The sequence below is a fragment of the Cryptomeria japonica genome, chromosome 8 (assembly GCF_030272615.1).
Source record: "Cryptomeria japonica chromosome 8, Sugi_1.0, whole genome shotgun sequence".
Lineage (NCBI taxonomy): Eukaryota > Viridiplantae > Streptophyta > Pinopsida > Cupressales > Cupressaceae > Cryptomeria > Cryptomeria japonica.
Window position 1 is genome coordinate 294,809,442 of NC_081412.1, and position 134,928 is coordinate 294,944,369.

The window sequence follows — 134,928 nt, forward strand, 5'->3', positions numbered from 1 at the left end:
TCCACTTATATTTTTTTAAACCCAAACCATCACTCATCTTAGGCTTGTAGACATCCTCCCACTCCATAAACTATACATTTTTCTCTATTGTACACCACTCTAAATGAAGGATTTTTTAGTAGAATTTATCAATTTGGATACTTTCCTTGGAACTTGAAAGATAAATAGGGTGCATATAAGAATTGCAACCAAGGAAAGTTTTCTAAGAATGATGTTTCTAGCAAGGGAGAGCCATTTCACCTTTCAAAACTTTTTTTTTTAATCTTTTCAATTATTATTTCTCATTCTAACTTACATTCCCTCCTATCAATTAATGACATGCCCAAAAATTTAGTAGGTAATTTATTCATCTCAAATCCAAATATTATTTGAGTCTCCAAAACTTCTATATAATTTTCCTTCAAAAAATATCCTTGATTTGAGGGGATTCATCATTTTTGCCATAACATTTTCATACTACTCTAAGATCCTCCTAATTATGTAGCTTCCACAAAGAGTAGTGTATCACCCACAAATCATAGTTGGATGAGATTACTTACCAAAGTGGAAACTTATATAGACCATAGATTCCCCGCCATTGCCTTGATCCTCAAATCCCATTCCATGATATCCACCACAATTATAAATAAAAATATAGAGAGAGAGAGAGAGGCCTCCTTGTTTGATGTATCCTTTAGTAATAAGTAATTAATAGGAAGAGTCATTGATCAATATAGAGAAGATATTGAAGATATATAATTTTACATCCAATTACACAACCACTAGTGAACCTAAATTTTTTTTAACACTCAAATCAAGAGGTCTCAAGGAACCCTATAATAGGCCTTATTCATGTATAGATTCAATATAATTCCTTTCTTTATCTTGTGTTTGATGGAATTAACAGTTTCATGTACTTCAACTATCACATCTAAGATCTACTACTCATGAGAACCTTATTTTTCTCCTTTGAGATAATACCATTCAAACATTTTTCAACATCAAGGACATGGGCTTTGTAAATTCATCAAAGTATTTATGATTCTTTTATTTATGAATAAATATAAAAAATGTATATTCCCTTTCAACATCAAATTTCTTCCTCTGCATTCTTCTACTATAGCTAAAACATCCCTTCTAACCAAGTCCCAAAATTTCCACATTTTTTTTGGGAATTCATCCAAATATGAGCTTCTCGGTCCCAATGAAAATTTAACAACATGAATTTCATCCTCAAAAATGTTCCATCAAACCTACATTCTTGTCTTTCATTCTTAGAGTAGGTATATTCCTAAGAAGTTTCTCCTGAGAATCTAAATTAATTTTAGGATATATTGTCATTAGCTCCTTAAAGAAATCATTTCCTATTGAAACAAAGATAAAGTTGTGATACCATGTCAAATTTTTCAACATAAGCCTACAAGATCAAATGGAAAATAAAACACCATCCACAAACGAGAGTTGCACAAATGAATGTTGTATTACTCAAAAGAAAAGAATACAGAATGAATTAAAATTGTACAATGAGGTTCTTATAAAGAAAGCACAAAGATGCCCTAAGCTAAAAATAGAACTAAAATGAAAGCATGAGGAGATAAATAAAGCTCTACTTTAGCTAAACTATTTGCACAAAATCTAAACTAGAAGTAAGAACTCCTAAGTGAACTTAAGCAAAAAAAGAAAAAAAACATAAGTGGTTGTAAAAAATCAATTAATAGCTAAAATGCTCTAACACCACCCTTAAGTGAAACTTAGGGCGAGTAAAAGATTTTAAATGCATGAATGCAAAATGAGGTCCAAAAACTAAAGGCTTGATTAGGTACCCATGTAAAAACTAATGAAGTCTCTCTAAGTGGAGAAAAGGAGAAAAAAGACGTGGGGAAAAAACTCCTCTCCAAAAGTAAGAGATGCAATACATTAAAAAACATGAACTGCTAAAAATGTCAGGAAGGCCTCAGATAGACCCCCAAAAGATAACTTCATTCACAAAAGTACAATCAAGATTCCCCCATAGGAGAGGAAAGAAGAGATGATGTATCCCCCCATAAGAGAGAAGCTTCAATGCCAAATTTGAAGGCTCGAGGACAAATGCTAAAGATGATCCAAGAGTGGAAAACCACATGTCTCTCATTAGGAAGAAACAAATCTATTAGCCAAGGCTGAAGTAACTCTATGAAAGGAGATGAAAGGAATAATATGAAGATAAGTGCCATGGAAGACTGCTCAATTGTCCACATGTCTGAATTATGATGTGCTAGATCAATTGAAGCAAATTCAAACAACTGCAAAGATACTTGATGAACAAACTCTAAAAGAATTGAAGAATAAATGATAGGAATGCTTAAACTACCATCAAAGAGGAAGTAAATATCCTCAAATATGTCCCAAAGTCTACAATATGTGACTCAACAAATAGCCCTATAATATTTGGCAAGAAGTCATCCCACAAAGATGAAATTGGAAGAGAACAATCAACCCATTGAGCTTAATCAATAGTGGCTATGCATGATCCAATACCAATATGATCATGAACAACAAATTATGATGAAGAATAAGATGGTGTCTCAATATAAGGAGTGACATATGAGATACAAGACTTGGATCCATCAAAACATAAAAGACTTCTGATATACTCAAGCATCTCAAAAGTACCATAATCATGGGGTATACAATCTACATGTGCAAGGGAAATGACACAATATTATACAAGATCCTCTATAAATGGAGAGATATGAGGGTCTTCATAGATCTCCCAAAGGCGAGTCTAAAGAGCACAGGGACATTTAAAGTCCAATAAATCACATATAGTGTCAAGATCAACACTAGAAAAAATCACTCATACACCATGGTCATTAATGATCCTCCAAGTATACTAAACCCCTCTCTAAATTTGGTTGAAGGACATGTCCATATAGATAGGGCAAAAAATCAAGCCACCTAAGATATTTCAAGATGCCCTTTTGCCAAGACTCATATTTGTCCTTTGCTAGGGTGATAATTGAAGGATGGACAAAAGGGCCCATGATACCTCCTCAAATGAAAATATCAGACTCCAATAATCTTATCACATGTAAATAACATAAAGTAGAGCAACCTCAAATACATAGATCCATCTCAAGTGCGAAAACATTCAAATTATTGACTAGATAGTGAAAAGATGAAAATTTGAATAAAATGTAATTGGAGCACAATCTTGAGAAAAACAACAATAGATCTAGATAGAGGACATTGAGAGATTTGCAAAAATATCTATTTTTTGAAAAAAAAAGTTTGACTATGCAAGATATGGCCTTAAAAGTGCAAAACTAAAGGCTAAATTTTGAGGCCTAGTATAAAAAAATGATGCAGAATTTGATCAAACTAAAGTGGAGAAAACAGGTTAAACGGTTAATGGATCAATAAAAACATAAAATACAACAAGACATTCAAAACAGCACAATCAACCTTTTTATACCTTCCTTTTCCTCTTTCGATTGAGCTTGAATCAAAAGTTGTGCACCCAAATACTTCCACTTGATTTGATCCTTGTGATTGGAAGGATCTGGATTACTCTCCACTACACAATAATGGGTTGGGATTTAGATGATCGAATAGATGGATTGGCTTATGTGAGGCAATATTTGGGTATAATAATGATGCAATGGATGGATTTGTTGCTCAAAATGACAACATAACAATGTGCAAAAGGTGGATATGACTGTGAAGGGTGGAGACTCCAATTTATAGAATGCAGGGGCCCAAAAATGGATGGCCAAGATTGAAAGAGAATGGAGGGCTAGGATTGAAAGAAAATGGAAGAGGACTTGAGAAGCCTACTGGGAGATCCAACAGATTTGCCATAAAGGCCTTTCTTGTCTCCATACTTTTGAAGTACATGGGGAAGAGTTCCCCAAGTACCTTGGGAAGAGAGGAAAGGAATATAAAATTCCTTTGAGAGAGGACAAGAGGACTTAAAAATTCCCAAATAAGAGGATGTGTGGGAAGAATAAAGGAGTAAGGAATTAAAAATTCCTTGGGAAGAGGGAGCATGGGGAGATTCAAGGGATTTGACATTCCTTGAATGAACCAAAGTTGGGTGGCATTTAAGGTTGGAGGGTGAGATGGGAAGGCCATTTATGGAAAAGAGTTGACCCATCGGATGTGCGATTAAATAGGTGAGTTAATGAGGGATTATGAGAGAAGGTTGGTGAGTTAGGAGGATGGGACATGAGGAGAGAGAATGAGTTGGAGAATATAAAATTGGAGGAAATAATAATCATGATCAGGCTAGAATTAATTATGCTAGATGATGGGATTAAGAGAGTGATTTGTAAGAATCATGAGATTAGTTAATTAATTGTGATTAAGTAACTAATTAGGGTTTAGAAGAAATATTGGGGATTGAAATGATTTTAGAAGAATAAGGAATATAATTAATTTTTGACAAATTAATTATAAAGGCTAAGGTGATTAAATTAAATAAATTAATATAGAACATAATATAAGAAAATAAGAGGGAAGGATGGATGGAGCTCTGCATCCACCACTGCAAAACAGTGACGGTCATTAATTTGAAAGAGTCATGGGCGGGAAGAACAGGCCTCGACCCCCAAGGCCTACACAATAGTCTATAGTGCGACAGGGCAATGGATCTAACCATTGTTCTAATAGTGGACCTCCTTATTCACAGTTCCAAAGAAGGTTAGATAGAACACCACAACCTATTTTTGACATTTGTGAACCCCTTTCACAAAGCCCATTATCTTCTCCCAATAACATTTCGCTCAAGGTATCTTTTCCAAACAACATTCTTGTTAATTCAATCCGACTCTCCTCCCAGCAGGTTAGCCATTGCAAAAAGATTGTCCAGATTCCTTCTACTTTCCCAAATAACATTCCTATTTCTAAATCCTCTTTTGTTTCATTGGGTTCTCTTCACCCCACTACGATACACAGGAAGACCTTGAAGTGCTAGAAACAAAGGATCTTTGTAGAAGTATCTCTGCCAAATTAAATGATTCAACAACAAATCCAAGACCTTGTTGGCAATTTGGAGGAATTCATTATGTGTTGCATTGATGTTTTGTCATTGATGGCAAAACTGATTGTTTTGGTTGTTTACTAGTTTCTGGTTGGTTCCAGTAGAGTGGTTGGATTATGATGTTGATCCGGTATGCTCTTATATGCTTTGGTTTGTGGATTTGGTTTAGATCTATCATTCATGCTATTCAGATGTGTATCATAATCAATTGGTTCAGGATTTGATGACTCAGATGCTATCATTTGTTCTAGTAAGCCTTTTGGTTACCGGTAAGGGTTTTGTCGGCAGAGCTTTATTGAAGATATTTTGATGCACGTGATAAGTGGTGTTGGCACAACTTCTAGATGGCTTTCAGGATGTTGTTGGTTATCTTGTTTGTGTTCTTGTTGATCGATGGTGTTGGATTTTGGTTTATGGTGACCTATTTTGGGTCTGGTGTTATCTAGGTTTCGAACCAGTTTATGTAACGTGTAGGTGGATGATATCGATGCGTTACCGACAGGATTTAATGATTGGTTTACATTGTTTTTGGCCTAATCCAACTTGGTTGATCATTGGATTGTGGGTTTATGTTATTAACTTATTGTATTATCTTTTAGGTGGCTGACCTAATTGTTTAGGTCCTGGTTTGGTATAAATATGATGTAAGATCTCTTTGTAGATCATGGGCATATATGTATGGTATGGGTTATGGGAAATATGATTATCTGTGTGCGAATAATGTTGTAAAGGTTTTGGTCGATCATAGGTGATCGAATTGGGATGGTAAGAGAGGTTTAAGGCCTCCGGTATTGAGCTTAACTAGAACTGTACTCAGGCATAGGAGATGTTATACTTGCAGTTCAATCTTCATTCCAGATTGTAATCTGATGTTTTTTGTAGTCAGTGAGGCTCCTTTTGTGATGAGAAGTGCACTCTAGGTTGTTGGCCTTCCTGCATGTGCAGGCCCCTTCATTTTGTAATCACATACTTATTGCAGAAGTATTATCTAACTGTGGGTAGTCTTCCCACCATGGTTTTTCCCTTTACCCGGTTTTCCATGCACATATCTTGATGTCATGTGTTCTAGATGTATGGTAACTTTTCTATGATTTACGTTTATGTTTAATTTCTATATCAGTCATTCTGGTATTTGGTTTATGCATTCCGATGTTAAGTTTATGTGTTCCGGTAATAAGGATTTGAATGCTTAAGTATCTGTAATTTGGTGACAACTGATTCACCCCCCTCTCAGTTGTCCTTTGGCTATTTGAGTTGTCTAACAATTGGTATCAGAGTTTGGTCCTCTTTGCATAATCTTAACCGCTTGAGGAAGATCCTAAGGCAGCTAATAGTTCAAGTTCATCTACAGCTATTTTTTGGAGAGAAATTCCTAGGCTTGATGGAACAAATTACAGGGTATGGAAGATTCAGATGGAGACTCATCTGAAATATCTTGGAAAAGAAATTTGGAAGATCACTGAGAAAGGTGTAACATCTTTTAATCCAACATCTGGCAATCCTCCTCCGGTAAGTCTGGATAAAGAGCTTGAGAATGATTGTAGAGCTAGAGAAGCCCTTCTGTGTGCACTTTCTGATCAACAAATAATGGGACTAACTAACAAATCAATTGCAAAGGTTATATGGGACAAATTGGAGACTCTGAATGAAGGTGACCCTATGGTTAAAATTGCTAAACTTGATGATTATCAGGTGAAGTATGAGAACCTGAAGATGGAAGAAGATGAAAGGATTACTCCTTTTATGGAGAGAGTTAATGAGATTGTTCTAGGAATTCAATTTTGTGGTGGATCTCTGAGCGAAGATGAAATAGTTTCTAAAGTACTGAGAGCTTTTCCATTGGCTTATAAGATGAAGGCTATTGCAATTAATGAGTTGAGAACTATGACAAACACCTTTGTTAATAGGGATACCTTGGTTGGGAAGTTATCTGCTTTTGAGATTGAGGATTTTGAACCTACTCGAGCTATACAATTTGAACCCGCTTTTCATGCATCTACATCATCTACCAGCAAAAGTGATTGGAAAGCTTTATATGCAAAGGAACTAGAGGATATGAAGAAGGAAGATGAAGAGTTTGAGCAACTTGAAGCCTTATTTTCTAGAAGAGTACCTAAAGGACCGATAGGAAGTAAGTATGAAGGAAAATCACCTTTTAAATGTTTTGCATGTAATAAGATAGTTCATTTTGCATCTAGATATCTTGAAAGGAATTCAAATTTTGAAGAAAGAGCTAGAAGATCTTTTAGGCCTAACCATGATTATCATAACAAGCATAAGTACAGGAGAAACAAAGACAAATCATGCTACTATGTTGATGAGGAAGGTGTGACTGATTCTGATGATGAACCGACACAAGATTCAGGTAGTGGATCCGGCAATGGAAAGGAATGGGTATTTTTGGCTATCAAGGAAAATGATCTAGTACCTGAAGAGAAGACCCTTGATGCTAAAATTAAAGATAAGGATGAATGGGTAATTGACAGTGGATGTTCACATCATATGATTGGAGATAAAAGGAAGTTCTTATCTTTGCAAGAATTTGATGGTGGCTTGGTTAGATTTGGAGATGAAAAAGCATGCATGATCAAGGGAAGAGGAACAATATTATTGGATGGTAAGCACAACAGTGATAATGTTTTTTATGTTGGAGGTTTAAGACATAATCTTTTGAGTGTGGGATAGTTGGTGGATAAGGGATTTCAATTACAGTTCAATGATGGAAAATGCAAGATTATCAACAGATCTAGATTGGAGATAGCAACCGGTACATAGACTAAAGGAAATATCTTTCATTTGAATTCCGGCGAGAAGACATGTTTGATTGCACAAATTGATGAGAGTTGGCTATGGCATAAGAGGTTGTGTCATGTGAATTTTGATTGCATTGTGGAGAGCACAAATGTCAAGGTGGATGAGCAGAACATAAGTCAAATCAGAACTTATGAGAACGAACTAGTAGTGGAAATGATCATAATTGAACCGGTAGCACCTACACCAGAATAGCATGTTGAACCAGTTACTCTGACAGTATCAAAAAATTCAATAGTAACTGAAGATCAAGATAGAGGAACATAAAATCAGAAGACTCCTAGGAATGTAAAGTTGAATCATTCAGAAGATCAGATCATTGGAGACAAAAAACAAAGGAGTGATGACAAGAAGAAGGTTGGCAGTTGATGAGGTATGTTTAATTTCTCAAGTTGAATCGATATCAGATATTGAAGCTTGTAAAGATGAATGTTGGATGAAAGTTATGGAAGAAGAATTAGATCAGATAGAAAGGAATAACACATGGATTTTAGTTCCCCGACCTAAAAATAAGAATGTTATTGGAACTAAATGGGTTTTTAGGAATAAATTGAATGAAGATGGACAAGTTGTGAGGAATAAAGCTAGATTGGTTTGTAAAGGATATTCTCAGAAGGAAGGAATTGGTTATGATGAAACCTTTGCATTAGTAGCTAGGATTGAAGTTGTGAGATTATTTTTTGCTTATGTTGCACATAAGAACTACAAGGTTTATCAAAGGGATGTTAAGTATGCATTTCTAAATGGAGATCTTGAAGAGGAAGTTTATATTGAGAAAGCTGATGGATTTTCACTTTCAGATGACAAAAACATGGTTTGCGGGTTAAAGAAAGCTTTATATGGATTGAAACAAGTCCCTAGAGCTTGGTATGCAAGACCAGATAAACATCTTTTGAAGCTTGGTTTCACTAAAGGTAATACTGACAGTAATTTATATTATAAGATCACTGATGTTGACATATTGATTATTGAAGTCTTTGTTGATGATATCCTTTTTGGAGGTGAAGATAAGTTGTGTATGGAATTCTCTAACAATATGAAGAATGAATTTGAGATGTCTATGATTGGGGAGATGAGATTTTTTTTAGGTTTGGAGATTACTCAAATTGATAAAGGTATTTTCATCTATCAAACTAAGTATGCTAGAGAGTTGTTGAAGAAATTTGGGTTGGAAAATTCTAAACCAGTTGGTACACCTATGGTTACAAGTGAGAAATCGACAAAGATAGATGCATCTGTACCAGTAAATCCTACAAGGTACAAGTCTATGATTGGAGGTTTGTTATATCTGACTCAGACTAGACCAGATATAATGAATGCAGTTTGTATTGTATCAAGATATCAAAGTGATCCTAGAGAGAATCATGTGAGTGCGGTGAAAAGGATTTTTAGGTATTTGCAAGGAACAATTGAATATGGTTTGTGGTATCCTAAAAATGATGACTTTACATTATGTGCATATACACATGTAAATTGGGTTGGAGATGTTGATGACCAGAAGAGCACATTTGGTGGAGCTTTCTTTCTTGAAAAGAATCCTGGATCAGCAAAAGGCAGTCATGTACATCTTTATCTACTATTGAAGCTAAGTATGTTGTTGCTGCTATTAACTGTGCACAAGTTATATGGATGAAGCAAATCTTGAAGGAGATAAAGGTGGATTGTAATGAACCGGTAGTTATTCAATGTGATAGCGCTATTGCTATTGATATATCAAAGAGTCCAGTATTTCATTCTAAGACAAGGCACATATCTATCAAGTATAACTTTTTGAAGGAGAAGGTGGAAGCAAATGAAGTTAGACTAGTTTATGTGAACACTAAAGAGAAGATTGCAAACATCTTCACTAAACCTTTGCCTAAAGAATCATTTGAGTACTTTAGAGACAGATTGGGGTTTCTACTCCTCTGTTAGAGACCTGAGTGATGTTGATTGGCATCAATCCGTCATGCACTTATAGAGCTACTATTCATTCTAGATTGATGTGGTGGTGCTACTACTTAGGGGGAGTAGTCAGTTGTGTGGTTTAGAGGATTTATGATCTTTCTTTGATATTTATGCCAGATCTTTGGCATTGATGTCAAAGGGGGAGATATATATGTGAAAAATAGAGCTTAATAGAATATCAGTCCAAGGGGGAGAGATCAGAGCTTCATGTCTATATCATTTTGTGGGAGATTGTTGGTTGTCTTCCATAGGGGGAGACTTGTTTGGCATTTCTTGGCACTTGGATGTTTTTCACATCTAGTGTTGCCATCAATGCCAAAGGGGAAGATTGTTGGCAATTTGGAGGAATTGATTATGTGTTGCATTGATGTTTTGTCATTGATGGCAACATCAACTGTTTTGGTTGTTTATTGGTTTCCGGTTGGTTTTGGTAGAGTGGTTGGATTATGATGTTGATCTGGTATGCTTTGGTTTGTGGATTTGGTTTAGATCTATCATTCATGCTATTCAGATGTGTATCACGATCAGTTGGTTTGGAATTTGATGACTCAAATGCTATCATTTGTTCTAGTAAGCCTTTTGGTTACCGGTAAGGGTTTTACCGACAGAGCTTTGTTGAAGATCTTTTGATGCACGTGATAAGTGGTGTTGGCATGACTTCTAGATGGCTTTTGGGATGTTGTTGGTTATCTTGTTCATGTTCTTGTTGATCAATGGTGTTGGATTTGGTTTATGGTGACCGATTTTGGGTCTGGTGTTATCTAGGTTTCAGACCGGTTTATGTAACGTGTTGGTGGATGATCCCGATGTGTTACTGGAAGGATTTAGTGATTGGTTTACATTGTTTTCGGCCTAAGCCGACTTGGTTGATCATTGGATTGCAGGTTTATGTTATGAACTTATTTTATTATCTTTTAGGTGGCTGACCTAATTATTTAGGTCTCGGGTTGGTATAAATATGATGTAAGATCTCTTTGTAGATCATGGGCATATATGTATGGCATGGGTTATGGGATATAGGATTATCTATGTGCGAATAATGTTGTAATCATATGCAGAGGTTTTGGTCAATCATAGGTGATCGAATTGGGATGGTAAGAGAGGTTTAAGGCCTCCAGTATTGAGCTTAACTAGAATTGTACTCAAGCATAGGAGATGCCATACTTGCAATTCAATCTTCATTTTAGATTGTAGTCCGATATTTTCTGTAGTCAGTGAGGCTCCTTTTGTGATGAGCAGTGCGCTCTAGGTTGTTGGCCTTCTTACATGTGTAGGACCCTTCATTTTGTAATCACATACTTACTGCAGAAGTATTATTTGACTGTGGGTAGGCTTCCCACCGTGGTTTTTCCCTTTATCGGGTTTTCCATGTACAAATATTGGTGTCATGTGTTCTGGATGGATGGTAACTATTTTTTTATTTATGTTTATGTTTAATTGCTACATCAGTCATTTTGGTATTTGGTTTATGCATTCCAGTGTTAAGTTTATGTATTCTGATAATAAGAATTTGAATGCTTAAAGTTTTGTAATCCGGTGACAAATGATTCACCCCCCCCCACCTCTCAGTTGTCCTCTGGTTATCTAAGTTGTCTAACAATCTAAGAGATACAACTCTTATTTGCAAGTTTTGGAGATTCTCACCGCACATCTCACAATTGAAAGCTTGGGTTTTTGAAAATTGGCATGGGGCAAACTAGGTTTTTTACATTGATAGAGGTTCTAGCTTTTTCATAGTATTTTTATCATCATCCCAAGCAAAAATAGATGTATTTCAAGACAAAACTTGGTTTTTTAATGGGTCTCGATTATATATGTAGTCTTGGGTTCCTAATTTTAATCCTCGCACTTCTCATTTTTTTTTTCCTTTTTGGATTCAAATGCATTCGCTCCCCTTGGAATATAGGGAACCGTATATTGTTGAGATTTTAGCGAATCAAATTGGTAATTTCCCATGCCATGATATGCATTTGTTTTGGAATCCTCATCTCCCAGTTAGAGTCTGTGTTTTGATGAAGGTTGACAAATCCTTCCCAAAAACATTGTTATAAAGACATCTAATGGTGCATGGCTACAAAAGGTGATCTTTGAAACACCCGAAAATGTTTGTCAATCATGTCATGTTTTTGGGCATAACATTAAATCATGTGAGCAGTCAGGGTTTAGTAGCCCTAATCAAGAATATCAAGTAGAAGGTATTAGTAGGATTCAAGACAAAGGTAAAGAAATACTTTTATTTCTAGAACCTAGAGTCACTTCCATATGGGAGGTTGGTACTTCATCCACTTCATCTCAGGGGATTTTAGTCAGATATTCTACTTTTTCTAGGCAATCACTAGTTCTTAATCCCCTATTTAATAAGGTGAAATATGACCTTAAAAAATAGGAATGTATCAAAACTAAAAAGTATATCCTTATGGAGAACATTCTAAATGGATTGTCTCTGCATTTGTATGCTCCTCATTTCAAGCCAACAATAGGTTAGGTGAAATCACTGGCATCCGCCTTGATTTGGGGATCAATGGAGGATATTTCTCTATTGTCTGTACAAGGATTTCCAAATCACAAAGAGAATGTGCTGATTCGACTGGGTCATGTTGCTCTACCTTTATCTCTAAAGGAGGTTGAATTCACTTAATTCAATTTAGACTATCAAGTGTCAAGCAACAATAGTCAATAATGGGTCGTTTCCAGACCCCTTCCATTAGAAAGTTTAAAAAATTCTTGTAACTCACAAGACTATCTCTTGGATGTTGAGGTGATAGAATAAACTCCACCTTTTATGTTTGATAAGGACCTTTCTCCAATATCTTTAAATACACCAGTGATTGGTACAAATGATGTAAGTTCACAGTCCTTGGTAGAAGATGAAAGAGATTTCAAGTTCAATAGTCCTCTATCTATCCAACAGTCAACTTCAATAAGTCTCCATAAATCTCCAAACAAAAGGGGCAGGGAAAGCCTTTCATTCATCACCCAACAGGAAATTGCTAAGGGTAGGCAATTAACACTAAATGAGAGCTTTAAAAAGTGACTGAGGGAAGCCATTAGCTCTCCGCAACAAAAATGAGAATTATGTCATGGAATGTCAGGGGAATAAATGCCCTTGACAAAAGAGCTTGTATCAAGCATCAATTGGATGCTTGTGTGACAGATGTGGTTTTTCTATAGGAAACTAAGATGTCAACAGATCAGTTCTCTTCAACTTTTTCAAAATGGACAAGCTGGCAGACATTTCATACTTCCTCCACTAGTGCTTTTGGGGGATTTCTTGCTTTATGGAAATCAACCTTCGTAATAATGCAATGAATTGTTGACTCCCCAAATTGGCAAGCATTTAAATATGTTCAATTTGATTTGCAATTTTTATTGCTTAATATCCATGCTCCAAATTCCACCCAAGGGAAGATGAAATTATGGGAAGACATTGAGACTTTTGTTGGAGCAGTCTGAAACCATTAAAGTAATCCTTGTAGGGGATTTTAATGTTATATTATTAGCTTTAGAGAAAATAGGGGGCATTGCTCCACCTCTTAATGTCATCAGTGATTTCAAGGCCTTTGTTTAGGATAATGCTTTAATTGACATTACACCAGCTAAGGGATCTTACACTTGAACAAATAAAAGAAAAGACTTTTGTCAGATTGTTGTTAGACTGGACACATTTTTGACTTCTGCACTATGGATAGCATAACAGTTTGTTCTATAGTCTGAGATTTTGCTTTGGTCAGAATCAAACCATTTCCCCATTTATTTATCTATTCAAAACCTTGTTGTTTCTTCAAGGTCAAAGATCCCATTTAAGTTTCATTAAATGTGGTTTAGACATCATGAATTTTTACATCTTCTTCGATTATGGTGGCAGCAAGCTCCAAAAGTTGATGGAGCCTTTCAGTTCTGACTATACCAAAAAATGAGATTCATTAATACAAAAATTAAGGAATGGAACCTCAATATTTTCAAAAACATTTTTGTCCAAAAAGAAGAAGTGGCAAAGCAGTTGCATTAGATCAATGAAGAAATTATACTAAAGGGTATGAACCACAACACTTCTACTCAACAAAAATTGTTACAGTCTGAGTGGTAAGAACTATCAACAAGAGAGGAGATCTATTCAAGGCAGAAATCAAGAGAGTTATGGCTCAAAGAAGGAGCTCAAAATACCAATTTTTTTCATAGATAGACAATGATTAAAAAATCTAAGAGTACTATTATCTCTATCACAAATAACACAACTGGAAATAAACTCACAGGGGAGGAAGACATTAAAAAAGAGTTTGTTCATTTTTTCTTAGGTCTTTTGGCACCTCATCAATAGTCAGATATTTCAGCTCATGAGTCACAAGCTAGGCAAAAACTTTTACAAACTATTCCTTAGATTATTTGTTCCCAACAAAATTGCTCCTTCTTGAGACCATTTACAATGGAAGAGATTAAAAAAGTTGTTTTTACTATGTCCCCTAACAAAGCTCTTAGGCCTGATGGCTTTACAACCCTTTTCTTTCAAAAAGCTCGGGATTCCATTTGCTCTGACCTTCTCAAAGCTTTGGAAGAATGTCGGAGATCTAGGAAAATTCTTTCTTAATTCAATGTTACCCATATTGTACTTATTCCAAAAGTGCAATCACCGGTAACCTTTTCAGACTTCAAGCCTATGTCTTTGTGCAACACAATCTACGAGATTTTTATCAAGGCAATTTATATGAGGCTATAGCATCTCATCCCTTCATTTATTTCACCGGAGCAAGGAGGATTTGTACCAGGAAGGGAAACAACTAAAGGAGCAATGGTTGCACATGAAGTGTTACATTCGATATCTACACACAAGATTCCATCTTTAATCATTAAATTGGATATGATGAAGGCATATGATAGGGTTAATTGGAAATTTCTCATAGAATAATTTATAATTTGGGTTTTGACAAAAAATTGGGAAGATGGATCTACGCTTGTATCTTAGGAGCAAAATTTCCAGTCCTCATTAATGGTTCACCGACTAGATTCTTCTATTCAACTCAAGGGGTTAGACAAGGAAACCCTTTGTCTTCTCTTTTATTTATTATATTAGTTGAAGCTTTAAGTAGATCTATCAAACAAAGACATTTCGAGGGGGTTTGGAAAGGAATAAGCATCCCACAAACTCCCCTTGTGGCGACTCATTCCCTGTTTGTAGATGACACTATTATTTGGTCTAGCCAATGAGTTAGAAGCAATAAGAATAAAGGATACCTTGGAGAATTATTTGCTAGCTTCCAATCAAAAAATTAATCCAGGTAAGTCAAAAATATTTGTACTCAACTCAAACTTGGTATCCACTAATGAAATTGTAGATATCTTGGGGTTTACACTTGCTGAGTTACCTTCACAGTATTTAGGCATACCCTTTTTTTCTAGTGCACCTCATCAATCTTATTGGGAAAGGGTAGTTCAGAACATCCAAAAAAGGATTGCTTCATGGAATGGGAGATGACTTTCTCTATCATCCAAAATTCTCATGATCAAATTTGCACTATCAACAATTCCCAATTACTTTAGGGTAATTCTTAGAGCCCCTAAATCAGTCATCACTGTCATACAAAAATTGATCAGAAGTTTTTTGTGGAAAGAAAATATGGATGGGAAAAGTAAAATTCCTCTGATCTCATTAAAAGATATATGCTCTAATAAATTTTCTGGTGGAGCAGGTGTTCATGACTTAACAACAAGAAACGTTTCTTTGGGGGCCAAGCTTGTTTGGTTTATGTACACAAAACCTTAATCAACATGGTGCAAAATTTTAAGGGCTAAATATCTGGATGATGATAATCCATTTAGGATTTTCACAATTGAAAACCCCCCTTGTGGTTCACTAATGTGGAATTTCTGAATTAATTGCAGAAGTTTAATCCTACCTCACCTTACTTAGCAAATTCATAATGGTCAGCAAGCTTTGTTTTGGTCTGACTCTTGGAATGGGTATCCCCCATTGCATTTAGTAGATCAATTTCAACAAGCCCAACATTATTTTATGGAAACTATTGGGACAAAAGTGCGAGATTATTTCCAAACAATAGAGGCAGTTATAGGTAAAGTCATTTGGATTAAGTTAGAATCTCCTTTCATGTCTCCCCAACTTCAACAAGATCTTAGTGAAGCAGTTCAAAGAATGCAAGTCTACTTTCATCATGATAATGATAACTTAATTTGGGCTCCCTCCAAAACATGCCAATATACAGTAAAATTGGGGTATCAAGCTACTATTTCTCAACAGGGTCAACCATCTTCTCAAAGAGCATTGTCCTTTTGCTAGTCTCCAAGAATTCTCCCTAAAGAAGGGTGTTTTACTTGGTTGACATTGAAGCACTAAGTTCTTACAAGTGACCAATTAGTCAAACTAGGAATCTCTCAAAGCCCATTCAGGTGTGTTCTTTGTAGCACTGAAATGGAGGACATAGATCATCTTTTTCTTCGCTGCCCTTTCACTTATGCTTGTTGGGAATTCATTTATCATAAACTTCATTGGAAAGCTCCAATGCCTAATAAGCTATGGGATATGTTCTCTTCCTGGCCAATGATATTCAAAAACTCAATGTTTGCATGTATTCGGAGATTGATTCCTTCCACAGTCATATGGACTATGTGGTGGGAAAGAAATAAAATGATATTCAGAAAACAAACCTCTTCAACACAATCAATATTGGCCAAAATCGAGACATCAGTGTGTGAAATTACCAAATCATATGTATCTAAAAGTAAGCATGTGGGTTCAATCTTTACTGATTGGGATGCTGAACAATTAAAAGCCTGGCCTAATCTATCCATTCCATTCAACAGAAGTCAATCTAATGTATCCAAGGCAGTGATCAATAGAAACACAATTAAATGGTCTCCTCCACCTGAATCTCATATTAAGCTTAATTTTGATGGATCATCTAGGGGTAATCCAGGCCCTTCAGGGGCGAGTGTGTTATTAAGAGATTTTAAAAGAATGTTAATTCAGGCTAATTCCATCAAACTACCACATGGAACAAACAATCAGGAAGAAATACAAGCTTTATATCATGGAATACATTTGGCCATGGAGTTGAACGTTAAAAACCTTATCATTGGAGGAGACTCACTTTTGGTTATCAATGCATGCAACGACAAGACAAGATGCAACTGGAAGATCACATATGTTTTGAAACAAATATGGAGAATTCTTTCCTTCTTTAACTCTTTCCAAGTTAGTCATATTTACAGAGAAGCCAATAGAGCAGTCGATGTATTGGCAAATTTGGCCTATGAAAGTCCACACCAATAATCCTCATTCTTTGTAGAAGATTTTGCCATGCCTCAAAATCTTCATCAAATTCTCTCAAAAGAAATGACTATATAATTCATTTGCACCTTTATCTTTTGCTCTAATCATTTCCTGCAGATATATGGTTGTGATAAGTCAAATTTTTCAAATGTTCATCGAAGGCATCATAGTATTTGGCTCATCCCCTTCACATTCCAGGAACTGTAATGCTATGTGAGTTCTTTCTTTGTGTTTTGGTGAAGTGACATGGTGCTGACGACATTGGTTTTCATTGGTTGCTCATCAAAAATATTGACTTTTCTACATGATGACTATACTGGTTCGAAGGATGCCACTGTGGAATGATATGACTCTATCTACTTTGCATTCTGTCACAACCAAAACCCCTTCCTTCGGGATGTTCATGTTGAAGTGGCATTAAATCTTTTAAAAATCAAATTTCAATGCCATTGTAAACTACTTGTTATAGTCATGATTATGGACATTGTACCTCACCAACTTGATAAATGGATTGCATTTAAGATATACACGTCTCATGTCCTTCAAGTCATATTGGCAGTTGCATGCATCATACCCTCCACTTGTTACACAAAGCACTAGCCATTGATAATGTAGTAGTACAACCAACAAAGCCGCTCACGCTTATACCTTCTGTAAAAGCATTTATTAAATGACATTTTGAATTCCCAATGCAATGGGAAAGATTCAACATATCTCTGATTAAATTGTTGTTTTTGGTTTCATACAATGCCTTCTTTTATATATCTATCCCCTTCGTCATTCTCAATTACAATTAAGGTATTTTTCATGAGATGGCTTGGTCTTCATAATAGGTCAGAGTGGATTGTTGCTAGTCACCGGAGGAAAGGATTAGCATTGCAATTATTTGTTGTGATAGGATCGACAACTCTCAGAGTATAGGTTTCTAGTTTCTTCCTTTGATTTTTCATTTTCTTAAATTTTGGTTTCTCTCGGGTTTGTGCTTACTTGGCTATGGAACATTATAGGAAGAATCTCAAAGTGTTTGTTAAGTCGAGGAGGGGACAATTTCCTCTTGGTGAGTCATTTGATGATGGTGAACTGAGAAATGATTTCAAATTATCTTGCCTCGGGAGACTTGATGCCATCAAGTAAATAATTGGGGAAGGGATTTTATCACCCCCAATACCTAGACTGCTTTTACCTTCCCAGTTACTATCCATCTTTCTTTTCAATTGTCTGGATGGCTTGCAGTCTTTCCAGTTATTCAAGGCCATAATTGATGATGTTGTTCAACCAGGGTTTATGAGACAAGGAGAATTGCTTAAATGCGTCCAAAAATATAATTTGGGTGGAGGAAATGACTACATTCTGGGTATTTTTCCTAGATGGGACTTAAGGCACACCAATTCAGGTGACATCTTTGACACTTTTGTTCAAGGCCTGCGATATGATGACCCATATAAACTCTACAATGCTTTGCATACTCTTTGACATGACATAGATGCGACCATAGTGAAAGTACTCAAAGATAAGTTTTTTTACAATTTCCTTTTTGCTCTCTCATCCGTATGCACATTAGCTTCAACTTGTTTCTGCTGGAGCACAACCTCTAACACCTGCAAGGAAAATAAAGAGAGAGGATCTTCTAGGTGATGCTTCCTTAGTTGCAAAACATGTTCGCCATTGAGTTCAAACAATTGTGAAACTTGATACATGTTATGGGTTGTTTTGTTAAACTTCTACCCAATTTTGTAATGTATTTTTTGTTTAAATTATCAAACTTTCATAGTTACTGCACATAACATATGGGTTAAATGTTAGTTACTACAACTATATTTACACTCATAGCTTTGTAATAGGTTTAAGGACAAGATGTTGTCATCTTCTTAGTAGCCTTCGTTATAAATGTAAATTACAAGTTATTGCAATTTTGATATCTACTAGTACTATAATTTTGGCCTTTTGTAAATCTCTTATATTATACATAATACAATTGCGGCCTAGGCCTTTTACTTAAAAATAATAATTTAATTAATTTTAAGAGGGAGGGGGACTAACACAATGTAATTAATTATGTGAAAAGATTAAATTAATTAAATATTAATTTAATTAATTTTAGGCATCTACATTTTGCCCCTCTTTTACGCAACGATAAAATTGGCAGTGGATAAAAGACAAAGAAAGATGCCTTAGCGTGAAGATGCGGGTGAGGTATGCCCCCTCGAGAATTTAATCAAGAAATTTAAAATTTTGTGGGAAAATCCTTGAAAAAAGAGAAATTGCAGAAAGGGATGAAGAAGCTTAGAAAAAGAAAAAGTGAGGTGAGAAGCAGAGAAAGGTCGATAGAAGGGAAAAGGAAGGGCTTATATAGGCCCCATAGGGCCCATAGAAGGGTCATTTTGACACTCATTAGTCAACAAGAAGCAGAGAGCCTAGAGTGAAGGAACAAGATGGTGAGGATTCCACATCATGAGAAATGCGGTGGGAGAATATGACTCTTCCAATGATCACCGAAGTATGGCCCACTAGTACGTACATCTATCCTATCTTTGTCAATTTGGTAGGTAGCATTAAATATGGGTAATTAATGAGGAAAAATGGGAAGCAGGGTGCAAACATTGATCATTAGATCGACATCTATGCCCGAGGATCGTTGTTTGTGCAAACAATCCTCATCTACGTAGGTGATGTATCACCTACGCAGGCATCTATCCAACAATCGATGTCTGCAGCGACATGAAAGGGAAAGATAAAGGGTGGTCTGAGGATCACTCTCCACAAGGAGAAACATGATCTCCACCCTAAAGGGTAGAGACGGAAAAAGGAATGATGAGAAGAATTGAGGGGCTTAGGGTAATTCCCCAAGGCTCGGGATGGGAGGGAACATAGAAGAGAAGGCTGATATGAGTGGGTGTTGTGTGTGTGAAAAAGTGAAAAGAGGTCTGATAGCTGCAGGCACAACACTTCAAATAAGTCATTACATGTATGGTTAGTAAATCAATAATCAATAAATAATAAACCATAACAAAGCGACTAATTGCCTTCTAAAAGATGCGAGTATAAGATTGCTCTCAGATTTTTATAAGGAATACCAATGACTAGACTACATCGAGATGAAGGATTTAATCTATATGATAATGATAAACAAGCAAAATGGATGCAAGATGGATGAATAATTCAGGCAACAGTGAATTCAAGCAATATGGATTCAAACAATTAAAAAAAAGCACAATATCCTCAATGACTCCAGAGAAAAATCAGCATAATAATAATCTCCAAGGTGTTTCTCAAATATCTCTGGGGTGATTTGAATGAGAGCTAAAGGCTGAATTTATAGAGAATTACAAGAGAGATGAAGAAAAAAACTCAATTTAGGATTAATTGAAATAATTGAGAAATCAGGTTCAGTTAACCTTGAGATAGATTCCAATTATAGTTTAATTGAAATGCATTTAGATAGGAAGTTCAAGTTGCATTAGAAATAAGAATTAATTAATTCCATGCATCTGTGATAAAAATAGATAATTCTTTGATTTATTCAAGAAAAGAGTCTTTTAATGCAATTGAACTTCTTTTTCTCAAAAGCTTTGAGTTCTAATTTTAGAGAATGATTAATTTAATTGCTTTTCTGATTTCAAGTTCTAAATTTAGAAAAAGAAATAATATCTCAAGTTTGATTTCTCTCTCAATTCTTTTATTCTATTTTCAATTTAACTCTTGCTTTGTGATTAATTCCTCTTTTGTAATAAATTAATTCCTTTTTTTGCATGATTAAATGGCAAATTTATTAATTAATTAAATATGGTAGGATATTTAATAAATTAAACAGGATAACTGATCAAAAATGATATTCTTGGAATGATTCAATTAATTAAATAAATATTTAATTAATATTGAGTAATTGGCTTGCCATGCAATATTTGATGATTAAAGAATTAATTAATGTGCTCAAGATTGATTTAATTGCCTTTGGTTAGGACTTTGGTGATGTTGTCGAGATTAGGGGCCCATGGTTTAGATGACCAATTTTAGGGTATTACATTTGCCCCTCTTTGAATTAATGTGCGAGCAACGCGCTGGTTCAAAGAATAGTTGATGTCTAGGAGATGTCAGTATTGAACTTGATTGATCACGAACCAGATGAAGAGCAAGGTGTTTAGCTTGATTTGAAGCAAAGAAGCTGAACATAGTTGATTAAAGCGATACCGATCCTAAACTTGATTGAACTAGGAACGATAGAGAGCAAAGATACCGAACTTGAACTTGATTGATCAAGAAGCGGATCTTACTAATCTAGAACTTGATTGAACTAGACACAGCGAGCGAAGATAAAATCGATCTTGAACTTGATGGATCAAGATACGATGAGCGAAGATAAACTGTCCAACTTGATTTGATGCGATGAAACTGAACACCTTCTTAGATTGAGTGTGTGATCGAAGATACTCTTTAAACCCTTGATTGAGTTTAAACGAATAATCAGCTTGATGAAAAGTGATGAAATTGATTAACGTTAAGAGACTGATTTAGATGAAGACAAATATCAGCTTGATTTGAAGTGATGAAATTGATATGCCCCTAGCGATTGATTCGTTTTGGATGATCAAGAGATCATACAAGTTTTTGCCCTTCTATGTTTTATTGTTTGGAAAACAGTGAGCATTTTTTAAGGTGCAAACTTGAAATTTTGATTTTGCAATTGGCGTAGTTGGATTTGCGTGATGTTTTACTTCTCTTATAGGTTTATTTGAAATGTTTCCTGATGCTTCGTTGTTTGATTTTGTAGGTTCGATTGCCTCATGTTCTTTTTAGATGCATCTATCCACTGATGATGACATTAGTGCATCAGTTGTCAGAGGTTGACCGGGAACATATTGATTTGTGCGAATTGACCCACCTTCTTGATTTACCGGATATCCTTGTGAATCACGGTATGCTCACGATGTTAGTTGAGAGATTTCACTCTGAGCATAACACATTCCATTTGCCAGTTGGGAAGATGACCATCACTCCCGAGGATGTTTACAGGATTCTTCGTATCCCTTTTGTTGGGGGTAAGGTAGATTATGATGCAGCGCAGCTTCCTGGATTACTGGCTGTCAGATATGTTTTTAGGGATCCAGATATTTTGACACATTCTATTAGTTGGGACGTGATGATGAGCAGGTACAGTGAGGATTTTCCACTTGCTTGCATCTTGGTAGGGTTTATCGGTTGTTTTCTTATGCCGGATAGGGGACAACAAGGATTTTTGTGTGGATGGGGCAGGATGCTGGAGAGGCTTGTTGAGAGCCCTTAGAGATTAGGCTGAGGTTCTTGTATATTAGCCCACATGTATCGTGAGATGCATGAGATTGTTTATAGGGAGGGGAAGAGCATGGCTGCCGAAGTTTTGATCTTACAGGTATGGGCTTGGGAGCACCTCCTAGTATGCAGGCCGATTGTAGATGACGATAGAGATCCTGGTCAGCCTATTGTATATAGATATTCAGGTTATATTACTTAGCCCCATCTGGGCAAGACAGATTTTTAGAGACGACAGCTAGATGACTTGATAGCCGTTATATGGAGACCTTACAGGGGTTTAGAGCCATGGGATGATTGGAGGATTGTTCAGAGAGATCTGTTTGTTACTCACCCACTCATTGGCAGATCACAGACTGTGGTTGAGCGATTCGTGGTTTCTCAAGTGATGAGGCAGTATGGTAGACCTCAGGGGATCTCACAGGAGTTCATTGCATACGCACAATATGTTGATGAGGAGAGGCGGGGATGGGCACCGAGGTTATCTTATGCCTTGGGTATGCAAGAGTTGACTGGATTACAGTGACTATGGTGGGATTACATGGATGACATTGCATATGCGGGGGTATTGCCCCAGTACAGGGATTGGTTCCAGTAGCATCCATTCCCTAGATTTACAGATCCAGCTGAGCAGATACCTCACATAGAGGAGATAGAGAACGATGCCCTCACGTAGGGTCAGGGACAGAGACAGAAACAGGGACAAAGAGTCGAGGCTCCAAGGCGGGTAGGTGGTGATCCTGGTGCTAGCAGCAGCAGGTTTCCAGCCAGAGGTAGGCAGTAGAGGGGAGAGGGTGGATCCCTTGGGGTAGTGGGTGTGAGACTAAGCGGAGCGAGGGTGCCTAAGGGTGGAGGTGAGGAGGAGCGAGTAGCTTCGAGACAGGTGAGATAGAGACAGAAGGAGCAGGGTGGAGATGGGGGAGGAGATGGAGGTGGAGAGCCTACAAGAGAGTAGGGGGCCGACGTAGCGTGGTCGATGAGAGCACGCCTAGCAGGTTTGCAATCATAGCTGATAGTGGCAAAAACTTAGCTGGCAGAGCAAGACCGACAACTAGCAGAGTTTAGGGCTGAGCGAGATCGTCAGCTTGTGGAGCTCAAAGAAGAGCGCAATCATCAGGTCATGGCAACGAGGACAGAGTGAGATGCTCTTCAGCAGGTGGTTTTGCACCAGACCAGTCGGACGACTTATTACGTTGCAGCTTACAGCGTAGTTGTTCCTGTAGCACAGCAGGTTGTACCCTACTCGCAGTACATGGCATGGTCAGAGGGAGCTCAAGCACCTTGTTAGGATCTCGGTCATCAGGCTCCACCTCCTCCACCAGGCAATGAGGGAGAGGCCAAGAGTTAGATATTATTTTGTAGCTCTGAGATTTTTTTGTAGACACCCATTTTTTGTAGCCTATACGATTCTTGCTTTGATGGTAGTTTGTAGATATTAGTTGACATCATTTTGTACTCTGAGACTTGATATATATATATATATATATATATATATATATATATATACATATACAAGATCTGATTGGACTTCATAGTACTTGTGTTGATCAATTATGAGATGTCTTCTATATGCTTTATTCTATATGTATGCATATCTATTTAACATGGATGTATGTAATGCGGATGAATATGAATGTTTGTTTTTGTTTCTTTTCATATGCAAATAAATGATGAAAATGAGTAATACAAATTTTCTTTTTATCTATGCAATAAGATGAATGCGAATGAGTGATAATGAAATGTATGAATCTATATAAGATGCTTATGCATGTAGCTAACATCTTAATACACAAGTACTCAATCGGACAAATGATGAAAAAGAGACCACTTAGCTAAGAAATGATGATGCATACAACTCTCATTTAGAATATAAAGAGATTATTACCATACCAAAATCACTCTAAATTCACAAAATACAGAATGAAATGCAAAATGAGATGCAAAATTAAATGCAACTTAAACCTAGTCACTGGATTTAAAATGCTTAAGTTTCATCACTGAGCATAACAAACATAACCGACAGATTAGAGTTCCTTTCTTTTCACATGCAATATTAATTATCTTGTCCACAATGACCCTTTTTTCGTTCATATCCTTGGATAGATTTCGCAGGGACCCGGATTGCGTGATAAATAAATTCCCTCAAAACAGACAAATAAATGATGGGAACCTCCCTGTAGCATACAAGTAAGCGGAGTCGAGGTATGTGTGGTGATTTCACCTTGATGTGAAGGCTCTTATCACAGACACCCAACTTATTAGATGTTTCCAGATCATCAGAATCATTCCTACGAGCAGAAAACAAAAACAAAAATTATGCCCCCAATCCTTGCTCCTCTTAGTCAAGATAGACTTCCTCGAGTTACTCAGAGGGATAATAATCAAAAATCAATATAAAAGACAGCATACAAAGTAAATTTGCATTCATATCTCAAACTATTTAGTGATTGTTTTCAATTTTGTTGTTTTGCTTGTGTACTCAGTGATAAAACTCTTCGGTAGTTAGGAGACAGGTAACTGACTCAAAGTGGACGACCAAGTTTCATTGACGGAAAGATGACTTGGTTGATACTGCTTAGGACATGTAAATTGCTTTGTTGATTAACCTAAGACTAAGACATTAATCGGTTTCAAACCATGAGGGTTCCAACAAACCAGAATGTCACAAAAGTGACTGAAATATGTATAAGCGATAAAAAAGATACATGAAAGCGGGAAATGCCAACGTTACGTTGAGTACAAGAGGCGCCTGTTTGCCAGGTTTTCACCTACTTGGCAGATATTCTTCTTCTTTTTTTTACCAAGGTGACTGTTTACTAGGTTTTCACCAGGGCATTTTTCTTTTTCTTTTTTTTTTTTTAAGGACATTTTATGATTTTTATATTTTTTTAAGGACATTTTTCAGCTGTACAGGTTACTGGAGCAGAGAATGCTAAGTGAAGAATTTCTTCAAATGGATGGTGTTAATCGGTTCATGAAGTTGTTCTCCTTCTGATGTTGAGAGCTAATAGGCACCAAAGCCAAATACTACAGTGACGATGTAGGGACCCAGCCAGTTGGGTTCAAACTTCCCTTTGTTGTCTCGAAACTGTTGATTTTTAGGATTTTCTCTCAAAACTAGGTCACCAATCTAAAATTATCTTTGTCAAACCTTCTTGTTATATCCTCTGGACATTCTCTTTTGATACACTCTGAGATGATCAAACGTCACTTGTCGACGTTCATCCAGCAATTCGAGTTCTTGCAATCTAGATATCCTATAGTCTTCATCAGTAACAAGACCTTGCAAAGAAACTCTTAGAGATCGTATTTCTACTTCAATAGGTAATACTGCTTCGGACCCATTCACCAAAGAGAAAGGTGTAGGCCCAATAGATGTTCTGATACTTGTTCTATAAGCCCATAATGTAGGATCGAGCTACAGATGCCAATCCTTCCCAGATTTGTTCATTGTTCAGTGCAAGATAGTCAGTAGGTTTTTGTTGGATGCCTCAGCTTGTCCATTACCTTGGGGGTAATATACAAATGACCAATGTTGTCTAATTTTGAATTTCTCACATAGCTCGTCTATATCTTTATTCTTGAATTGTCCTCCATTGTCAGTCACGATGGACGAAGGTATCCCATACCTGCAAATGATATGGTTTAGGATGAACATAGCTACTTGTCTGCCAGTTTCTTTGATAAGCGGAACCGCTTCTACCCACTTAGTGAAATACTTAGTGGCAGTTATGATAAATTTATGTCTATTAGATGATGCAGGATAGATCTGACCAATGAGATCAAAGGCCCATTGTTGGAAAGGCCAATGTGTGATGAAGGGTATGAGATCCCTTGTTGGAGCATGTATGAGATTTCCATGTAGCCGACATTTCTCACAAGTCTTAGAAAAATTTATAGCGTCCTTCTCCATGTCTGGTTAGTAGTAGCCAACCCTTAGTAGTTTCTGAGCTAAAGTAAGACCATTCGAATGAGATCCACAAATACCTTCATGGACTTCCGATAATGCATGTTTAGACTCTTCATTTTCTAGACACCTAAGCAATGTACTGTCCAAACCTCGCCTAAACAAATCGTTAGCAATGATGACGTACTGTGAAGCATTTTGAGTTAGGTTCCTTTTCTCATTACAGGTAAGTTTTTCTAGGATAATTTGGTCTCGTAGATAAGAGTAAATGTGGCTGTATCGAGGTGAGTCATGTCCAATAATAGAACAAACTATTTGAGTCTCAGGAGAATCATAGGTAGAGTAATGTAACTCTTCCACCAGGAATTCAAAGCAAAAATTGGATTCTTGTAACTCAGGTATAGATGCCAAGGTGGCCATAGCATCTGCTGCTCTGTTTGCAGATCTGGGGATTTGTTGGAATGATACAAAAGAAAAATATTTCTTGAGGTCATCCACTATCCTCTTATAAGGCATTAGTTTCTCATCTTAAGTTTGATATGTATCATTGATTTGATTGATGATCAGCTGAGAATCTCCATAGATGTGTAATTATGCAACCTTCCATTCTATAGCTAGCTTTATCCCATTTACCAAAGCTTCATATTCTGCAATGTTGTTTGTGCAAGGGAACAAAATCTTATAAGACTTTGGGATTGAATACTTATGAGTAGTAATAAATAGTATTCCAGCACCGGAACCATTTTGAGTGAAAGACCCATCAAAGAACATTTTTCAGGGTTGTTGAGTAAGGTGCATTATTGATTCATCTGAAAACTCTATATGCAACGGTTGAGTGTCTTCAAGTGGAGCTTCAGCGAGTTGATCTGCAATTACATGTCCTTTGATGGCTATGCATTCCAAATATTCAATATCAAACTCTGTAAGTACCATGACCTATTTTGCCAATCTTCTAGTGAGTGTTGCTTTGTTGAGAAGATACTTGAGCAGATCAATCTTAGACACCAATTTGACTGAATGTGCTAACATGTAGTGTCTCAATTTTTGTGATGCAAAGACTAATGCCAAGCATGCTTTTTCTATTATGGTGTAGTTCATTTCATAAGACACCAATGTTTTGTTGATGTAATATAGAGCTCTCTCTTTTTTATTTTCATCCCGTTGTGCCATAAGTGCCCCCAGTGATGAATCAATGGCTGATATGTATAAGATTAATGGTTTGCCCTGAATTGGCGGCATCAGTATTGGTGGATTAGATAGGTACTCTTTGATTTGCTGAAGATGTTGTTCACATTCTCGATCCCAGTTGTATATTACTCCTTTCCTCAATACTTTTGTGAAAGGTTGAGCTTTGTCTGCCAGCTGAGAAATGAAGCGTCTGATTGATTGAAGACGTCCTTGTAAACTTCTCATTTGACTGATGTTCTTTAGAGGCGATATTTCCATTATAGCTTGGACCTTCTCAGAATCAACCTCGATTTCCTTCTTTGAAATAATGTAGCCAAGTATTTTACCAGATGTCACTCTGAATGCACACTTTTTTGGATTTAGCTTGAGTTTGAATTTTTCCATTCTATCTAGTATAGGGCCTAGCTCTTGAATATGCATGGATCTCTTCATAGTCTTTACTAAAGTGTCACCAACATAGTCTTCCATATTCTTATGCATCATGTCATGAAAGATGGTAGTTACTGCTCTTTGATAAGTTGCTCCTGCGTTCTTCAGCCCAAATGACATGACATTCCAACAAAAGGTTCCCCGTGCACAGGTGAAAGTTGTCTTTTCTTGATCTCCAAGAGCTATTTTGATATGATTATAACCAAAGAATCCATCCATTAGTGAGTACAACTCATACCCAGAAATCATATCGACTGTCATATCAATGTTTGGTAATGGAAAGTCATCCTTCAAACAAGCTTTGTTGAGATCTCTGAAGTCTGTGCAAACCCTAATAGATTTGTCTACCTTTGACACAGGTACTATGTTTGAAATCCATTCTACATAGTCTATAGCTTTGATAAATCCAGCCTTTACCAGTTTTTCTAGCTCAACTTTGACTAGTAGTGCCACGCGAGGGTGCATCTTACGAAGTTTTTGCTTGACTGGTTTAACTCCTGGTGTGATAGAAAGATGATGCATGATAAGATCAGGATCCATGCCTGGCATATTAGAGTATGTCCATGCAAAATTGATCTTCTTTTTTGAAAAGAGATGAGTGAAATCTTTCAATTCTTCCACTGATAATGATTGAGCTACATGAATGATGTGTGGTGTCTCTTGACTCCCAATGTTCACTGGCTGAGTTGGCTCAATCAATATAGAAGATCTCTCCTTGAAGTGACTTGGCAGTATATCAAGTATCTCACCTTCAAGCACCTCAGAGAGGTTTTCACCCTTAGGTACATCCTTTATTTTCTCTTTTTTAGATTCTGACACAACCACAATGTGGTTTTCGCCATTAGATCTTTTATTTTTTATTTTTCTTATTTTTGCGACTAAGCTACTTGATATCTATTTCAGTCATGTTAACACTTTATTCACTAGTGGAAGAGTCCATAGGTTCAACTGCATTGAGATAATAGTCTAACGTATAGTCATGGAAAAAGTAGGTATATTCATGGGCTGGTCTTGTAAAGTACAGTCATTTAGTTCTGGATGTACTAAGGATAAATTTTGGACAGGTTCGAGGGAGTTCACAGTATTGTCATCACAACTGCAGATCGAAAAGTCAAGTTCCAGAAAGATACCTTGCGTAAATGTCTCGAGACTAGGAAGAGTCAGAATATGATTATTTAAAGTGCACGTTAATATTTAGTTGACCTAATCCAATAGACATACTTGTAGCATCGTTCTCTACGCCATACTGGACTTCGTACCGTGGTTCGACAACAATAAGATCAATAGACAGATTTTCATCATTTACATCAGATGATTCAGAGTTGGGTGCTGAGTAGATATTGTCAAGAATAGGACTATTGCTAGAGTCATCAGAGTCATTGTATGAAGTTTTTGAGTCTTCTTCATGTGATTTAATGAGTGTATGTATAGTATCAACACCAACATCTTTAATGTTGCAAGTTCCTTCAAGATTTGGCTCATTTAGCATTTGTATCTGACACACCTGTTGACATGATCTTGATGGTTCTGTGACTCCCTATCATCTACTCCATTCAACTTCCTCTGGACTAATGACTGGCTCTGCTTCTGTAGCTTCCAATTCTTCTTGTGTAGTGTTATACCTGATTTGATCTGTCTTATTAGAGGGGTATATAATAGATGAAAAAATTTCTGGTATTCTTCATTCCTTCAACCCTTTTTCATAGTTTGCTGGTCTTTTTAGTCTGATTTCCTGTATTTCCTTTTCTAGTTTTATACGCATCAACTCTTGAGTATCATCTGTGATACTAGTAGACTCTTCTGGAGTTTCTGTAGTGGATGTATCTGAGAGGTGGTCTGGACCCCATTCATACTCATTTGAATCAGTCTCTGAATCTTCTACTTGTTGCCTACCAGTGTATGTGACTGGAACCTTCAGTGGTGCAAACAATTCTCTGATTCTTTCTACTTCATCTCTTATATCCTTTGGGACTTCAACTCCTTATATTGTTGTAGCTGACACCATCGGAGCTTGAGTGCTGACTGTTTCTTCTTTCTTGACTGTTGATTCCTCTTTCTCTTTTAAACACTTTGCTTGAGTTTGTTGAGTGTTTGTTTCCTGTAATGTTGAAGGCGATATCCTTTTCTGCCACTTAGATTTAGAAGCATGTTTTTGGTATGATGTCTTTTTTGGATTGTACCCCAATCCAGCCTTATCATTTGATTTTGTTTGCAGTTGAATCAGTTCAATAATACCCTCTTGATGTTTGCCCAGGGGACCAATACCTGAATATCTCATGCGTTGAATCATCTTGTAGCCAGGACCATATTGGGATGAGGAAATCTCACAATGTCGTACTTCCTTGTTTTGACTATCTTCCTTGAAAAGCCATTTAAGAACTGCATCCTCTTCTATTTCATCTTCCAGGGAAGTAGAAGACTGTACAAAAAGACCATCATATATGATATTTAGAGCTGAAGTTTGTGTTCTCATAGCCTCTGATGGTTTGCCCAACTGTTTTGGTGATGGAGGGAGAGAGACTAATGAAAGTACTGGTTCTATCTTGTAGCCATCCATGCCGGTATTTGTAATCTTCAATTTCTTTTCTAAGTCTTTCATCAGAGCTTCCAGATTTTCATTTGTAGAAGCTGCCCTATTATGAGGTACAAAAGTATCTGCACCTTTTGTCAATGCATTACAGGGGACATTTGTATCAGCAGGAATACTGACTTCAACTCCATTGTAGGGAAATTTTAAGCATTGATGGTATGTAGATGGAACTACCTTCATTTCATGAATCCACAGCCTTTCCAGTAAGATATTGTATGACAAAGGAAGATCAAGTACCTGGAAAATGACATCTCTTTCTATAGGTCCCACCCTGATTGGTAATGATACCAAACCTTTAGAGGTCCTTTCCTCTTCATCATAGGCTTTAATTGTTATTTTCTTGCCCAGATCAATGACATTTTCAGAAAATCCTAGTTGTGTAAGCATACTGTAAGTACAGATATTCAACTCCGTGCCTCCATCTATCAAAACACGTTTGACTCTATGTTTATGGATCATGGCTTCAATCTGCAATGGCTGGTTATGTGGATGATTTAGCGAGTTGTCATCTTCTTCAGAGAAGGTCAGATAGTGAGGTGAAGTCAGATGACCCACCATGGATTGAAACCGATCAATGTCTAAATCTTTTGGAACATTAGTGGTGAGCAAGGCGTTGTCCAAGATCTCTTTGTGAGTAGAAGAGATTTTTAGTAATTCAAAGATTGAGATTTGAGCATTTGTCCTTTTGAATTGTTCAACAACGCTATATCCAGAGGATGATGTTAAAGTTAGCCTTTTAAATTTATCAAATGTTGATTTTGTTGAACAATATATTTGAAAATAAAAAAATCTTCCCAAAGGCGTGAGGGCTAAAGGATCATTGGCCAAAATATCATGTCGAGCATCTCAGAAAGAGTTTCACCGAAAGGATAGTTTCATTGAAATGAAGCATAAAGGTAAAACAATAAATCAAAATGACTTCGGCAGAATATCTCTTTCGGTAAATGAAAGAAGCCGCTCATCGATATCCCAGTTTCATCGAAAAGTGAAAGGCTAACAAAAGGTGAAGTCGAGGAAATACAACTGCCGAAGAGACTTAAAAAACATCCATTGAAAAGCAAATCTCATCGATAACATTATATCGATAAAAATAGAAGAGTTTCATCGATAAAAGAAGGACACCGAAGAACAAAATTCATCGAAATATGATTTCGATGAAACTCACGAATGACTAATCGAAAGAAAGTTTATCGAACAAAAGATGATTTCGAGGAGACTAGAAAATGGTTTGTCGACATGGGCCATTCACCGATAAGGTGATATCGAGGAAAGTGAACTTTCGATGAAAGATCAAAGTATTCAGCCGAATACAAGGGTTTCATCAAAAACTCAATTCACGATCATTTCAGTTGAACAGTACTTCCCGCGAAGGAATTAAAAGCTCAAGTGGAGGATGTCACATCTGCAATTAAGTTTAAACATTTGAATAGTCGTTATGAATGCAGAGACATTAACTGTTGCACAAGCTGCCCATACAATTACAGCTGAATTGATCGAATTTTCATAAGAACCAGATTGATGCCAAAAGACGGAAAATTGCATGGAGTTTGCTGAAGTTCGTAAACGACAGTCAGAAGAGCTCGACAATTCTCCAAGTAAGTGTGATTTCTCGTATTGATTGAAATTATGGAACCTTCTTCTTCTTCTAAAAAGAGTAGAAAAGGGAAGGAATTAAACCTTGAAGAGAAGCCCAAACAATAGAAAAAGGAGGGTAGAGCTTTAACTCAGGATTTGCTAGACCAATGCTCGACATCCAGTGTGAGGTCCAAAAAAATCAAGAGTGAAGAGGAAGGGTTGGAAGATAGATTTGAACATCTAGGAGACATATGGACTGAAATCAAAGGACATGAGTTGTTCTTATTTGGTTACAAGAGAAGGGATGCTCTTGAGCCCGTAAGTAACCTGTGGAAGAAGAATTTAGGGAAATTGGTAGTTCTGAATGTATTTGTGGATGTTGAATTAATGAAGGCTCTAGTAGATTGTTATGATCCAAAAACCAAAACCATATGTGACTACCGAGGGAATCCTATGGTGGTGATTAACAAATAGACTATTGATATGGTGTTTGATCTAGACTGGGAATTAGAAGAGAAAATTGATATGCAGAAACTGTCGCGAGAATTCTTTAACTTGGAGGACATTTATAGGACATGGAGACTACCCATCCACCGGCCAAAAGTAGGAAAGTCCTTTGTTCCATTCAATAAAGATGACAAGGTGCCATTTGATGTCAACCAATTCCATCCGTATTCTAAGTATACATACTATGTTGTGGCCCAAGTATTAGGCTTAGAAGCTCATCCTCTCATGGATATTGAGGTTATGGTTCTATGTGCTGATTTGCAATCAAAAGACCCTAGGTCGTTTGACTATGCCACTTATGTTGCAGAAGCCCTAAATCATGGGTTGGAGAAGTTGAAAGGAGACCTTGTAAATGTCCATTTCTCGTTGTATTCCTTATTAATGCACGTCATTCTTTATTGTGGACAAGAAATCAATTTCTAGCCAGACGATTTCAGCATCAGAGCTTATGATAAGAATGGTTTGAAGAAACCAGTTCAATTGTGGGTTTCTGCATGGGATCAAAGATTTATAAATAACCAATATTGGCACTTTCAAGAATATTTTGTGAAACCTCTTAGTGCAGCCTTTGGACAACATAGAGATTATACTTTGTCTCCTGAAATTAAGAGATTCCTCAGGCCAAAAGACTTTTCTCCAGAGTCTCAGATTGATCATAACTGGGGTGACTGGTATTGCCACCTTAATCATACAGAAATTAGGGTATTTGGGTATGAAGGAAAGCCATACATGCTTCCAATTACAGTGCCAAACAGGGTAGCTAGCCTAGAGATTGTAAGACAATTATCTGCTGTCAGTGCCAAACATCTTACAGATTTTGGTAAACAATCCATTGTGCCAGGGTTATTGGTGTTTTCTGATTTTATAGTGAAAAGTTCCAAAAGTTATCATTTACTTCAAAATAAATTAGATTATTATGGCATGACTCTGGGTGATCCTAGAGAGAACTTTGATCCTGAGGGATATATAAGAGCTACGAGGGCATCACAGAAACTAAAAGCCGGAATACATGTGGCTCAAATGCCAGACGATCTAATCAAGAACCTTGAAAGGGAAGAGGCCAAGGTTTTGAGAGAAAGAAGCGAGATGACTTGGGAAGCCTTCAAGTGGAAAAGAGCAAGGGGGATGGTGGATGGAGACCTACTTGGAAACCTCCAAGATCCTTTGGAGGTAGCCAAAAAACTACTTCAACATGAGGTAGAAATTATGCATAGAGTACCTCCACAGTTCCTCCATTTTATCAACACTGAAAAGGATAGTCAACCATTGGCTCACATGTCACCGAAATCGGCTGCTAGTAGCATCCCTGCTGACTCCCCTAGAGAAGATTATCCCCCGGGTTTTGAAGCAGAGGTAGATGTGGGCACTAGTGAATTTAATATTAGAGATGTAGTTGATATAAGGATGACAGAACATGAAGACTTTGTTGCTGATGACGGATTCGCTTCTTCAAGAGAATTCCTTTCATTCTTGTACCAGTACAAAGGGGCTCATGTGAAACGAAGTATAGCTAGGAGACCAGAAGAAGAACAGATGAAAAGGCTACAAGATGAGATAGATACCCTCATGAAAGATATGACCCCTGAGAAAGGGAGGAAAATATTAAAGGAGGCTGGTGTTATCATCTTTTCTGGTTGGGATATAAATTCAGCACTTCTGTTTGATGGATTCTTGAAGAAGCAAGACCTAAATCAACAGGTATTGCCTCAAGAGATAGATAAATTGTTCCTAGGCTCAGGATATGATCCTGATCAAAAAGCTCCCCTACAATGGGCACTGTATCCGAAAGGAAAAAGACCAATCATTGTGGATATTGAAGAAACCTTTGGACACCTTATGATTCATCAGGTGGGAAAGACTGACCCTAGGGTTACTGCTAAATTGAACCTGGATGTAGCCAAATTAAATTTGGATCAGACCGGTCAGGGGAAAGTATTATCTATAAGGGCTTATATGAAAGATCTAAAGAGGAGAATCAAAAGCTACAAGCAAAGATATTACAACTTGAGACAGGAACTCCTTTAAGTGAATATGCTTCATATCTCATAGGACAGAGCTTGGATGATGTCTCTGATGTTCTGTATTGGAAATATCAAGCAGAGAAGGCTGCCAAATAGGTGAGTAATATTCAATAGAAGATGGATAAAATGGTTAATGATATCATTGAACACAGTTTTAATACCATGCTCATCCATGTTGAACATTACTGGAGGGTGTACACCGAGACCATAAAGGCATTAAGAGAGCATGAAAGGTTAAAAGCGCGATTGCATGAAGTGATAAACAATGTTGATGTGATGACGCTAGAGGAGAAAACAGAAGGAACTTCGTATATGGAAAATCATGTTAAATTCGAAGACGTGCTAAAAGGAGATCTTGAAGAATTGGATGATGGGAGCCCTATTGGAATGGCCTCGATTTATAAAGAAGGAGAAGTAATATCTATGGAAGATTTGCAGAATGAACTTATAAGCATCAAGGATCGGGCTCTGTCAAAATTGGATCGAAGCAAAGACATGGCCCCTACCGTCAACCAGATGATATTCGAATACCTTTCACAGGGAGAAGAATTAAAGAAACAGAGCATCAAGATCAAGACTTTTAAAGAGGATGATTATATTCATCATTTAGGGGTTCTTAATCTCTTTTTACTTAAGTTTGTTAGAAATGTTCAAATTGACAATTAGTATTTCGAAAAGACACGTCTTTTCATAAATAACTTTTGCTCTCATATATATATGAGAGAGGTTTCTTGTAATATTTTTTCAAGAGATATCGTGGGAACAAGACAGTAATGTAGGACAGCCTGTAAGCTCTCTGTTATACAAATTTTTTACAGATACATAATACAATCAGTCATATTTTCTTTGCATATGTGCTATGGATTATTTTATTTTGTTGTTGGCAATTGCTTGTGATATTATCTAAAGGAGATAAGGTTATTCATGTTCTTTGAGTGGAATTTATGTTGTATGTTATAAGGTTGAAATAAAAGTTCTACTTGCGAATTGTAATTGTTCTTTGCAGTGCTTACTTGAGTGGTCCCTTAAAGATAGGGTTAAATTCATTCAAGCAACTTATGATATAGACATTCAATCGATCTCATAAGAAATAGTAACTGACAGATCCATAAAGGGGTGGGTTTAAAAACTGTCTCACAAGTTCACAAGTAAGTCCTAAGAAAATATAAAGACTCTGTAGCCCAGACAGCAAAGAAGGCACTGGCCGTTTACAAATTGTACTTATCACCATAATCATCGCATGTTATTTTAAAGCAATAGGAGTAATTGAGTAGGAAACATAGAGTAAGTTGGCAGTAATGTTTTCAAAGATCGAATAGCTTCTACAACAACAATCTTGAACTCATCTGCTATATCTCCATCCTAGGGATTCATGCCATTCTGAGATAGGAGGAAGCCAGATCAAGATACTAAATCTGCTATAAAAAGCATTGGTTGAAGGAACAACTAGTGAGTAGGTATACCCACCTAGGTACTGCAGAGCCTAAAGTGAGAGAGTTAGTAACCAAATAGGTTCACTCTATAAGTTGGCCAAGTCAATTGGAAGGTTTGATCATAAGAGTTGGCATTTCCTTAGAACCTATCCAATCTGTTGATTTGAGACCCAACAAATTCTTTTTGTTTGTTTGACGAGGCTAGTAGGTTTGATGTTGCTTGAGTCGGAGTTGAAGAACTAGCTCCTTGGAGAGTTACTTTCTTTTGAGAACGGGTCATAGCTCTTGCATATCGTGATTCATTTTGTTTATCTTAGATTATAATCACATTGCAATATTCAGATTGGGAAGGCTCAATCATGTTGATGACATTATCATTGCTGGTATAAGTATAATTTACTTTGGCACCTCCTTTGGTCTTTGAGGATTCACCTTGTTCGTAAACAGGTAAAGGGTCCTTAAATGTTTTGTGATCAACATTGGTCGGGTGATTCCTAACAATAATTTTACCAGCGTCTATGAGATCTTGAATCTCATGCTTGAGCTTCATGCAGTTGTTTGTGTTATGACCTTTATTTCGATGGAAGTCGCAGTATTCATTTTCTCTCCACCATTTTGGTTTGACTTCGGGATCATATGGCCTAGAATTATCAGGTAATGTTATCAGGTTGTTTGTTGATAGAGTTTTGAAAGCGGATTCGTATGATTCTTCTAGAGGAGTGAATTCGTGTCTAGGTTTCGAAAGCCAAGGTTTCTCATTGAACCACTCTTTTGCTTTCTTCGGAGGATTTTCTGCTGCGGTTTTAGCTGCTTTGAGTGCTTGTGTGCCACTAGCCAAGTTGAATATTTTGGGCTTTGAGTTGGTTTTAACAGTGTCTACTACTCTGTCATTAACAACGTTCTTATTGTTGTCTTTGTCATACTTCCAATACTTGTTCTTCTCTTTAGAGCTATATCCTGGTTATGTTTCTTTCCAAGGCGTGATATCTCCTTTCTTTGTAAGCACATCTTCCATTCGAATAGCATTATCTACCATTTTGTTTAATGATGGGTGTACTTTCATTTGGATACTATATTTCAATTCAGGGACCAGATTATTGACAAATATATCCATTTTCTCAGAATCTGGGATAGGTCATGAATACCTAGAGAACATCTTTCTCCAACATTGGAGGAAAGTGAGAAAAGGCTCCCCTATTTTCTGTTTGGTATTGCAAAGTTCGATCATAGTAATAGGATGTCGAATGTTGTATGAGTATTGTTGTAAAAATAGTTGGATTAGTTCTTCAAACATTTTTATTCCTTTAGGTAGACCTGAGAACCATTCCATAGCTTGTCCTCCCAAACTCCTTGGAAAAAGGTGCATGAGATAGGTTTGATCGTGCATGAACTCCATACAGGTAGCACAAAATTCCCTGACATGATCTTGAGGATCTGAGGTACCGTCATATTTGTCAAATTTTGGGATCTTAACTCATGAAGGGAATGGAGGCATGTATAGGTTTTTGTCAAATGGAAATGGGTATATTGTCTCCAGAGAATATTATTTTGGGGATTTATCCTTGTTTTTAAGTTCTATGATCTCAGTCCGTAAGGCTAGTAATTGTCTATGGACCATCATTATAGGTGATTCTTCCTTTTTAGTGACGAGAGTCTGAACGTCATATCCAATGGGAAGTTTGGCACCTTGTTTTGCTAGCTCTAGAAAAAAGTCTTCTTTTTCTCTAGCCATGATAGCCTTCATCATTTTTCGGAAATCCTTATCCTTTTGACATTTATGAATATATTTTTCGGGAGGCTCAGAATCTTCAGCTTCACTTGATGAGAAATCATTATCAGTTCCGTGAATACTAAGGTTGTCTTTGTCATTGTGTTTTGTCTCATGTATAGTGGGAGATTCAGGTTCATCAAAAATTGGTACCCTTGATGATGAAGGTTTATTAGTGAGCGGGTCCTTCATGTAATATGGGTTATCTTGATATGTGAAGGTTTGTCCTTTGCTTTTGGCCTCTTTCTTACGAGAACTCCTGGTTTGAGTAGGCATTTTTATGGATTAGTGTGACCTAAAGTTGTTTGTGATGCAGAGGTCAAGGTCAAATTCAGAGCTAGTTGTTTGATATTTGTTTGAGAGAAGCAACTAAGATTTAGTCTGGTTTCAGGAAAGATCTATCCTGTATAAGACGTTTATCTAAGTTGATTTGAGAATAATGACTAAGATTCAGTCTGGTTTCAAGAACGATCTATCCTTTATAAGATGTTATCTAAATGACTTAAGTTTGATAAGTAGTTGTTTGAACTAGCTGAAAGATGATCGACCAAATCATGCAACACCAATGGCAGAGGTACAGTGTCTTGATTTGTTTATGCTTAGGATGATGATAACTAGTATTATGCTCGCTGTAGATTTGTTTTAGGCGAGTTTACTATTTTTTTCTGACAAAATTAGAGATTCGTACGACAAGTTTTAACGAGCCGGACGATAATTCAATAGCTTCCAGATGACAACAACAGTGTTTCGTATGAGTTGCTGCCTAGTACCGTACGACAGATGGGTATGTCTAGGACGACAGAATATTCAGTGTAATTTTTTATCGTACGACACAAGATTCAGCATCAGAAGACATACTATTGGGATTCATACGACACATTATTAGGGCTCGGACGATAAATAATCAGACTCGTATGACACATGATATGAAGTAGGATGATAAATGATCAGATTCACATGACTGTTAACGGGACATAGACTAAATTATGAGTTTTCAATAGCTGAGTATGACCAATTTTGAGATGGATTAATTTTTGATTAGGATAGACTAGTTTTGGACAGAATTTCGACTTAGGATAGACTAGTTTTGACATGGACAAAGTTTTTGATCACTGAGTTGTTTCTTGTTTTCTCCAGTTTTGGTATTTCAATTTTAGTTTGAGGGATGAAAACACAGAAAAAACGTAATATGAATAGTAACTCCAATCACAACATGCAAACCCTACATAATTTGGTGAGAGAAGAAAACCTTTGCTTGTAGACTCAGGTACACACCCAATAGCTAATCAGAATACGGCTGTTGAGTCTCACGCAATGGATTCTCAACATCGTATTATTTGACTCCAAACACTAATGGGGGCACAAAATGACAAGTATCTTGGGAGAGTTACTATCTCTCTTGCACAAAGATTATCCCCCTTTCGGAGGTGAACCAGGTAGCTTCTAATTTTTAATTGGATCTAGTAAGGGGTTTGTTCGGCACGTCGAGGTATAAACTCAATTAAGAGGTTTCCCAGCCTTGAAAACTAGGGTTTAATATACCCGAAGGTACTGAGGAGAGCTATTCCCGAGCACTATCGTTGACTTGATTTTCATCAAATTATGTTTATTTTATAGTGGGTTGGAGTACTTGGCGTTTAGTCGTTCCCACTTAGGTCGTTCCCCTCACACCGACCGTAATGACTTTAAGAGATTTTAATCTCCTCGGGAGGGCAGGCCTGCTAAATATGTACAAATCTCAACCAAAGAAAACGCCTCAAGGGTCTAGATTTCTGATTGTCTAAAAAAAGACAAGAGCATACTCTCCCACCTCTCAGAATTTACTTAAAACATGAAATACATATTTGTTCTTTAACCAGATAGCAATTAGGTGCCTAAAAATGAATTTCAATAAATACACGATGTTTGGTCGATTCTCCCCAGGCAACCTGCAAAGACAACGAATCAGTAGTCATATTGTCTTTGAGCGACAAGAATATTCTTTGACAAACATTCTGCAAAAACTGATTATGCTGTGAAAAATTCTAAGATAGACAAATAAACAACCAGGGTCAGTCGTCAGTATAATCAATTTGAACAAAAAACCAGAATCATAAAATTTGCTTTTTTTTTTCTCTTTAACTAGGAAAAATACAGAATAATACGACAGTATTTACCAGATCATACGATACGAGATTCCAATTCGTACGACACCTACAGTTTGTCGTTTTGGCTTGTGAGAAATATCGTATGACAAATCGCGGAAACTGTACAGACGAAAATCCGAAAAGTCAAAAAAATCCAAAAAAAATAAAAATAAGCAGTCATTTTGGAGGCCAAAAAATGTAGTTTTCTGCCCCACGGTGGGTGCCAGAAATGTGTGTGTGAAAAAGTGAAAACAGGTCTGATAGCTGCAGGCACATTACTTCAATTAAGTCATTACATGTATGGTTAGTAAATCAATAATCAATAAATAATAAACCATAACAAAGTGACTAATTGCCTTCTAAAAGATGTGAGTATAAGATTGCTCTCAGATTTTTATAAGCAATACCAATGACTAGACTACACCAAGATGAATGATTTAATCTATATGATAATGATAAACAAACAAAACAGATGCAAGATGGATGAATAATTTAGGCAATATTGAATTCAAGCAATATGGATTCAAGAAATATGGATTCAAACAATAAAAAAAAAAAGCACAAGATCTTCAATGACTCCAGAGCAAAATCAACATAATAATAATCTCCAAGGTGTTTCTCAAATATCTCTGGAGTGAATTGAATGAGAGCCGAAGGCTGAATTTATAGAAAATTACAAGAGAGATGAAGAAAAAAGCTCAATTTAGGATTAATTGAAATAATTGAGAAATCAGGTTAAGTTAACCTTGAGATAGATTCCAATTATAGTTTAATTGAAATGCATTTAGATAGGAAGTTCAAGTTGCATTAGAAATAAGAATTAATTAATTCCATGCATCTGTGATAAAAATAGATAATTCTTTGATTTATTCAAGAAAAGAGTCTTTTAATGCAACTGAACTTCTTTTTCTCAAAAGCTTTGAGTTCTAATTTTAGAGAATGATTAATTTAATTGCTTTTCTGATTTCAAGTTCTAAATTTAGAAAAAGAAATAATATCTCAAGTTTGATTTCTCTCTCAATTCTTTTATTCTAATTTCAATTTAACTCTTGCTTTGTGATTAATTCCTCTTTTGTAATAAATTAATTCCTTTTTTTGCATGATTAAATGACAAATTTATTTATTAATTAAATATGCTATGATATTTAATAAATTAAACAAGATAATTGATCAAAAATGATATTCTTGGAATGATTCAATTAATTAATTAAATAAATATTTAATTAAAATTGAGTAATTGGCTTGCCATGCAATATTTGATGATTAAAGAATTAATTAATGTGCTCAAGATTGATTTAATTGCCTTTGGTTAGGACTTTGGTGATGTTGTCGAGATTAGGGGCCCATGGTTTAGATGACCAATTTTAGGGTATTACAGGTGCATGCGTGTAGGAGGAGCTAGGTCTACTGCAGTCAAGGGAGTGTTGGCCTCCCACAATGAGGATTCATAGTGAGCTATCTATAGCTAAGAGGGCTGTGTTGTTGTACTCCAGGCTAATTTGGGTGTCCAGGTGGCCAAGGATTCGCACCCAAACAACGATGATGATGACACTTATTGAGCGATGGCAAAGCGATATATGCTATTTTCATCTACCTATTAGAGAGGCTTCTATCACTTTTCTAGATGTGTGGCAGTTCTCGAGAGTGTTGATTTGTAGCATTATACCAGAGTATTGACTAGAGGGCAGGAAGTATTACTTGCATCACATGTGCCAGACCAATGACCTCCCCATGGATCGGACGCGGATGGTATTGGAGTGGGCTATGGATCCTCATCGATGTATTCCCCACTTGGTTCTATATATCTTTGGCCTAATCAGGAGGTGGATGATGCCCGCTCTTAGTGGGCATAGATTTTCTATTGGTTGGTCAAGATGTATGTACTACATCATGGAGAATGGGGTTCAATATGTTAGGGGGTGTGCCACACTCCACCCATACTTAGACAATTGTACCACGATAGTCACATGTATGTCTATCAAGGGTACGCAAACCTAGGGACCAATGTGACTCTTCTACACGTGTGGGCATTTGAGCACATAGTCATATGTTGGTCTCTTGGTGTCGGGAGTGGCTGTGTCGACATCCTTATGTAGACCGATATGGAGGATTGCTACATTATACCAAAGTAGGATGTATGTGGTTCTGGTGGAAATGCTTGGATGAGATGATTGATTTTACGTGGTGCCCTTACAAGTTATGTGAGCAATGGAGGTGTGATGTGTAGCATCTTTCTTTTTTCTAGACACAGTGTTTGTTGATCAACCACATTGTACATGTCATATATCAATACTTGCCACACCCGTGACGCGGTAGTTTTGTTTACAACAAGACATCATTGGCGAGGAGTGCACCCATCGTCACATTACACAAGAGATAACCACCTAGGGAGATGCCATAAGGCCCTTTGAGGCACGATTGAGATGGATCAAGATGGTGTTGTTGCCTTGGGATCCGAGGCCAGACGTGATAGATGCGAGTTGCACAAGATCCTATGCAACATGTGTTGGAGATTGTTGGACATTGGTTGATGTGTTGTCATTGATGTAAACATATTCTTCTATGTATTCTAGTGTTGCAGTCATATTGAATGAGTTGGTTTAGCCTGTGTGTTGCAGATGAGCTGATATGGATTAAAAGGTTTATGGTATGTTGTCTATAGATGGTTCATTCCCATTTGCAGAGGTCTGCATGACGTTTTGATTAAATTACGAGGTTCAGTATTGTGGGTGACATTCAGTTGTTCGTGTTATTCGGTATTCCGGTTTGTGCTCTGTATTGCTCTGGAATTATAATATCTTCAGTTGCAAATGTGTGTGTTGTATTGTGGATGTTGATGTGTGTCCTCAGTTTGATTGGTTCATGATTTAGAAATCCACAAGCGAATCTTTCAGGTTGACAATCAGTTATGTTGGTGTTCTTGAGCTTCGGTAGATAGATGATGATGATTCTAGTTGTTGTGGTTGTGGTGCAATTCACGTTGCTTGTGAATGTTTCTAGATCGTGTTCTATGTATATTGGTGGTTTGCATTGATTAATGTGTATATTATTGAAGATTTTCCTTTTCTGGTGATGTTCTTCGTGTTATGTGCCATTTATGTTGTTGTAGCGTATTGCGGATGATCGAGGTGTAATTGTTGGAGGTGTTTCGTTTGTGGTGGTTGTTTAGGTCCAAATATGTCTTAGTCGATATTGTTTTGGTCCACATGCACCGTTATAGCGTGAGTGATTGTATTTTTGTAATATGTAGTGTGTGTTGAGATGACCTATATTTCATGGGTTGATGAATTGTATAAATGAATGTAATAATCATTGTGAGGTAGCATGCTATGTGCAAATATTGTATCAATCATTCAGTAGTAGGGAAGTTGTGCGAACTTATGTGAAGAAGTGTGTTGCAAAGAAGATTTAACAGTGAGATTAACTGAAATTGTACCCAGGCATATGAAGATGCTTTTTTCATAGTTCATGTAGTCTGGATTATTGTCTGAATACTCTTGTAAGTCAGTGAGACTTCCTATAAGGCAATGAGCCTTCCTTAAGGGTTGTAGCCCTTTTGGGTTTCTTGTTTGAGTAGTAAGATCTAGGCAGTGTGTCTGAATGCATGTGCATTCCCATTGTAATATTTACACTTACTCCTAACATGGTATTATCTCATCGTGGGTAGGTTCCCACTGTGGTTTTCCCCTTAACTAGGTTTTCCACATCAAAATTCTTGGTGTTATGTCTGTTATTGATGTGGTGTTATTTCATGATTTAAATTGTTAATTATTAGATTTGATTGTGGTTTAAGTTGCAGTAAGTTTTTGAGCAAACTGATTCACCCCCCCTCTCAGTTTGCTGCATTGTTGCCAACAACATGGTGGGAGTTTCACCGGCCAACCCGTCTTACTATACTAAGAGTATTAGTAGTAGATGAGATTGCACCCTTAGTGGACTGAGCCTTTAGAGGGGATGGAGGAGGATATGGAGGTGGATGAGGGGAAAGGGTAGAGAGGAGGGAGATTTCCATAGAGGGGACAAAGGAGGGGGAAGTAGGGTGTAGAAGCACAGGTTCCAGGAGCACCTATATAGGCACAAGATTAGGCAGGGGGATAGGTATAGGTTCCTGCAGTGGCACCACTAATAGTGCCCCTACAGATATAGGTCTTGCAGCCTCAATCGTAGATACAAGTATTGTAGTCGCTACCACAGGTACTATGGTCGCATAGGCCACCCTAGATTAGGTGATGTTGGAGTAGGATACTGAGAGGGCTAGAGCAGCGAGCCTAGTTGATGAGGTGGCCTAAGAGAAGACCCGAGCAGATGGGGAGAGGGCTCGCACAAAGAGTCTGGTGGCAGAGGTTGAGAGAGAGAGGGCCAAGGCAGATAGCCTCTAGGTAGAGAGGGACACACTGCGGGTGGCCCTTGGGGTGATTACAACAGAGAGGGATACCTATAACACAGAGACTGATACTATAGTTGATATGTTGCAGGAAGCATAATGAAGGTAACGATTAATAGACCTATTCTTTATTATGAAGTCTTTTGAGGATATTTGTGAGAGTGGAACAATTTCTTCTCCAAAACTAACTAAGACATGTGTCGATCCTCCTAATGCTAAGGATGACTTATTCCAAAGGAAAACTAAAATGACAACTATCTCTACCATGAGTCCCAATCTAAATTAGACTCTTTATTCAAATGACAACAACAAATCAAGAACGTGCAAGGATTCAATTATGCAAATTTATGAAGCATAACTCCATCATTCTATAGAATCCTACAATCCTTCCTTGCATTTATTTGGCAAGACAAAGTCAACATAATCTTGATTAAAGCCACATTTTAGCTTATAACCCCTTTGACATCGTCCGCTTGAGCAATAGGGTAAGATCTCCTTTTGCTGGGGGTTGATTGCGACCCCTCGAGCTTCATAGTAGTTTCTCAAAATAAGCATTCATCTACATTAATAATCATTTATAATATATCGATAGTATATCAACCATAGAAATCCTCATAGTATATTCATATATTCACATTTCATATATATTATTAGTTGGATAAAAATATGTTTCAAGATGTAGTTAAAGAATATAAAGAGTTTAATAAAAGTAGTAGTAAGCAAGTGAAATAGTGACAATTCTACGACTCATCAGGATCCATGACACATCAAACATTGGTATAGAGATCCTTGATAAAATGAGAATATAAAAGATAGCCCAAATTGAAATAAAGTTTGCTCGAGTGATAATGAATGGAAGTATATAGCAAGACATTTTCACATCCCAATTTTTATTGTCACCATGTTCGAAATTAATGTAAAGTAGGGGAAAAGTCATTGCCATCAAGGTTGGTAGCTATCACCATCCTAAAATACCAGTGACTACGTTGATCAATACCAATATTTGATAAAAAATCTGCAACAACGTTACACTCGCTTAAGTAATGTTGCATAGTGAAATTCAAAATGTTATTCAATATGACCCAAGCCTCCTTCAAGGTATTCTTGATTTTCCAATAAACAATGCCATTTTCTTACACAACGTGGCAACCATTGAGTCATTTTTTATTATGTTATTGTTCAAATCACAAGCTTTGACCATCCAAAAGCTAAGATGTAGAGCTTTGATCTCCACCTTGTTGCTGGTCCAAAGACAGTGTAAGATTTGTCTATGTAGATAGCCATCAAAGATCTAGAGGCTTAGTAGAAAAAACAAGATACTCATAAGATCAACATGACAAGAATAAATTGTATTCCCATCAAAGAATGCAAATAGAATGGATGTGAAATGTATGAGAGACCTTTGGTTATATAGACCAAGGTGAAATAGAGGACAACATAAGATAATGACAAGTGTCTTAATCTTATGAACTAAAACATAAAGTGTTTAAATATCATATATATACACCCTTAATAAACTTAAGTGATAATATGTAAAAATGATCTAGTAATAAAACTAAATAAGTAATGCCCCTATTTGCACCAACATGAAGTTTCTTTGTCAATGCTTTTATCAACTTACTAGAAGAATCATGAATTACACAACACATTAAAGATCCAAATTACCTAGAAAAGGCCCATCAAAATTCACTTTTCACTAACCAAACTTAGTTAGAGACCATTCGACTTGAAAGCGATCAGTATGAGACTGAGCAGAAGTGGAAAGCCCACGAATGGGACCATATCGTTACTAATTTTTAATTACAATAACTTAAATTAATATTATTCTAAAATTGTCGTTTAACAAATTTCTATTTTAAAAGCAAATACAAAAAGCCGCTTTACCAATTCGTGCTTTTGCTTCTCCCTTTCGATGAAGTTCAAATATTCTTTGGATTATGCAGATTCTCCCTATCCCTCCTCGACTGTGACAACACTAATTTTTAGAAGAGATCGCGGCGAATCATAGTCTGAGGTGCTCATCCGGTTGAATCACAGGGATCGACAAAATGAGTGAGGTATTCGAAGGATATGAGCGGCAGTACTGCGAACTTTCTGCAAATCTCTCGCGGAAATGCACGGCCGTGCCTCTCCTTAACGGAGGTAACCACTTTAATCGCTATTCATCCATCCATGTAAACAAATACACCTTACTTTTTGACCCAGAGTTTCATGTTTATAGATACCCTTCAGGTTTATGCTCATTTGATTTTTTAAATAATTGATTGATCCAAATTCGGGATATTGCGTGAGGTCTTAGAAGATGACTTCTGGAGAATTGACACAGAAACTTTGAACTCTCATTTTCGATCACATGGGGTGATTTGAAACGCCGATCGAAAAGCTGTAAAGAAGATGATAGCGAGGCTTAATACCTCTGATTTGGAGAATCGCTCCCCTTTTACTAAAGCCCCCACCGTTCTTCCTTTATCAATTTCTTTTTCAAATTCAAGTTTAGAGCACACATTCATTACCCACGAGCATTTCATTAGAACGGAGAATATGATTGGAGATTATACTTTCACATCTCGATTCAGTCTGCTTGCCAAAAAAGAGGAATAGAACTTTCATTCTTGATACATGGGCCTATGAAATTAGATGGTGATCCATGTATGTTCCTTCACATCTAGCTTTACATTGAAATACAAATGCAGGGTATAACAGTATTTTCTGTTACAACCTTTCACATTCCCTTCTCTTTTACTTGGGGAGTTACAAGGCAAATATGGCTTGTGAGTTACTTGCTGAGGTTTTGGAGAGCACTCGTTAAAAAGTTCATTGAAGAACTGTCAAAATTTTGTAAGTCTGACAGGAAAGATTGCCAGGCGGGAAGAAAAACTATTTGTTTTTGTTTTTCCGTTTTCTTGTTTATCTAACTATTCCTTTGACATCATTACATTGATTTATCGATGATGGTTTAATACTTAAAAGTGCTAAAATAATGAAAAATAGAATGCACTATAAAGGTCTTTGTGGTCTTGAAGGCCTTAATGTAGGCTTGGTGGCGGGGGTGGAGGTGCTGCCCCTCAATCCTGATGGCGGTTTTGCTATCAAATCCCTGTGAGGATTACTGATTCTCAACCTTTCTGGAGGTTGCCACCACCTATCCCCATTCTGGTTTAAAAAAGCAATAAATTTTGTTTTAGGCCCATGTTTTCCACATATGAAACTTGTAAAAATACCAATGTGGACTTGTAATTTATAATCATATGAAAACATGATGGTCATTGAACACGTTTTTTGATCAATAAATGAAAGAAAAAACTACTTATGATATCTGTGAATTCAGTTTTTTTGCATGTTTTTAAATATTATTTTATGAATTTGTGTTGTTTAATTATCAGAATTTTTTTCCGAGTCCAGAGTTTGAGTCAAATCTTAGGCTTTCCTAGATTTGAATGAAACTTCAGTGTTATCATGCAAACACACTGCATGTGGACTTAAAGTATAACTGGAAACCAAAGCCCCCATGGCTCAATATATTATGAAGTTGTAGTCATCCATAATGAAAATGAATTCCATTAGCTTTGTTGGCCATCTGAGAGTAGGGTAGGTAGATTTTCATGTAATTTACCTCAGCTCTCCTCATTCATCTTTTCACATCCTCTTGATCTTTATAGAAGTACAATGCAGTATGCAGAAAAATGAAACTACTCCTTCCTTCCACATGAAAATAAAAATGGGAAGAGAGAACAGACATGCATTCAAAAGTCTAAATGTAAATTCCAACTTCTCTCTCAACCATATATTAATATTGATATCATAACTTCTTCCATGCAATAAAATTTGGGGGCGCACTCAGTCACATGAATCTTAGCTTTGGGGGAGCTTGCTGATACAATTTTCTCTAATGCAAATGTAAACTCCACAAAGCTTTCCAATACTGACATACAGATGCAGACCATTGCTTCTATGTTCCCAACTATCCCTCACAACCGTCTCCCTTACACAATCTCATACATACAAGGAAGAATGATTATGCATAGCCTACTACAAATTTTCATAGATTCTGCCAAGAATAGCTCATTCATTATCCTACTTAAGCAGAAGAAAAGAAGCATCTATTTGCCCACAGGAAATTTATTATAGTGTCGCATAGAATATAATCACATTTCTCTCACTCTTTTTTGGATTCAACTGCTCATGAAATGTCGAAATTTACCTTACCTTTCATAAACTTGAAATATTAGTGGCAATATCATTATCAACACTCACCATCTATTATGAAAGTTGTTAAGAGAAAGCAGGGGAAACTGAGACCATACGTAGGCTGATTAAATCTGTTTTTTTCTTCATCCCTCTCACATTCATATATGGAGCAAAAGCAGATCAAAGAGAAAAAGGAACCATGCAGATTCCTGTTTCTATTTTATTAAGTATTGCTATCTTATAACCTATCCTCCCATTCCTCTTGCTCACTGCTCATCTATCTAGAGCAGATGCAGGGAATGGTTTTGTTGTGCAGAGACAGAAAGTATCATTTTGACCCCAGTATATGCTTACTGACCCCTCTCCCCAAAAAATGAATATGAAGATCAAAATCTGGGCAGACATTGAAAACATAATGGGGTTTTTGCATGATTACAACACATAATCAAACTGATTCTACCAAATAGTCCTGTTGTTTCCTAGGAGTCTACTGGGGGTCTGCAAAGGACATAGGCAGTGTCTTCCACTTCAAAAAGACATATACATATCATCATTGATTTTCAATAATCTCAACTTTCTTACTGAAGAGTGAGACAACATTTGGGAATAAGTTTTCTAGCTTATTGGGACAATGGCAGGTTCATACCAAATCTTCCAGCAATTTCTTTGTTACCTTGAATTATGATGTTCAGGCCATCAAGTATCAATTGCTTGTGGCAACTACACTCATGTCACTTTCATTGCTTTGCCCTCTCAATATCATGCAATTTTCATATAGGAATGAGCTGGCTGCATTGGACATCATATTAGTATATGTGAGACTTGCCATTTCAATACATTTCTCCTCCCAATTCTTGTGTAGGGTCCAACGTCATTTATTTCATTAGCCACCTTGTATAATTTATTTCCACATCATCCATTTATTTGCCCACTCTCCTTTCTTTTCTGAATCCACAGTCTGATGTAGTGATTTTATATTTTTTGGTGTGCATAATCAGAGGAGTAGTTGAGCACCATAGCAATATAAACTCTCCTCTTGACACAGTTTTCTGCCTTTAGGGCGTTAGATATAGAGAAGGTTCCTCCCATTTCTCCATTTTATTTACTCTTTCTCCTGCAGAAGAAGCCATTGCCTATATTTCCCTTAAGCAAGAGTCACGAGATCTCCATGTTGGCAGTTCTGGGATTCTTTTGCATATGTATTCCAACATTAACATGCACAATGATTCTACACTTGGTTTTAATGGAGGCAACACTTCTCACCTTTCAGTTCTGCGAGCACCATGCAAAACTATGCATCTTTGTCAAAGCATAAAGATGGATATTGCTTGCCATTTGCTTTGTCGACACCACCCACATCACCTTTTGTCAAATGTGTGCCTCATGCAAATATTTATGCCTTAGAATTTCAAATTACGTATCAGTCTAATCGTACTACCATGAAAAGAATTCACCTCACTAGATTATTATGATTCAATGATGGTGGTTGTGGCTTGTGTGTGAAAATGATTTTGTACGCAAATCCAATCAATGGTATAATTATCTTCAGGATGGCCTTTTTGTCCATTATAAGAATATTTGTAATTTCAGTTGATTGGAGGGATGGGCAGGATAGTTAGTGGAGAAGGGGTGCAGTTGGCATTCTGGTCTGGATTAGAGAGGGGAACAAGGGATGCATTATGCAGTCCAACAACACCTGAGACTAAGAAGCATTGATGTTCTTGGGGAAGGAGCAGTCCACATAATTCTAGGTGCTGTTGGTTTTGCCCATAGACCAAACTCTAAGGTTGACTGCAAGATCGGCAACCTTATTTCCATTTCTCTTACCAAGTTGTGACAATGCTCTCATTAATGGCTTCACGTTAGATTTATGAATCCATTTCCACAATAAATTTTGTCCATCTTAATGACAACAAAAACATCCGATTACGAAGATGCCTTGTGAGTGGCCTTGGAGAAGTCAATTTTGAAATCTTGAGGCAACCATTCCTCATTATCACATGCATATTCTCCAACCACAATGCTAAAATTGATGATAAATTGCCAAGTTTGCTTGTTTTTCAGTAGAGTCTGTGACATGGACTGTAGCTGAACAACCTCTTACTGTAGGCCTACAGAAGTAGTAAAAAAGAAAAACACCATTTTCATGCTCTATCAAGTTTTCACCTAATAGAATAATAGTATTCAGAATGATTCTACTAAGAATCCACTCAAGGGAAGATGAATCTAGAAGCTTTATCTGCTTGCAAACAAAATCCTTTGTTATTGTGGCCTTGGTACAAACAACACCTGAGTTGTGAGCCCATCCTCACCAAGCACATCCCTGACAAAAGGCAGGTAGGAGCAATCAAGAATACAGAAAATCCTATGAATGTGCCTACTAGACAGAGATCCTGCATAAGGGGATTCCCATTGAGAAAGAGTTGTGCTTCACTATGCCAAACACCTGCCAAAAGCTAGAGAGGGGAACATTGATACAAACCAGAGAAACAAATTCTGCCAAAAACCTGCATAGAACAAACTACGGAAGAAAAAAGCTTCATACTAACATGTCATGCCTTGTCATGGAAAGAGGACTTCATCGCTAAGAAATTCGTCTTATTCATAGGACTCCATGATTTTCTGCATAAACAGCCATGGGAATACAGCGACTTAAGAGGCTAGCATTTTACATTGGAGCATAAACTTAATGAATATAGCAATAAGAGGAGGGAAGCGCATGTTATTAACTAATGATAAGGTGCGATTACACCCAAACACAACAGCCAATTGTTAGTGAAGAGGTATGGGTATCAAGAAGTAATCTCATTTAAGATAACACGTGCGGTTTAGTCAACAAGAGGCAACAGGCATCATTGAAAGAGACATCACTTTGAGGAGACATTATGGGGAAGACACGACTCTCCAATATATATATACTGCAGATCGGATTACTCCAAAGACATGGAAGAAGAGAATTAATCAGCATTTGATCTAAGAAGAGTGCAGACTTCGAAAATATCAGCTTACTGCTTTGTTATTAGTTTTGGAGCCTCTAAAAAAAGAACCTTTTCTCAAAGATCCTTGAAGACAATTGAAACGCAACATCGGTACCAAATGAACCTGAATTTTCTTTGCAGCCCCATTAAAATCTGTTTTCAAACAATCTTTCTTAGGCAGTATTCAAAAGGATACACCCTCTACAGTCTAAGAAGACAATTGAAAAACAACACCAGTGCCAAACAAACACAAATTTCCTTCTCAGCCCCATCAAAATTCATTTTCAAATGATCTTAGGCAATATCCAAAGGGATACACCATGCACATTCTAAGCATTGATTACACCCTTAAAGCCTCTCTTTTGTAAAATATTGGATAAAGTAGACAAATATAGCTCATACATGCATCAATGTACAAATCATACTGAAATTTGCTCCCGATGAGCAGAATAACACAAATATCAGCTCAAAGTATACAATGTAAACATTAGGATGCTACAGAAAGCGTCAATAAGAACCAGCCACGTAAAACTTTATGCCATCTAACAATGTATCCTAACAGATAAGAATCCCATAATATAGGCCAAAAGAAGACAGCAGAAACAAGCCAGTTATGTAGTTTTTTTACCACCTTTCTTCTTAATACTGAGACTAATGAGATCATCAAACCGCTTTTTCATTTTTAACTATTCTTGTAATCCACTGATGAGTTTGGATTCATACAAATAGGAACAGTTGGATATGGGGACAAAGCAAAATATTCCTTGATGTCCAAGGAACTATCACCAGCAGTTTTATCAAAACCAGGAACTGGATGAACATTTTTACCTTTATTTGCAATTCTTGAATGTCTATATGCATCCTTTTCCACTGGCCAACCATTCTTATCATAATCAGCACAATGACAACTAGCACCCCATTGAACATCGTAAGAGTCCTCAATAGGGGAACCATCTTGCAAGAATTTATTATCGTCCCTCTTCTTTTTATGCACCTACAAAGCAACATCCTAAGCAACACAGGAAACTGTTACAAAAAGTCAGTGAACAACTTTCTGATACCTTGAAATGCCTCTTTGTTTCTCTCAATCCATAAGAACCATAGAATTTCAGTAAAAGTTACAAGCTATAATAAAATCACAATCTTAGACAAAGGCTGGTCACATTTAATACTGCAAAATAAAATATCATACCAATCTATGACAAACTTCTAGCAAATACAACTCGAGCATGCAGGAAACAGTTCCACACAACTTGAGCAAAAGGGCACTCAAAGAAAAGATGACATATAGACTCAACTTTACCACAAATAAGGTGGAAATTATTGATTGGGCCTATATTGAGAGAGTTTAGACTTTCATGCTATTGTGCATTATCAGGTGCAAACAAGTTGTACCTTAGAACATTGTTTAGATTGACTTTGTTGCCTAGCCATTGTGTCTCGAGACTATCTTCCAACTTACTTTTTTACATACATTGTCATGCCCTGCCAATCTGAAAGGGGTTGCAGCCTCTTAAATAAATAAATAAATGAATAAATCGGAGACCTAGGCAACTAAATTGATATGGCTGACCAATATAAGAAACATCACCCTTAATGATTGCCCCTTTTAGGACTTAAAAACAATTTTTAAATGCTGGCCGACTTGTCTGAGTGAAGCACCACATTTGCAAACGGGATATAATTGAAATTAATTTGTTATAAGGCCGACCTGAGTGAAAGATCACCTATCTTGTGAAGAGGCATGAAGAAGCTATTTAAGAGACAAAGTGGAAAGTTTCAAGGAAGCTGGGCAATGAGAAATCAGAATATTAGAAGCAGATCTACAAAAGTCTAGATCATAATTTGTGTGTGAAAAATAAAGTGACATCATACAAGACAATCGAAGAAGATAAGAAGGAAGTCAGATCAGATTAGAAATATACATATATACAGCAATCAAAAGCAGAATTCTGACTTAGGTTGGTATGCATGATGAATATGAATATGTTTGATGTGTATGCATAGTTGTATGCAATATGGTTAGACATCTATGTTCTTTAATATATCTTGTCTTTGATATTAACAAGTCTTGTCAATTTGTTATGTTCTTTAATTTAATGAAATTTACCCTTTCCTTATTCATGCAAGCAATCATATTTGGAAATGGAAGGAAAAAAGTTAGGGGGAGGCAGTAGACTGGTTCCCTCAAATTAATGTGGAGTTAATGTTTAAACTGCCACTACACTCTTCATTAATTCCAAAATGCTCTTCGTTTATATATATACATATATGTTTAACTGCAAAACCAGATCTTGTATAAATGGATATATATACACAAAAGTGTGTATATATCTATAAACATAAACATACATGCACACACACAGATGTATATATATATGTATATGTATATACATACATGTATACATACATATATATATATCTATATATATACATAGACATGTGTGTGTATATATATATATATATATATATATATATATATATAGTATATATTTACATCTATATATATATGTACATGTATATATACATGTCTTGTGTATATATATACACACATGTACATGTATATATATACATGTATGCATGCATGCATATATATATATATATATACATGTGTATATATATATGTGCATCTTTTATGTAATAACTTAAAACAAGACATTCTTGAATAATTTTGACTATATATATATATTTGAAGGAATATATGAATTTTTTATACACATAAGTAAATCCAACTCAAAAAGGATATTTTTCTTTCTTGCAAAGAATATGGCTTTTTCGCTAACAAAAACATGTTGGATGTTGCTAAGAAGTTTGCTGGGATGATGTGTTGTCATTGATGTCAACATATTCTTCTGTGTATTCCAGTGTTGCAAAATGAGTTGGTTTAGCTTGTGTATTGTAGATGAGCTGATGCAGATTAAAGGGTTTTTGGTATATTGTCTGTAGATGGTTCATTCCCATTTGCAAAGGTTCACATGGTGTTTTGATCGAGTTATGAGATACGGTATTGAGGTTGATATTCAGTTGTTCGTGTTATTCGGTATTCTGGTTTGTGCTCCGTATTGCTGTAGAATTGCTATATCTTTAGTTGTGGATGTATGGGATGTGTCTTGGACGTTGATTTGTGTCCTCAGTTTGATTGGTTCATGATTTGGAAATCCACAAGCGAATCTTTCAGGTTGATAGTTAGTAATGATGGTGTTCTTGTGCTCCGGTGGTGAGATGATGATGATTCTAGTAATACGAGTTATTGTGGTTGTTGTGGTGCAATTCACGTTGCTTGTGAATATCTCTCGATCGTGTTCTATGCGTATTTGTGATTTGCATTGATTATTGTGCACTTTATTGAAGATTTTCTCTGTCCGGTGATGTTCTTCGTGTTATGCGACATTCTTGGTGGTTGTAGCATGTTGCAGATGATCGAGGCGTAATTGTTGGAGGTGTTGCGTGTATGCGGTATTGATTTGGGTCTAGACTATGTCTTAGCCGACATTGTTTTGGCCCGCATGCATTGTTGTAGCGTGTGAAGCTATTATTTTGTAATTTGTATTGAGGGTTTAGCCGACCTTGAAATATAGGTTGATGTCTTGTATAAATAAATGTAATAATCATGTGAGATGTATGTCTGTGATCTTTGAGGATTTGTATGATCGAGTTATATGTGCGAACAAGTGATTTGATCTTTCAGAAGTGTGAAGGAGAGAAGTGAAGTGTTGCAGAGCAGATCGTGTGCTTAACCGGAACTGTATCCAGGCATATGGAGATGCTATTTTCACAGTTTATGTAATCCGGATTGTTGTCCAAATGCTTTTGTAAGTCAGTGAGACTTCCTGTAAGGCAGTGAGCTTTCCTTAAAGGTTGTAGCCTTTCTGGGTTTCTTTTTTGAGCAATGAGCTCTAGGCAGTGTGCCTGAATGCATGTGCATTCCCCTTTGTAATAATTCATTTACTCCTAACAGGGTATTATCTCATTGTGGCTAGGTTCCCATCGTGGTTTTTCCCTTAACTGGGTTTTCCACGTCAAAATTCTTGGTGTTATGTGTGTTATTGATGTGGTGCTATTTCATGCTTTAACTGTTAATTATTACATCTGATTTGTGGTTTAAGTTGTAGAAAGTTTTGTTAAAATAATATTAATATCTATTCTATAATGGTCATCGTCTATTCTTAGTGGTCATCTTAGTTATCAACTTATTTAGCTTTTTTAGTTCGTTAAGTGAAACTATTGCTTCTTTATTAAAGACGCATAGTTAGCTTTTTAAGCTTTATTTAGTATTTTAAGCTTTTTAGCTTTTTAGTTTTCACTTAAATGACTTGTTCTTAATTTAGAACGTCGTCTTGTAATCTCTATATATACGGGGGTATATCGTTGAATAGAGGATCCAATTATTTTGAGCAATCAATTTTTCAAGTTTTGTGCAAATTGATTCACCCCCTCGGAACTAGATGGAAGGAAGGTGGTGGCTGGATGGCCTTTCCTTATTTTAGACAGACTGAGGGCCCCAGTTCAGATTGGCTGTGTTCGAAGGCCTAGCTATAGTTTTCTTTCCTTCAGTTCAGGCTGCTTCCTTCAGTTCAGGTTAGTCGCTTCAACTATAGATAGTTGACCTGCACTCGATTCTCTACATAACATGCCATTCCCCCTCCTATGGGTTGGGCTCCAGTTCGCTGCGAGAAAAGGGGCAGTCGTTCATTATCCAGAGAAGGTGGTTGCCCCACTCACTTAGTTGAGACTGAGGGTGTTCACTCCCTACTCCCCCCCCTCCCTCCTCCTCCTCCTCCTCCTCCTCCGTTTGCTGCATTGTTGCCAACAAAACATTCTTACCTTGGTATTTTCGACAAAAACACAAACAAGACAAGAAAAGCCAAATACACCACAGTCAAACAACTCAAGGAGAATATTCACAATCATTGTAACCAACATTAAATAATGTGAGTGTGTGTGTGTTCTCTGAATGATGGTGGTCTTGGTATTTCTTTCTGGATCTGCTTCCCTTTCTCTGGTGATGCTCTCCCTCCTCATCCGGGAGGGGGAAAATAATGTCTTGCATCTATTTCATCAAACGACCAAGGTAGTTAGTCTGACAAAATATATTACTAAACATAATATAAATCCTTCATTAACATTTCATGCTAGTAAATTTCACATTTAAATCAATTAAAAACCGTGTCAATCTGATATAAAGCTGACCCATCATCATAGCATTATTGTTTATAGAACAAGTTTTGGTATTATAAATAAAATGTAGAACAAAATATAACATAACCCAAAGGGCTCAAAAATGGGATGTGACACTAATCCAACAATGTCTTAACCTAGGAATCTTCTCCATCCATACAAGTCTTCAAACTTTTTTGTAGGTGCTGTTCTCTATTGTTATCTATTTGTTCTTGCTCATTTTTTCTTGACTTTAGAGGGGAATTCTTGATAAAAATCTTTGGAGATACAATTGATCATAGTTTCTTCATTCAAAAAGATCCATATTAGCCTGACTTGTGGTCTTGGATTGCCAGACTTTCAGGGCCAAGATTTTCCTTCATGCACTTGCTTTGGATATCTATGAATCTTATTTATGGCTCCCACAGTGAATTTTTTCTAGAGATGCTCTATATTCCTGTTTTTATGACATCATAAGGGAAAACATTCAAACTATAAGATTGGTCTCAAGCCTCAGGACATGAGCATAGTTAATGGTCCAACAACTGGCTTAGATAGGCCTATTTTACCCAAATTCTGGCACATGTTGTTAGGTGCTTACTTTTAGTTGCATTTGATATGCACACGAAATGCCTGACCTTTGTGATTTGTACTAGGATTTTGAATTTGTGTCATCCCAGTATTCAGGGGGTAATTTATATAACTTGATCCAGAGAAAGGCCACCTTGATGAGTTCTTAGCTTGGGTTAAAAAGTGGAGGTTACTATCTCAAATATAGTTCCGCATTTTTAAAGCGCCAAGGTTCTTCTTTAAACACCTTCAGTTTGTCTTCAACCTTGTGAAAGGTTATCATAAAGTACACCATCATTTAAGAATTGTGTAATGTCCTCTATTTTATGAGGACATAATGTTATTTTTATTATAAAGTTAGAAAAATTCATTAAAGTGACTTTATAAGGTGAAGTATAAAGTTGAATTAAAATATTAAAAAGTACCCCCATGGAACACACCCCTAGGCAACATAATGTTGTTTTAAAAGGTGGACATTCTCAACAATGAATAAGATCCTCAAAGTTGGCAAACTTGCTAGGAGTAAATTTTATTTAATAAATTTCATTAAAATAAAGCATGAGAACCCTAAATGATACGATTAGGGTTAGAAGGCAATAAAGCAAAAAGAGGGGTCTTCTTTTTGGCATCTTTGATTTCATTTTTACATCAGCAGATTGAGAATTGAGCTCTGAAGATGAATTTCAGCAGCATATCAGACTTCGGGGAACAAAAACTCCTTGAAGGCAGGTGGATTGGACGAAACCCCAGTTCATAGTAGAAGGGGATCCACATAGGATTCCTATTGGTGCTTCAGAAGACACTTCTTTCAGCGAATTTCAGAATTGATTGCAGAATTTGGAGGGTTTGTAATCACCCTAAGGCAGCCATTTCACTCCTTAAGCCAGCCGTACTGATTCCTTCGGCAGCCGTACCATCTTGCAGGCTCCTAGTTGCTATTCATGACTGTACCAGCCAAGAAAGGGCTTGAATCTTGTGCGAATCTTATGATCAGTATTTCATAGCAGTGTTTCAGTGATTTTAGCAGGCTACATGAATTAATTTCTCATTCAGTTTGTTGTTCTTCAATAAATTGAGTAATCCTGCTTGGAGGCTAGGCGTGGAACTTAGCAGATCTCCTGTTTCCTTCAGTATTTATTTTTGGTAATTTTTGTAGAAGCAAATAAAACTATTGGAGTCACCTTCAGCAGTTGGGAGCTCATAAATTGCTTTCTCTTGAAATTCATCAATAAAACCCCCTCCTGGTGAGTGCTGGACTCCGGGTATGCAATTAATTGATGTGGTGAATTAGTTTCCTTAATTCTGATAATTATTATAGTGCTGCTCCAAAATCAGAATTCTGAACTTAGTTATCAGTCAATTATATTTCTGAATTTTGAGTTCTTAAGTATTGTTACATTGGCATTCATTCATGATAAAACCCTATGCAATCATTGGAATAAAAAACCAAGCAAAAACCTCAGAAAAACTACCATAAAACCTCTGATCAGCATCATTAAAAATCAGAAAAGTTCAGTATAGATTGGCTGGGGATCTTTCAAACTGAATATTTGTGTGGCCCCAAAAGTTATATTTGGCTTTAATCTAACTCTCTGATCTTTCATTCCCTTCTACACACCTTTGAATTTGTAGTCTAAAGCTTTATTTAAGAGCTTATGAGTTGCCAAATAAAAAAAATTGTATGGGAGAGATAGAATTCAGGTCTTCTTAAAAATCTGGATTGAAATATTATTACCCACCTGTATGATCTCTGTCATTTCCTTTTCATTGCTTCCCCTCATTTCAATCACCTTATCAATTTCCTCTTTGTTTATTTAATTTGTCAATTCCCTTGTCATATGCTATAATATCTGAGAATATGAACTTCGGGCTGTTGAGACCTGCTTCTGATAATTTGTGATCTTCCAGATTCCTATGCAGTGAAGAGGGCTGGTAGATTTCTTGTCTATTTTTCTGTTAAGCCATATATGTATATTATTTTCTGCAAAGTCATCCAACGCTTTTTGAGGTTCCTAAAGTTTGTTTTCAGAAAAATAGAGAACATTCAGCCCTATTTTGATGATGTACTCTGCTTCTGATTTGGTTGCTAGTTCCATCACTTGGCCCTTCTCTTTTGTGTGTTCTTTGTGCTCTATGCCTTCGCTTCTAGTTCCCATTGCCCTGTTGAATTTACCATAAAAAAATGATAAAATCAAATACCATAATTTTCAGGGAACTATTACCTGGAAATACATGTTGACTGAGCATCTAGAGGTGGAACTGTGGACATTATTTGAAGTGCCTTCTAGAGACATGGCGGGTACAGGCGTTACTGAAGGAGATCAATTATTGTATTCACTTTTATAATTCTTGCTCTCATTCATAAGATTAGCAGTATCCCATGTTAAATCATTCAAAAATTTTCCTTTTCTTGAATAACAGGGGTTTGTTTCTATTCTTTCATTTAATCCGTTTGCCTTGTCATGTAAATATTTTTCTTCATTTTCTTTATTGAAAGGTAACAAAATAAGATATTGAGAGTATTCTCCTTAGCGTTGCCTTGATTGCTTAGGCTATTTTTCATTTACGTTTTGCAATAGATGTTCTGCCTCTCTTGATTCTTGAAGATTTCCAAGAAATTAACAGAAGTCAATTTGTCTGAATAGCAAGAGACATTCTACTTTAATAATTAGACCGGCAAATGTTGGCAACTGGTATTCTGTATTTTCTTCTTATTGTGTCTTGTTCTTGCGTCTCCAGTGACTTGCAGTTCTGAGACAAACTTTGTTCCTTTCTAGGCAGGCAAATTTTGGCAACTAGTATTCTGCATTTTCTTCTTAATGTGTCTTGTCTTTATTTTGTTGTTCTTGTGTCTCCAGTCACTTGCAGTTCCGAGACAAACTTTGTTCCTTTCTAGGCATGTGTCAACTTTGCTGGGTTCATTCAAAATTTCTTCCTATCTTAATTAAGCTGACGGCTGATCACGTGGTTTGATTGTTTAGAGCTTTTTAACATAGCTCTTTTGCATACCTGGAATTGGAACTGGGTGTTTTTTATGGGCTATTTTTTTGCCAACTCCCTAGTTTAAAACCAAAATTTGAAAACTTTCTATAAAATGTTTGCCATATTTACATATAAAATGTATATGAGTTTACTAGATTCATCAACACATACATTTATTTCTACTAAATCTTATGGTTTTCCATCATGACTAATTTTTATCTCTGATTTTTTTGAGCTGAAAAGATTCACTACCTATACTAGTAGAAAAATTCCACCAATCAAATTTTTCCTGGTTTGAATTGTTTTAATTTTACAGAGCAGAAGAAGCAGAAACTTTCTGAAATACAAGCTGGAGTAGAAGAAGCTGAAGCATTGGTACACAAATTCTTAACTATGTGCTTTGAGTTCTTTTGACATTGTTTTTTTTAACATTTATCATCTACTCTATGAATTGTTTTCGCTATCAATCACTTGTACACAGATGTGTGTAGTCTCACAAAATTGCATCAAATTTGTGACAATCAGATTCGTAAAATGGATCTTGAAGCAAGAAGCTTGCAGCCAAGCCTGAAGGCAAATCTTCTTGCAAAATTGAGGGAATACAAGTCAGATTTGAACAATTTAAAAAGAGAACTTAAAAAATCTTCAGCAGCTAATGATCCCCAGGCTGCAAGGGATGAACTACTTGAATCAGGGATGGGTGATACTTTGATGGTAATTAACTAAAATGCCTCTTAATGGTATATTGTCTACCATATAATGACATTTAGAAAGGATGCACATTGTATGTTATTCCAGAACATGAATTTGTTAGGTCAGTTTTTCATTGCATGTTTGTATTGCAAGAGTGCACTTGCAAAATATTGGTCAAATATAATTTTTGTATCTCTTGTTTGGGTATGACAGTCTGAAGACTTAACTTTACAAAATTCTTCCAGGAAACCATTTTTCAAATATCCGTAGAATTTCACTACTGTGCATGATATCAAATGCCTTGATTGTAATAAACTCTTAGTATCATTTAAAGCAGACCATGCTAAGCATTGTTCCAAAATACCAATCTTCGCAACTGCAGGTGGTTCACGATCCTAGCATGCAACTATAAAATCATCTATGACATGAAGGACTGGCTCTCAAGAGAAAAAAATTGTTTGAAGATTATGGAATGCCACTGAAGATTGATGCTGTATGAGGCAGGCATAATCTTTGGTAATAAGTTATCTAGCGTGCTGGCAATTTTTTCAGTTCAGACATAGCATAAAGGATGGCAGAGATACTCATCAGAATACATAGTAATGCAGGGACTTCACATAGCTTTGCATTAGGCAACTGTCAGTCGGACATAACCAATTGATATTTGTTTTACAGTTGACAGTTTTATTGGTGTTTGGCTTTCCCTTCTGGTCAAAAGTTGAAAGTTTTCATGAGTTTGATTCAGTTGTTTCTCATTGTTTTTGAACTGTTTTCAAGTTCCCCTAATAGCTCATTCCAATAAGGATATAATTATATTATTGTTGGTCTAAGTTGCCGGTTCGGGTTCGGGCACCGGTTCAGGTTCAGGAACCTGGTTTGCCAGTTCAACAAAATTTTGAAAAGGGGTTTTGGTTTGTTAGTACAAAAACTATATATATATGTATGTATGTATGTATATGTATACATATATATGTATATATGTATACATATACTTTGTATATGTGTGTATATAGTATATGTATATGTATATATAGTATACCTATACATATACATATACATATGCCGAGTCTGCACTGAGTCCGAGGTCCGTTTCTATGCATATGACTAATCATCACCATGCCCAGCATGCTAAGATGGATCAGGAAGAAGGTGAACCATCTTATTTTTGGAGATAAAACAGCAGGATCAATATACATCACCTTATGAATCTCTCCTACTGCTGCATAGCAGCTACTTGGCATGTTTTGGTAGTTTCATTAAGAGAGTCCATGTTCACCAGAGCCAGGATTTGTCAACTGGTTTTGATCTTCAAGCATAGGAACACCCATAAAATTTTCACCATTCAAGCTAGTTTTTAGGGATGGGTTTCTTGGCCATCAAATTGATATTCTGAAGCAAATACTCTTTTATCAAGAATATAATTATGTTATGTGATGAGCCAAATCTTGCCGTGCCCTTGATTTTGGCCTTCATACTTTATGTGCTGAAGCAGCTACTCTTTAATCAAGAATGTAGTTATGGTATGTGGTGAGTCAAATCTTGCTTTGCCCTTGCTTTTGCCTCCATAAATTCTGCGTGGTTCTCTTGAAGCTTTTCCATTATAGTTAAACAAAGGCATACCAGCCCATTCTTTTTAGTTACTTAAAGATCTTCCACTACCTTGTGGTGTTTGTTTGGCCTCTGTTAGGGCCAGGTCTGAGTGGTCAGGTTTTTTCTTTTCACCATTTCCAAATCTCCTCTTCATCACATCTTTTTTCTGAATGTCTCCATCTTTACAGCAGCTGCTCTTTCGTCTGTTGCAACCTTTTTACTTCTACCCACAAGAGTCTTAAGTGCATCTACTTGTTCTTTCTGACATCCGTGTTGTGATTAGAGGAGAGTGGTCTGCTGTCCAACTATTATATGTGAAGCCCAGAACATCAGTCTAACCAAGAAAAATAGGGACTTCGATATTTGATGATATGTAAAGACAGATGGAAATTTACAAATAGGATATCCCTGCAAGGTAGTATTGGTGCACACAAGGCTGAGGATTTTATTGATTATTTTTCTTTGCCTACACCAACCCATATGGAGCTGCCTTAATCCAAACCCAATTTGAAAAATAAATGTGAATATTTTGTTAGATTTGCAACTAATATATACTGTCCTTTTTATAGTTGCCCTACTTACTGTCTAAACCATGACCTTTTATCTGCCAAGTTTCGTATTTTTTCTTTTTACAGATTTAAAAAAGAATCTCGTTGCAAGTTTGACCCTTCACTGGCCTGTAATGTTCTAAATGGTTTGTGTCCTCGTGCAACTCACTTATATCTTGGACTCTGTCAAACTCCTTATTATACTGAAGGCATTCCCTATATGAAATGGACCTCCCACTTGTTGAAATCAATGGTTTGAAATTGAAGAGAAGGATGCAAGACTATAGAATTAATCTCAACTATACATGCTTACATTTATATTAATTTAAAAAAGAAATCTTTCTTGATAAAAAAATAAAAAATATATATTTTAATATTATTAATTAAAAAAAATGGATAGAAGAAAAATCTATCTTTTATTATTATCTTCTGCTACGAAAATCTTTCAACATAAATTTCTTTTAATGTTAGGATATTCTATCTTGTAAGTTTCTAAAACTAAAAGGAAAAAATTATTGAAAAAAGAAAGAATTAGCTTTGTTCTTTCATTAAGTTTTAAAATTATTTTAAATATTAATATCATTTTACGAACTTAAAAATAATAATAAAAAATTATTAAAATTAATTTAATTCATAATTATTTGTCTTTATAAAAATATTGTAGAATAATAATATTTTGAATTGAAAATCTTCCTTTTATTGTTTTAGAATATCTTTTATGCTATCTTCTTTTATCAAATATTCTATCTTGTTTTTTAATTTATTATAATTCTTCTTCTTCCTTTAAGGATTAATTTTTATAAAGTTCAAATTTTATATTAATTATTTATGTGTTCTTATGGAATTATAAATAATATTTAAAAGATATTAGAATTAATTTAATTTATAATTTTTTGTCTTATTATTATTTTTTTTATAGAATAATTATATTTAAATTTTCATTTTAATTTATAAAATAAAATAAATTTCACCTTAAAACATGAATTAAAAGTTTAAAGTGAGAAAGCAAGAGAGAGAGGAGGGAGAGAAACTAACTTTTGATTACTTGTTTCATGCCAATAATTTAAGTATAGCATGTGTCTTTGGTGACATATTCTTAGGGTACCATGTCATTTGATTATTATCACCATCTCTATCTCACTTCCCTATCTGTATCTCCTTACCTCTCCCTATCTCTCTTCCCCTTTTATCTTCGCACTATATCTATCTCTTTAACTCTCCCTATCACTCCTTTTATATCTCTCTACTTCTATATCCTCCCTCTCTCTCTCTCTATATATATATATATATATATATCTTTCTCCCTCTATATCTATCTCCACATCACTTTCACTCACACACTCCTCTCCATTCATCTCTCCTACTCTATCTCTATCTCTATCTCTCTCTGTATCACTTTCTATCTGTATTTCTCCCTTTCCTTCTTTCTCTCTCCTTCCATTTCTCCCTCTTTCTCACTCCCTTTATATTTGCAAGTTAAATTAATTCTCCCTCCTTTCTATCTCTATCTTTTCCTCTTTATATCCCTATATATCCCTCTCTCTCCCTCTTTCTATCCCCATCTTTCTCTCTCTCCTCGTCACTCCCTCTTTTTATGTCTTTACTTCTCTCTCTAATACATACACACATACACACTACATGTTTCTTCCTCCCTATCTCTATTACCATCTCTCTATCTTCCCCCCTCTTTATCTCTCTTCCTCTCTCTAAACCTTTCTCTCTATTACTTGTCTTTATCACCTTCTTCCTCTGTCACTATTTTCCCCTCTATCTCTATCTCTGTATATCTCCACCCCTCTCTATCTATATATCATTATTTCCACCTCTCCCTATCTCTTATTCACTCTATCTCTCTCCTTCCTTCCCTCCCCATTTTTCACCTCCACCCCCTCCTCCTCCTCTCTCTCTCTCTCTCTCTCTCGTTGTATCTTTCTCTTTCCTTTCCAATATATGTCTATCTCTCCCTCTATCTCCCCCTACTTCTCTCACCCTCTCTCCATCTCTATTTATCTATCTCTAGCTCTCTATTTTTCAATATTTTTAAATCTCTCTCCCTCTCCCCCTCTCCCCCTCTCTACATCTCCTTATATATCTTTGTATCACTCTATCTCTCCCTCTTCCTTTATAGATCTCTCTATCTCTTCCTCTCTATCACTCCGTCTCTATCTCCTATCTTTCTATTTTTTATCTCTCCCTCTCCCTCTATCTCTCTATCAATTTTTCTCTTCCTCTCTCACTCCATCTTCATCGCTACCTCTATCTTACTCTCTCCCCTCTATCTCTAGACATGTCTCTCTATTTGTCCATCTATCTCTTTCTCTATCCCTCCTTCACCCTCATTTTAGACCACTATATTTATCTTTTTCTCTCTCTATATCTCTCTCCATATTTCTTCTCTCTCTCTCTCTCTCTCTCTCTCTCTATTTAGTTATCTCTCTATCTCTCTCTACCACTATATCTCTCCCTCTCTATATATCACTTCCTATCTCTATCTCTATCTTTATCTTTATCTTTCTATCTCTCCTCTCTCTTTATCTCTCCATATCCTTCTGTCCATCTCTCCCTCACTCTCTCTCACTCTTCCGCAGTCTATTTCTCCCCCTTTCTAGCCCTATCTCTACCTCTCTCTCACTCTCACCCTATTGCAAACATAACATGAGCATGTTGGTAATGAAACTTGATTATCTTCTTGATTGAAAGGTTTTGTTTCAATTATGATTGGATCCTTTTAATTGGACGCATAATTGATTTGAATATACCACTTCTCTATTAAGACCTTTGGTGCACAAACAACATCATGATGACCTACCAATTGACCTCATGTATTACACAAATTTATGCAAAAAAAAGAGATTCAATTCTTCTCTAATTGACCTTCCACACCTCTTTGGCATACCCATTGCACACCAAGATGCAATTGCTAGTTTTATACTACTTTTAATTCCTCATGTGTCAGTCAAGTAATTAAACAATGTATTGACTATCCTCTTGATTTAGAAAACTTTACAAAGTACATACATTTTATTCAAACATAATTACTTGAATTTCCATTGGTGTTTTTTGTTGATCCTTTACACAATTTAAACAAAGATGGACAAAAGTTTCAAAATGCATGCACATTTCAAGAAGATAACTATTCATGTGGATCATTATCACTTGGTAAAAGTAGAAAAGGAGAACATTGTAAGGTTTAATCTGTCCTAGACTTACTAGAACAACCCAAACTCTGAGGTGAACCACAACCAATCTTTAGGACATGCTGCCTCCGCATTCTTATTATCCTATTTTTCCAACTTTAAACTGATTATTCTCAACCCTTTATAAAGGAGGAAGGATGAAAGGAGAAGAGGAGCCTGTTTGCAGTTATCATCCATATTCAGTTACCTTCAGTTAATACGCATAACTTGTTTGAAACCACATGCTTTGCTACTTTACATAAATATTTTGCTATAGTCTTAACATTTAGCTTTCACTCAAGTGTCTTGTCTGAAGTAGACTTATTTTCTTTCTAAAACTATCTATTTGTATCTTGGGATAGAATCCCTTTATTTACTTCATTTATTTTTCTAATTTTTCCTCTAATGCACATGGGCTTAGTACAAGTCTAACCTTCTCTTGATTGGTCCCTAATCAAAAGAATAGAGAAGGATGTTAAAGTAAATCAGGTCCTCTAACAGAGCAGCCAACTCATTATCCGTAGCATATTCTGCCACAGTTTGTGATTGCTGCTCTGGGATGGCCACTGAAATGGATTTGAGTCTAGGATGTAATTTTATACCCTAGGATTGTTAATCAGATTTATATCCTTTAATTATGCCCAAGATTGTAATCAGATTTGTAGCATTTTAGTAAATCATAATTCAGTAAAATCAGAAATGAAGGAAATAAACAAGAGACAAACACAAATAACCTGGGAAAACCTCCAAGGAGGAAAAACCCAGCATTAAAGACCCTCAGGTCAGATTATATATTCTCTTGATAGCACAAGTACAATACATAGCTTCCTTGACAAATCTGAATCCTTCTTGAATGACAGATCTGCACTTCTAATCTCTGCATCAAAATTGTCTTTGTCCTCTAGAACTAATTCGCATAAGTCTGGTCAACTTTGCACCCTCCAAGAGTAAGTTCAAACTTTTCAGGCAGAGCTAATTCGCTGAAAAGAAGATGAGTTGAATTGATTTGCAAAGTATCTTTTATTTATATGCATCTTTAACTTTTATTTTGCAAGTCGACCTCTTTCGTTTTGGCGCCAATGTTTTTTATTGTGGCGTGGGGTTTTAGGATAGGGCTGGGCTTAACCTTGGGGCACGTTACCCTTTAGGATAGGGCCCAGTCCTAAGTGGGTTCGGATCTAGCACACAAGCATAGAATTACATCTTCCACCTAGCACACAAGCATAGGATGGTTCTAGCACACAAGCATAGAAAGTGTAATATACAAGTGGGTCTTTACATAATTACAATTATCCATCTAGCACACAAGCATAGATTGGACATAATTCATTCTTGCACACAAGCAAAGAATGATTCAAAGTGCTGCAGATAGAGTCACTGAGATTGAAGCTCCCTCTCAATCAGAGTGCTGCAGATAGAGTCACTGAGATTGAAGCTCCCTCTCAATCAGGGTTCCGTTTTCCACAACACCAAGTCTGTCTCTGAAGTATTCGAACTTCACTCTGGATAAAGGTTTGGTAAGGATGTCTGCAATCTGTTCATCTATGCCAATGTACTTTAGATGAATGGTGCCTCTTTGCACCATGTCCCGAATGAAATGATAGTGTGTTTCCACATGTTTGGACCGATCATGGAATACAGGATTTACTGACATCTTTATACAGCTTTGATTATCACAATGAATGGTGGTAGGACCACTAGCTTGACCAAATAATCCAACAAGGAGCTTGCGAAGTCACACTGCTTCTCTGGATGCAACAAATGCGGCAATGTACTCAGCTTCTGGAGTGCTTAATGCTATCGAAGATTGCGTTCTACATGCCCAAGAGATCACTACAGAGCCCAAGTTGAAGCAGATACCTGAAGTACTTTTTCTGTCCTTGACACTTCCTGACCAATCTGAATCTGAGTAGCCTTCCAAGAGGATCGAGGTATTAAGTGAATACTTCAGCCCATAACCAATCGTGCCACGCAGGTATCTTAGAATGTGCTTGGCAGCAACTAGGTGAACAAGTTTAGGTAAGCTCATGAACTGGCTGAGAGCATTCACAACATAACAGATATCTGGCCTAGTATTGACTAGGTACATCAGGGAACCAATCAACTGCCTGTACTTAGATGGATCTGCAAAATCAGAGTTAGCTGCAGAAACACTTAACTTCTTTAAGTTAGATTCCATAGGAATATGCATAGGTTTACAGTCTATCATTCTAAATCTTTTCAAAATATCAATAGTATATTTTCCTTGACTTAGAAAAATTTCATTGGATCTTTGCCATACTTCTAACCCTAGGAAGTAATGCATTAGACCTAAATCCTTCATTTCAAATTCTGAGGCTAATTCCTTCTTACATCTTATGATTAATTTACTTTCACCAGTGAGAAATAAATCATTCACATACAAAACTAAAATAAGCATCTCATCATTATAAACTTTCAAGTAAATGTTAGCATCAACATCATTCTTGCAAAATCCTAAGCTTAGTAAGTACTTATCAATTCTTTCATACCAAGCACAAGGAGCTTGTTTGAGCCCATATAAGGCTTTCTTCAACCTGCAAACATGAGAATCTCTTTTATGGATTACATAACCTTCTGGTTGCTCAATATAGACTTCCTCCTCAATGACACCATTGAGGAAGGTTGTCTTAACGTCCATTTGATGCAGCTCCCAACCTTTGGCTGCAACAATAGCTATTATAGATCTAATAGAGGTATATCTAGCAACAGGGGCAAAAGTTTCTTCATAATCTATTCCTTCCTTTTGAGAGAAACCACGAGCTACAAACCTAGCTTTATATTTTTCAATACTACCATCAACATTATGTTTAATTTTAAACAACCAGTTAGAGGAGACAACAGACTTACCTTTGGGTCTAGGTACAATGTCCCAGACATTATTCTTGATGATAGACCCATACTCTTCATCCATGGCTAATTTCCAAGCATGATGGGACATAGCTTTTTCGACATTGTGAGGTTCAGACTCAATGATATTGCACATCACAGAAATGTAGTTGGCATGATTTTGTAATCTCTTGCTATCTCTAAAGGTTCCTCTAGGAGCAGCAAATTCTTCAGCATCTTGAATCGTGTTTCTAACCCAAAGTGGTCTCTTCTTGCAGACCACAATATCCTGAGGTATATCGGTAGAGTGCATAGGCTTTGATGGGTCATTCTGAACTTCCTGATCTGGAAGGTTAGTAGACTCCTCTTGTATCTCAGGGTTAGCCTCAACTATTGAATCTTGATTTTCAATCACCATATCATTATTGTTGGATAATGAACCTTTAGATCTTTTGAAAGCAATATCTTCTTCAAAAGTTACATCTCTACTTACCTCAACATACCTTTGACCTGGAATGTAGATCCTGAAGGCTTTGGAAGATTCGCTGTATCCCACTAAGATGCCTTTCTTCCTAGATGGATCCAACTTGGTTCGTTTTTCTTTAGGCACATGAACATACACCGAGCTCCCAAATATCCTTAGGTGACTGATGTCAGGTTTGATTCCTGTAAAGGCTTCTTCAGGAGTCACATCCTTTAGGGCGCAATGAGGACACCTATTCTGAATATAAACTGCTGTTTTGGATGCGTCTGCCCATAGAAAAGGTTGTAGGTCTTGATCATGGATCATGGCTCTTGCAGCTTCAACAATGGTCCTGTTCTTTTTTTCAGCAACTCCATTTTGCTGAGGATTGTAGGGAACGCAGAACTCCCTCTTAATTCCTGCTTTAACACAAAAGTCGTAGAAACTACATGAGGTGTATTCACCTCCATTGTCAGACCTCAAACATTTAATTCGATTTCCTGTAATATTTTCAACTAAGGCTTTGAATTCTTTAAATCTGTTTAGGACTTCTTCAGACTCTTTAGATTTAAGAAAATATATCCATGTTTTCCTAGAGAAATCATCTATGAAGATAACATAATATAGGAAACCGCTAGGAGATGCTACAGACATAGGACCACATAAATCTGAATGAATAAGTTCTAACCTTTCTTTAGCCTTACTATCGTTTTTATGAAAAGGATTCTTTACATTCTTACCCATTGCACAACCTTTACAAGCATCATCATGAGATAAGCTAAGTTTAGGCATACCTTTAACCATTTTACCGAGAGTGGGAAAAGCTTGAAAGTGTAGATGTCCCAGTCTTCTATGCCATAGCTCGCATGATTCAGGGGTCTCATGAATGAAAGCTTGAATTGGATTAGTTGCAAGCTTATATAAACTATCACATCTATTTCCAATAATACGAGCAGATTTGAAATTAGATTTCTTAGGCCAAGTGAGTACTTTCCCTTCAGAAAATGCTATTTGCAAACCCTTATCTTCTAAGGCAGAAATGGAAATAAGATTTCTTTTAATACCAGGTACAAAGAGAATATCACAGAGTTGTAAGGAAATACCAGAATCTAGTTTTAAAGAGGTAGTACCAAAACCTTTTACCGAGTATAGAGCATCATCACCGATTACTACATGAAGGTTGGTGTCCTTTTCAATCAGATCTGAGAGATGCTTACGAAAACTTGAGATGTGTGTGGAGGCACCACTGTCAAGTATCCACGTATTGCTGTTGGTAGGAACATTGCTGGATAGAGCAGAGATATGAAGATAATCTTCACTTTGTTCGACAACTTCATTTAAGTTGACTTCCCTTTCCTTTGGATCATTCTGACAATCTCTGGCATAGTGACCATACTTTTCACATTTGAAGCAACGAATGTGAGAGGAATCTCTTGACTTCTTCCTTGGATCATAGGAGGAGGATCTAAAATCTTTGCTTCTCTTTTCTTTCTTCCAATGTCCACCTTTCCTAGATTTAGCTAAGAGAACATGATTATCTTTGTGAGAGTTCTTGAGTTTTCCTCTTACCTCAATTCGAGATTCCTCTTCGATGCAATCAGATTGAAGACGCTCAAAGTTGGTACGATCAGCTCTTCCACCAATGCTACGAATGAATGGTTCCCATTCATCAGGTAGACCATTTAATGCAATCATAACAAGATCTTTATCCGAGATTTGGCAATCAAGAGTGCTTAGCTTGTCTTTTAGTTCATTGATCTTCATGAAGTAGGCTATGATTGAGTCTTCTTCTTTCATTTTCATGTGAAGAAGCTGCTGTCTTAGAGCAAGTGCCTTGCTGAGGTTGTTGACTTCATACATCCCTTCCAAGTGTTTGATCATTTCCCTGGCAGACACAAACTTTGATATGACAGTGACAAGATGATTCTTGACGGACTCAATTGTGATCCTCCTAGCCTTGAGGGAATCTTTCTTGAACTGTTTCAGCTCTTCAGCATCTTCTGGAGGAGACAACCTTTCTTCTTCTACAAATTTCAGCAGATCATTCTCTTCAAGGATCAATAGAATACGGACCTTCCAAGCAGCAAAATCAATGGCTCCCTCAAGTCTATCTTCAGCCTTCAAACCTGACATTTTAATCTGAAAACAACCAGCAGCTATGCAACAAATGATTTACTAAAATTAGAAGTTAGTGACACCTCGGCTCTGATACCATGTAATTTTATACCCTAGGATTGTTAATCAGATTTATGTCCTTTAATTATGCCCTAGATTGTAATCAGATTTGTAGCATTTTAGTAAATCATAATTCAGTAAAATCAGAAATGAAGGAAATAAACAAGAGACAAACACAAATACCCTGGGAAAACCTCCAAGGAGGAAAAACCCAGCATTAAAGACCCTCAGGTCAGATTATATATTCTCTTGATAGCACAAGCACAATACTTAGCTTCCTTGACAAATCTGAATCCTTCTTGAATGACAGATCTGCACTTCTAATCTCTGCATCAAAATTGTCTTTGTCCTCTAGAACTAATTCACATAAGTCTGGTCAACTTCGCACCCTCCAAGAGTAAGTTCGCACTTTTCAGGTAGAGCTAATTCGCTGAAAAGAAGATGAGTTGAATTGATTTGCAAAGTGTCTTTTATTTATATGCATCTTTAACTTTTATTTTGCAAGTCGGCCTCTTTCATTTTGATGCCAATGTTTGTTATTGTGGCGTGGGGTTTTAGGATAGGGCTGGGCTTAACCTTGGGGCACGTTACCCTTTAGGATAGGGCCCAGTCCTAAGTGGGTTCAGATGTTGCCTTAAGGCAATCCGAACCCATACATTATCCTAGTTACAAACAACACAGGAAATATTTATGAATAATTTTGCAATTCTTCTTGTAGAAATTTTTGTTGATCACGATTGTAACTATTTATCTCTGTATTTCATCTTATTGAGGTTTCTGTGTGCTCTACATGAGTTCGTTTTTTGTTTTTGGAAATTCTGTATCTTAGTTAATCTATAAATTCAAACTTTGAAGATCTCATCATAAATCCCTCTTGACTATTTTTATCCATTGTTTTGCCTCAAAATTTTCTCTGTTTTTGGAAATCATTTCAATTTTCATCAAATGATGCAGGCATCGGCAGATCAGAGGGGCAGATTATTGATGTCAACAGGGAGACTTAACCAGACAGATGATCGGATCAAGGACAGCAGGAGAACACTTCTTGAGACAGAGGATCTTGGTGTTTCTATTCTTCAAGATCTGCATCAGCAACGACAATCACTATTGCATACACATGATACGGTATAATTTTTCTTAATGTCAGGTTTTCTATTGTTGATCTTTTCCAAATCTAGTATGATGTATAGTTTGAAATATCTCTATTATGATGCGTCTCTTTTACATCCTTAGATCTGAGATATTTTTATGCTACTCTCTTGTATTTAGATTAATATGAGTAGGATATTTCTGTGTTTCAAAATCATTATAGGAGTATTAGTATTCATTTTATTCTATTTTGTTTAATTGAAAATTGGTTAGTGTTCCATGCTGAAAAAACCAGAAGAGTTTTCTGACTATGGTGAAAATAAGAACCTTTGTTGGATGAATTAATGTGATATGAGACATTTTGCAGAGTCACTCTGGGAAAGTGACAATAAGACACAAAGAAGTGTGCCTTATTTGCACTCTTCATAAACATTTATTAAATTATAACTGTTCTTCACTTGTATCTTTGTATTTTGTTGGTCAGTTCTACAACAGTGGTTCTGGCTAGGTATTTCATTTGCTAATATTTTCTATTGACAATTGTTGTTAGATTTGGCCATAATATGCAAATAATAATTTTTTTTAGAATCAGGACCAAAGGTTTGGAGCATGCAGTAGAGAACAGTGCCTATATTCACATATTAAAATCCCAGTTCCATACTCAGGGACACTTGAGCACTTTGTTGTAGTCATGGGGACACTTAAAAGTAGGGCTTGGACTTATTGCAATACATTGACTTATGTCCAGCCCCTTGCATCACCATGAGAGCACTTGGAATTAGGAGTTGAATGTAACCATATATATATATAAGTTAATATTTATAATTCTAAAATACAAATAAATTAAAAATATCTAAAAATAACTTAAACAAGCTAAAAATTACTGAAATTTTAAAAATAACATATAAATATATCACTAGAAATATAAAAATTGAAAGGGAATGACCACATAGGTGTCTGAGTCAATTGCCAATTTGAAACTGATTCAACTATGATGTCATTAACTCACTTGGTGTTTGAATCAGTATTTCAGAAACTTAAAAACTGACTAAATCAGATAAAAGATAGAGAAGGCAAGAATAAAGCTCAACACAAGATTTTTCTCGTGAAAAACCCTCTTGGGTAAAAAACCATGGCATTAAAGTCTTCATTTATAATCAAGGGCATCGACCCATACACAAGTAAGAGCTTCAACTCTCCAACGACAGAAGCACCAACCTCAGCTTACAAGATTTACATGGGCATTTACCTTAAACAATAGAGGCACCAACCTCTGAATTACAAGAATTTACAAAGAAACAAAGAGACCTGAGAATGCACCAATAGTTATACGCCACACAACTTCAATTTTTGAAAGAAACTTCAAACAGTGATATAAGTCTGAGACAGAAACTTCAAGCTGCAAGAGACTGAAACTTTGATTGTTCAACACAGCATATACTTAAACATTCTGAATCTGCATTCTCACTCAATCCTTCAAATCCCAGCCACTATGAATAACTGCGAATAAAGCAACTCCATCCATATTACACTCTGTTCCAGCTAATGAAATCCCCTTTTTGTACACCACACAGTCAAAATTCCTCTGCTCATCAACAGTTCGATACACGTAGCATTATCACACAGCTTCTGCACACAACGTCAAAGGTCATCATAAAAAAAAAAATAGCGAACTCCTTCACACGCTATGTATCCTTTTACATCTCTCAATCTTCTTCTTCTTCAAAATTTTTTTTAGCATTGACTCATGATATATTTAAAAAAAAAACGCCTAATCTAAGAATTCTGTTAGATGATTATCATTTTTTAACCACGCAGTCGTACTTCTGAGACAAATAACACTTCTAAAGCATACACCAAAAGACACGATATCATTTCCTAATAATAATAATACACCCGTTTTTGTATGTTCAAAAGAACCATCAAACCAAAGATCCTTCAAACTGACACACACAAACTGTCAGGTTAAGAAAAAAACTTTTAGAAAACTCAGCAGAGCCTTCCTAACAAAAACGGCACCTGCACAAACATACACACTGATTGTATGCACCAGAAAAAAAATAGACAGAGATAACGTCTATCTTCCAGCCAGAAACAGTTTCCAGAAATATTCGAACATTACAGCATATAGAAAACTTGCTTGTAAGACACGTGTAAAATGCTGTCAAAAGATTTCATTAGCAACAATACGTATATGCCCATCTGCACCCCACATCGAATATGTGCAAAGGATCTGAGAAAGCAATCTGAATAGACAAATTTGTTGAGTAAGACACACATACAGCCCAAACTATCAAAGACATCAATGACAAAACATCCCAACAATCTCCCCCTTTTTGATCCTACCCTTGATCACACAATTGACTGACACTCAACAAATTGTTGTTCAAACTTGTAACATAAAAAACATTCCCAACTTTTGTTTCTCCATCATTCAAGACAAGAGTACCTATACCTACAACTCTTGCTGAAGAGTTACCTCCAAATCTGACTTTACCTCCATTCATTCTTCTAAGAGTCAGAAATTTGCTCTTGTCACCAGTCATGTGCTTGGAACAACCACTATCAACATACTAGATGTCTTTCTCATTTTGAGCTAGGAAAGCAGTTTGCACAACTAAAGACATTTGTGAACTAGGCTTCTCCTTTTTCCTCTTAACTCTAACATTCTCCTTTGCTTTTCCTTTAGCATCCACCTTTTTAGATGAATCTATCAAGACACTTTTACAAAACTTTGCAAAATGACCAAAGTTATTGTATTTATAACATAATATTGTAATTCCTTAGAGGAGCAAAAGGATTTTGATTCACAAAACTGAAATTTCTTCTAGGAAACAATCTGCAATTTACAACTTTGTGACCAAAGTAGTTGCAAGAAAAGCAGTAACCATAAAAATAAGCATTATTAGATCTAGTCACATGAGTTTGTCCAGCATGAGAAATTTTATTGAAATTACCATTTCTATTTTTAGGATTAGAACTAGCATTAGGCTTCTGTTGTTCACCTTCAGAGGATTTAGAACATTGATCTTCATTATGGCCAACTCCACTCTTGTCAAGAGATTGTTTTTGAGAACTCAACAAACCATCCAAAGTCAGAGTACTTTTCTAAAAAGAATTCTCATTACTAAATTGCTGTGAGGTCTTTTCAAACTTTTTCAACGAGACAACTCTACTTTCAAGCTTTTCACATTCAAGCTCCTTGTCCTTAAGTTGTTTTCTTAGACCACCTTCAAGCTTCTTGGCCTCTTCAATCTGCACTTTAAGATCTTCAAGTTGTCTTTCAGCAAACTCTAATGCAAGAGTTTTCTTTGAAACCTTGTTACCTTCCTCTTGTAGCTGCATTTTTAGACTCTGTTTCTTCTTTCTAAGCTTCTTAATTTCATTGAGTGCACAAACAAATTCTTGTTCCAGATCAATTTCTATTAATGCATGATAGCCTCAGTGAGATAAATGATTGAATGAGAGATAAATGAAGTCTCTCATTCAAACATTTATTATCGTGAGGGGGCACGATCAAGTGATGTCTTGATTGGCCATGTCCAAAAGACATGGCCGGTCAAGGCATCGCTTGACCGTACCCAGCCCACTACATATACCAAATGAAATGTGTGAGAATGGACATTGAAATAAAAATGCTCCTCCTCTCCTGCAACATAAAAGAAGACAATTAGATTTATACAACAATTCAGTGATAGATAATACATAGAAGAAGATAAATTTTAATTTTGATCCACAAAATTAACAATTTCAACTTCTTCATCGTTTTCAAACTGTTGATATTAAATAGGGAAAGGGCGGATTCAAATTGCCGTAGGCAACATTGGAATCCGCCTGGCCCCTCTTCCCCCTAACGTGGCCCTATCCCCCACGCTATAACAAACAAACACTCAGCACACTATCCAATAGGGCCGACCCTATTAAAAGGCAGATAAAGGAAATAATTAAAAGTTTAATTATTTAAAAAGGCCGACCTAGTTGAGGAGTTCACTCCATATAAATAAGAGGTCAAGATTCATTTGTAAATCAATTAATCTGATCTGCTTCTTCATGCGAAACCTATATGCCTAAAGCGAACTCCAAGAAGTCATAAGAGATCTGCACTTGAAGCAATCTGCATGGTTAAAGTGGTGCGAAATACATGATAGTGAAGGTGGTGCGAAATGCATGATAGCCACAACAACCTACATAGAAGAAGGTGTGAAATCATGACAGCAACAACAACACACCTCTGCCAATAGAAGAAGGTGCGAAATCATGACAGCAACAACAACACACCTCTGCCATTAGAAGGAGATGCGAAATCCATCACAAGGAATCAGTGAACTTCTTAAAGTCTGCAATTTAGGTTAAGACAACCTTAGCATCCATCAAGTAAATATTGAAGGCAGCCATCGTGATCTACCATACCTTCAGTGACAGCAAAATCTAAACCTACAAAAGCACATGAGATAAGTGTTATATTGTTTGCATAACTATAATCCATAATCAGATCTGAAGATCTTTTCTGGTTGGGTTTTTCCTCCTAGGAGGTTTTCCTAGGGTAATTATGTTTTGTCTCTATTTCTTTATTTTCCTTGCTGTGTTAAATCTGAAACTATAAATCTCTAAATCTAAATGAATCTAATTAGTAAGTAAATTCTGATTTTCTGAGTCTTAGTCAATCTGAAAGTGCTAAAATTAACATGGTATCAGAGCTATAGGCTAGATCAACTTTCAGAGTCAGAATAAAGTTGAAGATAGGCTTGATGGGAATCTAAACTTTACTGCCTGGAAAGTTCGAATCAATTTGGCTCTAGAGGAAGAAGATCTTCTCCAATTCATAGAAGCAAAAGAGCTAACTGAACCTACGGATGCAGCCGAGCTAAAACAATTCAAAAAGGATGCTGTCAAGGCCAGGAAGATTCTCATTGATTCAGTCAAAGACCACCTAGTCACCTCTATTGCCTCATTTACCACTGCAAGGGAAATGTTCAGCCATTTACAAGGTACATATGAAATTAACAATCTCAGTAGGGCAATTACTTTAAGACAACAACTACTTAATATCAAAATGGCAAAAGAAGATTCTATTATTTCCTACTTTATGAGAATTTCAGAACTAAAGAATCAGCTAGGTTTAATTGGCCATAACATGGAAGATAAAGACCTTGTCATGATTGCTCTAAATGGTCTACCTCACTCATGGGAGTTATTTATCCAAACCATAATTGGTAGGACTGAGTTACCCACCCTTGATCGCCTTAAAAATGACTGTATCCAAGAAGAGTCTCGCCTCATCACAAGAGGACAAACCAAAAGTCCCCATATAGATGATCATCACATGCTTGCAGCACAATGCAAGAAAGGGGGAAATTGGAAGAAACCTTATCCTAAAAGAAATAGGGAATTCAGACCATTTAGTTCCCAGCACCCTTGGAAGAAACCAAAAGATACCTCGCGTGTCCGTTGCTTTAGATGTGACAAATTTGGTCACTATGCTAAAGAATGTCAGCATAACCCTAACCAAAGTGAAACCAACCTAAATGAAGTATCAGAACAAAATGATGATTTTTTATTCATCTCCGCTCTGTCTAGCAGTGTTCCTTCAGATAGCAATACTTGGTTGATTGACAGTGGTGCCTCTAGACACATCACAGGCTTCTATGATCACCTTTCAGACTTAGTAGAAAAGAACATCAGCCTTCATGTAGTAATTGGTGATGACGCCCGTTATTCGGTAAGAGGTTCTGGCTCTACCTCTCTAAATTTAGTTTCTGGTATTTCCTTGCACCTCAGTGATATCTTGTTTGTTCCTGGAATTAAAAGAAACCTAATTTCCATTTCTGCTCTAGAAGATAAAGGTTATCAAATTGCATTTTCTGATGGAAAAGTTCTTGCATGGCCTAAGAAATCTAGTTTTAAATCTGCTCGCATAATTGGTCATAGATATGATAGTCTTTATAAACTCTCTACTAACTCTATTCAAGCACTCATTAATGAGGTTCTTGAATCCTGTGAGTTATGGCATAGAAGGCTTGGACACTTGCATTATCAAGCTCTTCCATCCCTTGAAAAGTTAGTCAAAGGTATGCCTAAACTCAGTCAAATCCATGATAACACTTGTAAAGGTTGTGCTATAGGTAAAAATGTCAAAAGTCCATTTCATAAAAGTGAAAATAGAGCTAAAGACAAACTAGAACTTGTTCACTCTGATTTATGTGGTCCTATGTCTATAGCTTCTCCTAGTGGATTTCTTTATTATGTGATCTTCATAGATGATTTCTCTAGGAAAACTTGGATCTACTTCTTGAAATCTAAAGAATCCGATGAAGTCCTAAGTAAATTCAAAGAGTTCAAAGCATTAACTGAAAACTCCTCTGGTAAAAGAATTAAATGTTTAAGATCTGACAATGGAGGTGAGTACACCTCCGGTAGCTTTTATGATTTTTGTGTTGAGTCAAGAATTAAGAGAGAGTTTTGTGTTCCATACAATCCTCAACAAAATGGTGTTGCCGAAAGAAAGAATAGGACTATTGTGGAGGCTGCAAAAGCTATGATTCAGGATCAAGACTTGCAGACCTCCCTATGGGGAGAGGCCTCCAGAACAGCTGTATATATCCAGAATAGATGCCCTCACCATGTTCTAAAGAACATGACCCCTGAAGAAGCCTTCACAGGATCCAAACCAGACATCAGTCACCTTTGAATCTTTGGAAGTCCTGTTTATGTTCATGGTCCCAAAGAAAAACGAACCAAACTGGAACCCTCCGGAAAGAAAGGCATTCTAGTCGGTTATAGTGAATCCTCCAAAGCATTCAAAATATACATTCCAGGTCAAAGGTATGTTGAGGTAAGTAGGGATGTTACATTTGAAGAAGATATTGCTTTTAAGAAATCAAAAGGTTCTTGTGTTATTGATGAAACTAATGACAATCAAGATATAAATGTTCATTCTAACCCTGAGATTTAGAGGGAGCAAGTAGAACCTCCACCTCAAGATGATCATGATGATCCTCCAGAGCCCATGAATCCCACTGATATTCCTAGTGACATTGTTGTTATCAAAAAGAGGCCGCTTTGGGTAAGGAACACCATTCAAGAAGCTGAAAGATTTGCTGCTCCTAGTGGCACCTTCCGTCAAACTAAGAGACCTCAGGTATTCTCCAACTATGTTGATTTGATTTGCAATCTCATTGAAACTGAACCTTGCAATGTTGAAGAAGCTTTGATTGATCATGCCTGGAAACTTGCTATGGATGAAGAATATCAGTCAATCATCAAGAATGATGTGTGGGACATTGTGCCCAGACCCAAAGGTAAATCTGTTGTTTCCTCTAAATGGTTATTTAAAATTAAACATAATGCTGATGGTAGTATTGAAAAATATAAGGCTAGATTTGTAGCTCGTGGTTTTTCTCAAAAGGAAGGCATAGACTATGAAGAAACATTTGCTCCTGTTGCTAGATATACCTCTATTAGAACTATAATAGCTATTGCTGCTGCTAGGGGTTGGAAACTACATTAGATGGATGTTAAGACTGCCTTCCTCAATGGTGTCATTGAGGAAGAAGTCTATATTGAGCAACCTGAGGGTTATGAGATTCAGGATAGATTAACTCATGTGTGCAGGTTAAAGAAAGCCCTGTATGGTCTTAAACAAGCTCCTCGTGCTTGGTATGAAAGAATTGATAAATACTTGCTAAGTCTAGGCTTTTGTAAAAATGATGCCGACTCTAACATATACTTTAAGGTAGCCAATGATGAAATGCTAATTCTAGTTCTTTATGTGGATGACTTATTCCTTACTGGTAAAGATGAACTTATTATTAGATGCAAGAAAGAATTAGCTTCAGAATTTGAAATGAAAGACTTAGGTCTAATGCATTATTTTCTAGGTCTAGAAGTATGGCAAAGATCTAACGAAATTTTTCTAAGTCAAGGAAAGTATACTATTGACATTTTGAAAAGATTTAGAATGATGGATTGTAAACCCATGTCTACCCCTATGGAATCTAACTTAAAGAAGTTCAGTGTTTTTGCAGCTAACTCTGAATTTGGAGATCCATCCGAGTACCGACAGTTGATTGGATCACTGATGTATCTAGTTAACACTAGACTAGACATATGTTTTGCTATAAATGCTCTCAGCCAGTTCATGAGCATGCCCAAACATGTTCATCTTGTTGCTGCCAAACATATCCTAAGATACTTGCGAGGCACAATTGGTTTTGGGTTGAAGTATCCACTTAACACTCCAATAACCTTGGAAGGTTATTCAGATGCAGACTGGGCTGGAAGCGTCAAAGACAGGAAAAGCACCTCCGGTATCTGTTTTAGCTTGGGATCCGCAGTAATCTCCTGGGCTTGCAGGAAACAATCTTCAGTGGCATTGAGTACTGCTGAAGCTGAGTATATAGTAGCAAGTGTAGCCTCCAGAGAAGCAGTGTGGCTTCGTAAGCTTCTTGCTGGGCTGTTTGGTCAGCCATGGGATCCTATAGTTATTCACTGTGATAACCAGAGTTGTATTAAAATGTCTATCAATCCAGTATTTCATGACAGGTCAAAACATGTGGAAACCCATTATCACTTCATTTGAGATATGGTGCAAAGAGGTGCTATTTAGCTGAAGTATGTCAGCACTGATGAGCAGGTTGCAAATATTCTTACCAAGCCTCTATCCAAAGTGAAGTTTGTGTACTTCAGGGATAGACTTGGTATTGTGGAAAATGAAACCCTAATTGAGAGGGAGTCTCAATCTCAGTGATACTTTGTATTGTATTAAACCACCCTCTGCGGGCAATGTAAGGTGGTATTGTAAACTTCTCAGGGAGAAGTATAATTATTAACCATCCTCTGCGGGCAATGTAAGATGGTATTGTAAATGTTAACCACCCTCTGCGGGCAATGTAAGGTGGTATTGTAAACTTCTCAGGGAGAAGTATAACCATCCTCTGCGGGCAATGTAAGATGGTATTGTAAAACTTCTCAGGGAGAAGTGTAATTGTTAAACCATCCTCTGCGGGCAATGTAAGGTGGATCTAGTCTATGCTTGTGTGCAAGTTGGAAGATTGTATTATATAAATCCATTCCTTGCTTGTGTATGCAAGATGGAAGATTATGGTTATGTTCTTCTCCCTAATTAAGAGGGAGTGTTGATATTAATTAGGGAAAGGGCGGATTCAAATTGCCGTAGGCAACATTGGAATTCACCTGGCCCCTCTTCCCCCTAACATGGCCCTATCCCCCACGCTATAACAAACAAACACTCAGCGCACTATCCAATAGGGCTGACCCTATTAAAACGCAGATAAAGGAAATAATTAGAAGTTTAATTATTTAAAAAGGCCGACCTAGTTGAGGAGTTGGCTCCATATAAATAAGAGTTCAAGATTCATTTGTAAATCAATTAATCTGATCTGCTTATGGATTATAGTTATGCAAACAATACAACACTTATCTCATGTGCGAAATACATGATAGCCACAACAACCTACATAGAAGAAGGTGCGAAATCATGACAGCAACAACAACACACCTCTGCCAATAGAAGAAGGTGCGAAATCATGACAGCAACAACAACACACCTCTGCCATTAGAAGGAGATGCAAAATCCATCACAAGGAATCAATGAACTTCTTAAAGTCTGCAATTTAGGTTAAGACAACCTCAACATCCATCAAGTAAATATTGAAGGCAGCCACTGTGATCTACCATACCTTCAGTGACAGCAAAATCTGAACCTACAAAAGCACATGAGATAAGTGTTGTATTGTTTGCATAACTATAATCCATAATCAGATCTGAGGATCTTTTCTGGCTAGGTTTTTCCTCCTAGGAGGTTTTCCTAGGGTAATTATGTTTTGTCTCTATTTCTTTATTTTCCTTGCTGTGTTAAATCTGAAACTATAAATCTCTAAATCTAAATGAATCTAATTAGTAAGTAAATTCTGATTTTCCGAGTCTTAGTCAATCTGAAAGTGCTAAAATTAACACAAACAAACTTTCTTCTGAAGCCATGAATAAGATTTTATCATTTAGTGACTCTCCTTCACTAGCTTCTGAAGAGCTGCTTTCCTCTTTCGAATAGAGACTTCTTTTGGAATAATGAAACTTTTTGCCTCTCTTCAAGAATTTCTTCTTGCTGTTCTTGTGTTCATTTTCACAACTGCTGTCCTCTTCCTTCTCATAAGGACATTTTGAAGCAAAGTGTCCTTTCTTCCCGCAGTTAAAACAAGTTAAAGACAACTTGCCCTTATACTTACCAAAAGTCTTAGATTTTCTCACAAAATGAGCTTCTTGACCATCACTTTCTTCTTCTGAACTGTCACTCAATGCAGGACTCTTATCTTTACCCTTCTTTGATACTTTGAAAGTAGTTTCCCTTTTAGAAGACGCTTCAACATTCGTTCTCATTTCATAAGCTATCAGGATCCCATGCAACTTATCAACGGTAAGCTTATTAAGTTCAACCATCTCTTCAAAATAACTGAAACTTTAGCATCAAATCTTAAGGGCAGCGATCTTAAGATTTTTGGAACAACAATTTTATCATCAAATTTCTCTTCTAAGCCTTTCAGGGAATTAACAACTTCATCCACTCTTAAGAAATGTGCTGCTATGCTCTCCTCCTCTAGCATTTTGAGACTTTCAAACAACATTCTTTGTGTTTGAAGTTTTGCATTTTTAACCTTCTCGTCTCCTTCGTAAGCATTCTGAAGTTTTTCTCACATAGCTTGAGCCGACTCACAAAGCATGACTTTAACAAACTTCGACTCGGACAACCCACATAAAATCGCATTCATGGCCTTGACATCATTTTCAAAGGCCTTCTTTCCATCAGCATTTGTGGGTGGATTAGAAGGAGGTGTGTAACCATTAACAAGACTCGTCTAGACATCAAAACCTAGAGACATAATATATGTTTTCAAACGAACACTCCAAAAAGCATAGTTTGATCCATCAAACAAGGGAGCTCTGTTGGTTGCTAGACCTTCTAGGGCATTCATTTTAATCTATCAGGATTAGACCCTTAGACTTTCAAGCTTTGACAAAAGGTGACTTGCATTGATACCAACTGAAAACCAAAACAAGAAATACTGAGAGGGCGGGGGGGCAGCGGAGGGAGGGAGGGGGGGTGAATCAGTATTTCACAAACTTAAAAACTGACTAAATCAGATAAAAGATAGAGAAGACAAGAATAAATCTCAACACAAGATTTTTCTCGTGGAAAACCCTCTCGGGTAAAAAACCACGGCATTAAAGTCTTCATTTATAATCAAGGGCACCGACCCATACACAAGTAAGAGCTTCAACTCTCCAAAGACAAAATCAACAACCTTACCTTACAAGATTTACAAGGGCATCAATTTTAAACAACAGAGGCACAGACCTTTGAATTACAAGAATTTACAAAGAAACAAAGAGACCTGAGAATGCACAAATAGTTATAGTCCACACAACTTCAATTTTTGAAAGAAACTTCAAACAACGATATAAGTCTGAGACAAAAACTTCAAGCTGCAAGAGATTGAAACTTTGATTGTTCAACACAGCATATACTTAAACATTCTGAATCTGCATTCTCACTCAATCCTTCAAATCCCAGCTACTATGAATAACTGCGAATAAAGCAACTCCATCCATAATACGCTCTGTTCCAGCTAATGAAATCCCCTTTTTGTACACCACACAGTCAAAATTCCTCTGCTCATCAACAATTTGATACACAGCATTTTCACACAGCTTCTACACACAATGTCAAAGGTCATCATAAAAAAAATAGCGAACTCCTTCACACACTATGTATCCTTTTACATCTCTCAATCTTCTTCAAAAAAAAAAACAAACCTTTTTTTAGCATCGACTCATGATATATTTTAAAAAAAACGCCTAGTCTAAGAATTCTGTTAGATGATTATCATTTTTTAACCACGCAGTCGTACTTCCGAGACAAATAACAATCCTTCAGCATACAGGAAAAGACATGATATCATTTCCTAATAATAATAATACACCCATTTTTGTATTTTCAAAAGAACCATCGAACCAAAGATCCTTCAAACTGACACACACAAACTGTCAGGCTAAGAATAAACATTTAAGAAAACTCGACAGAGCCTTCCTAACAAAAACGGCGCCTGCACAGAAATACGCATTCATTATATGCACCAGAAAAAAAATAGACAGAGTTAACGTCTATCTTCAGCCAGAAACAGTTACCAGAAATATTCGAACATTACAGCATATAGAAAACTTCCTTGTAAGACATGTATAAAATGCTGTCAAAAGATTTCATTAGCAACAATACATATATGCCCATCTGCACTCCACATCGAATATGTGCAAAGGATCTGAGAAAGCAATCTGAATAGACAAATTTGTTGAGTAAGACACACATTCAGCCCAAACTATCAAGACATCAATGACAAAACATCCCAACAGTGTTTGTCCAGTCTCATTGACACAATGGAGACATTTTTTAACCAAAAAATAAATCAAGTTTGAATGGTTTAATCCATTCCTACAGAAAGCATATGATGATAGGATCCTTCTTATGTGCAGTTTGTCATACTTTACCAACACAATTTTCATTTAGAACAAGGCTCTTAGCTGGCATTTGATAAACGGAAACCTTTGATCACCACCATTAAGATGATATCACGAGCTTTCCTTCCGTTCAACAGCTCCCTCACTTTCATTAATGGCAGTGTTTTGTTCCTTTACTTTTAGGTTTCTAACAAGCGCAAAATAATTCTTCCTCGTCTTTTTTGTTGTTTAAAAGGTGCAGGTCTGTGGGGATGCCTTGATGTCCCTAGGATGCAGGACATCCCTAATTATAGCAAAAGGTAAGGGTGAACACCCCTTTTTAGGGGCTATCAGAGGGATGTCCTAAACTTGTGGGGAAAAAAGAGGAATGAGGGCGTGCGCATCTTGTATTTGTTGTGTTGTCCTAAGAGTGTCATGGACATCTAGGATGGGTGTCTAGGCTTTGGGGAACACTCTTTGAATCTAGAATCCTTGACCCTCCAATTCTTCATTTAAACATGGATTAACTAATTAAGATCTTTAGTGAAGATGAAGTAATCACTGGGCTTATTAGCTCTAATTGCCATTCAATGTAATGAAAGTCAAATTGCAGATAATTGATGGGTTCTCCATTGAAGTAAGAGAAGGAGTTAGTGCTTTGCTAATATCAAGGCTAGGGCAAAATAATGGGTGAGAAAGTAATTGATCACAGAATAAGAACAATTAATAATCACCAAATGTAGCTGGATGACATGTAGCTAAAGGCTAGGTAATTTGCAGGTTACTTGTTCATTGTGTGATTATCAAGTCATCTCAGCTTTTTTATCATTGCAGCTTACACCTTTTAACAGAATTCAGAGAAGATTAAGAGAGCTGTGGTTCACTGCCGCCTTATACCCTCAAATGGAACTGAGAACAAGGGCCGTTTTTGTGCCCACATTGTGTATACCATAGTGATAAATTATAAAGATAAATAATGTCAAGAGTTGTTCATGTCACGGTATCATCCTTATGAATGCGAAAGGGAAATCTACAAAGGATTGATCTTCATATAACTCAAAGAAAGATGGAGAATGAAGCAAGGAATCAATTGGTTCGAAAATAGTTAGTGGTTGGCTTACCAATTGTAGGATTTCTAATTCCTTTACATTTGTTTGAACAATGAGCTCTTGCAGCTTGGCCAGTATGATCAGCTAGCCATTCATTTGACGCAACACCCTTTGGGCTTTTATGCATTATGACTGTGAAGATAAGGGCCTCCGCTTACTAAATGCAGTTAGATAAGTGCATTGCTGTAGCTTATCCAGTGCAACAGCTAAACCAATAAAATGATGCAATGCTTGTCTGGATCATTGGCATGAGCAAAATTACTGCATCACTGTGAATTGTTATTAATGGACGGGAAATGGGCTATGGCACCTGTTATGCTCGACTGCCATCAATTTTGGTTCATCTTCTCTGCCTAGGATTTGCTTCCTCCATTCTCTTGTAAATCACATTGCATAATAGTTCAGTTAATTCTCATAAATACATGTTGCATAATAGTTTTGTATGGCTGAAGGAATCATTTAGTGGCACGTTGTGTAGTTCCTAGATCTTAATTTACAACTAGTGATGATGTGAAATATTATGATTCTTAAGCAGTCAGTTTAGGTCAGAATGTTGTTTTTCTGCTGTCTTGTATGAGGAGAATTGAGGTAAATTGGTTGTGCAAGGGCAAAATGTTACTCTTTCCGATTGAAATAAAAAAAAAGACCAAAGTAGGAGGCAATAAGAATGTTTTGGACAAATGTTCAAGTGGCTGAAGTAGGTCAAAAGGACTCAAGTCAAGTTATTGAGATTATTGTAGCGTTCGGAAGGATATAGGGTGTAGATTAAATTCTGAGTCGTGGAAAGCATATGTGTATGTTTTGGGGTGCTGTATGGTCGTATTCCTTGTCCACACCATATAGCCTTTTCACTGGAGTAGTTGTATTTCTAAAGGTTATATATTTTTTATTAACTAATTCTGAATCGCTTTATTGTAACTAGTATGTAATGTCCCCTTTCTAGTGCACATTTTATGATATTGTTAGCCCATTTCTCCATGGTCCCGTAGGCTAACCAGGACATTTAAGGGATCTTGAGGATATTTGGCCTAGGCAATGTCAATTGCAAGCGATTCTGATGTGAATTTGATATACTATTTATAGTAAGCTAGATGGGCCAGGTCTGGATTGATAGTGAACTCATTAATAATATCATCATGATGATATTTGTTTTTTATTGGAGTTTTAATAATCGTTCGCGATTATTAATTTATTTATCAATAAAGTTATAAAGTTAATTGAAATATTTAACTTTATTAATGTGGGAAATTAAGTAAAGGGGAAAAGTTATTTAAAAATTAAAAATTCCCTTTCACTTAAAGTACTTGGAAACTTGAATATTAAAAGTGAAGTGTTTTATTTATCCCACTGGTTGGAGATGTGTTCATCTTCAAGGGCTTGGAGGACAAAATCCCTCTATGCTAACATTCTCTTTGCTGTTGAAAGATACTGTCATGAGGATCTTGGTTTGAGTAATTTTCTGATTAAACACCTACATTGTTAGCTGCACCATTTAAGGACTGCACAGTGTCTATTGCTGGGCTGTTTATGAAAGGGAAGAGGCTGTACATGCCTAGAATCTGCTACAGAAGCAACGTGTTGGTCAGATATTTTCCAAAAGGTGACGTTCAGGGAGGAGAACAGCAGCTAAGTGCCGTACAATTCTGGTATTAGTGGCTGGAAGCCATCACAGGTCTGCAATCAAATTGGTGGGTGCCGTACAAGCTGCAAATAGTGCAAAATAGTGCCATACAGCTGGGACGTGTGAAGTTAAGGGCTGTCAATGCTGTTACTATTAGTAAACAGTGAATTGGGTATGTTAATGCATTGTAATGTGTTCATAGATTGAGAAAACATAGTGTCATATTGTATTAAAGACTAGGCAGGTCTGCAGCTGTTCACATTAGTTTTGGAATGTTAAATGATACCGTTTACTCCAGAAGCGATCCATTGTTATCAGCATTTTATTGTTTTAAAGTTATATTGTTTGCCCATGAATTACTGTGAGAACTATGTTGTGTGTTGTCTCATATTGAATGAAATCTGAAATTTACTTAGCAAATAACAACAACTAGTACTTACATCTGTAAAGTGATAACAAATCAGAAAACTCAGTAGTGAGTTTGCAAGCAAATTGTTTGACAAAATTACAGTGAATGGAAAGGCACAAAAAATTGGTCTAGAATAGGGGGGTGTTCATTATAGTGGTATTAGAACAGAAAATCTTGCCATCCTGAAGGGTTAAACATGAACAAACAGTGACATGATTGATTGGAGTGTACAACCATTATCGCATCATAATAACATGGAGAAACAGGGCTGTGCTTGATACCGGACAAGAGGAACAAAGAGCTGTAGAAGATTAGAATATTAACAACATGGGTGAAAGAAGGGATCCAGGTGAGGAGAGATTTTTCAAATTGATGGAATGATTCATGCAGGGGCAGCAACAAGCAGTACAGAGAGCACAAAAACAGAACCAACAAATGGACCTGATGATTCAGATGATGGCTAGGCAAATGGGTATTAATGTTAATGCTAATGCGGGTGGTGGAAATAATGGTGGGAACAATGGAGGCAACAATGGTGGACAAAATGGAAATGGGGGTAATGGAGGGAATGTTGATGACAACTTTGGACATGTAGCTCAAGCCACTAGAACGGTGAGCTCTAGACCTATTTTACCAACCTTCCCACCCAGGGCACCAACACAGCCTGCGAATGAGCCTTAGATCATTGATTTATAGGATCAGTTCATAAGAGATTGGGAGAGTGGATTACCAAATTCTCAAGCAGCTATATCCCTGCGAGATTACATTGATGTGAGGATGAGAGATATGCCTTTTGCTAGAGATAGGAATCAAAATTTCGAATTATGAAAGAAAGTAGGGAAGCTGACTCTACCATATTTTGATGCTTCAGGGAAGACCACAATATGAGCTTGGGTTCAAAAGGTGGACGCATATCTTTAGCTTTACCCCATGCTAGAAGAAGAAGCCATCAAATATGCAGCTATACACCTTGACGACATTGCACATGAGTGGCGACACCACGACATGGTTACTATGGGGCATGACCAGATTACCTCTTATGTAGAATTTATTGAGAGATTGATAGAGAGATTTGACAAAAAGGACTTAGAATTGCACTGCAAGGAACTAGCTCAGCTCAAACAATGGGGGCCACTAGAGACTTATATTTCAGAATTTCAGAGGCTCTTAGTGTTAGTTATTGACACATCATAGAGGAGGCTCATGGTGTTGTTTATGGATGGTTTAGCTGATCTGTTGAGGGGATGGATTAAGGCTTTCAATCCACCTACATTGCAGGAAGCCATTAAGAAGGCTAGGGACATGGAGGCTTCTAGTTTGAGGAACAGGTTCCACTCAAAGGTTTATCCTCAGAAAAAAGACAAAGACAAGAAGCATAACCAAAATGATTCTCACCCACCCCGAAATGATTCGAGCAGACTTGATAGTGATCAGTTGGATGAGCTCAGGAGGAAGAAACTTTGTTTTCACTGCAGAGAACCATGGGACCCTTCACGTAAGTGTACTGTTAAAGCAAAGGCAAAACAGATTGAGTATTTTTTTGTTGAAGAATCAGCTTCAGAGAAGTCAAAACAACAATCTGATTCAGAAAGCAGTGATGAAGAACGTTAGAAGGGGATTCTGGAGGTGAAAAGAGTATTGCATGATTAACAGGTGCTTAGAAGGCAATCACCTTCAAGGTGCGGGGTGCGATAAAGGGCCAATGAGTAATTTTACTAGTGGACACAGTGGATACGCATAATTTCATTGATGCACAATTGGTGGCTAAGAAGGTTCTGGAGACAAAGGAGCATGATGGATTCAGAGTGATGGTAGCTGGTGGGCACAATCTCCTTTGCACACAAAAGATCACCAATTTGCACATGCGTTTGGGAGATTATGAGCTGGTAGATGACTTCTATGGGGTAGACATGGGTGATTATGATGCAACATTGGGGATGACTTGGATGACAACTTTAGTTGAGTTTACTTTTAACCTGGAGAAATTAGAGATGAGATTTGAGCACCAGGGAAGGAAAGTGGTGCTTTGGGGACTTTTTGATGGAGGACTCAGAGTAGTTTAACTTAAGAGGATGGAACGGTTATTTAGGCACGATCAGGTGGAGTGGGCAGCAGAGTGTTTAGTTATGCCTACAGTTACTGAACAACAAGTTAAGAGTTACCATCTAGATATTCAGAAGGTAATATCTAGTCACACTAAGCTCTTTGACAATATTCCTCATGGAGTTCCTCTTGAGAGAGGAATAGAACATGTGATAGAATTGGAGGGGGCCAAACCAGTGATTACTACCCCCTATCATCATCCTAAGAAGCATAAGGATGAAATTGAAAAGGCTACTAAGGAGTTATTGGAAATGGGGCATATTAGGTCAAGCAAGAGACCGTTTGCTTCAGTAGTGGTCCTAGTTAAGAAAAAAGATGGAACGATGAGAATGTGCATTGATTATGGGGTCCTTAATAAGAAAACAAGAATAGATACCCCATACCAGGAATCTATGAACTACATGGAGCATGTTACTTCTCGAAAATAGGTTTGAGATTGGTGTACCATCAAATCAGGATGAGGGAAGAGGGCATTGAGAAAAAACCTTTCAAATGCCATTATGGCCATTTTGAGTTCCTGGTTATGCCATTTGGGCTAACCAATGCTCCTGCTACATTCTAGAGTTGCATGAATTAGGTATTCAAGAAACAACTATGGAAGTTTGTATTGATTTTCTTTGATGACATTTTGTTTTTTCAGTAAGACCTGGGAAGAACACTTGCAACACTTAGAGGAGGTCTTAAGTATTTTGGAGAGTGGGTCTATATATGCCAAGGAATCAAAATTTGAATTTGGTATGGCAGAGCTTCTATATCTTGGTCACATAATTAGTGCAAATGGAGTAAAAGTGGATCCGGAAAAGATTAGAGGGATCATGATTGGCCAACTCCTACTAATCTCACTCAGCTCAAGGGATTCTTTGGGTTGTGCGGTTTCTATAGGAGGTTTGTGAAGGGGTTTTCACAGACAACAACCCCACTCACAGATCTAACGAAGAAAGGGGCCCTTGAATGGTTTGAAGCAGCCCATAAGTGTTTTGACCACTTCAAACAAGTGATGTCTTCCTGTTTAGTTCTAGCACTACCTAACTTCACCAAACCATTTGAGTTACAATGTGATGCATTGGGGGAGGGGATTGGTGCAGTTTTAATGCAGGAAAAGCACCCTATTGCATTTGAGAGCAGGAAATTGAGAGGGGTTGAGAAGAGTTACTCCATTAATGACAAAGAGATGTTGGCCATAATGCATGCGTTGACCAAATTTAAATCCTATCTGGTAGGGGGAAGATTTGTGATCAAGACAGACCATAACAACATCAAATACTTTGAGTCAGAGGGATCTTAATGATAGGTAACAAAAATGGGTCACCAAGTTACAAGCCTATGACTTTGACATTGAATATGTCAAAGGTAAGAAAAATGTGGTGGCTGATGCACTCTCACGGAGACCCCACGTATGCTCTTTGGTTGAGATATCAGCTGATTGGAAGGAGAAAATTGCAATGGAGTATGCAAAGGATCCGTGGGCAACAAGATTGATTGAGGGCACTGCCCATGATGACAGGTATTCAATGATTGATGATTTGATTTTATATAAGGACATAATTTATTTAGTGCCTTCCTCACACTTTAAGGAGTTGATTCTGAGTGCATTCCATGACACACCATTGGCTGGTCACCCGGGGTTCTTCAAGATTTACAGGTAGATCCGGGAAAGGTTCACATGGAAGGGGCTTAAGTATGAAGTTCGGAAATATGTTAGGGAGTGTCTAGTTTGCCAACATAACAAGAATGAGCATACCTTTTCAGTTGGTTTACTTCAGCTCTTACTGATTCCAAACCAAAAATGGGAGAGTATATCGATGGATTTCATTACAGGATTGCCCAAGGTTCAAAATAAGGACTGCATTTTTGTGGTGGTTGATAGGTTGACAAATTTTGCACACATCTTTGCTATTGCAGCCACTTATACAGCAGCTCAGGTAGCTGATTTGTTCTTTAGGGAGGTGTCCAGACTTCATGGGATGCCTAGAAACATTGTGAGTGACGGGGACAACAAGTTCTTGAGTTTGTTCTGGCAGGAACTTTTCAGATTGAGTGGTACTGAGCTCACCCCTAGAACCAATTATCAGCCATAGACTGATGGCCAAACAGAAATAGTGAACAAGTGTTTTGAGGGTTATCTCATAAATTATGTGTCAGGGCAACAAAAAGTGTGGCTTAGATGGTTGCACTTGGGTGAGTATTGCTACAATACCATTTATCATGTGTCCATTAAGATGACTTTGTTCATGGCTTTGTATAGATACGAGGCTCCTAACTTCATGGATTTGCTCTTCGGGGATAGGAAGGAAGTCAAGACATCATGAGAGCATTGAAGGAGAACATCCAACAAGCGCAAAACCAACAAAAAATATATGTTGATTAGCACAAGGTTGAGCGTAGCTTTGAGGTTGGTGATATGGTTTATCTGAGGCTTTAGCCTTATAGACAGTCTTCATTGAAGAGGAGTGGTGCTAAGAAACTTAAGCCACGATTCTATGGACCATTCAAAGTCACTCAACGCATTGGGGAGGTGGCCTACAAGTTAGAATCGCCAGCCAACAATAAGGTGCATAATGTATTTCATGTCTCGAGGCTCAAAAAGGCTCTAGGCCATATGTAGTTCCATCAGTAGAGTTGCCACCCTTGGATGAGGAGGGAAAACTGATATTGGTTCCAGAGGCAATCATTGATACCAGGGAGAGAACACTTCGGAGGAGGACGATCAAAGAATATCTGGTTAAATGGAAAAATTTGCCAGTTGAGGATGCCACATGGGAAAATGAACAGATTTTGCAGTATCCAGAGATGAAATTGCTTGAGGACAAGCAATTTTGGGAAGGGCAGACTGTAATGTCCCCTTTCTGGTGCACATTTTATGATGTTGTCGTTAGCCTATTTCTCCATGGTCCCGTAGGCTAATTAGGACATTTAAGGGATCTTGAAGATATTTGGCCTGGGCAGTTTCAATTGCGAGTGATTCTAATGTATTTTGATGTGTTTTTGAGATACTATTTATAGTAAGTGGCCAGTGTGGATAGACAACGAGCTCATTAATAATTTCCTGATGATGATAGTTGTTTTTGATTGGAGTTTTAATAATCGTTCGCGATGATTAATTTATTTATCAATAAAGTTATAAAATTAAATTAAATATTTAACTTTATTAATGTGGGAACTTAAGTAAAGGGGAAAAGTTATTTAAAAATTAAAAATTCCCTTTCACTCAAAGTACTTGGAGACTTGAATATTAAAAGTGAAGTGTTTTATTTATCCCACATTGGCTGGACATGTGTGTGGGCTCTCCTGGAAAAGTTATAGAAGACTCTTTAAGAGTTCTTTTTGGATATTCTGGATCGAATAAGGAATTTATGAAATTGTTTGGAGTGGTCATCTTCAAGGGCTTGGAGGACAAAATCCCTCTATGGTAACATTCTCTTTGCTGTTGAAAGATACAGTCAGGAGGATCTTGGTTTGAGCTTCAAGATAAATCAGAAGTTTGTGATAGTTGCCATTGTTAATATCCAGTTGCCAGGAGGGTTTGAATTGGAGATAATCTGTGGCTTTCATACTAATGAGTTTCAGTCTTTATGAGGTTCGATCTAGGAGAGCTTGGAGGTGTTGGAACATGTGTAATTTTCTAATGAAACACCTACATTGTTAGCTGCACCATTTAAGGACTGTACAGAGTCTATTACTGGGTCGTATATGAAAGGGAAGAGGCCGTACATGCCCAGAGTCTGCTACAGGAGCAACATGTTGGTCAGATATTTTTCAAAAGGTGACGTTCAGGGAGGAGAACAGAAGCTAAGTGCCGTATAGTTCTGGTATTAGTGGCTGGAAGCCATCACAGGTCTGCAATCAAATTAGTGGGTGCCATACAAGCTGCAAATAGTGCCATACACCTGGCACTTGTGAAGTTAAGGGCTGTCAATGCTGTTACTGTTAGTAGACAGCGAACTGGGTACGTTAATGCATTGTAATGTTTTCATAGATTGAGAAAACATAGTGTCATATTGTATTAAAGACTAGGCAGGTCTGCAGCTGTTCACATTAGTTTTGGAATGCTAAATGATACTGTGTACTCCAGAAGTTATCCATTGTTATCAGCATTTTATTGTTTTAAAGTTATATTGTTTGCCCATGAATTACTGTGAGAACTATGTTGTGTGTTGTCTCATATTGAATGAAATCTGAAAGTTACTTAGCATTTAACAACAACCAGTACTTACATTTGCAAAGTGAGAACAAATCAGAAAACTCAGTAATCAGTTTGCAACAAACTGTTTGACAAAATTACAGTGAGTGGAAGGGCACAAAAATTTGGTCTAGAACAGGGGGTTGTTCATTACATAGTATCTTATTCTATTTGAATGGTCAGTTTTGATTCTATGACAAGCTGTGGGTTTATTATAGTTTTGGTTCATGAATAGAGAGTGCTTTTGAAAATGATAAAATCCTGTTGCTTTGCACCATTAAGGTGGGATAATATTTAAACAGCAGGGTGTGGTTCTTGTGTGGATGATCATAGACTTATTAATGATGATAGATCTTTCTATTGTATAAATTGCTTTCTGTGACTATGCAATTGGATCAATCCCCCTCTACTAGATATGGATTTCCACACCAGGTGTTAAATCAGAATGAATGGTTCCCGGAATACAGTTTGGATACTTTTTGGAGAAGTATCTTTGTTGAATATGTCGTATATGTACTAGGTAAGGTTGTGAGATGTATTGGATACAACTAGCAAACTTTTAAGCTGTATCCCATAAAAATATACAAATGAAACGTGGAAAACCTTGAGGAAAAACACAAATGTAAATAATATGGCCAGACTCAATTTGAAGAGGAAAAATACCTCCTTTCACACATTCCACCCATTTTTAGGTCTTATTTAGTATTTAAATTCTAATATGATTTGGGATATTGAGAATTTTTTTGTATGTGGAATGATGACATTGACATGATCATTTTATTCTGAAGAGAGTGGGCTCTGATAGGGTTTGGTTTCCTTGAGTGTTTTTTGACTCCTTGGATTGTTTTAACACTTTTTTTGAACCAATCTTTGAAACTTTAGATTTGCTTTATGATAGAGGAGGAGTAATTTCTGTTGGTCCTTCTTACAGATAAATGGTGGTAGGAACTAAGGATGCTGCATCTCAGAAAGAAGTTGAGGTGGCAATGGATGCTGCTAGAAAACAAAAGATGGATCATATGACTTGATGAAATGAAATCAAGAAAAACATTTCTTCCTTCTATGGACACAGCTTGATAGGCATATTGAATTCTTGATAAAGTCTCTGTTGAGTCTGTATAGAAGATAATCTTGATAATTTTCTGGCTGTTCTCAAAGAGCCGATTGTCTCTAGTTGTTGTGGCATATGTGGTTGAAATTGGAATCGGGAAGTCAGAACTGGTGTATATTGATAGCGTTTCCCAATCTGCATAAGGTGATAATATTCTAGAGAGCCACTGTGATGCAATTCATTCATTGAGGTAGTTTCTGATGATGAGAAAGAAAAGGAGGAACCTGAACCGCATTCAAATAGTGGAGGAACACTTGCTTCTATTTCAGGAGCACCAAGATACCATCCTTTCAGATTTCAAGAGATTCTGTGGAAGCAAAATTTCAATACTCCTTGATAGTGGAGCTACAGATAATTACATTAATTAAGATTTGGTAGTCAAGAAAGTATTTCTAACTGAAGATTTTGAAGGACTTGATGTGATAGTTGCTGACGGATTTATAATCTCATCAAAAGAAAACTAGTTAGCTCAGCATACATCATAGTTTACAGAAAAAACTATGGAAGTGTCCACCTACAAATCGGCACTCATATCTATAAAAGGCTACCCACAAATTGTTCAATTACACAATAGAGTGGCAAGGAAATCAGTTGGAGCAAAAAAGGATTTTTGAGAACTTACAGAAGCTTTGCAAAATATTTATAGATAATTAGAGAGGCAATTTAAGGAGGTTACATATGAAAATGTCTTTTAGCCAAGCACATCGAGTGGATGGATGCACAAATCTCTAAGGTTGATTTGGAATCCTGGTAAATCCAAACAGATTTAGTCAAGTCGAGAAGAAATTTTAGAGCATCCCAGTTGCAATTGCTTGAGGACAAGCAATCTCTCGGAAGGGCAGACTGTAACGCCCCTTTTTCTGAAATTAATCCAAGTTGAAACCTGAAACACCCATCATACATTTTCGGTGGATTTGGGAATTTTGCTCTAGGAAAATGGGAGTATAATAATAACTCAAGAGTATCATAGCCATAGATGCAAAAATCTGTGAGTACTTGCAGAACTTGTGAGCCAAAACCGGTGGTGAGTAACTCGCTGAAAAATTCGTCGCCGTCTTTTAGAAAAAAATGTGGTGTTTTTTTTTTGCATAAAAATCTTCAAAAACTCACAATTTTTGCTACAAAATCCATCAAGAACTTGTCAAAATCGATTTTCCTGCCAATATTAAATGGTTTTGTGATTTCAATCATTTTGGGATGTGATTGAAGGCGACTCCAGCAATTTAGGGCATGATGGTGACTCAGGGCTTTTTTGGGATGTGATTGAGCTATTTGTTATTCGCCTGGTGTTATTATTTTATGCTATGGAGCCCCCCAAGTTTGGAATCTATTAATATATGTTATTTAATGTGATTGAGCATTTGCGGGGAAAACTTTTTTAATAATATTTGCCTGGTATTGTTGTTGCTTAATTATCTATAGTTTTTTAGTTCAAATTTTTCATTTTTATTTTTTCACAATCTTGAATTAAATTGCTTTGAGCTACTAATATTGTTATTAATTTCATATTATTCATTGCTCATCTCTGTTGTATGCAAGGTTCCCTTATTGCAATTGTGTGGTAATTAATAATATTCAGATCTTTGTGTGGAGCTAACCACTTGGAAAGTGTTGAAGTAAGTAAAATGAATTAGATATCAGAATTATCCCATTTAGGATATTGCAAGATTACTCTCAGAAACGTGAACCATAGCTCTGAAAACCACTCACAAGACTTTTCTTCATAGTCAATGTGAGTTTCCAATGTATACATATAGAATTACAAGACCATAGGACCTGGAATTCAGAAAATGAAGAGAAAAAAACTGGAATGCCGCTGACTAGAGTTGAAACTACCAGTTTTAGCAGAGACTATTTTGGGACTATATATAATGACTAACACTAGCCTCCCTATTAATGGTTCCAGAGAGGGTGTCTTCAAAATCCATCTCTAAAATAGATTAAGAGTAATATTAATCTTGCTTGGCCTTTCGAAAGCCCAAATTTAATAGCCTCTCTTTCAGCTATATTATCAGCTTGGGTTCCTAGATACAACATAAAGCAAAAATTTAGGCAGAGCCTAAATTTTTGCTTCTGCCTAAATTTTTGCTGTGTGTTCAAGTTAAATTACCTCTGAAAGCACCATTTGTGTTCATTTTCACCAACTCAGTGGGAGGAAAATCTGAACTAGCCTGGATTTTTCTGTTGCTTTCTTTTCACTAATCCCGTTACTCTGTGCATACGAATTTAACAAGAAACAATTGACATATCATTACTTTTTGTATCTTGTTATGCGTCTCACGCTCTTTGAAATTATGGTCTTTAGTTAGTAGCGATTAAGTTGCAAGGAGATGTCTGGGTAGATTCCTGATTGCATTAAATTTTTTTTATAAGAATTCAAATTCAAGAGATTGTACTTTTTGGTATGAGCTAACATTTTTCCTTGTATGATTGTTTTTTGGTCAAAGCAGCTTCACGGTGTTGATGACAACATTGGTAAGAGCAGAAAGGTTCTTACTTCAATGTCAAGGAGGATGAGCCGAAATAAGTGGATTATAGGCGGAATTATAGTTCTTCTGCTCATAGTTATCATTGTGATTGCGTACTATAAGATTTCTCACAAATAGCTCTCTGGATTATTGATATTGCAGTTTCATTATCATGATGTGTGGGTGAAAATTAAACTATTGCATCTGTTAATGGGCAGCAGCCTGCTAATGCCTATTTGAAACTCCCTCTTATGAGTTCTAGTACTCAAACCAATGGAAGATGGCATTTGTATTTTTGGACCTTCCAGAGTGTATGTAGATTGTGTTGGTCTGCCAATAAGTGGCAAAGTATTTTCAAAATATAAATGGTGTTGTGATGCTTAGATGTGCTGGCTGTGATGAAGATTGCACATTCAGTTTTGGTAGTGGCTGATTGTTTGAACTTTCACTTTATCCAAAAAATTGGAGTTTTGTTTTTCTACTTGCATGTGATTCAGAAGATTGATGACGAACAATTAATTGTATTGTGTAACACTAATTTAGCTGAAAAAAGATGACATTTTACAATATAATTCAATATCAAGTGAAAGACAGCAAAGAATGACAGCTACTTAGTCAAAATGAAATTGATAATGGTTGGTGTCACGAGGACGTAAACTTATCAGCTTTGGAGTTTCTGCAGCTTATGGAACTTGAATTCTTTTTGATTACAAGAAGATAAACATTATGCAAAATTGTGTGTTAAAACTTGCAATGACTCGACAAATTCCTCCTACCTTGTTTCTAAATTTTTTGTAATAAGCACAAAATGGAGTGAATAAATAGTTGTGTCTGTATAATAGTTTAGTTATCAAGGGAAGATGCCTGTTGGGTGGTATAGTGAGATAACGTCTCATTCTTGTTCTTGCTATTGTATCCTATTTGACATGAAGATGTTCTGTGTTTATGATTTTGGTTAATCCACTGCATTATTTCAGTGCACAGTAATTCTATTCTCAACTAGAATTGCATGTGGTTATTTTAACTGGAAAAGCTCATATGGTTGTTCTTAACAAGATGTACTTCGGCTGATGCAGATCTATAATGCATGTCAATTTCAGTGGTTTATCTGCATAAAACTCTTTAACAACATTTTATCTTAAGGTATCACACAATTGAAGTGGTAAGTTTGAGGTTGGATAATAGTTAACCAAACATTTACAAAATGGGGATTGCAAGTGTATCATAATGTAGGTAAAAGAGCCAGAGAGTAGACAAGATATATTTACAGGTTTAAAAATGAAGTTTACAGTGATAGTGTATTTAGTGTAAGCCATCTCTTATAGCTCATCTTTCAGATCTTTAGTTGAAGATGGAAATCCAGTTGGATAATGCTTCAGCTATAGATGAAGGTAATGCTTCAGCAATCTCACTCCTTATTGTGTCTACAAGTCCTATGACATTACATTTGTAATGAACATCTGTAAATTCTGATATGGGTCATGATCCTAAAGTTCTGGCATCTTTTAGTTGGCTCAAATTTTAATTACTTGATTGCCCCAGTAAACAAATTACTTAATGGGAGTGGAGACAGAAAGTGTGTTGGGATGCAATATGTGCAGTAACCCAATTGCATCGCATCCCCTGTTAGTGATCCCAATAATAAAGCAAAATTTATTGCATCACATCATTTGCTATTTATTTGCAATAAAGAGTTGTGTAGTTTGGAGAAGAGTAGAAGGGTACATTGGTTGTCACTAAGCACAATATTTGAGAAAGGCACGCATACAAAATTCAGTTAATAAACCTCGGGGACGAGCTCATATATATAACTTTGAAGGAGAGGAAGCATATATTAAGAGGAACAATCTGCACTTTTATTGTTACACCTATAACATTTTCAATTGAACATAAACTAACTGAAATTACTTTGAAAAATAAGGTAACTTGTTTATGATTTTCTTGGGGCAGAGAGGAAGTATCATCTGTATTGTATTCCTTTTGGAACATTCACATCCAACAAAGATTGAGGATGAAGTGTATCTCTTTTAGGGTTTAGTGTAGATAACAATGTGATCCTCTAATCGACAAATTTTTTTCATTAATAACTTTTTATTTTCAAGTTACTTGATGTAATGTACATGTTGATTTTGATGGGTTTGGAGTGTTGATAATGAATTGGATTTGTACAATGTCAATACCACTAATTCTTATACCAAAAGCTAGTGGGTAGATTGTCTTGTACAATCTCAAAACTCTAAAATAATAGTAGACACCTAAAAAATCTCATTTTCACTCGTATCATTGTTTCTCCCAATCATTACATGATACTTTCATTCATCTCCTAGGACCTCCTTGTTTGTTCTTTCCCTAGCACCTTATCCACTAATCATCTCTTTCATCCAATCGTCACCCAATTTTGATTACCTAATCACCTACATCTCGGTTTCATTTAATCAACACTCGATACACTCACATCATCACCTTATCACCTAGGACACCTAGCGCTTTTATTAAATAATTTAAAAAAATATTTAATTAAATTTGGCTAATATTATACATCCATTTAATAAATTAATTATCAATAATTATCCATTTAATTGATTATTGATACACATTATTCATTAATCAATTAATTTAATATCAATTCCACCTCATGTTCAACAATAGTTCAATTAATTAATTTCAACTCACCTAATTGACTACCTAGTCTAATCAATTCACTTAGGCTCATTCTTAGCCCCACTCATCAATCAAATCACTTCACTCATCCATACAATTGATTAACTATTTCATGCAATAGTTAACTACCCTTTATTCTCTCACACACCTAGTTACCTCTTTCATGTAGGCAATTGAATAATCAATTAGATCTGTTTACTCCTAGTAATGTTTAGTTGAGAAATTGTAATTATTTTGGTTAAAAAATAAATAATATACAATTCTTTTATGCATGCCACATCTCCTCATTTGTTCCACAAATCATGGATTAGATCTCAAGTTCTAGATTCAAAACTAACTATTCATCAAATCCTCTTGCAAATCAATAAATCAAACCTATCACTTAATCAATCAAGAAACATTCAGTCAAACATCAATACTTTGTCAAAATTTCATTTAGATTATGCTAACGTTATGCTATAGTGAATGGAGCACTCACACGACAATGGGTAAAACTTTACATTCAACTCAATTAGAGGTTTGTATGTGAATGATTTGAGTGTTGATTGGTTTTAATTTGATGCTACATTGTTCATTTCATTTGCACGCATACAATAATCTTTTGAATCCAAAGAGATATTTTGGCAACATGAACAAATCCACAATACTCCTCCATCAAAGAAAGTCTAACAACACCATTTCTTGCTAGACCGACTTGGAGGAACCAAACTAAGTTGAGAGATTTAGCTTGCAGTGAACTTTTACTTTTAGTCTTTTAACATCACCCACTAAATCAAACTTAATATAGTCTTCTAGTGAAAGTAAACTTCCTGAAGTGTGTTCAATGCCAAAGATGTAAGTACTTTGAATATAAATGGCTTGGTCGCTAGAATAGTTTAAGTATTAGTTAAAAATGCCACTTGTCTAGTATAGTGAGATAACCTATCATGCTTGTTCACGCTATTGTGATATGCTGGGATATGTCTATGAAATTAGTAACCTTTGTGCTTATTTGACACATACAATTAGTCTTAGTGTAAAGGGGATACAATTATCCTAAACTAGAAGCTCATATGGTTGTTCCAAACAAGATATACTTAAACTGATGATTAATTTTAAACTTTTTAGTATTTGATCTACAAAGAATTCTTAAACATTAATATTTTAAGATGTCATTCAATTTTGTCAAGTCACAAGTTTGAAGTTGGCTATTGGTTAACAAAACTATTCAAATAATATGGGTTGAGTTTGTGCCACAAGCGTGGGTAGAAGATAGAGTGCAAAAAAGGGTAACAAGAGGGCAATCTCACTTGTTTTGTATACAACAAATATGAAATGACATGAATCATGAATGCTTGTGCCTACATTCTAATATGGGTTATTCTATTAGAAGGTACCTTTTAGTTCCTTGAAATTGTATCTACTACTAATATTACATCTAAAATCCATAAAAAAACTATATATAGTATATGATTTTATTACTAGTATGTTAAGAAATAATACATTATTTTAATACCAAGTATAAGACCAAGATAAAAGGGGAAAACAAAATTCATAATTTCTATTCAGTTGAATGATCACAACTACTTTAATGGGAATGCAAAAAGAAAGGTTGCATAGATGTAGTGAGTTGGAATACTTCAATTGCTACATTTTTGTGTTAGTCATTTCCATAATAAAGGGAAGTTTGATCACACTAGAATTCATTGCAAGAAAGAGAACTGTAGGAATTGTAGTTTGGAGAAGAGTACTTGGTTTCCTTGAAAGATAAAATTTGATAATAAGTGCACACAACGTTAATGTACAAATTTTAGGGATTAGGTCATAATAATAAGGAGAGAATAATATGGTTAAGAGGGAAAATTTATACTTTTGTCTTAATAGACACAACATTTTCAATTAAAAATTTCATGCGAGGAGGTTTGTTTCTCCTCTTTTGTATCTTGTAATTTTTTAGGAAATTTGTAGTAGATTCTGGAGCTTGGTTTACCTCAAAATTACTTTGGTCTCCATTATGGATAATTTCTTGCAATGCAATTTTTTTCTTCTTTTCATAACAAAGATTTATAAATTATTTTGCACATTCCAAGTTGATTGTTCCTAAAATTTTTAAGTAAAGATATCCAAGAACAATATCTAATTCATCTAATATCCAAACCATACAAAAGCAGAACATATTTTTCTATAGAAACCTTCAAATCTTAAATTAAAAACATATACTTACCCTCTACTAGACTGTGTTTGATTTTCTTTATTTGTTTTAGATGCCCAACTAAGTTCATGCAAAGGAAATGATACTTATTACAAGAGTTTATAGAAACAATAACTTTTTCCTTTAGAATATATTCATGAAATTGAAAAATAGAATCTTTATTTTTCAAAAATATGCATGTATGCTTATCTTCCATTTTCTCATTTTGTGCCTTTAGTTTTACATCTTCATCCTCATTTTTATTAACCGTGAGTAATTTTAGTACCAATCTTTAAGAAAAATATGTTCCAATTCATTCAAAGAATAAATGTTATTATATAATGATTCAAATTGTTTTCAAGTTTCCCTTTGTAAATAAAAACATTGTTTTCTTACCATAGATTTGAGACGAAAAAAATATAGAAAAGTAGATCTAAATATTTCTGTTCACTTGTTAACAATCGAATGTGATTTACTCTCTTAAATTTTGAGATATAATTATTTTTTTTCTAAAAGTCACACGTCAAATTATTCTGAAAAATTAGTCATAAGGTCAACTTCAAAACACCATTGATACTCATCCAAATCTTTAATGTAACCGCTTTTTGGAAAGTAATCAAAGCCCCTTTCTAATGAATCCAAAATCACCTCTTTTGAATACCTATGTAAGGCACATGACCTTCTATAATACATTCAACCCTAAAGAGAAAATTTGATATAAAATATTTCTTCCCATTGTTCCTTAGAAGGAGATCTAATATTAAATATTATGAACCTTAATATAAAATAATTAAAATATTACGATAATAAAAAAGATCTTAGAAAAAAATGAAGATATTTAGAATGTATTAAAAATAGATCAAAGCTCGAGGTAAGGCAACACCATACAATGCTCCTTATTTGAAAGAAATTATGTGATGTAAACAATATTTTTCACATTCATACAAGATTTGTTTGTTTAATATATTACTCAACCACCTACCACTACCTCTTTCCTACACAAGTTGAATAAATACTTTATCCTAGTCAACTAGTGGGATGACTTACAAAACATATGCACTCGATACGTTATTTATTACCACAAAAAATATTGTAATACTTGATGAGCCATTGTTAGGTCTCATATTTTAATGAATTATTGTTTTGACCATGGTGGTGTCCAAGATTGTCTACAAAAGGATTTTAGATATGTAATCTATACTAAATTATATCAAGATGGAAAATGATTATGCTGAAAATAAATTTTAACTTGAAAGCATTTGAAAAACAAGAACATAATGAATGCAACATACAAGAACAAGGAAGGTAATTGGAACTTTTCTACAATATAATAGAATTTCTTTAACTACTAAACAGTTGATGATAAAATCTAAACTGCTCTATTCCTTTTTCTTACTTTTCTAATGAAATATTTCAACATAACATGAAAGATTTTAGTTTTTAGAGGAAGATTTCAATACAAGATAAAAATAACAGTCTATTTAGGAGTTATGAAATACACAGTATTTTATGTAAACATGGAATTAGAAGAGAGCTTAACAATCATCATATAATACACATGTAACACTATACATATTAAACATATTGAACACATTAAACTTGTAGGTTATAAAAGGTATAAATACAAATCATGTAGGCATAAAATCAATGAAAACTTAAAATACTTCTCTACCATGCATTTCCAAATCCTTAGTTGAGTGTCCAGCTTGATAGAGGTTTGAATTCCTCCATGAAAAAGATCATTAACACACAATCATATTTCTCACAACAAGAAATTTTTATTGAAAGAAGTTCTCTTCTATTTTATGACTAAGAAATTATTAGATATCAAATGGTAAAAAAATTGTTGTTTATTGATTAATATAAAGGCATATATAAACTACAATCTAATTATTAGTTATGGTAATATGGGGACTTTCCCTGCCATTCAAAATTAGTTAAATGATTTTCATAAATAAAAGTCTAAGTTGCATTGAATGAAAAACAATTCAATTTCCTCAGAGAACTATCATAAAGCAAGAGCCTTAATTTTTTGAGAGCTAACAGTTTGGTGGATCTTGTAGCTTCAAGCAAAATAGTAGATGTCTATCTCCAAAATTGCCTTTGTAGAGATCTATTACCCTTTGTAGAGACCTAGTCTATGATTTGGAGATGCTCTAGGGATTCTAGAGCTTTGTGGACATGGTGCTCCAAAATTCATCTCCGTTTTGCATACTTTATATCTTTACAAAATTACATCCTTTGACACATGATGACCACTAGCATTAAGATTGTCATTAACACAAAAAAAGCAACGTGCATGTATACATTAATATTTAACTAAGATTGCAACATATTTATTATATAATCTTGTTAAATTAAGCATGACAAAGGTATATGTAGGGTGGTAACTGGTTAAATGAGATAGCCTTGGTACTAATATAAGAATAATTATTCATCCCTTATCACTTCCTTAGACTTGTGGTTAAGTGGGTCCTCATGCTTCTTTCTTGGTTTGTTTTTGTGGTTTATTTGCTTCTCTTCTTATGCATTTTTCTTCAAACAATTGATTAATATCACTAACCACACATTCTTTTCTTCTATATCTTTTTGAGGATTAATAATGTAACTCCTTGAATTTTCAAAATTTTCCTCCTATTTTTCAAATTCCTGTTTAGATTGTAAATCAATAACTTTTAAGGGGTGACTTTTAGGGTGATCTATATTTCATCCAAATCCAATGTTCTCTATATTTTTTAACATTTCTACAATTTGGTTATTTCTCCTAAAATTAAAAAAAAACTTTTTGATGATATTAATTCTCACTTTTGGAGGTGCACAATTAGGATTTTGTATCTTTACTCTTCTTCCAATGAGGTTATTATTGAAATTTATCCATTATAGGGGATCTTTCTATGCTAGAGTTTTATTAATGGGAGAGTTTGGATATTTTTAAAAATATATAGTTGGAGTTTTTGTTAGGATTTATTTTTCATAATTCCCATTGTGTTTGATTCTAGGGGTTGGCAAAGATTTCCAACATTCACTTCTTTGAAGAAAAGGAGGTGCATTGCTCGATTATTTCTTATCTTTGGTTCTTTAATTCTTAGATTTCCTCTTTTCTACTTCATTTTGTGGGGAGACTATTTCCACTTGCTTTTGAAAGCTAAGGCTCTCTTGGGATATTTGTCTTTGAATTTATTTTTGTAAGGGTGATTTATCCAACATTCCAAAAATTGCATGTTTAACCGGAGACCGATGAGTTTTCATGGTATGTTGGCTTATATTTTCAAGAGCAGCTCCAAAAGATTCCCCAATTTCTAAGTTTTGGATTTTCCTTTCTAGGGTTTGTGAGAATTTTTCTGGTGTAGTCATTAGTTATGAGGGACCTAAAAGAGATCAATCTGGACTGGGCAACAAGAGTAAACACAACTGAAACAAGAGGATATGATGGAGAGAATGTGAAACTAAATGAATTAGATCATGAGAACTAATTACAAATAACCGGTAACATCTGGGTTACAAGATTAGGCTCACTGGCCTGCCACATACATGCTCAATTACAGAATTAGTCAACTCTGGACCTCTAAATCTTAAGATTTATCTTCTATGTTCTATCTGACTGACTTCTAATGCTCAATTACAATGATTTATGTGGCCCATGGAGATCTGGTCGGCCCAAGAGGGATCAAATGCCAAAGAACAAGATCAAACATGTAAAACCAACGGGTCGGCCTCCGCCAAAGAGATTCCTTCAAAAAATCCAAAGGATGAAGTGCGAATCAAAGGGAAGGTTGACCACACGCCAAGGAACATTAGAATTAACAAACCGAGGCTCCACAAGCTACGAAAAGGATCCGCACGATTCTCCAATAGGAAAATAGGTCTAGGCGGTTCTAGTGTCCAAAGCCAGAAACTGTCTTGAAATCCGGAAGCTATAACTTGCCGGAAAATGATTCAAATGCTCCATGGTTTAGGAATAAGGAAGATGACCATGTCCTCAAGAAAAATTCAACTCCGCAAGATCTAGTGAGAAAATGCAAGAAAATGCAGAAAGAAATGCTGAAACTGCAAAACATAAACAAACAGAAAAGAAATGTTTTTGGTTGATGAAAGATTGCCAAGAACTGGGAATGCTCTTGCATCAGACATCCAGGGTTGTTCAAAAAGTCTCTCACTTTGTTGGTTTAGAGGAAACCAAGGCGGTCCACCTCTGCCTGAGAAATCCAAGATGAATCTTCAACTAGTCTGCCTTTCCATTTCACAAGATACTCCATGTACTGACTGCTCTAGGTACTATGCCCAATCCTTCTATCCAAAATGTCTTCAACCTGCTCTAGTTCCTTCCGTGGCAACTGCTTCTCCAAGTCTACAATACTGTCTTCACTGAATTCTAATTCATCATACTGCTGTAGATTTGTAATGTTAAATATAGGTGAAATACTCAAACTATCCAGTAACTCCACTTCATATGCATTTCCGGAACTGAATTTCCTCAAGATCTTACAAGGTCCAAATTTTCTCATCTGCAACTTGTTATAGGTTCCAACTGGAAATATTTCTTTTCTTAGATATACCATCACTTCAACACCAACTTCAAATTCCTTATGTCTCCTCTTCTCATCTTTTTTCTCCTTATATTTGCTGTGCATATCCGCCAAATGCTGTTTAACTTAAATATGTAAGGCCTTCATGTGATCTGCAAATTCTTCTGCCTTTGCACTCCACTTATCTTTATTACTAATATCCGTCAATTCTGATAAACCTCTAGGGTGTGCTCCGGTAACAATCTCAAAAGGTGTTCTTCCGGTACTCCTATTTACTGAATTGTTGTAGGCAAACTCTTCTTGTGCAAGAATCAAATCCCAACTTCCGGTCTTTTCTCCAACTAAGCATCTCAACAAATTTACCAAGCTCCGGTTTACTACTTCTATCTGTCCATTAGTCGGTGTGTGAAAAGTAGAACTGAACTTCAAATCTGTCTCCATCTTCTTCCAAAGTGTTCTAAAAAAAAATCAACAAACTTAGTGTCTCTGTCTGAAACTATGCTTTTAGGTAATCCATGCAATCTCACCACTTCCTTGAAAAACAAGTCAGGTACATGCATTGCATCTGATGTCTGATAACTCAATGATGAGCGAATAGTACCAAACTGGTACTGAGGGGGGGGGGGGGGTGAATCAGTACATGCAAAAATACAGTCCAAAACCGGTTTGACAACAAACACTTCAAATGACTAGCAGACAGTGATACCGGTTTGAAACAAAGTGCAACCGGTAAAGCTAAGAATGTCTGAGTCAAGCATTAACCGGTTACTCAATTATCTTTTCACTCAACTCGAGACTACACTACCATTTCACCCTTATGCATAAATAGGTAATCTATCATCAGACCACAATAACAGCTAGTTCAACATGTTTTATTGATAGGCATAAAACACAGAACCATCATATGCTTGACAGACAATAGCAAAGCATCACAAGATAAAAGCATCATACATGACACACATATTTTTCATGTGGAAACCCAACTGGGAAAAACCACGGTGAGGATGAATACCCACAAGCTATTTTTGAACTCTTTAAAAGTCCGCTCTGTTAGAAGCCTTGTCCGGTTAGAGACATTACAATAGGTTTTGCTAGGAACCGATCCTGTTAGGGATCACCCGGTTAAGGGATGGCTACAATACCCGGTTAAGGGTTAAACCCTGTTAAAGGTTACCTTATTAGAGGATTTCAAGAACTCAATAGCTAAAGGATTCCGAACTCAGTAGCTTTGAATTACCTTGTTAAAGGATTTTTAGCAAGCCAGTTAAGACTACCCTGTTAAGGGATTTTCCAGCTGTTGAGGTGGTTAGAGATCAACAGGTATTACAATGATCTGGTAACAACACTCAATGCCAATGCAGATCCGCTTAAGCTCCTCTTCACCTTCTGCACTTACACTTTGCAGGTATCACTTCTCTCCTTTTGGTCTGGCAAGAATCACGTATCCCTTCTCTTGGATACACACACACACAACTTTTGTCAACAACCGTAGAAAGAGACACAACATCGACCTTATAGGAAAACATATAGGTCGGTAGCATAAACCCTAAACCCTAAACCTATTAGGTTAAGGAATTCAAATGGTTCAATCCTGACCATTGAGCACACTGCATTAAATGCAGCAGATCTTGATCCAAACTCAAGACATTATCCATCGTCCATTTCCACTGATTTTATGGCGGCTGATAACCCATCACATGTTATCACCGTTTTACAGACTTCGCACATTCCTGAGGTAGATAGGAACAATCTCCCTCATGCAAGATCCTTCACGCACACAGACTTATGTGGCAACACGATCTGTTCTTCTTTACAATGCTAACTCATCACACAATATCATCGGTTGAGCCACACAGGCTTGAAGCACATCAACCGGAAACCCTCAAGTTGAGACTACCAACTGGTAGTCATACAATACTTCCATATGCCGGTTCCCATAACTATATGCCGGTTCATCATGAGCAAGCACACCGCTTCACTTTGGCACAAATGTCGGTTCATAGTGTCATACCTGTTCTCACATATGCCAGTTCACACCTCTTCAACATATTAACATCAATGACAACATACAATGTCATTATGTCCTCATACCGGTTCACATAATGCCAACAATCTCCCCCTTTGGCATTGATGGCAATATACAAAGATATCTCTCTGCTTCACATCTTCTCCCCCAATTTCTGCAGATATCTTCTCCGCTTCACATCTTCTCCCCCTTTGACAATAATGCCAAAGTGGAGGCACAAGCTTCCCTATTCCATTATGTTGCTCCCCCTGAGGAGTAGCATCCTTCAACACATCAATCCAAAATAAATTTGACTATGCAATACCTAACTGATGTGGAGCATATGCTTTTAGTTCACCTCCTGAATGGGCAGTACCCCTAATTCACCTCTTACGTATGTAAATGTAGTCTTTGGGAGAGGCTTGGTGAATATGTCTGCTAACTGCTCCTTACTGGAAACATGCTCCAGTGCAATCTCTTTGTTCTGAACCTTTTCCCTCAAGAAATGATACTTAAGCTCAAAGTGCTTGGTTCTAGAATGTAAAACCAGATTCTTGGAGATATTAATTGCACTAGTATTGTCACAAAATATACTTACCGGTTCAGATACAGGAACTTTGAAGCCATTCAATACATGCTTCATCCAAATTGTCTGAGTGCAGTTCATGAAAGCTGCAACATACTCCACTTCCGCTGTAGACTGAGAGATACAACTTTGCTTTTTACTCATCCATGAGACCAGTCTACCACCAAGGAAGAATGCACCACCGGTTGTGCTCTTCTGGTCATCTACATTACCAGCCCAATCAGCATCTGTGAACACTTTAAGGTTAAAATCATTATTGTATGGATACCATAACCCATAGTTAATAGTTCCTTTCAGATACCTAAGAATCCGCTTGACTACAACCAGGTGGGATTCTCTTGGACTTTTCTGGAATCTTGCAGTAATGCCAACTGCATGTGCAATATCCGGTCTACTATGCACTACATAATGCAACTTACCAATCACTGATCGATATTCCTTCTCATCAACCAATGCAGTGTCATCCTCTTTGGATAGTTTACAACTGGTCACCATCGATGTACCAACCGGTTTGCTATCTTCCATGCCAAAGGTCTTCAACACCTCTTTGACATACTTGGACTAAGTGATAAAGATTCCATCCTTCATCTGCTGGATCTACAGTCCAATGAAGAACTTAATCTCCCCTATGAGTGACATCTCAAACTCTTTCTTCATCTCATTTGCAAATTCATGACTCATCTTGTCATCTCCACCAAAGATAAAGTCATCAATAAATACCTCACAGATCAGGATCGGATCTCCTTTAGACTTCAAGTAGATATTTCTATCTTCACTTGTTCTCTCAAATCCATTCTTCACAAGATGGGAATGCAGGCATTCATACTATGCTCTAGGTGCCTGCTTTAGCCCATATAAGGCTTTATGTAGCCTACATACCATGTCACTGTCTTTAGATAGGAAAAACCCATCTGGTTGCTCTATATACACCTCCTCTTCAAGTACACCATTTAGGAATGCAGATTTTACATCCATTTGATATACTTTGAAGCCTTTAAAAGCTGCATATGCAAGAAGCATACGAACTCCTTCCAATCTGGCTACAGGAGAAAAGGTTTCTCCATAGTCTTCTCCTTCTTCTTGGGAATATCCTTTGCACACCAGTCTGGCTTTGTTCCCAATCACTGTGCCATCCTCATTCAACTTATTTCTGAAGACCCATTTGGTACCAATGACATTTTTGTGCTCCAGTCTGGGTACCAAGGACCATGTACCATTTTTCTCTATTTGGTCAAGTTCCTCTTCCATTGCCTTGATCCAGTCTTCATCCTTATGTGCCTCTTTGATTGTTTTAGGCTTGAATTCAGAGATCATACATGAGTTTTCTCTAACTTTTCTTCTTGTAAGGATTCCTGCATCCTTATCTCCTATGAACTTCTTAGGATCATGATTCAGCTTGACATACCGAGGAATGATCTTGATAGATTCCTCTTTCTTTTCTTCTTCATCCTCATCTCCACCAGTATCAGCATCTACATCTGCCGGTGTAGGAACACTGTTATTGGTACTCGGTTGACTGACAACTGGTTCCCAGAAGGTTGCAACCGGTTCGTTTACCGCTTGCTTACTGCCGGTTTCCTCAGTTTTCTCAGAGGTTTCATCAACTCTTACATTGATGCTTTCCATAATTCTCTGAGTCCTATTGTTGAAGCACTTGAGAGCTTTGATCTTGGTGGAATATCCTAGGAATATTCCCTCATCACATTTCGCATCAAATTTTCTCTGGTGTTCACTCCTCTTGATGTAACATTTGCTACCAAAGACTCTAAAGTAGCTAACCACAGGTGTCTTACCGATCCAATACTCATAAGGAGTTTTATCCTTACCTTTCTTGATGAGTACCCGGTTCATTGTGTAGACTGCAGTGCTCACTGCTTCTCTCCAAAAGGTGTGACCTACCTTTCCTTGAATCAACATGGTTCTAGCTGCTTCAACCACAGTCCGGTTATTCCTCTCTGCTAGGCCATTCTGTTGTGGAGTCCGGGGGGCAGACAATTGCCTCTTGATGCCATGTTCTTCATAGTACTTGTTGAATTCATCGGAAGTGAATTCCCCTCCTTGATCAGTTCTTAGGCACTTGATCCTTTTACCGCTTTCCTTCTCCACTAATGCTCTAAAAGCTTTAAACTTTACAAAGGCTTCAGACTTATCTTTCAAGAATGTGGCCCACATCATTCTTGAGCAGTCATCAGTGAGAATCATGAAGTACCTATCACCTTGCACACTCCTAGTTTTCATAGGACCACACAAATCAGTATGCACAAGATCAAGCAAGTTGTTAGCAGTGAAAGATTTACCTTTAAAGGTTGAGGAAGACATTTTCCCCAATTGACACTCTCTGCACAAGGTATTATCCAGTTTGCTTAGCACCGACAACCCTCTAACTGCCTTGATCTTACTAGCCTTTACAATGTTATCAAAGTTTACATGGCAGAGTCTCCTATGCCATATCCAGCTATCATCAAATTTAGCCATAAGACATGTACTTATATTTGCATTCAGATGAAATAGGTTACCTTTGGTCTGCATGCCTGTGGCCACCAATTCACCATTCTTTCCTTTGATTCTGCAAACTCCATTCTTGTATTCCAGAGTGAGGCCATTGTCATTTAGCTGGGCAACACTCAGAAGGTTGTGTCTAAGACCATCAACCCAATACACATTGTTAGCACTACTCTTTCCATTCAGAGAGATGGACCCTCTGCCTTTGAACATGCATGGTGCATCATTGCCTAAGCGAACCACACCACCATCATACTCCTCCAAGGATAGAAACTTGCTTCAGTCACTAGTCATATGGTGAGAACAACCACTGTCAATGATCCACTCATTGGAATTATCAAACTGGGAGACAAGAGCCTTCTTGTCTGACACATCTTCCTTGACAACAACAAACACAATATCTTCATTTTCTCATCCTCTAGTTCTTCATCTATGACACCTTCATCAACTGCCACAAAACAGTTTCTTCGGTTTCCTCCTTTGAATTTCTTGAACCTTTTTGGTTTGTCCTTGTTGTCGCCATTAGGACAGTTTACAACAATATGTCCTATCCGGTTGCAAGAAAAGCATTTCAAAGGTAGCTTACCTTTGTATTTGCGGGTTCCTTTAGGAAGTTTCCCAGAAAGGAGAGCTTCAAATGCGATCAAAATCTCCTCATCATCCATTTCTCTGCTCTGTCTTGGTTCACCACTAGTGCTAGCTTCTTTTCCTTTTTTGGATGGTATAGCAGAAGCTTTAAAAGTTGATTCAGTCTTTTGAACACTACCATCAAAACTATTTAGCTCATAGGCTATCAACTTTGCTATGATGGAGTCCAAGAATACCTTAGTCTTGTCTATTGATCTCAACTCCTAAATAGCAACAACCCTTATTGCATAGACCGACAATAGGGATCTCAGGACTTTGCTTACCACAGTGAAGTCTTCTATTTTACCACCTGCACTCTTGATATCTCCAACAACGGTTTTGATTCTTATTCCATACTGTTGAATGGTCTCACCTTCAACCATCCGCATATCTTCAAACTTCCCTCTTCATCATTTGACTGGGATCTTTACCTCAAGCGGTTAAGCTTATAACACAGAGGACCTAGAGGATGCTCTGATACCAATTGATAACTCAATGATGAGCGAATAGTACCAAACCGATACTAAGAGGGGGGGGGGGGGTGAATCAGTATAGGCAAAAATACAGTCCAAAACCAGTTTGACAGAAAACACTTCAAATGAATGGTAGATAGTGATACCGGTTTGAAACAAAGTGCAACCGGTAAAGCTAAGAATGTCTAAGTCAAGCATTAACCGGTTACTCACTTAGCTTTTCACTCAACTCGAGACTACACTATCATTTCACCCTTATGCATAAACAGGTAATCTATCATCAGACCACAATAACAACTAGTTCAACATGTTTTATTGATAGGCATAAAACATAGAACCATCATATGCTTGACAGACAATAGCAAAGCATCACAAGATAAAAGCATCACACATGACACACATATTTTTCACATGGAAACCCAACTGGGAAAAACCACGGTGGGGATGAATACCCACAAGCTGTTTTTGAACTCTTTAGAAGTCCGCTCTGTTAGAAGCCTTGTCCGGTTAGAGACATTACAATAGGTTCTGCTAGGAACCGATCCTGTTAGGGATCACCCGGTTAAGGGATGGCTACAATACCCGGTTAAGGGTTAAACCCTGTTCAAGGTTGCCTTGTTAGAGGATTTCAAGAACTCAATAGCTAAAGGATTCCAAACTCAGTAGCTTTGAATTACCCTGTTAAAGGATTTTTTGCAAGCCGGTTAAGGCTACCCTGTTAAGGGATTTTTCAACTGTTGAGGTAGTTAGAGATCAACAAGTATTACAATGATCTGGTAATAGCACTCAATGCCAATGTAGATCCGCTTAAGCTCCTCTTCACCTTCTGCACTTACACTCTGCAGGTATCACTTCTCTCCTTTTGGTCTAACAAGAATCACGTATCCCTTCTCTTGGATACACACACAACTTTTGCCAACAACCTCAGAAAGAGACACAACATCGACCTTATAGGAAAACAGATAGGTCAGTAGCATAAACCCTAAACCCTAAACCTGTTAGGTTAAGGAATTCAAATGGTTCAATCCTGATCATTGAGCACACTGCATTAAATGCAGAAGATCTTGATCCAAACTCAAGACATTCTCCATCGTCCATTTCCACCGATTTTATGGCGGCTGATAACCCATCACATGTTATCACCGTTTTACAGACTTCACACATTCTCGAGGTAGATAGGAACAATCTCCCTCATGCAAGATCCTTCACGCACACAGGCTTACTTGGCAACATGATCTGTTATTCTTTACAATGCTAACTCATCACACAATATAATCGGTTGAGCCACACAAGATTGAAGCACATCAACCGAAAACCCTAAAGTTGAGACTACCAACCGGTAGTCATACAATACTTCCATATGCCGGTTCCCATAACTATATGTCGGTTCATCATGAACAAGCACACCACTTTACTTTGGCACAAATGCTGGTTCACAGTGTTATACTGGTTCTCACATATGCCGGTTCACACCTCTTCAACATATTGACATCAATGACAACATACAATGTCATTATGTCCTCATACCGGTTCACATAATGCCAACAATGTCTTCTTACAAGGTATGAAATGAGCCATCTTCGAGAATCTATCCACCACCACAAATATAGAATCATTCCCTCTCCGTGTCTTAGGCAATAGAAGTATGAAATCCATGCTTATATCCTGCCAAGGTCTCTCCGATACTGTCAAAGGTTTATACAATCCCACATTCTGACTACTGCCTTTTGCAACTTGACAAACTCTATAACTCTGCACAAATTTCCTAACATCCTTATGAATCTGAGGTCAAAAGTAATGTTTACTTACTAATGCTACTATTTTGTCAATACCAAACTGTCAGGTTAATCCTCCACTATGCTTCTCCTTTATCAGATTCTCCCTCATAGAACTCTTAGGTATACACAACTGAACTCCTCTGAATAACATCCCATCTTGAATGAAATAATCCAACGAATGACTTTTGTCCACCATAACCGGTTGTCTACATGCTTTCCAAGGTTCTGTAAAATATGGATCTTCATTATACAAGGTCTTCAACTCCTCAAATCCTAATACTGTTACTCTCATCTCTGTCAGCAAATTCCTTATCTCCTTCGGTTGTTCTTCTTCATGCTCCAGGTTCTCGGTCTTCTTAGGAACTAAGGAAAAACACACATTCTCATGTCTCATTCCATCCACTAAATAGATTCTAGTATTCATACAGACTTCACTCTTCAACGGTTCCTCCAAGGGTAATAAGGTTTGTTTCATCCCATTCGCTACAATAGTGTATATGTTCTTTCTTCCATTATGTATCGCCTATTTGTCAAACTGCCAAGGCCTACCCAACAAAATGTGACAAATATCCATAGGCATAATATCACACAGAAATTCATCATGATAATTTCCGATTTTCAATTTCACCAAACATTGCTCACTTACTACCAACTTATGATCATCCTGAATCGATGCTATCTGATAAGGCTTAGGGTGTTTCAATCTTTCCAACTACAATTTATTCACCATTTCTTCTAAAACAAGATTATCTGAACTTCCACTATCAATAACAACTTTACAACACTTTAAAACATGAAAGCCATATTTGTTCATTAACCAGATAGCAAGTTAGGTGCCTAAAAAATAAATTTAATGAATACATAATGTTTTCTCGAATCTCCTCATGGAACCTGCAAAGACAACGAATTAGTAGTCATATTGTCTTTGGTTGACAAGCATATTCTTCGACAAGTGTTCTGCAAAAACTGATTAGGTTGTGAAAGTTTCTCAGATAGACGAACAACAAGCCAGGGTTAGCGTTAGTATGATAAAAATTGAATGAGAAAACCCAAAGGATGAAATTTGCTTTTAACCCAGAAACACAAAATACCGTACGATGATTCTCACCGATTCATACGAGATCGTACGATATCTGCAGTTTGTCATTTGGTAGAGTGGGAAAACTCGTACAATATTTCACAGTAATTGTACGGACGAAAATCCGAAAAAATAAAAATCTGAAAAATAAGAAAAAGTTAGTCTTCGAGGCCGAAAGATGTACTCTTTTGCCCCATGGTGGGCACCATAAATGTGTGTGTGAAAAGGTGGAATAAGTATCTGCAAGATGTAAGACAAAACACTTCAATTAAGTCATTACATGTATGGCTAGATAGATATAAGCATGAATAATAAAACCATAACAAATCGACCAATTGCCTTCTAAAAGATGCAAGTATAGACTTGCTCTCAGATTTGTATAAGAAATACCAGTGACTAGACTACACCAAGATGAAGGATTTAATTTATATGAGATTGATATTAAGCTAAATGAATGCAAGATGGATGAATAGTAAGCTATATGAATTCAAACAATCATAATTGAACTAAATATGCAAAAAGAAATTAAACTAAGATGCAATAATCTCAAAAAGCGAGCACAATATCTTCAATGACTCCAAAGCAAAAACTGCATAATAACAATAAATCTCTAGGGTGTTTTGAATGAGAGATGAAGGCTGAATTTATGGAGAATCACAAGAGAGATCAAGAAAAAGCACAATTTAGGATAATTGAAATAATTGAGAAATCAGATTTAGTTAACCTTGAGATAGATTCCAATTATAGTTTAATTGAAATGCATTCAGATTGTAAGTTTGAGTTTACATTAGAGATATATTTAATTAATTCCATGCACTTGAGATGAAAATAGGTAATTCCATGCAATTTCTTTGATTTATTCAAGAAAAAAGTCTTTTCAATGCAACTGAACTTCTTTTCTCAAAAGCTTTGAGTTCGAATTTTAGAGAATGATTAATAATCCAATAAATTGCTTTTTTGATTTCAAGTTCTCAATTTAGAAGAAAGAAATAATATCTCAAGTTTGATTTCTCTCGCAATAAAATTCTTTTATTTTATTTTCAATTTAACTCTTGCTTTGCATATTGATTCCTCTTTTGTGATAAATTAATTCATTTTTTATGATTAAATGGCAAATTTATTAATTAATTAAATATGCTAAGATATTTAATAAATTAAATAGGATAATCAATCAAAATGATTTTCTTGGAATGATTTAATTAATTAAATAAATATTAATTAATATTGAGTAATTCACTTGCCATGTGACATTTGATGATTGAAGAATTAATTAATTGTGTGCTCAAAGTTGATTTAATTGCCTTTGGTTAGGACCTTGGTGATGTTGTCGAAATTAGGGGCCCATGGTTTAGATGACCAATTTTAGGGTATTACATTTGCCTCTCTTTGAATTAATGTGCGAGCAATGCATTGGTTCAAAGAATAGTTGATGTCTAGGAGATACGAGTTCTGAACTTGATTGATTACGAATTAGATGAAGAGCGAGGTGTTTAGCTTGATTTGAAGCGATGAAGCTGAACATAGTTGATTAAAGGGATATCAATCCCAAACTTGATTGAACTAGGACTGATGAAGAGCAAAGATACCGAACTTGAACTCGATTGATCAAGAAGCAGATCTTAGTGATCTAGAACTTGATTAAACTAGACACAGTGAGCGAAGATAAAATCGATCTTGAACTTGATGGATCAAGATACGATGAGCAAAGATAAACTGTCCAGCTTGATTTGATGCGATGAAACTGAACACCTGCTTAGATTGAGCGTGTGATCAAAGATACTCTTTAAATTTTTGATTGAATTTAAACGAATAATCAACTTGATGAAAGGAGATGAAACTGATTAACGTTAAGAGATTGATTCAGAAGAAAGCAAATATCAGCTTGATTTGAAGCGATGAAACTGATATGCCCCTAGCGAATAAGAATTTGTTTGATTTTCTTTAGTTGAAAAGATTTTTTGTTTGACTTTTGATGAAGATTTGAATTTTTTTTCTCGACTTTGAGGATGTAGGTCACGAGGTCATGAGTATGCCCCTCGGGAGCGAAATCGAAAAAGAGCGAGGGTACATGATTTTAGGCAATTGTTGGCGATGATAATTATTTGAGCACAAAGATTAAGTGGGAGGATCATTTGAAGATTTAACAATGATTGATGTGAAATGGATCACAAATTGAAGAAAAGAATGAGAATGTGAGGAAAGCGCTAAGTGGTCCTAGTTGTGCGATATTGAATAGAAGAATGATCTCGTACTTCAATTTCGATCCCGAAAAATGGTATCAGGACGGGCAAATTAGCTAAGGGTACAATTTTCATGTCCATCGGAGCAAGTTGAAAAATTAGGTTTTGGGCTATATAAGGTGTCCAAGTCTCATTTTCAATTCATTTTAACCTCTCCAAGTTTGAAATTTGAAAAGCCCTCTACAAAGAAAAAGGGTCATTCCGATCCAGGAGCACCAATTTGAGCGTCAAAGACGTCATAATCGACTTCAGAATAACGAGCCAGTGGTGAGTGACTAATCTTATGCCTTTTTATGTCATCAATTTTGAATTTTTTGTTGAATTTTTGCTTTTTTAGTCATTTAAAATTCGGTCCGTGTAGTTTTGTCGTGCAAGACGACAATGTGTCTCGTACGACAAACTGTCCTCTAGTGTTTCATCATTTCAGGCCATTAGTTTTGTCGTGCGAGACCTCCCCGTGTATCATATGAAAGTTTGCTTAGAAGACCATTTTATCGTGCACGTATATGTCTTTTGTCATATAGGAGTCTTTTGTAGTGCTATATCTATTCTTGACTCATACGAGTTTCTGCCTACACTGTGAAATGTCGTATGAAAATAAGTGAGCATTTTTAAGGGTGCAAACATGAAAATTTGATTTGGCAATTGATGTGTTTGGATTTGCGTGATGTTTAAGTTGTCTTATAGCAAATTTGAATGACTTTTTGATGCTCTATTGATTGATTCTTGCAGGTTCGATTGCCACATGTTCTTTTTCGATGCGTCTATCCTCTGACTATGAGGCTAGTTCATGAGTTATCCGATATAGACATAGCACATATTGACTTGTGCGGGTTTACCCACCTTCTATAGATGCCAGATATCTGTGTGAATCACAGGATGCTCATTGCACTTGTTGAGAGATTCCATTTTGAGCATAACACATTTCATTTACCAGTTGGGGAGATGACAATCACTCTAGAGGATGTTTACAAGATATTGAGGATTCCATTTGCTGGGGATAAGGTTGATTATGATTCGACTCAGTGTCCTGGTATATTAGCCTTGAGACACATTTTTCATGATGAGGACATCCTTACACGGGCTATCTTTTGGGATGATATGATGGCCAGGTACAGTGAGGAGTTTCCCTTGGCATGTGTCTTGGTAGGATTCATTGGTCGCTTCATTATGCTGGATACGGGACAACAGGGTTTCTTATGCGGCTGGGCTAGGATGCTGGAGAGACTAGTGGATCATCCTGAGAGATTAGGATGGGGTTCTTGTCTATTATCCCACATGTATCATGAGATGAATGAGGTTGTATACAGGGAGGGGAAGAGCATGGCAACAAGGGTCTTGCTTTTACAAATATGGGTCTGGGAGCATGTCCCAGTTTGTATACCTATTGTGGATGATGCTAGAGATCCACAATAGCCGATAGTTTATAGATATTTTGGATACGTTACTTAGCCCCATCTGGGAAAGACAAAGTATTGGAGACAACAACTAGATGACCTGATTGTTGTTGTATGAAGACCATGCAGGGGCCTCAAGCTTTGGGATGACTAGAGAGTTGTACGGAGAGACATGTTCATGACTCGTCTTGATCTTATTGGTAGATCTGTGATGATTATTAAGTGATTTGTTGTATCTGGGGTCATGATCCAGCATGGTAGGCCTCAAGGGATTTCACAGGAGTTTACTGTCTATGCTCGTTATGCAGACAAGGAGAGACAAGGATGGGCCCCTAGGTTGTCCTACGCCTTGAGCATGTAGGCACTGGCAAGGTTACAACTACTTCGGTGGGATTATTTAGATGACATTGCAGACGCGGGGGTATTGCCCCAGTACAGGGATTGGTTCTAGCAACATCCATTTGCTAGGTTTAGAGACCTAGCTGAGCAGGCACCTCTCATAGAAGAGATTGAGGATGATGTCCCTGCACAGGCACAGGGACAGGCACAGGGAGAGAGACAAGAAAAGGGACAGAGAGCAGAGGCTCCTAGGTGGGAAGGTAGGGATCCTAGTGCGAGCAACAACAGGGTACCAACTGGGGGGAGACAACAGTAGAGAGGAGAGGGCGGATCTCTAGGAGTTGTTGGTGTGAGGATGAGTGGTGCTAAGGCAGTGGAGGGTGGATGAGAGGAGGAGCGAGCAACTGCTAGACAAGTATGACAGAGGAGGGATGAGCAGGGTGGAGATGGGGGTGGAGATGGAGGCGGAGATGGAGACAGAGAGCTTGTGAGGGAGCAGGGGGTAGATGATGTAGCACGGTTGATGAGAGCGAGATTAGCAGGTCTGCAGTCACTGTTGACAGTGGCTCAAACACAACTTACAAAGTGCGACCAAAAACTGGTGGAGCTCAGAGCAGAGCGAGACCGATAGTTGGCTGAGGTCAGGGCAGAGTGAGACCGATAGTTGGTTGAGGTCAGGGCAGAGCAAGACACTCTTCAGCGAGAGGTTTTACACCAAACTAGTCGAGCAACATATTATGTAGCAGCGTATAGCATAGCTATTCTTGTAGCACAACAGGTTGTTCCATATTCTCAGTACATGACATGATCTGAGGGAGCTCGGGCACCGAGGCAGGATGTCGGTCAGCAGGCTCCACCTCCTCCACCACCTGGCGATGAGGGAGAGGCAGAGAACTAGATTTCTTATAGCTCTTAGATTTTGTTAGATACCCCATTTTTTGTGGCCCATATGATTCTTGCTCCGATGGGAGATTGTATATGACAATTATATCACTTGTACTCCGAGATATTGATGATTATATATACGAGATCTTGATTTGATTTCATTGTACTTGTGTTGATTGATTTATGAGCTATTTTTCTATATGCTTTATTCTATATGTATGCATATCTGTTCAATATGGATGTATGTAATGCAAATGAATATGAATGTTTGTTTTTATTCTTTTCATATGCAAATAAATGATGAAAATGAGTAACTAGTAATGCGAATTGTTTATTTTTCTATGCAATAATGTGAATGCAAATGAATGTATGAATCTATATAAGATGCTTATGTATGCAGCTAACATCTTAATACACAAGTACTCAATTGGAGAAATGATGAAAAAGAGACCACTTAGCTTAGAAATGATGATACTTCAAACTCTCATTCAGAAGATAAAGAGATCATTGTTATCATGCAGAAATCACTCAGAATGAAGAAAATGCAGAATGAATGCAACTTAAACTAGTCACTAGATTTGGAATGCTTAATTTTCATCACTGAGCATTTACAAACATAGTAGGAAGAATAGAGTTCCTTCCTTTTCATGTGCAATATTAATTATCTTGTTCGCAATGACCATTTTTTCGTTCATATCCTTGGACAGTTTACGCATGCATCCGAATTGCACATTCAAATAAATCCCCTCAAAACAAACAAAGAAATGATGCCAACCTCCTTATAGAATACAAATAAATGGATTTGAGGTATGTGTGGTGATTTCACCTTGGTGTGAAGGATCTTATCACAGACACCCAGCTGATTAGATGTTTCCAGATCATTGGAATCATTCCTGCAAGCAAAAAACAAAGAAAATATTATGCCCCCAATCCTTGCTCCTCTTAGTCAAGATAGACTTCCTCGAGTTACTCAGAGGGAATCATAATCGAAAACCAATATAAAAGTCAACACACAAATAAAGATTTCATGCATATCTCAAACTGTTTAGTGGTTGTTTTTAGTAATGTTGTTTTTCTTGTTTACTCAGTGATAAAACTCTTCAGTAGTTAGGAGATAGGTGACTGACTCAGATTGAATGACTGGGTATCATTGATAGAATGATGACTTCGTTGATACTTCTTAGGACACATAAAATGCTTAGTCGATTACCCTAAGACTAGGACTTTGATCAATTTCAAGCCATGAGGGTTTTAAAAGAACCAGGATGTCACAAAAGCAACTAAAAGATATGTACAAGCGAAAGCAAAGATGCAGGAAAGCGGAAAATACCAACGTTGCTTTGATAAGTGGAGTGCTTGAGTACAAGAGGCGCCTATTTACCAGGTTTTCACCTGCTTGGCAAAGATTCTTTTTTTTCTTTTTTTCTTTTTATTTTTTTCAGGACATTTTATGATTTTTTTCTCAGGACATTTTATCTGTACAGGTTGCTGGAGTAGAGAATACTAAGTGAAGAACTTTTTCAAGTGGATGGTGTTAATCGGCTCATGGAGCTGTTCTCTTTCCGATGTTGAGAGCTGATACGCACTAGAGCCAAAGACTACAATAACGATGTAGGGACCCAACCAGTTGGGTTCAAACTTCCCTTTGTTGTCTCGAAACTGTTGATTTTTAGGATTTTCTCTAAGAACAAGGTCACCAACCTGAAATTCTCATTGTCAAACCTTCTTATTATATCCTTTAGACATTCTCTTTTGATACACTCTCAGATGATCAAATGCCACTTGCCGACATTCATCCAACAACTCAAGTTCTTGCAATCTAGATATTCTATGGTCTTGATTAGTAAAAAGACATTGCAAAGAAACTCTCAAATATGGTATTTCCACCTCAATAGGTAAGACTGCTTCAAACCCATACACCAAAGAAAAAGGTGTAGCCCCAGTAGGTGTTCTAATACTTGTTCTATAATCCCATAGTGCAGGATTGAGCTACAGATGCCAATCCCTCCCAGATTTGTTTACTGTTCTGTGTAAGATAGTCAACAAGTTTTTGTTAGATGCTTCAACTTGTCCATTTCCTTGAGGGTAATATACGGATGACCAGTGCTTTTTGATTTTGAATTTCTCACATAGCTCGTCTAGATCTTTATTCTTGAATTGTCCTCTATTGTCAGTCACAATGGATGAAGGTATCCCATACCTGTAGATGATATAGTTAAGGATGAACAAAGCTACTTGTTTACCGGTTGCTTTGATGAGTGGAACTGCTTCTACCCACTTAGTGAAATACTCAGTGGTAGTTATGATAAACTTGTGTGCGTTGGATGATGCAGGATATTTTTGACCAATGAGGTCAAAGGCCCATTGCTGAAAAGACCAATGTGTAATGAAGGGTATGAGATCCCTTGCTGGAGCATGTATGAGATTCTCATGTAGCTGACACTTCTCACAAGTTTTAGAAAAATTTATAGCATCTTTCTCCATGTCTGGCGAGTAGTAGCTAACCCTTAGTAGTTTCCAAGCTAAAGTAAGATTATTTGAATGAGATCCACAAATACCTTCATGGACTTCCGATAATGTACATTGGGAATCTTCAGTTTCTAGACACCTAAGCAAAGTACTATCCAAACCTGGCCTAAATAGGTCATTAGCGATGATGACGTACCATGAAGCATTTCAGATTAGGTTCCTTTTCTCATTACAGGTAAGATTTTCTAGGACAATTTGGTCTCGTAGATAAGAGTAAATATGGCTGTAACGAGATGAGTCATGTCCAATAATAGAATAGACCATCTGAGACTCAGGATAATCATAGGCAGGGTAATGTAACTCTTCCACTAGGAATTCAAAGTGAAAATTAGATTCTTGTAACTCTGGTATAGATGCCAAGGTGACCATAGCATCTGCTTCTCTGTTTGCAGATCTGGGAATCTGCTGGAATGATACAAAAGTAAAATATTTCTTGAGATCATCGACCATTCTCTCATAAGGCATCAATTTCTCATCTCGAGTCTGATATGTATCATTAATTTGATTGATGATTAGCTAAGAATCTCCATAGTTGTGTAATTCCAGAACCTTCCTTTCGATAGCCAACTTGATCCCGTTTACCAAAGCTTCATACTCTGCAATGTTGTTTGTGCAAGGGAAAAAAATCTTATAAGACTTTGAGATTGAATACTTTTGAGGAGTAATACAAATTATTCCAACACTAGAACCATGTTGCGTGAAGGACCTATCAAAGAACATCTTCCATGATTGTTGAGTAAGGTGCATTGTTGATCATCTGGAAATTCTATATGCAGAGGTTGAGTGTCTTCAAGTGGAGCATCAACAAGTTGATCTGCAATTACTTGTCCTTTGATGGCTTTGCATTCTACATATTCAATATCAAACTCTATAAGAACAATGACCCATTTAGCCAATCTTCCTGTAAGTGTTGCTTTGTTGAGAAGATATTTGAGCGGATCAATATTAGCTACTAGCTTGATGGAATGTGCTAGCATGTAGTGTCTCAATTTTTGTGATGTAAAGACTAATGCCAAGCATGCTTTTTATATTATACTATAGTTTATTTCATAAGACACCAATGTTATGTTGATATAATATATAGCTCTCTCTTTTATTTCCATCCTGTTGTGCAAGAAGTGCCCCAAATGATGAATCAATAGTTGATATGTATAGGATCAATGGTTTACCTTGAATTGGTGGCATCAGTATTGGTGGATTTGACAGGTATTCTTTGTTTTGCTAAAGGTGCTATTCACATTCTTTATCCTAGTTGTATGTTACTCCTTTCCTTAATACTTTTGTGAAAGGTTGAGCCTTATCTGCTAGCTGAGAAATAAAGCATTTGATTGACTGGAGATGTCCTTGTAAACTTCTCATTTGACTGATATTCTTTGGAGGTGGCATTTCTATTATAGCTTGGACCTTCTCAGGATCAACCTCAATTCCTTTCTTTGAAATGATATAACCAAGTAGTTTCCCAGATGTCACTCCGAATGCACACTTTTTAGGATTTAGCTGGAGCTTGAATTTTTCCATTCTATCTAGTATGAGGCCTAGCTCTTGAATATGTGTGGATATCTTCATAGTCTTCACTAAAGTGTCATCAACATAATCTTCCATATTCTTATGCATCATATCATGAAAGATAGTAGTTACTGCTCTTTGGTAAGTTGGTCCTGCATTCTTTAGCCCAAATGACATGACATTGCAACAAAAGGTTCCCCATGCATAGGTGCAAGCTGTCTTTTCTTGATCTCCAAGAGATATTTTGATCTGATTATAACCGGAGGATCCATCCATTAGTGAGTACATCTCATATCCAATAGTCATATCCACTATCATATCAATGTTAGGCAATGAAAAATCATCTTCTGGACATGCTTTATTGAGATCCCTGAAGTTTGTGCAAACCCTAATAGATTTGTCTACCTTTGATACAGGTACTATGTTTGAAATCCATTTTGCGTAGTCTATTGCTCTGATAAATCCAGCTTTTAGCAATTTTTCTAGCTCAACTTTGACTAATAATGCCACATGAGGGTGCATCTTGCAGAGTTTTTGCTTGACTGGTTTAACTCCTGGTTTAATAGAAAGATGGTGCATGATGAGATCATGATCTAGACCCGACATATCAGAGTATGTCCATGCAAAGTTGATCTTCTTCTCTAGAAAGAGATTGCTGAAATCTTTTAACTCTTCTGCTGATAATGATTGAGTTAAGTGGATGATATGTGGTGTCTCTTGACTCCCAATATTTACTAGCTGAGTTGGCTCAATCAATATAGAAGACCTTTCCTGGAAATGACTTGGCAGTATATCAAGTATCTCACCTTCAGGTGCCTCAGAGAGGTTTTCACCCTTAGGTACGTCCTTTATTTTTTCTATTTTTGATTTTGACATTGCCACAATGTGGTTTTTGCCATCAGATCTTTTATTTTTCTTCTTTTGATTTTTGCGACTAAGATACTTGATATCTATTTCAGTCATGTTCTCACTATGTTCGCTGGTGGAAGAGTCCATTGGTTCAACTGCATTAAGGTAGTAGGCTAACGTATAGTCATTGGTAAAGATAGGTACATTCATAGGTTGGTTTTGGAGACTACAGTCAATTAGTTCAGGATGTACCAAGGATAAAGTTTGGACAAGCTTAAGAGAGTTCATAGTATTATCATTATAACTTAAGACTGACAAGTCGTGTTCTAGAAGACTACCTTGCGTAAATGTCTCGAGACCAGGAATAGTTACAACATGATCATTGAAGTGCACGCTAATATTTAGTTGACCAAATCCAATAGACCTACTCATAGCACCACTTTCTACGCTAGATTGGACTACATATCGTGGTTCGACATTAACAAGATTAGTAGACAAAATCTTGACATCTGTGACATAGGAGTTAGAGTTTGATGCTGAATATGTATTATCATCAATATGATTGTTGTTGGAGTCATTAGAGTCATAAGAGGGAGTCTCCAACTCTTCTTCAAGTGATTGAGTGAATGTATGTATAGTGTCAATACCTACATCTTTGATGTTGCAAGTTCCTTCATGATTTAGTTCATTTATCACTTGTATCTGACATACCTGTTGACATAACCTTGATGGCTCTGTGAATTTTTGTCTTCTACTCATTCAACTTCTTCTAGACTAATGATTGGTTTTTTTTTGTAGCTTCCAATTCTTCTTGTGTAGTTCCATACCTGATTTGTTCTGTCCTATTAGAGGGAGACATAGTAGGTGAAGAATTTTCTCGTGTCCTTCCTTCTTTCATCTTTTGTTCATAGTCTGCCTGTCTTTTTAGTCTGATTTCTTCCATATCCGTTTGTAATTTTAAGCATATCAGCTCTTGTGTGTCAGGTGTGATATCATTGGACTCTTCTAGAGTTTCTATACTAGATGTATCTGAGAGATGACCTAGACCCCATTCATACTCGTTCGAGTCAGTTTATGAATTGTCTACCTGCTGTCTACCAGTGTATGTTACTGGGATTTTCCGTGGTGCAAACAATTCGAAGATTCTTTCTAGCTCTTCTCTCATATCCTCTGGGACTTCTACTCCTTGTAATGTTTTAGCTGATACCATTGGGACTTGAGTACTAACTATTTCTTCTCTCTTGATTGCTATTTCTTTTTGTTCTTTTTCATACTCTTCTTGAGTCTGTTGAGTGTTTACTTCTTGTGATAGTGAAGGCAGTGTCTTTTTCTTCCACTTAGACTTAGAAGCATGTTTTTGGTCTGGTGTCTTTCTTGGATTGTATCCTAGTCCAGCTTTGTCATTTGTAGACTTTGTTTGTAGATGAATGGGTTCAATAATACTTTCTTGATTTTTGCCCAGGGGACCAGTACCTGAATATCCCATGCGTTGAGTCATTTTATATCCTAGACCATATTGTGTTGGGGAAATCTCACAATGTCTTACTTCTTTGTTTTCACTATCTTCTTTGAAAAGCCATTTGAGAACAACATCATCTTCTATTTCATCTGCAAGAGAAGTAGAGGATTGTACAAAGAGACCGTCATATATGACATTTGGAGTGGAAGTCTGCGACATCATAACCTCTGATGGTTTTCCTGACTGTCTTGGTGATGGAGGAAGAGAAATGAGTGAAAGTACTGGTTCTATCCTGTATCCATCCATGCCAGTATATGCAATTTTCAATTTCTTTTCTAAGTTCTTCATCAAGGTTTTTGAACTTTTAGTTGTAGAAGCTGCTCTATTATGAGGCACAAAGGTATCAACACTCTTTGTCAATGCATTACAAGGAGAGTTTGTATCAGCAGGAATATTGACTTCAACCCCATTTTAAGGAAATTTTAAGCACTGATGATATGTAGATGGAACTGCCTTCATTTCATGAGTCCATGGCCTACCCAATAAGATGTTGTATGACAGAGGAAGATCAAGAACCTATAAAATAACATCTATTTCTACAGGTCCTACCCTGATTGGTAATAGTACCAGACCTTTAGAGGTTCTTTCTTCTTCATCATAAGCTTTGATTGTTATTTTCTTGGCCGGATCAATGACATTTTTAGAAAAGCCCAGCTGTGTAAGCAGATTATAGGTACAAATATTCAACCCAATGCCTCCATCTATCAAAACACGTTTAACTCAGTGTTTATGGATCATATGTTCAATGTGCAATGGTTGATTATGTGGGTGATTTAGGGAGTTGTCATCTTCTTCAGAGAAAGTAAGATAATGAGGCGAAGTCAAGTGACCCACCATAGATTGAAACCAATCGATATCTAAGTCTTTTGGGACATTAGTTGTGAGCAACACTTTGTCCAAGATCTCTTTATGAGCAGAAGAGATTTTGAGCAATTCAAAGATGGAGATTTGAGAATTCTTTCTTTTCAGTTGTTTGACAATGCTTTATCTAGGGGATGGTGATGAAGTTAATTGTTTAAATTTACCAAATGTTGTATCTATTTGTTTTTTTGATGAGGTTGGTAGGTTTGATGTCATTTGAGCAGGAGTTGAAGAACTAGCTCCTTGGAGAATGACTTTCTTTTGAGTGCAGGTCACAACATTTGCATTTTGTGATTCGTTTTGTTTATCTTTGATTATAATCACATTGCAATATTCAGGTTGGGAAGACTCAATCATGTTGATCACATTGTCATTGTTGGTATAGGTGTAATTAATTTTGGCACCTCCTTTTGACTTTGAGGAATCACCTTGTTCATAAACAGGTAAGGGATCTTTGAAAGCTTTGTGATCAACATTAGTTGTGTGATTTCCCACAACAATTTTGCCAGCGTCAGTGAGATCTTGAATCTCATGCTTAAGCTTCATGCAATTGTTTGTGTTATGACCTTTTTTTCAATGGTATTTTAGGTATTCATTTTCTCTCCACCATTTTGGTTTAACTTCCGGATCATATGGCCTAGAATTGTCTAGTAAGGTTATCAGGTCGTTTGCTGATAAAGTTTTGAAAGCGGATTCGTATGATTCCTCCAGAGGAGTGAAGTCGTGTTTAGGTTTAGAAAGCCAAGGTTTCTCTTTAAACTACTCTTTTACTTTCTTCAGAGGATTTTCTGCTACGGTTTCAATTGCTTTGAGCGCTTGTGTGCCACTAACCAAGTTAAATATCGTGGATTTTGATTTTGCTTTAACTATGTCTACCACTCCATCATTAACAAAATTTTTATTGCTGTCTTTTCCATATTTCCAATATTTGTTCTTTTCTTTGGAGCTAGAAGCTTGCTGTGTTTCTTTCCAAAGTGAGATATCTCCTTTTTTATAAGCACATCTTGCATTCTGAGGGCACTGCCTACCATTTTGTTGAATGAGGGATATAATTGCATTTGACTATATTTCAATTCAGGGATTAAGTTGTTGACGAAAATATCCATCTTCTTAGAATCTGGAATAGGCCGTGAATATCTATAGAACATCTTTCTCCATCATTGGAGAAAAGTGAGAAAGGGCTCTCCTGTTTTCTGTTTGGTATTGCAAAGCTCTATCATAGTGACTGGGTGACAAATGTTATAGGAGTATTGTTGTAGAAATAGTTGGATTAATTCTTTAAGGGTTTTTATTCCCATAGGTAGACTTGAGAACCATTCCATAGCTTGTCCCCCTAAACTTCTCAGGAAAAGGTGCATGAGATACATTTGGTCATGCATGAAATCCATACATAAAGCACAAAATTCTCTGATATGGTCTTGGGGATCTGAGTTACCATCATATTTGTCAAATTTCATGATCTCCACTCATGAAGAAAATGGAGGCATGTAAATGTTTTTGCAAATAGAAATGGGCATATTGTGTCCAAAGAATATTGTTTTGGTGATTTACCATTTCTAATGGTGTCTCTTCCTCTTTAGTGATGAGGGCCACAACATTATAACCAGTAGGAAGTTTAGCTCCTTGCTTTGCTAGTTCTAGAAAATAGTCTTCTTTTTCTCTAGCCATGATAACCTTCATCATTTTTCAGAAATCTTTATCTTTTTGACATTTTTGTATATTAGTTTCTGGAGGTTCAGAGGCTTTAGATTCACTTGATGAGGAATCACTGTCAGTATCATGGATACTAAGATCATCATAAGTTTTATGTTTAGCAGCTTGTCTTTCTTGTTTTGTTCCAGATATGGTGGGAGACAAGGGTTGATCATAAATTGGCATATCTGATGATGAAGGTTTATTAGTGAGAGGATCCTTTATGTAAAATGGATTATTTTGATATGAAAAGGATTGTCCTTTGCCCTCGGCAACTTTCTTACGAGAACTTCTAGTTTGAATAGGCATTTTTATTGACTGATGCGACCTAAAGCTGTTTGTGATGCAGAAGTCAAGTTCAAATTTGGAGCTAGTTGTTTGTTTAATGTATCAATTGAGAGAAGTAACTATGATTGAGTCTGGTTTCAAGAAAGATCTATCTTGTGTAAGATGTTTATCTAAGTTACCTAATTTGATTTAAGAGAAGTGACTAAGACTCAGTTTGGTTTCAGGAATGATCTATCCTATGTAAGGTGTTATCTAAGTGACTTAAGTTTGATAAATGGTTGATTGAACTAGCTGAAAGATGATCGACAAAATCATGCAATACTATGACAAAAGTGCACTATTTAGATTTGTTTATGCTTAGAATGATGATAACTAGTTTTATGCTCGTTGTAGACTGTTTTAGGCAAGTTTGACTATTCTAGACTGACAAAATCATAGATTTGTTCAATAGGTTTTATAGGACTAGATGACATTTTAATATCTTCATGACAACAAAAACATAATTTTGTACGAGTAGCTGCCTATGTTCGCACGACATATGGGTATACCTCAAACAACAAACTGATGAATGTAATGGTTTTTCGTAAGACACAAAATCAGAGACCAGATGATAATTCCCTAAGTGGGATGACAGTTTATTAGATTTCGCATGACACAGAACTGATGCTTAGACAACAAACTGTTAGACCTGATAAAATTTCGTACGACAACATGTATGTAGCAGGACGATAAATCAGAAGACTCCTACGACAGTTTACTGGATAGAGACAAAATTTTTGACAGACCAAGTTTTTAATGATTGATGATGATCAGTTTTGAGATGGACTGAGTTTTTGGAGAACTGAGATAGACTAGTTTTGACATAGATAGAGTTTTGACTAGGATAGACTAGGTTTTGACACAGACATAGTTTTGACTAAGATAGACTAGTTTTTGATATAGACAAAGTTTTGACTAGGAATTGCTTATTGTTTTCTCCAATTGGTATTTCACTTTCAATTTCAGGGATGAAAACACATGAAACACGCAATATGTATAATGACTTCAATCACATCACGCTAACCCTATGGAAATTGGTGAGAGAAGAAAACCTTTGCTTGCAGACTTAGGTACACACCCAATAGCTAATCAAAATATGGCCGCTGAGTCTCACACAATGGATTCTTAATGCCGTATTAGCCGACTCCAAACGCTAATGGGGGCACAAAATGGCAAGTATCTTGGGAGAGTTACTATCTCTCTTGGACAAAGATTATCCCCCCTTTCAGAGGTGAACCCGGTAGCTTCTAATTTTAATTGGAACTAGTAAGGGATCCGTTCGATGCGTCGGGGTATAAACTCAATTAAGAGGTCTCCCAGCCTTGAAAACCAAGGTTTAATATACTCGAAGGTACAAAGGAGATATATTCCCAACGGTGCAGTAGCACCCTTCAAAGGGTTCCCACCATTTTTTTTGTTTGTGTTCTTGCTTCTTTATGAAGCCTTTGTATATAAAATAATGAGCCATGTGCTCATTGGTCCTAGTTAGGGTCCTAGTTGAGGTCTTAGGGTCATAAGTCAAGATTGTGATTTTCTTGAAAATAGAGGGTATGTGTACATTTGAGGTGTTTATGGGTCCTTCATAGCATGGTGGTGTCCTTAGGTTAGCCCAATGTGGGTCTAGGAGTCAAGAAAAGCAACATTGGCAAAAGTTGCTCAAAAGTTGCATGACAACTTTTAAAAGTTGTCAAGCAACTTTTCCACCATGAGGTCAAAATATTTAATGTAGCATGGACAACCCTAATATGGGCACAAATATTGAGGCAAAGGTGCTATAAGTAATTGCAAACCCTAAGTTAATGGGTTGGATGTCAGACATTGTACGGCCCAAGTAAAGTGACCTGACTGTGATTGCAATTTTGTTGCCAGTCGACACAAATGGAGTAAAGGAAGAATGCTAATGGATTGATTTACATGAAAAACTATGTGGAGTGTCTTGTATGGTGTATTTAATCTCATTTTGAGAATTTAGATTAGGTTTTTATTTGTAAGTGAAGTGTTTTTGTAAATATTTTGTTAATTGTCTTCTCTCTGTCCAGTTTTGGACTGGTTTGTGTAAATGGATGCATAACTCCATTCCCCATTGTGGAACCACCATGAAACTATGGGGAATGAGAGTGAAAACCTTGTACTATACTACAGAGAAAGAAAGGCCCATGAAAATGCAGGGAGGCCATCAAAAGACCCACTCCTAGGCGAGACTGAACAGTGCCCGACTAGGAAGGGTTAAGTTGCAGAGGTCTTGGAGAGAAAGGAAGGTCAGAGGAGGAGGCACCCTTTGGAGGAGTTGTAGAGGGGTGGGTGAAGCACCATTAGTGTGAAGGAAGAGCTTCCACCAATCCAGACAAGGTGGCAAGAGCATTGAAACTACACTATGACCCTGGTAGGCCTAAAAACCCTCCTAAAAACCCTTAAAAACCTTAAAATCTATCTTGGGCAGTGTACAAACACTTGGAGGCCTAAAACCTAGAAAATCCTTGAGTCCTTGCCAAATGAATAGTAGGTCTTTTGGGAAGTTTCACAAGCAAGTGCATCATTTGTGAGAGGGAGCCCTAAAGGACCGGGTAGGAGGCCTAATTGGTCCTAATCCTTGTAGCCCTATTTTGTAGACAAAACACAAAATAGTGAAATCGGTAAGGGGTTGGAAGTTTGAAACCTCTTGGGGGCACATGAATGGGTGGAAAAACCATGAATTAGACTTGACCTAACCTTGCTAAGACCTAGGAAGGTGTGTAACAAGCCTAACCCTTATTGGCCTAAGTAAGGGTTTCTTGATTCTCATGAGTAGGTGAGACCTTAGCAGTAGTTGTGCAACTTGTTGGTGGGTGGATTGGGTAAGGTCAGGGGATTCCACAAGTAGGGGAAGTCCTAGAGACCCTAGGGTGTGGTTAGAGCACCAGGTGATCCAAGGAAAGGATCTAAGAGCATAGACTAGGCTAATCTATCCCAAACCCCATCCCATCACCCAAGCATTGCCGTTGACTTGATTTTCATCAAATCACATTTATTTTATAGTGGGTTGGAGTACTTGGCATTTAGCCATTCCCACTTGGGTCATTCCCCTCTCACCGACCCTAATGGCTTTGGCCTTAAAGGCTCCTCGGGAGGGCAGGCCCGCTAAAGATATACAAATCTCAAACTTAGGAAAAAAGCCTCAAGGGTCTGAATTTCTGATTGTCTATGCAGACAAGAGCATACTCTCCTACCTCTCAGAATTTTCTTAAAACAAGAAAGACAAATTTTTTCATTAACCAGATAGCAAGTTAGGTGCCTAAAAAATGAATTTAATGAATACACAATGTTTGGTCGAATCTCCTCAGGCAACCTGCAAAGACAATGAATCAGTAGTCATATTGTCTTTACAAGCATATTCTTCGACAAGTGTTCTGCAAAAACTAATTAGGCTGTGAAAATTTCTTAGATAGACAAACAACAAGCCAGGGTTAGCGTTAGTATGATAAAAATTGAATGAGAAAACTTGAAGAATGAAATCTTATTTTAACCAAAAACATAGAATACCGTATGACGATTCTTACTGAGTCGTACGATAATTTGTATGAGATCGCATGATATCTGTAGTTTGTTGTTTTGTAGAGTGGGAAAAATCGTACGATATTTTCTTGGAATGATTTAATTAATTAAACAAATATTTAATTAATATTGAGTAATTCACTTGCCATGTGACATTTGATGATTGAAGAATTAATTAATTGTGTGCTCAAAGTTGATTTAATTGCCTTTGGTTAGGACCTTGGTGATGTTGTCAAAATTAGGGGACCATGGTTTAGTGACCAATTTTAGGGTATTATAGGTATAGGCATATTTCACCTTTCTTTCCTCTGTGGTGTTCTCAAAATCAAAATACTTCTCCATCTCCGAGATCCAATCCATTAATTCATCCGAATCCAACTTTCCATCATACTCCGGTGGGGTAAAATGTGGTTTAGTGTTTACTCTACTCAAAACCCTCAAGAACCTTTCTTCATTTGGATCGATCGCTGGTGGATTTTCTACTTGTTCTACCAGTGCTTCTTCTTCTTCATCTTCACTCACATATTCAATAAGTCGACCTCTTCTTTGGGCTGTCTCAACGGCTTCCAACCGTGCTATAATTCCTCTCAACATTTACATCACATGAGGATATGCATTCCCATGTGCTCC

At 36.7% G+C, this 134,928-nt stretch overlaps 1 protein-coding gene across 1 annotated transcript; it reads left to right on the plus strand.

Annotated features, from left to right (window-relative positions):
* The first annotated feature begins 46,144 nt into the window (after positions 1–46,144).
* LOC131035883 (vesicle transport v-SNARE 13) lies at positions 46,145–98,698 on the plus strand. Its single transcript, XM_057967640.2, has 5 exons — positions 46,145–46,395; positions 60,445–60,503; positions 60,654–60,842; positions 72,575–72,745; positions 98,200–98,698. The coding sequence occupies exons 1-5, from the start codon at positions 46,302–46,304 to the stop codon at positions 98,353–98,355; spliced, it is 669 nt and encodes a 222-aa protein (XP_057823623.1). The 5' UTR covers positions 46,145–46,301; the 3' UTR covers positions 98,356–98,698.
* Positions 98,699–134,928: the final 36,230 nt, after the last annotated feature.

What these genes read in the sequence shown, in the direction of transcription:
- LOC131035883 (XM_057967640.2), top strand. Translation starts at nt 46,302, where the DNA reads ATGAGTGAGGTATTCGAAGGATATGAGCGGCAGTACTGCGAACTTTCT. An exon ending in CGTGCCTCTCCTTAACGGAG is followed by an intron (nt 46,396 to 60,444) that starts GTAACCACTTTA and finishes TTAATTTTACAG; the next exon opens with AGCAGAAGAAGCAGAAACTT. An exon ending in TATTGCATACACATGATACG is followed by an intron (nt 72,746 to 98,199) that starts GTATAATTTTTC and finishes TGGTCAAAGCAG; the next exon opens with CTTCACGGTGTTGATGACAA.